The sequence below is a fragment of the Vidua chalybeata genome, chromosome 27 (genome assembly GCF_026979565.1).
Source record: "Vidua chalybeata isolate OUT-0048 chromosome 27, bVidCha1 merged haplotype, whole genome shotgun sequence".
Lineage (NCBI taxonomy): Eukaryota > Metazoa > Chordata > Aves > Passeriformes > Viduidae > Vidua > Vidua chalybeata.
Window position 1 is genome coordinate 1171966 of NC_071556.1, and position 140105 is coordinate 1312070.

Sequence of the window (140105 nt, forward strand, 5' to 3'; positions counted from 1 at the left end):
ATTCAAATCTCGCCTTAGACCTATCAAAGTTTTCCACTCATTCTGTTTAACATAGCAGCCTCCTCCCATGTGAGTTCACACACATCAGTTTTACTCCCATTTTTAATGACTTTAAGAGTCAGAACAAACCACGTGTAATCACTAAAAGAGAGCATTACAACACAATATTTGTAATAAATAAAAAAATTACCAACAGGGATTTGGAGGCTGGTTTCTGAATCCAGAAACCATTCCAAACTCTTCTGTCTAAATCCAGTTGTGACCAATAAACAAACCAACACCACTGAAAGCTGAATCCCTTTCTTACCTTTGCTTCTGAACAAAGCTCAGCTTTTAAATGAAGCTCATAATCAATTTTGCACAACACAGTTGCATTTTCTGTTAGGGGAAGCATAGGAAGGCTGTTGCTCATTCCCAAAATCTAGCACACAACTCTTGGAATGGCTGTAGGACATGCTTTGTTCTCAGGGATGCAAACACTGTGTCTGCTTCACAGATTTATTCATGAGATGTAGAAAAGATGTATTCAGGACAAATATAATTCTGAACCATCTGGGTGCTAATCCTTTCAGAAGCCAGTGATAACATTTGTACATTTATTGAGAGTTTTGGGCAGAATTTTTAGCCTGAGAGGTGTGTGAGCTGCTGGTCTCTGCCTCAAGGCAGGTCTCAAAATAACACTGCAGCACCAGGGCTGTAAGAAATGTTCCCAGCACTCTCGTGGTGATGGATCCTTGACTGGCTGATGCATTTAAAAAATGAGCATTGTGCCTTTTCCACATTCAGTGTTTAGGTGCACACACAGCAGCTTTTGGGTTCTGGGAAAGATTTTAGCATCTGATGAAGATCCTTAGGAATGACTTGGGACAATCAATCCAGACAGGGAGCCAGCCACTGCCATCCTGACACCTCAACAATCTGAATTAACAGCTAGGGAATCTTTTATTTTGTTCTACAAGCAGGCCTCACAGTTCTCTTCCCTCTCACGCTTTTTGCCCCAAATGCCACCTCCCCTTCCATCAGTGCCAAAGCTGGGTCACCAGCACAGCCTGGGAGAGCTCCAGGGAGTCACTGGCAGGAGCTGCAGCACCTCCTCATCCCTGTGCACCCAAATCCCTCCTCTCCTCTCAAACCAAAGGCAAGGGCAGGGCAGAGCTGCTTCACAGCCCCAGGAAATGTGGGGCTCTGGAGCAGATTGTGCTGGAGGAGGTGAGCTCACACTCCAGGGAGGGGGATGACAGAATCATGGAATGGGTTAGACTGGGAGGGACCCTAAAGCCCCTCCAGTGCCACCCCTGCCATGGCAGGGACACCTTCCATTATCCCAGGTTGGTCCAAGCCCCATCCAACTTGGCCTTGGGTACTGCCAGGGATCCAGGGGCAGCCACAGCTGCTCTGGGCACCCTGGGCCAGGGCCTGCCCACCCTCCCAGGGAACAATTCCTGCCCAAGATCCCATCCAGCCCTGCCCTCTGGCAGTGGCAGCCATTCCCTGGGTCCTGTCCCTCCAGGCCTTGTCCCCAGTCCCTCTCCAGCTCTCCTGGAGCCCCTTCAGGCCCTGCCAGGGGCTCTGAGCTCTCCCTGGAGCTTCTCCTCTCCAGGGGAGCACCCCCAGCTCTCCCAGCCTGCCTCCAGAGCAGAGGGGCTCCTCTGCACTCATTCCCACAGGTCACTGCCTTTCTTGTGCTGGGAACTGAGGAAGGTGACAGTCTCTTCCCTGCCCTCCTCCACAGAAGACTGAGCAGTGACACAACTCTGCTCCACAGCACCAACCCCCTGGGAGCGGCATTTGTCCAACCCCCACCAGCAGAGCTGTTCTGACACAGCTCCAATTCACACTCCAGTTATGAAGTGCTGCATTTTCCCTCTCTCCCAGACTGCTCTGACAGCTCCACAGCAGGGAGGGGAAGCGCCAGGGCCTCTCAGTCTTACTTTGGCTTGGTTGGAGCAGTCGTAGCGCATCCTCTGCCTGTTCTTGTTCATTTTGTTCATCAGCATCTTCCCCGTGCGGAAGTCGAAGGTGCCCAGGTCCATGGAGCTGCCCAGGTACCGCGCCAGCTGCGGCTTGCTCCGGAACTTCTTCCCACTGGGGCTGCAAAAAACACACCAGAGCCATGGAGGGAAACCTAAACCCTCTGCACTTCCACAGCAGCACCTCTGCAACTCAGGAGGGAGAATTTTTATTTCCTTCCTGCAAAACACATGCTGGACTTTCAAGAATGAAGCTCACATTCAAGTCTAAAATGCTTTCATATTGACTCCTTCTCATGTGCAACACAGAAATTAAGTTGTTTTTGTATGCCAAGAGGAAGGTTCAGATCAGATAAACAAATGTAGCATAATGCACACAATAACCATCAAGGGAGATCTCAGCACAGATGCACTTTTCAATCAGCTGTCTCTCATAGCAATGCCCATTTTCAAATATAATTTCTTCTCCCAGGACTGCTGCATTTGACCAGTACCAAAAATGCTCCTTCTCTCCTCTCCCTGCCCCTTGAACAGCACATTCAGGTTTGATTCTATGTCTTTTGTAACATCCTGAAGACTTCAGAAAAAGAGAAAACCAGAAGTTAACTACTGACAAGCTGCAAAACAAAGAATCACAAAGTGATGCAAAGATAAATGTCAAAATCTCGTAAAACTTTCCATTAATGGCAAAAGGGAAGAGAGATTCTTCTGTAACACCTGGGTTTCCACGAAGACTCAACCTGGAGAGCAGGCACAAATTATTCCAAATCTTTACTGATGTTTTCTTTGGTTTGTTTTTTTTTTTTTTTTTTTTATTATTCAATATCATAAGCTATTTTTTATTCATAAAGCAAAAATAAGCCAGTGTGTTATGGCTGCAGTGTAGGACTAAAGACAATAAGGACCAAGTATTCTTCACCTTCTCATGGAGCATCATAACAAGAGCTCTTTATTCTGTCAATTACTCTCACTTCTGGTTTTCTCCACTTTGCAACTTGCACATTCAATCCTAGTTCACATCCAGGAGAAGATCACTTCCTGTATATCCATCCCACTATCACAGCTTAATGGGCTGGAAGGCATTTTAAGACCAAAAATACCAATTACCACCTTATCTCACACTGGTGAGATACTGATGACCTTACCAGGGTCTTAACAAAACAAAAGGAAAAGTATCTTTTCACATATTATCTCCTGTCCTGAAGCTTTATTAGGGGAAAACCAGCATAAGCAGAGAATTTCTAGTATAGGACAGTGACAAAGCAATTAGGCTAAGTCAGGCCATGCATGAAAAAAAATAGATTTAAAAAAAAAAAAAAACAAACAACCAAAAACCAACCCAGAAAGTACCAAAGTATTAAAAGGTCTCCAAAAACTGAGATTTAATATAAATTACACTAAAACTGAAATTAGAAAAAGTCTCTTGAAGGAGTTAAGACTGAGAGGTTGTGGTGATCCCACACAGCATCTGCTTAGGAAGCTCCTGGCTCCAACTGCTCCCAAGCTGCTTATCCTGCCTGGATCTCCTCCCTGCCACCACCACTGCTCACACAGCCCAGTGTTCATGCAAATGAACCAGCTGAGGAAAATAATCCATCTTTGGAGGGCAGGGAGAGGAGGAGGAAACACTCTCCCACTGGATATTCCTCAGCTGGACCAGCTCCCTGTGGAGCTGCACTTGGGCCAGGAGACAACACAGAGTAGGAGCAAGCAGCCAGGAACAGAGCCTGTGCCCAGCCCCAAATTTGTGAATCACTTTTTGCAAAATATAAAGGGAGTTTTTTGCCTCAATCCAGATAAAGGAATAACCAACTCCAGCAGCTTTAGGGCAGAGCTGTCACTGCCAGTGAAGCCAGGAAGAAAAACTCCTGCTACATGAAGAACATGGCACTGCTTCCTCTTCCAAGATCTGCTGCTCTAATTTAAGGTTTAGTGTCTTAGCAGATTTAAAAATAATGCTTTAAAGTGCAGAGTAACTTCCAGAACAGTCAGTACAGTCAAAGACAGGATTTTAAGTGAACAGAGCCCTTCATCTCCGTGTGTTTAATATGTGTTGTGGTCATTTTGCAAGGAAGAACTGAAAAGCTGCTCAGAGTCTCAAAAAACCCACCTGAAATGACTGAGAGTCCTGTCTCTTCCTGGGGAAGCTTGGCCCAAAGGAAAAGCACTGAAATGTTCAGAAGAAAAACTTTTATTCTGATTAGGTCTTGCAAAAGGCAGGATCATCCCCAGGCTCTCTGGGACAAGAACAGACCAGGGAGCAAAGCTATGACCTCAAGGTGACAGTGCACTGAGAAAGGAAGGGAGGGGGTGCCCTGGAACTCCTGGGGACCCTCTGGCAGGACCATGCAGGACATTGGGGCACCTCCACACACCTGGGACTGTCAGAGGTGTGGGGGGGAGCCAGAGGAACCCAGAACTCAAGCAGGATTCCTGGTGCACACCAGGACACACAGAAACTCCCCCAATACCACAGAACTCTGAGCCCTGTTAAAGCGCCCTTTAAATGTCACAAAATACAGAATTTACCTCCTTCTGCTCCTGCACTCCTGGTTTCGCACAAAGACTTTAAAGAGGCCCAGAAATGAGACATTTTGGTACAAAGCTGCAAAGCCCAACCTCTGCTATGTAACATCCCCCCCGGCAGCGACACTGAGAGCCCGGATTGATCCCGGGCTCCCGAATGAGGCTGTGCCACAGTTCCCCCGTGTGTGAAAGGCAAGGGAACGGCCAAGTTGCAAAGGAGTTTACAAGTTGCAAAGGATTTTCCACGCTCGTCCATCACCAGCTCCGGGGCTTTATTCGCTTGGGCCGCCTGGCTCCAGCTAACAAAACAGACCTGGCTGCCGGGACCCACCCCGAGCCACCCCCGGCTCTCATTCCCAGACTTTTCCGTGCCGATTAAGCCGCGTTCGGGGCAGCCTATTGAAGGGCCGGGCCTGCCAGGTGCCCCTGATCTCCATGTGCAGCTCACCCTTTGTTTCCTGCCTTATATCCTTAAGGAGAGAGCGGCTGCCCAGGCCCTCTCCCCTCCTCCCTCATCACAGTCTCCTCCCCTCCGCTCTCCCATTTAGCCTGCACAGGATCTGCACAACTTGGGAAGCAAGGGACAAAAGGAAAAAAAAAAAAAAAAAAAACCAAAAAACCAAACCCCGAGCCAACCGAGCCACCGCCTGCCTCTGGAAGGAATGGAGGCAGGAATAACCCAGGGAAAACGGGTCACTGAAAGCAGGCACTCAGAGCCTCGTTTCCTTGCTGGATGGGGCAAGGAAAGAACACAAAATGATTCTCCTTCTTGCCTTCCATCGTGCTCCCTCCCTCACTTCTCTCTCCAGCTCTGCTCCAGGCAAATCCCGGCACCAGGGGCTCCTGGAGGCTGCAGGGAGATGGGGACCCCAAGACACCGCACAACCCAGCACTGCCAGCGTCCTGTCACAGCATCCCCTCTTACCCCTGGATGCAGCATCCACACCCAGCCCTGCCCCACACTCCATCCTGGGATGGGCTAGCACGGCCATGAAAACCACGCCAGACCAGGTGGGCGACACCTCCAGCTGCCACAGTCCACCCCACACTCCTGCACATCCACAGCCCCGTCCCACGGAGCAGCCTCAGGGACCCAACCTGTCCCCATGCCCTTGGGGCTGTCCCAAGGGATGATGTTCCGTGCCCCCCAGGACAACACGGGGGGGTCTTCGTTCAGCAACTTGGACTTCAACCATACAAAAAATAAACCCCCCCAAAACCCCAAACAAAGCATTTGGAGACACACAAAACCTCCCAAATTTCCAGAAGCATCACATCCCTAAAGAAGAGCTCGGGACAAACACAATTACAACCAGATGATTTTGTAGGGGTCAGTTCAGGCATAACAGAATCATGGAATTGTTAAGGATGGAAAAGACCTTTAAGATCATCACATCCAACCGGCACCCCAGCATCACCACCATGTTCACCATTAAGCCATGTCCCAAGTGTCACATCCACATGTTTTTTGAGTATTTCCAGGCATGGTGACACCACCACTGCCCTGGGCAGCCTGTTCTAATTCTTTACAACCCTTTCCATGAAAAAATCTCCCTAATTACCCAACCTAGAAGTCCCCTGGTGCAACTTGACGCCGTTTCCTTCTCATGTAAGAAATTATGAGCTTCCCTGCAGGCAAACCAGAGCAACAGAGGAAAAGCAAAGCACAGACTCAGTGAAAGCATTTTGCTCCACAATTTTTTTTTTTTTAAAGATTGTACAGATCAAAATATCCTTGGAGAAGTGTTATAAACATTCCCTTCCAACTTCTTACATTTGTGCTGCAAAGGTAAAGAATTCTCAACAAAGTAAGTTTCACACAAGAGTGTGAAGTTTTCCAGCACAGTGATGTCAACATCCTGAGGCAGAGATGAGCAGTGATCCCAAATTTCTGACACTTGGTCATCAAAGCTTCAGGAGAAAAACACTCTGAAGAAAAAAGCCCCACAAAGCAGCACTAAATTCTCCTTCCCCCATGTGAGAACCCTGAATTTGAGGAGAGCCAGAACTCTCTCAAAGACAACCTGCCACTTTGACAAAATCCCTGACACGATTTTCTTCCTGAAATCCCCCCTCCCTGCACTTCTCCTGCTCACTCCAAATCCAGCCCACAGGTCCCACCCTATCAGCCAGAAACCCTCCTAAGGATGAGGTTTGAGGACTGGCTGTAAAATCCTGCCCAGGTACTCAGATCTCGAGGAAGATGTGATTTCCAGCCAGAGACTGGCTCACACACACATCTCACAGGGGATTTTCCAGAAACCCTCCCTGCATCTGTGCATGCCTGGGAGCTGGACAGAACAGTCACCCAGGTAAACAACAGGCAGAACTCACACAGGTATTACTGAACTGCCACACCTGTATTTGCCACTCTGAGGTAATGCAAAATGCAACAGAAACCAAAAATTAGCGCAACAAAGCTCTATTCTACCTTTGATCTCTGTCCAAATTGATACAAAGGGAAAACCCATAATAATTTGGGAATAAAAACATGCTACTTATCCTCTCTATCCCTTTTTTTTAAAGTTCATCTCTGACACTGCAACTTAACAAACAAGTTCTGGGAAAAACAGGATCTTTGAAGCTTTCAGCTGCTGCTGGTGGTCTCATCCTGCCCTCGGCCTCCGAGCTGCAGCAGCAGAATTGGCTTCACGTTCTCAAGGATGGCACTTTCTGCTTCACTCCCCCTTTTCTCACAACCAAAACCTGATTCCAAAAATGAAACCTGGAGCTAAAGCTGTGGCTGTCCCCATCCCTGGAAGTGCTCGAGGCCAGGCTGGACGGGGCTGGGAGCCACCCTCGTCCAGTGGAAAGTGTCCCTGCCCATGGCAGTGAGTGGAATGAGATGGGCTTTAAGGTGCTTCCCAACCCAAACCGTCCTGTGAGGATTCTGTGTCAGAGGCAGAAGTTGATGGTATGGATTTTCCCGACACGCAGGGCCAGCTGAGGACACAGGGACAGCTCCTGCTGCGTTCCCAGCTCCCGCTGGACCCGAGTTTCACACCTCAGCCCGCGGGTGCCTCGTGGGTGCGGGGAGGATCCATATGGCCACCTACAGCCATATGAGCCATGCAGGGCTATAAATAGAAACCCTGCAGCTCCCGGGCCATGCGCTCCCCCCGCAGCCACACTCCCGGGAAGGCGCATCCCGAGCCCGCCCCGGGGCCAGCAGCCGAGGCTCCCTCCGCACAATTCCTAAGTACACCCAAAAGGCAGCAGAGCGAGCCCCGGGGAAGGAGGAACACCACCCCTGCTGCTCCTTCGAGAATAAAGAACCCCGAGTGGCCGCAGGGCACGAGCCGCTCTGAGGGGACGCGGGGGCTCCTCACGGCACTCCCCCGCCCCTCAGGGGGCCGAGCATCCCCGACCCCCCGCGGCTGCCCCGGGCCAGCTCCCCGCTCCCTTCCCCTCCACCTGTGGCTGCAGCCCCGGCCCGGCCCCCCCGCGCCCGGGGCGGCCCCGCCGAGCGCTCCCACCTCTTCCGCTCCATGGCGGCTCCTCCCGGCCCGCTCCCGCCTGGCTCCGGCCGCCTCCCGCCGGCTCTTCCCGGCCGCCGCGCTCTCCTGCCGCCGCCGGCCCTTCCGCGCTCCCGCTGTCCCCGGGAGGCGGCGCCGCGGCCCGGCTCGTCCCCCTCCCGGTCCCGGTCCGCTCCCGGTCCCGTTCCCGGCCCTGGCCCCGCTCCCGCCGTCCGGTGCGCGCCGCTCCCTCCGCCCGCCCCTTCCACCCACCGAGCCGCCTCCCACCTCCCGCCGCGCCCGGATCCCTCCGCCCGCATATAGTCCCTCCCCCCGCCGCCCCCGCGTGGTGCCCCCCCCCCGTCCCAGCCCCGCTCCCTCGGCGAACCCCCACGGTCCCGGCCTTACCCCAGCGCCGAGCGCCGCGAGCCCCCCCGGTGTCCCGGCAGCGCCGCTTTGGGCATCTTGCCCCGTGCCCGCCCCGGCCGCACTGGCGGCCCCGCGACCCTCGGCCCCGCCCCGCGCCCCGGGGACGCGGACCCGCCCGGACCCCCGGCGAGAACCGGCCCCTCGCCGTGGGGCTGCCCCCGGGCGGGGTCGCAGGGTTCGTTCCATGCAACAGCAGCATACCAAAAAAACCCGCTCAAAAAAAAACAAACAAACAAAAAAAACAAACAAAAAAAAAAAAAAAAAGGGGGAAATCTGCACATGAGGAACTGGAGACAAAGCAATGAAAAGTTTTTCAGGAAAACGTGTAAACCAGCACCTACTGCAGCTGCAGTGGCAAATTCTCGGCTGTGGTACTGCCAGGAGAGGTGTCTGCCTCCGGCTGCCAAGGAACATTCACCTCGGAACCCCAGCTTTGGGAGTGAGATAGCACCCAGCACCTGAATTCCAGAGGCTGTGGTCCTCGCCATTCCATTCCAGTATCCACATGCTGAGAAACACCACAAGGCAGTTTCCTTCCCAAAGCAAGTCAGATAAATAAATTTTCCTTTAATGAATGATGTATTAGCTTTTTGTTAAGAATCCTGCTTGGAGCAGTAGTTGGAATCAGTGTCGGACACTACAGCGGGGGTGTCCACAGGAGTATGTCCACTCTCTCCAGCCACTTGCTCTGGTCTGACATCAAACTCTGTGTCAGTAACCAGTGCTTCCTCCAGTCCTCAGCTGGCAGTAACTTAGAATCTTGGAATATCCAGAGCTGGAAGGGACCCACAGGGATCATCAGTCCAGCCCCTGGCCCTGCACAGCCACCCCACCAAGCCCACCCTGAGCATCCCTGAGAGCGCTGGCCAAACGCTCCTGGAGCTCTGGCAGCCTCGGGGCCGGGACCATTCCCTGGGGAGCCTGGGCAGTGCCAGCAGCCTCGGGGGAAGAACCTTTCCCTGAGCTCCATGCCAAGCCCTGGCACAGCTCCAGCCCTTCCTGGCCTCCTGTCCCTGGCCCAGAGCAGAGCTCAGCCCCTGCCCCTCTGCCTCCCCTCGGGAGGAGCTGCAGCCCCCGAGGAGCCTCCCCTCAGTCTCCTGTGCTGCAGCTGAACGAGCCAAGTGCCCTCAGCCGCTCCTCAGACCCTTCCCCAGCTCCGTGTCCCTCCTTGGGACACTCTCCAACAGCTTTGGGTCCTCCTGACCTTGTGGTGCCCAAAGTGCCCCCAGCACTGGAGGTGAGGCTGCCCCAGTGCAGAGCAGAGTGGGACAATCCCTCCCTGGGCCTGGTGCCCCCAGGACAGGGTGGCCCTTTGGGCTGCCAGGACACAGCAGTGACTCAGATCCAACTTGCCACTGACCAGGACCCCCAGGTCCCTTCCCACGGCGCTGCTCTCCAGCCTCTCATTCCCAGTCTGTCCCTGCCTCCAGGGCTGCCCCATCCCAGGGCAGGAACCAGCACTGGTTATCGTTAAACATCACATGGTTGGGTATTACTTACTGCCTTTTTTTTTTTCAAGTCAGGGCTAACTCACTCGTTTCAAACTCCCTCGTTTAAAAAGCAGCAGGAGATTGAGGGAGGATGTGAGACTTGTCAGGGATGCCAGGGAAGCCCACACCCCCACAACGGGCTGCAAACTGTCCAGACTCGGGAGTAGAAACTGGAAACAATTTCCAAGAGCCAGGTGCGCCTGTAGGTGCTGGGTTACATTTACTTTGTTTAAAAAGGTTTAAGATCCATGCGGGTGGAAGTGGTGTCTTTAATTTGATCGATGCTGAGCTTTGCCCTGAAGGCATTTCGGCTCCCCAGGGATTGGGGTGTGGTAGTTTATGTTGTCTCCTCTGGGCTCACAGGTAGGAAACGTCTCGCTCTGCCACTGCTGCTATTTTCTGCAATCTTGCACAAAAGAGATGGAAAACTTCCAATTCCCACTATTGATCAAACCCACACTATTTTCCATAAATGCACTTCCCTGCTTTTTTTATAATAAAAACACCCCAGACCTCAAATCCAGCTCAATTTATACTGTTGTAACCAAAAACTTGTAGTGATGTGGAGCTATGGAGTGCAAAAGGGAAACAAGCACAGTGAAACCTTCAGCAGTATTTTTTAAGAATGAACTAGCAGAGCTGGGAGCAAGTGGAGCTGTGGGTTTGGATGTGCAAGAGTGTCACAGCTAGTCTGTGGGAGGATCCCTGAATGTCCTCTGAACCTTGAGCTGAGGGTATCAGGAGGTAGAAAAACAGTTTTCACTGGCAGCCGGCACCGGTTTGTGGAAGGGAAACATTTACTCCTAGGACTGCGTGAAATGTTTGGGTAGAAATGAACTCTTGAGCTGAAGGGAAAATATTCCAGTGCTCCTCTGGGAACACTGCCAAGGTGAGGTATTTGCAGGTAGAACCACCAGCTGAAAGTGGATTCAGTTGCCAGAGACTCTGTGTTGCCCCAGGATGAGCAGATAATCCAAAAAAATCACCAAAATCAGTTGTTCTCAGACCTGGAAGGAACCAGCAGGATATCCTGACAAAAAAAACCCTCTTTATTTCACTCTGCAGGTATCCCTGGTTTGGAGCTTCCTACTCTGCATTCCCACAGCCAGCTGAGGAGCTTATTCCAAGCAGTATTGGCCACAGAATTCCCAACCCAGGAGCCCCAGCAGAGGCTCCTCCAGGAAAAGAGATCAACAGGGGCTGTGCAGACTCACAGTGCTGAGGTGGCTGCAGTGACAAAACCCTGTCCCATCTCCACCTGAACATCCCACAGAGGGAAGTGAAGTGGGGGCACCACCACAAGGACAAACACTTGGAAGAGGCAGGCAGGAATGCAAAACCTCCCTTTTCTTAGGGGCTGTTTCAAAGTTACATCATCAACCCGGAGCTGTAAATCCAAAGCTACCTCTGTGCCCTCTCCAGGTCTGGAAAAGAAAGCTGTTTCCCCCTCTGTCAGGTCATTGTTTTTTAATTTGTTCCTCTAACATATGTGGCATTCATAGCTCATTATGAAAACAATTAACTGTTAAAAGAGAGGCAAAGCTAGGATATTAAAAACTAGAAAGATCACCCATGCCACTTGAACAGTAATTATTTGAATTTTAACAGAGACTTGCCCAAGAATGCAGAAGGTATTTTCAAGAGTGTGTTTCTTGCTCTTGTAGCAAACGAAATATAGCAATTAAATCAGTTATACACTAATCCTATGGTTAATTAGCAACAAATATATCACTGGAAATGCTGCACGAAGAACAAGGAGCTGAACAATCCCCAAACAAATCCAAGGTCTGTACGCTCGTTGCTGTGCTGCCAGTGCACACAGCAGATTTTAAATATGTTTTCCTCCTTTCTGTATCTCATCTCACCTGCTGGGCACACCTCTACCACTGGGGCTGTGTAAAGGTGACTGTCACCACTGACTGGCAGCTCGGGGACATCAGGGTTCTCACAGGGATGGACACCACAGACCCCCAGCTTCAGGCTTCCCAAAGATCTCCAAGCCATGGGAACAGGTCACTCACCCACGGGAAAAAGGCAAAACCAGGGAATTTCTGAAGCAGCAGGTTACACCCATCCAGCCCAGGAGTGTCACACAGGTAGATTAAGAGGAGGGACTGAGCTGTGCAGACCTGAGGTTACAATCCTGCTGCTGTGCAAGGCTGACAGAACACCCACTTCCCAAGAATATCCACTTTCCAGACATAATTTGGCCAGAAATGGATCAGTATCCACACCCCTACGTATAGCAGAGGGCTGCTGTTGTCAAACCTGCACTCTCAGTACCCTGAGGTTAAGGTGAGGCTCTGGCCTCCTGCAGGTCAGTCAGGAGCACTGCTGGAGCAGGGATGGGACAGCCTGAGGAATCAGCCCCATTACCCCATTATTCCATATCCCAGGGAAGCTGCCCCAAGGCTGCCAGAGCTCCAGGAGCGTTTGGCCAGCGCTCTCAGGGATGCTCAGGGTGGGCTTGGTGGGGTGGCTGTGCAGGGATGGGGGCTGGACTGATGAACCCTGTGAGTCCCTTCCAACTCAGGATATTCCAGGATTCTGTGATTGCATCTTAGAGGACAGAGCAGAGCAGCAAAGGCAGTTTTTGCATGTGAAAATGATATTCTTTGCCCCCAGTTAATTAACAATGATGATGCTGAAGCAACAGTAAGAAATTTTACTGTTAATGAAGTAATCCAAGTGTCCTGCATAGTGCCACTGTTTGGGCAGGTTTTCCAACAGTTTTCCATAGAAACATCCCTGAGGGTGACACAGCCCTGACAGTGACACATGGGCAGCACAGCTACAACTGGGATTTTCCCCTAAAGAGATTCAAACCTTGCATTACAACCAAACATTCTAGTAAGACGAAATTGGGCACTAAGCAGAGAGAAAACAGTGACCCTGTTCTCACATAGAGGAAGTTTGTTTGTAAATTCTGGTCTTTGTGAAAAGGGATGAACTTTTCCCCCGAGTCTGAGTCATCTGTGACTGAGTGGCAGAGACCAGAGCAAAATAATCCTTGTTCTTCCTTTTTATAACAGCAAAAAACTCACACCTAAAGGGTTGTGGCAGGGGTTTTCTAACAGCTAAGAACTCTCACCTAAAGGACTGTGTTTGGGGGTAGTTTCATCACTAGTTTAAGTTCACAAATAAACAGATCTATGAATTGAGAATATAGATTCTTTTTCTACTTAAACCCCAAATTAAGAACTGCGCAGCTCTCTGAACCCCTGGTTTTCATCCTGGTACAAAGAAAGACACCCAGGATTTGGGGCCTGCCTTCCTCAAGTCCCTAGCCAGAAAAGCTTAAAAATAGACCATTTAAGGAGTCCATGAATTGATGATAAAAACCCCAAACCCTTTCTTTAAACTAAATTTCAGCAATATGTTACCATGAAACTCTGCAATATTGGCTGTGAAAAGTTAACTGTATCCATGAGGCCACAGTGATCCAGGAATGATGAGCCTAAAATCAACACATCCCTAAGAGTAGCTCAAGAGCTGTAATTGATAAAAATAAATCATCAAGCCCAGTATCCTAGCAGCCAGTGGTTGATTCCCGAGGAACCTGCACATGAGAAGAAGCAAACATGTGGCAGACCTGCCTTAGGACACAGAGTCCAAGAAGCTGAAGATGTAACACAGTGCCCAGAGCAGCTGTGGCTGCCCCTGGATCCCTGCAAGTGTCCAAGGCCAGGATGGACAAGGCTTGGAGCAACCTGGGATAGTGCCAGGTGTCCCAACCCAAACTAGTCTGTGACTCCATGATTCTGTAACCCAAAACCAAGCTAGGAGTCTGGTCTTAAGAATGTGGACTAAGAAGGTAACATACACACACACACACACACAAATCCCAAAACCCCAAGCCCCCCAAAAATCATTCACTTGGTTTATTTTGTACACCAGGTTAATAAACCACTCCCATCAAGGCAAGAGGTGCTGGGAAAGTGCTCAGAGGAAGTGGTCAATGAGGGTGAATTTGCTCACAGCTGTTCATGGGAGAGACAGACAGACAGACAGACCACAGCGTGTTGCAGAATCTGCACTGGGCATTTCAGGGTCACCCCAGCAGGTCTCAGTGGACGGATGGCTCCAGATACTCTCCAGCAATAAAATCCTACAACAAACACAGAGCAGTCGTTAAGCAGAGCTCCCTGCACAGTGCCACAGCAGCCAACATGAGACACTTCAGAAGCCTCCAGGATCCAGGCAGGAGGTTTCTGGTACAGGAGCTGATCCAGATGTGGGTGGGCAGGCCTGGAGTCCCTTTGGGAGGGAGCACAGGCCACCACAGACACATCCCCTTTCTCTGCTCCTCTTTCCAGACACACAAAGTTCTTACTTCAAGATGGGAAACACAGGCTGTTGGCTCAGGAATAGAGCTGTGTTCCTAATACTGATTATTTTTAGGGAAGGAAAGACCTTAGAAGGTAATTGAATTGCCTCTACACAACTTGAGAGATTTTCCACTTGAAAACTTTTCTCCATGCAGGTTGGATGGGGCTTGGAGCAGCCTGAGACAGTGGAAGGTGTCCCTGCCCATGGCAGGGGTGGGACTGAATGGGCTTTGAGAACCCTTCCCACCCAAACCATTGGGTGATTTTATGGTTCTATGACTTGACTGTAAACATCACAATGACCCAAAATGCTTCCAGTTCAGCTGACTTCCAAGTCAAGTTTCATTCCTCTCTTGGTTACAGAAGGATCTGTGGGGCAATACAAAGTTTGCACACAGTAAGTTGTTTAAACTGCAACAACTGTTGCTGAAAAAGGACTTTAAAAGTACTTTAAAAGGACTTAAAAAGTCTGTGCTTTCCAAATGGACTGACTTCCCTACAAAATACTGTGTACCTGGAACACAAATAGCTCATTAATCAACATTTAGATGTAACTGTTATTCTGACCAGAAGAAACAAACACTGAGGTGGACAGACTTTCCTCTGGTCTCAGAGTTTCTCCATTAGCATCCTTTAATGAATGGAAAAATCTTCCTGACTCCTTTCTATCTGCAGCAAGGAATAAAGAAATCCAAAGCCTGCCTCCTAGAAAGAATATGCAGTTAGAGCCCCTACAGAAGGATTATCTAATTGCTGCTCCAGCTTTAGGGATGGTCAGACTTTCAGAACATTCAGAACAGCATTTCTGATATGCATTTAACGAAGGAAAAGAACCAAAACCTTGAGAAAGAAAATCTTTCAAGGAATTTGTGGAATACAATAATCAGCTCTGAAAATTCAATTTACTTTTAATACCAGTTACAAGGAGCAGAAAGGAGTCTGAATTTGCCTAGTCATAAAACTAGTCCTGAGCTTGTAGCTCTTCTGCTCAAGAACAGAAGTAAACAGATACATCAGAAGTAAAAAAATTAGCTTGGTCTGATCTCTTAAGAACTGCATTATGTTGTGGAAAACCCACTGCATCCAAAATAATCACTTGAAAAACATATTCTAATGAGTATTTCATCGTTCTGGTGCTCTGTGAAGCTCCATTAAAATAAAAAGGAAAGAAAAAAAAGGAAAAAAGGGAAAAAAAAAAAAAAAAAGACTGTGCCCCAGGTAAAGAGGAAACTGTCAAAAACCCACTGTCACACCAGTGCAGGGTTATTGTGTTCAAGTGCTCTAGGCTAGGTTGGCCTGGACAGGGCTTGGAGCAACCTGGGATTGTGGAAGGTGTCCCTGCCTAAGGCAAGCTTTAAGGTCCTTCCAACCCAAACCCATCTGGGATTCTGTGATTTTATAATTCTATTGATTAAGCCAAGAGATGTACAAACAAAACTCACCATTAGAGGGAAGCTCAGTCTTCAGTTTTGTACTTGCCGCCGATGTAGGGAACGTACTGCAAGACCAGCTTCCAGTCTGTGGCCCAGATCACTCCAACGCCAGCCACACCACCCCATGTCACCAGGGTGGGGGTCCTAAAGGAGAGACACACATCCAGGTAAACAACAAATGACCACTGTGAAAGGCCTGGCAGATGCTCATGGCTGAGGCACCTGAGAAAGTCACTTTATCATCAGGAAAAGAGCTTAGAATTCCAGAATATCCTGAGTTGGAAGGGACCCACAGGGATCATCAGTGCAGCCCCTGTCCCTGCACAGCCACCCCACCAAACCCACCCTGAGCATCCCTGAGAGCACTGGCCAAACGCTCCTGGAGCTCTGGCAGCCTCGGGGCCGGGACCATTCCCTGGGGAGCCTGGGCAGTGCCAGCAGCCTCGGGGGGAAGAACCTTTCCCTGAGCTCCATGCCAAGCCCTGGCACAGCTCCAGCCCTTCCTGGCCTCCTGTCCCTGGCCCAGAGCAGAGCTCAGCCCCTGCCCCTCTGCCTCCCCTCGGGAGGAGCTGCAGCCCCCGAGGAGCCTCCCCTCAGTCTCCTGTGCTGCAGCTGAACGAGCCAAGTGCCCTCAGCCCCTCCTCAGCCCCTTCCCCAGCTCCGTGTCCCTCCTTGGGACACTCTCCAACAGCTTTGGGTCTTTCTGATCTTGTGGTGCCCAAACTGATCTTGTGGTGAGCAACTGAAACAACTTCATAGACAGGGAACAGCATTAGTCCACAGGGAAGCCAAGATATTTGACTGGAAAAAGCTCATAGTCTTTTACTTAAAGAGACTACTGCACAGCAAAGAGAAGATACACCGCTATATACTGCTGCAGCCGCATCCCGTCGTTTGCAAACACTTCTGCCCCGTCATTTTGCCTCCCACAGGCCTGCAAAGGCACCCACGGCACTGCTGTATTTACGTACGTGAAATAGCCAGCGCCGGGTGGGCCGCAAGCCCTTTCCCCGGCTCCTCGCCCCCTCAGCCCGGCCCGAGCCCTCTCCGCACCCCAGCACCATCCCCAGCACCATCCCCAGCGACCCTCACAGGGCGCGGAGTGAACGGGAAGGCCTCGAGCAGGGCTTCAGGAAGGGGTCGGGATGCCCTTCACACTCCCACAGTGCGCGCTGAGTGCGCGGCCGTGCCCGGAGGACGCGGCGAGGGGAGCGCGGAGCCTCGGGCCGGGCGGACAGACCCGGGCGGGGCGAGCAGAGCCCGGGTCGGAGCGGACAGAGAGCCCCGGGTGGAAGCGGGCAGGCCCAGCCAGCCCCACGCGGCGTGAACAGCCCGGTAGCTCCTCACCAGGTCCGCAGCAGCTGCGCGTAGCGCGGCCCCAGCAGCTGGCTCAACATGGCGCCGCCTCACTCAAAGTGACCCCGGGCGGCGGAGGGGCCGTTCCGCGCATGCGCGGGGCTGGAGCGGGGCGGGGCTGCAGCGGAGCGGGCCCCGCTCGGGAGTGGGGGCTCCGCGCGGGCCCTGAGGGGACACGGGCCGCCCCGAGGGGACAGGGGCCACCCCGAGGGGACAGGGGCCACCCTGAGGGGACACGGGCCGCCCCGAGGGGACACGGGCCGCCCCGAGGGGACAGGGGCCACCCCGAGGGGACAGGGGCCGCCCCGAGGGGACAGGGGCCACCCCGAGGGGACAGGGGCCACCCTGAGGGGACACGGGCCGCCCCGAGGGGACACGGGCCGCCCCGAGGGGACACGGGCCGCCCTGGGGGTACAGGGGCCACCCTGAGGGGACACGGGCCGCCCTGGGGGTACAGGGGCCACCCTGAGGGGACACGGGCCGCCCTGGGGGTACAGGGGCCACCCTGGGGGTACAGGGGCCACCCTGAGGGGACACGGGCCGCCCTGGGGGTACAGGGGCCACCCTGGGGGTACAGGGGCCGCCCTGAGGGGACACGGGCCGCCCTGGGGGTACAGGGGGCACCCTGGGGGTACAGGGGCCGCCCTGAGGGGACAGGGGCCCTGAGGGGACACGGGCACTAAGAAAACAGCCAAGAGGACGGACTGTTGCCACGCTGGAGAGGGGACACCAGCCCAGATGGGACACAGGGCTTGATGGGACACGAGCCCTGAGAGGACAGGCTTGTCTCTGTGCTGGAGGGGGGACACGAGCCCTGAGGGGACACGGGCCAAGGGGACAGGCTGTCCCCACACTGGAGGGAGGACAGCAGCTGCCCTGGGGGAACAGGCTGCTCGTGCACTGGAGAGGGGACATGAGGCCTGTCTTTGCACCAGAGAGAACACGGGCCCTGAGGGAACAGGATGTCCCCAGGCTGGAGAGGGGACACGGGCCCTGAGGGGTGGCAGTGTTCCCGCACTGAGCTGGGATTGCTTCTCAGCCTCTTGTGCTGGAGGGACGTGCCCCCTTCCCAAAGTGGTTCCCCCATAGCCCGTCAGTGTCCCCGCAAACCGTCCTGTCACGGCCACTCCATCTCCCCCAACAGGAGAGGGAGTTTTCAGCCAGGTTTTTCAGGAGAGGGTCAAAATCACCATCAATTCCATAATGTTCCCCAGGCTCTGCTCAGAGCCTGCTCAGCCTCTTGTGAACATGCAGGAGGAACTCTGGAACAGACACCCCAGAGCAGCTGTGGCTGCCCCTGGATCCCTGGCAGCGCCCAAGGCCAGGCTGGACAGGGCTTGGAGGAACCTGGGATGGTGGAAGGTGTCCCTGCCCATGGGATGAGCTTTAAGATCCCTTAGAACCCAAACCATTCCATGATTCTGTGATTGTCTAGCAGTGCGAGCATGACATGATGGTAGTGTGGTAGTCTCATCCCAGCTCATCTCAAGCTGATAGTGACTCATCTCCAGGGAGGGAGTGCTGGCACTTGGTGGCCACTGCCCAGCTATTAGGGAGCTGTATGCTCTCAGCAGCTCCTCTGTGCTGCTCCTTGCTCCTGTCCTCACCAGCTCTCCCAGCTCAAGCCTGCTCTGGTCACCGGCACTCATCTGCTTTATGCTCCACCTTGTGCATTTGTTGAGCATCCACCTTCCAGGCTGCTCCCAAGCCCACACTTCTCCCTCGTCTGGATCTGAGTTGTAAACAGCTGGCACAGGCTGCGCAGGGCAGTGGTGCAGTCGCCATCCCTAGAAGCATTAAAAAAATATGTGGATGTGGCTCTTGAAGACATGTCAGTGCTGCCAGGTTAATGGTTGGGCTGGATGATCTTCAAAGTCTTTCTCAATTTTAATGATTCTGTGATTTTATGGTGGAGTCTAAGGAAGGACTGTCATTCCATGCACCCAGAGCAGCTTGGGAAGGGCAGAGCTGCCTCACTGCTGAGAGAAGGCACCCAAGGCTAAGGGAGATTTAACCAGCCCCTGCCAGAGCCACTTCTCAGTTAGTCTGGACTGTTTGTCCTGATCTCTGCGGACAAGCCTCGAGCCAGAGCAGCACTGTGGAACACAGGCAGCAAGCCTGGGGAAGGAAGGCTGCTTCCAGGCAGATGCCTTGGCTCTGGAAGTGTCCAAAGGCAGGTTGGATGGAGCTTGTGGTCCAATGGAAGGTGTCCCTACTTGTGGCAGGGCGTGGAATGAGATGGGCTTTATGGTCCTTTCCAACCCAAATCAACCTGTAATTCTGTGAAAGTCCTTGGAGCCCGGAGGGCAGGAGAATGGGGCCAGGTGGGGTCGGGCTCTGTTCCCAGGGAGCAAAGGACAGGATGAGAGGAAACGGCCCCAGGTTGTGCCAGGGAAGGTTTAGGTTGGATATTAGGAGTAATTTCTCCCCAAAGAGGATTGTCAGGTACTGGAACAGGCTGCCCGGGGCAGAAGGGTGAAGTCACCATCCCTGGAAGTGTTTGAACAATGGATGTGGTGCTTGGGACATGGGTTAGTGCTGAACTGACTGTTGGACTCAATGATCTTAAAGGTCTTTTTCAACCTTAATGACTCTGATTTGATGAATTTCTCCCATCACCAGTCTGTGCTGGGCTCCTGGATGGACTGGGGGCATTTAAGTGGATTTAACCGGATTTAAGTGGATTTTTTGTGGGTGCTCCCAGGGGCAGAGGCAAGGAAACAACAGTGATGCAGGGGGCAGGATCCACACCCAGAGCAAGTGTCTGAAAACCTGTCTGGTGTTTTCTTTTGTTTTTTAGTACAATGCAAAGCCTTTATTCCAACTTTTCATTCCTAGGGATACAACATCTGAAGGACACATATGGGGATAAAAAAAAGTAATATTGTTATAAAATGTCACATTTATTGCTACATTACTGTTATATACAGGACAGTTCTCAAAATCTACTTTAAAAAAGTTAGGATTATTTAAAAATTCCAAATAATCCAGCCAGCTGTTTTGACACTTGTATAAAATTATTTAAAAAAATGAAAACAATTCATATCTTGAGGCACTCAGAAACACAATTTCATCCCCCAATTGTGATTCATTTCAAAGAGCAATGCATTTCCCACCCCCAAATACTTTATTTTTTTTTTTTTGCTGGGTTAGGCATATATATATATATATTTACTATATATATAGTTCAAAACTATAATGTGTATCTGATTTAAGAACAAGGATTTCAGCCACTTAAGTACATCTGGATTTACAGATAGGCAGCATAAACATCAAAAGCAAGGACCATTTTTTAATTTTAAAGGCCAAAAACCAAAAACAACCCATAACTTTCTACAGGGTTAAAAATAAACAACTTCTGCAGGCATCTCCCATCTGCTCTCCCACCCCCCATTCCTACAAAAATATAAAGAACATCCCAGGAATGCTTTGTTTCCCCAGAGAGCTGGAGCCCTCGGCACCCAACGGGTCATTCCCAGCGCTGGGATCGTCCCTGTCCTGCCTCGCCAGGTGCCTCTTTCCCCTCTCCTGGCACAGGAACAGAGGCTGCTGTGTGGCTTCCCACGGCTCCTTCCCTCCCAGGTGGCTCCATGGTACAAGGCTTGCTCAGAAGTTGGTGGGTTCAAGTGATTTGGGAAGACGTGGCCCTGGCGAGGGGAACCCGCGGTGTCCCCAGCTCGCTGCCTCCAGGAGCTCCACGCTGGCCAGGCACGGCCCAGGGATGCAGGGCACGGGGATGCTCTTTGGCCAAAGGCCTCGGTACCAGGACACCCCCTTTGGAAGCAGAAACCCCTTTGCTCTCCTGAGCTGGGCTGAGATGTCCCAGGGTGAGTGTTACGGCCTCGCCCTCCACCACAGCACGGGCTTGGCTGGGCCAGGGTGGGAATGGGGAGTCCTAAGGAGCAGGAGGGGTACAAAACCAGGGGAACAGAGATACCAACGTGGAGACCCACGACAGGAGTGCACTTGGCCCGGAGCTGGGCTGCAGATGGACACTCAAGGTTTGGCAGGAGGTCACGAGGAGCCTGCACCACCCTCCTGAGCAGAGCCCCCCTCCCTGTGGGAGCCCTTCAGGCCAAGGCACAGCCGTGCTGGCTCCCCAAAAGGGCTCAATTGTCCTGGAAATCAAAGTACAGAGCACCAGGTCCCCTGACGCCTGCCCCAAGGGCAGGGAGAGGCAGCTGTGCTGTGGGACACTGGCAGCACCCACCCCCCAAATCCTCCTGCCTGCACCCAGCTGATGGGCAGCTGCTGGCATGGGCTGCCCCTCTGCAAAGGGAAACAGCTCCGAGATGCTGGCTGGAGAGATTGGGGAGCATGGGAAGAAGGGAAACACCCCTTCAGGCTGGGGTGGCTGAAGTTAGAGCAGCCTCAGCCAAGCCTGAGGCTCAGGTGTTGGAACAGAGCAGTCTGGGCAGCAGCAAGGTGGAACAGAGCTTCTCCTTTCAGGGGGCTGGAGGATGAAGGATGCTGGCAGAGCCCTACCAGCATTGAGCAGAAGGCACAGGAGGATGAAGGGTGCGTGGAGGAGCCTCAGGACCAGGCCCTGCCCCCTCCAGTTCAGTGCTCAGTATGAGCTGGGTGTTCCTATAGTCTCATCTGCCCCCTCCCAGCTCCAGAGCATAGGTGTCAAAATGGAGCTGCCAGGAATGAAGCTGGACCCTGAGGGCACAGGGAGCAGGAAACACGGACAAGAGCAGAGAGAACGGGCTGGGCTGGGATCTGCAGAGCCCCGGAAGAGGGGACAGGGATAAGATTTGCATAGGATTTTTAACAGGGCAAAGACCTTGTGCAAGCTCAGGGTACAGAAAACAGGCCTTGCTATTGCTGGTGTTGGGCAGGAATGGGGGAGTCCAGTGGCCAGGGCTTGCTCTGGGTTAGCCAGCACTGCAGGCAGGGGCTGAAGGCTTGTTGTGGCTCACCTCCATCCCCAGCTTTGCTTCACCTCCCAGAGCCCAGGGATGGAACTGGAGCTGGCCCAGGCTCCCCACTACAGCACAGCGGGGCCTGCAAGACTTTCCACTGGCCACAAAGTTGGCAGCAAAGCTCAAGGGGTGCAGGGGATTGGGGGTTTCCAAGCCTGCTATTTCTCAAGCCTCCACAACTGGAACCACCCAGTAAGGGCCCAAAGGCTCTGCTGGCTTCAGTGGGGACACTGGTGAGACACAAAGGACCTTGGAGTGCAGTTTCTGCCCCGACTCTGGAATTACAGCCTCCTGAGGAAACCACAGCTTGAGTCTGTCCTTCCTGCCAACACACCTCTGGGGGCCAGCTGTGAAAGCAGGGGAGCAGAGAGCTGCTGGCTGGGGCTGTGAGTCGATCTGACAAGGGGTCACGGGCAGGAGTGACTGCCACACAGCTGGAATTCTGCTCCCTGGGGCTGTGAGCAGGAGCAGCCACGCTGCCACCACTGCCTGAGCACCAACCCATGGGAGGCTGCAGCTGCTTTGCTTTGGGGAAAAGGCAGGTGAAAAGGGAGAAGACAAAAATCTGCAATGTTACTGTTCATAGACCGGATTCCAGATGCTCCCCAGTAGTGTGGCATGCACAGCTCGTGTGCAGGGAGGCGGGGGCTGCCTGAGCAGGGCAACAGGAGGCCCCTGGGCTGGGGACACAGGAAATGTCCCATGGCAGTGTCCCAGGTCTGCTGCTTCACTGATGCAGCCTGGGGAAAGAGGAACAAGAAGCTGCACAGAAGGGGAGGAAGCACCCCATCTGATGAAGGAAGCTTTGGGGGGGCTCAGTGGCCCCCAAAGAGGAGGGCACATGTCCCCAGGAGCAGCCATGCAAGCAAAGGCTGAGAGAGGAAGGAGAAAATGGAATAAATGGCACCGTACAGCATTGTCACCCCCACGTGACACCTCTCCTGGCAGCACCACTGCTGTGGGGGACACACAGACAGGCAGAGGAGCAGGTCTGGGGATCTGTAAGATCCCAAGTGGAATGGAGCAGAGCTGTGGGCTGGGGAGGGTGCAGACCTGGCCCTCGCTGACCAGACCTAAAGACAAGAATTTCATTGCTACAGGGTGACATTTCAGGGCTGGGCTGCTGGTATTTTGGGGACAGCACCAGGCAATGGTTGTTTTTAGAAAAGCCACTTTCCCTGGCAGGTTAGAGGCACCATGTTCACACTGAGCCAAACACATTGGCAAGACAAAGGAATTTTTCCTTGCTGCTCTTCCCAATTGTTCCCTGAGCACCTGGAAAACAGAGATGCCACTGAAGCAAAACTGGGCTGGCATACAAAGCTGTCACCCTGTGCCATCGAGGCAACTCCAGGGACAGCACTGCCATCCCCTACATTGTGCTTTTGAGATGATCTCTCCAAACCCTGGCTCTGAGGGCTTGTGCTCAAGGACCTTCACCCAAGCCTTGCCATGGAAGGAAGTTGGCTGGACTTGCTGTCAAAGTAAATCTTAAACCACCTAAATGCAGCTGAAAAGCCCCATTTTTGTTGCAATGCCTGGGGATTCAGGGATGGTGAGAAAGGCTCTGGCTCATCACGATTCCTCCTTGGCCTGCAGGTCTAGGAGGGGATAAAGAAGTTCAGCAAATTTGTGAACAACTCACAAATCTTCTCAGGTTTCCAATTTTGTTGAATTTATGGATTTTTCTTGACTAGTCCCTTTAAGTCCAGTTGTCCATTACTGCCACCTCCAATTCTTGGGGCAAAATCAAAGGGTTTGTGAACCACTTTTAAATATTTTTTTTTGTAGGGTTTCAAGCTTTCCAGGGCTGGGACACTGCTCCATCCCTCCTGCCCTGGGACAGGGGCACTGAGCCTGCCAAAACCCCTGAGCAGTGGGTACTTTGCAGCCCCAGCACTCTCACCAATAGAGCAGGAACTCCCATGGATGAAACAAAAAGCAGCTGCTGAGCCCTCCAATTTGCACTCCAGAGCATGAATGGGAGTCAAGGCTGCCACACATGGAGGAACACCGCATCCATCTCCCTGCCCACTGCTTCAGCACCCAGAATAGCCCCAGGGAGGGAAGTGGCAAACTTGAGCTGAGCATTTGAGGCTAAAATGTGTCTGTTGACACAGGCAAGAAGCACCTGGGTTACTGGAACCACTGAGTTTCCTGCCCTTCCCAGGAACAGAGCTGGGGCTGCTGAGCTCTCACCATGCAGAAGGAATGGTGGGAGCAGCAAGCTGGGGAAAGGCAGGAGCACCCAAAAGCTCCAGACTGATGGTTGGATGATGGGGAGCCCCAGGGCAGGGCCAGGGGCAGCAGGGACAGCCCCATCCTGCCCTGGCACTTGGAGTGGCTCAGCTTGGAGCTGCCACAGGGGCTGAGGCCACAGTGCCCACTCGTGGGTGGGAGATAAGCACTGCCCTGAGCACTTCCAGCAGGGTTTGCCAGAGCACAAAGCATGTGGAGGAGCACCAGGTTATGCCAAGAGCCTGGGGTTGCTGGGAAGTGCCACAGGACCTAATCCTGTTTGCCAGTCCCTCCCTTTCCCCATGCCAAAGCAACACAGCTTCCCCAGGAGCCCAGGCTGGAGCAGCACAGGGAGAGATGGAGCCTGCAGGGGAGAGGGGAGTTCCCCACATCCCCCCAGACCAGTAGCCATGTCTCGTGCACCATCCTGCCTGACTGGGCTCTGCAGAGCTGGGAAGAACCAGGCACAAAATGTTTCACAAGGGGAAGGAGAGGGAAGAAATAAGAGCAAATTCCCAGTGGATGTTTTTCCATGGCCATCTCCAGGCCAGCTGCTGCAGCTCAGCACTGCCCAGCACCTCTTGTTTGCTCCACACCTCCAGGGCACCCAGAGGGGCTGCCAAGGATCCTCCTCCTGCTGGGCACACCAGAGTGGTCTGGAGTGACTGGGAATCCCTTGGAGTGAAGGGACAGCTGGCCCAGTTTGGCTGCTGGACACACGGACAGGAGCTCCTGCTGTCCTCCTTCCCAGTGCCAAGAGAGGAGCCCATGTGCAGGTGATGGTGGCCATTCACATCCCACGGCACAGTGCTGAGCTCAGTTTGCCTCTGAGGATGCCTGGGAGCTGTGACAGCAGGTGACAGCAGGTGACAGCGGGGTGTGAAGCCACCCCTCTCCCCGAGCCAGCATTTTGCATTTCCGATGGCGGCGGCTCCATTGCAAGAAGGGATCCTGCTGCTGCTCATGGCTTTGCCCAGCTGGAGTGAGCCAGGCCGCTGCTCCTCTCCTGCCTCCAGCACCTCAGTCTGCTGCTGCCTGCCTTCCTTATCCCACCGCTGCTCCGTGCTCCGGCTGCCTCTGCCTCTTCCCAGTGCTCCAGCTTTGTTCACTTGGTCTTTGTTCAGTGCTGCTCCTGGAAGTGCCTCTGGCAGCTCTGGCCTGTGGGAACAGGCGCTTCCCTCATGCATCCCTTGCTGCTCTGCTCACCTGGAAGCACCTCAGTTCCTTCTCCTCCACCCGGGGCTGCTCTCTCCCAGCAGCTCATCCTCCCCACGGCGACGCTCCGGAACAGCCGTGGGCCACGTCCTGTCCCCCGTGGGGCCTTGGGACCTCTGGGAACAAAGCAAAGCTCGCCGAGCCCCTCAGTCACTGCCCGGGGGGAGCGGGAGCACTGCTGCCACTCGCTTTGCTGTTTAACTTCCTTTTCCCAAATCAGAAGTGGCCGAAGAAAAGAGATGGTGAATTCAGCACGAGTTTGTTTTTTGTCATGGAAGGTACAAGCCAGGCAAGGAAGAACATTCCCTCACTGTGGCTACATTCGCTTTTAGTGGCTTTCTGAGCCGAATCTGAGAATTCCTCTCTTTATATCCAGTCTCTCTTAATACAATTTTAATATTCTGGTTGATCCTAAAGATGCAACGTTAACTATAGAAACAGCAGCAGAAAAGCGGAGGGTACAAGACATGTTTTTATACAAAAAAAAATTTTTTTGTTGCTTACAAAACATATGCAAAAGAAGCTAAAAAAACCAAAAGGCATTGCTATTTGTTCTACATAAAAAATCTCATAACTAAGGTTCTTTTTTTTTAAAAAAGAAATATCAAGCTTAGGCACAATTTTGCTGCTGGCTGCTTGTGAACAAGCCAAGAGAACACGCCACCCCCTCCTAACTGAGTGATATGTATTGACTGTTCTGCACTTTATACTTAAGGCAATTTTTTGTTTCCGTTTTGTTTCTGACAAAGTGTTTTTTCCACCCCTTACGTCACGCCAGGATCCGTCTGCGTGTGTCAGTATGAGCAGTACTACAGTTTATGGTTCAACAGGGTTGCAGGTCACACCGAGGGTTTTCTTCCTACAGATCTCCGTATCCAGAGGAACAAAAAGATCTACAAATAAAATAAAATAAAAATAAAAAAAAAAGAAAAGTCTGAAGTGATAGAGGCCCAAATGAGAATAAAACTGTGCTCCTTGCACAGGGGGCCCAAGGCTCCTGCTGCAGCTTGTCCCCGCAGGGCTGGGCAGGGCTGCAGCTGAGCTTTGTCTCTGTTTTGGTCAGGCCATCCCCAGGCACCCACTGGGGCAGGGGACACCAAGGGACTGTGGCCTCTCCATACACTCCATGGGATCAGCTCCTGACCTACCACTCCTGGATCTGCTCAAACCCCCCATCATCTCTGCACTGCTCAGATGCTCCTAGGGTCCCTTAAAAATGGGAACAGCCCATGGGAGCCTGTGCCTGCCACATCCTCACCAGGGGATTTTCACCTTCTCTGACTCTCTTGGCATTTCTGGGACCTGCCATTCCCTCTCATAGAGCCACAAGGAAAAGGAATTGCTGGTTTCCAGCAGCCAGCTGGGGCAGGACTGGGAGGTGCAGAGCAGAGCTGGGCCCACCCAGAGAGCTCCAACCCCCCCATCCCAGCTATAGGGCTGCCACTCTCCTGTGGGCCAGAGGCTTTGGATGTCCATGGGGCACGTACACACAGAGAGAATCATGGAATGGGTTGGGCTGGAAGAGACCTTAAAGTTCATCTTATTCCAGCCCTTGCTGGAATAAGTGGGCAGGGACACCTTCCACTATCCCAGGGTGCTCCAAGCCCCTCCAACCTGGCCTTGAACACTTCAGGGATGGGGCAGCCACAGCTGCTCTGGGCACCTGTGCCAGGCCTTGCACACATTCAAGTCATTGGTTTCAGGGAAATGAAGCAGAGCCGTGGCTGCTGCTGAGGGAGTGGGGCTGACCAGCCAGAGCAGAGCAGGGCATGGGCACAGGGCTGGACCCAGGCTGGGATGTGGGATCAAAGGTGGGGACCAGTACCTTTACATGTGTCCAACAGGGTTGTGACCGTCTCCTAGACCAGGATGTGAAGCTGACAGTGTCATCTGGGGGTCTCCTACCACTCCGGACACTTTCTCTTCTTCCCGACGCTTCAAGCAGGCCGCTTTTGGGTTCAGATTGCGCTCTGTGCCCAAAACAGCAAGGGAGGGGAGCAACCTCAGTCTGGGCAACAGCATCACCCCTGGCAGCAGCATCCCAGAGGGACAGCAGGGACCATCCCAGGCAGGCCTGTGTGAGGAGATGAGCTCCGTGCAGCGCTCGCTGCTGCCCGCAGTCCCTGCAGGATCCTGCCAGGCCCCTGCTCGAGCAGAACCCCAGGCCCAGCTGCCTCCCCACTTCAGCATGGAGTCATGGAATGGTTTGGGTTGGAAGGAATATTAAAGTCCATCTTGTTCCAACCCCTGCCCTGGCAGGGACACCTTCCACTATCCCAGAGTGCTCCAAGCCCTGTCCAGCCTGGCCTTGGACACTGCCAGGGATCCAGGGGCAGCCACAGCTGCTCTGGGCAGCCTGTGCCAGGGCATCTCCATGTGCTTGTTACAGGAACCCCCAAGTGCCTCAGGCAGCACTCAGAGTTGAGGACTGAATTTTCCAAAGCTGCATAATGGGATCCAAGTGCCAAATTATATTAAGCATGACCAGAGAGAGAGAGGAGCCTCAAATCCACCCCGGGCCGGGGCTGGGGAGAGCTCAGCAGCCAGAGGTGCTGCTGGCGCTGCAAGCACACAGCTCAGACTGAAAGCAGGAGTCAGGACAGAGCAGCACGAGCATGCAGAGACAGGGGGAGAGACAGGCCCCGAAATGCACCTGCCAGCGGTACCATACCTCGTACTTGCTGCTCCAGGCCCAGAATGACCTGCACCGCTTGCTGCAGGATGATCAGTTTGGTCTGTGCTTTGTCCGTTTTTAAGTGCATCTGGCACATGCGTCCCAGTTCTTTAAAGGCCTCGTTAATGTCCCGCACGCGCACCCTTTCCCTGGCGTTATTGGCCATTCTCCTCTCCCGGTCCCTCAGATCTTTGTCCTCCAGTGACAAGGCCTCGTCTGTACTGCTGGGTTCATAGCACCACAGGGGTTAGTCAGGGGGTGCCACCGAGGGGGGCTCTATGTTGCCGTGCTGGAAGTGCTCCGGGTGTCCACTGGAAATGGCCCAAACGGCCTCACTTTGCAAAGCCAATTCCTCTGGGTGCTTCCCAGAGCAGCCCAGGCTGTGTCACCTCTGCGAGCCCAGGGAAGGTGCTGCCAGCACAGGGCCAGGTGCCCAGGGGGCTGGAGGGGTCACTGGGGGCAAGGCTGGGCATTGATGCAGCATCACCCACCAACACCTCCTACCCTCAGCAAAATTTGCCTTCCTGTTTGTTTTCAACTGAAAACTCGAAGACTGGGGGAGGCTCTCTGCCAAAAACATCAGGTTTGTCCCCCATGGAAAGATTTTGGCAGGAAGCAAATCCTTCTTTGTAAGAATACTTCCCGAATTCCATCTGCAGCTTCCAATGCTGGTGTTTGGAGCAGTGGTGCTGCAGCAGCAGGAGCAGCCTGGCCTGGCACCCTCTTAGGGGCCAGGGCAGCATTGGGAGTAGGAGCCAGGGCTACTCTGAGGATCAGAGTACTCGGATGCAGACACTGAATCCCAATCATTCCACACAGACAAAAGCCTGCCAGAAGGGGTGATTTTTTTTTCCAGGCACAGTCAGAAGCTCTGGGAGAGCCCCCACTGCTGACATCACCCCAGGATGCCCGACACAGGCAGGGATGGGGGAAGCAAAGTTGTACTGGCAGCATCTTGAACCGAGGCCTCGCCCATCCCCTTGAAAACCTCAATTTAAGCCCAGACGACCTTCTCCCCCAGAGCAAAACTTGCAGGAAGACACCTATCTGTCCGGACACTGGGACAGCCTGTGGCCTCGGGCTCCTGGGGGGCCACGTGGGGATAAGCCTTTAGCAAAGAGGGGCCGCAGAGTCAGAGCTCTCCTAGAGAGCCTCCGGACAGTGCACGGCCACGTGAAGGGGGAGCAGGGGCTCCCTGGGCAAGCACTGCCTGTGTGGGACAGAGGGCTGCCCACTGGCCCTGCTGCACCCTCTCCTCACTGCCTTGTCTCTGCCTGTGTCCCCTCCTCACTGTCCCAGCTGGCACTGCCACCTCCTCTCCACATGCCCAGCACAGGTGTGGGGACAGGGCCATCCTGGCACCTGTGCCCCCACACAGGACCCCAGATCCTTCCTCCAGCACAGGCTGGTGGCTGCAGGTCCTTGCTGGTGGCCAGTCTGGCTGGTGGCTCCCCCAGCAGCGACAAGGCTTGGATGTCACACCTGGGCAGGACAGAGCTGTGTCCCCACCACCGTCACGTACCACTGGCAGCTTGCACTGTGTGAGGATGGCATGCTTAGGCTGCCTTTTGCCCCTGGGGGTCATCAGCAGAGGTGACCCCTGGGGGTCTCCTCCTTTCCCTTCCTGCAGCTGCTGTGGCAGTGGGAGGATCCTGGCAGCCCCCCTGGGCACACAGGGACCTGGTGGCAGTGCTGCCAGAGGGGGTGTGAGGGTGGGATTCTTTCCTGGAAAGCAGCACAAACCCAAGGAGGGGACACTGCCTGTCTGCACTATTTGCTGAGGGAGCCTGCAGGGCTCAGCCACCTCTCTGGCTGCCTCCAGGAAGGGTTTAAAAAGGGACAAGCGTGGGAGACCAAAATGAACACGGTGCCAACTCTGCCTAAGCCCTGCCCCACCCTCGATCCTGCCTGGGATCCGTGAGCAGCAAGTACAAGGTAGAGTGGGACCACCGAGAGGTCACGGCTGGGGCATGTCTGTAGGAGATTGGAAAGAACAGAACCAAAAAGTAAAAACTTGAAATAAAAAAAAAAAAATCAAAAGGAAGGGGAAATTAAAAAAGAAGACAGGAAAAAATATACATGTTATGAAAGGCAAAAAATTACAAACTGAAGAGAGGCACAAAGGACTCCAACATCAAGGCACAGCAAGGCCAGCAGAGAGGAGCACAGGCAGGCACAGCCCCCGACGCGTGTTACACAGCTCTGCAGAGAGAAAGGGGGGTTAACCTGCCCCGGGCCGCTGCAGGCGGAGCAGGGCCGGGCAGGAGCATGCACTGCGGGATGCGGGACAAAGCAGCCACGTCCTGGGCGGGCCAGCCGGGCCAGCCACCCTCCTTCCCTCCCTGCCATGGGTGCACACGCGCTCTGAGGGTGTCCCGGGGAGGGCAGAGGCTGCAGGCACCCGCTGGCAGCTCCAGGCTCAGAATGCACACTGCTCCCAGCCTGTGGTGGATACCAGTGCAGGCAGCGAGGGCTGGGGGCATCCCACTGCCCTGGCACAGCTCCCGTGGCCCCAGGGCTTTGCCAGGTGCCACACTGCGGGGACAGGAGCACAGAGCCCCGTCAGGCACACAGGCTCTGTGCTCAGAGCAGCCCTTGGAGACAGCAGAGCTGGACCCCTCTGGGAGATTCTCTAGTGGGGTTTCTGTCACTTTGCTGGCCGAGCACTGAGCACAGGACGGCACAGGCGTCCCCGCGGGGACCGGCATGCAGCACACGCGGTGGCAGCGGGGGACAAAGGAGAGAACAGCAGGGATGGATGCAAAAAAGGAAAAAAAAAAAAAAAAAAGGAAAAAAAAAAAAAGGACATCGATAGCCTTGGGTTATTCCCCAAGGCTACAGGGGAGAGAGACAGTGCGAGGCACCACAGCACGTCACAGGAGACAGACAGACAGACAGCCCCGTGCCGATCAGGTACGTAAAATATCACCACTCCGGGACCCTCACTGACCTCTAACTTGTTGCTCCAGGTTCAGTATGACTGATACGGCCTGGTGTAGGATTAGCAGTTTGGTCTGCGGTTTTTCGCTGTTTAGGTGCAGTTGGCACATGCGTCCGAGCTCCTTAAAGGCCTCGTTGATGTCACGAACCCGCAGGCGCTCACGGGCATTATTGGCGACCCTCCTTTCTCTCTCTCTCTCGGCTTTTTGCTCTGGGGGAAGAAGATCGTCCTCCTCATCCTCATCTTGACTAATGGTTTAAAATAAGAACGAGACAGGGACATTCCTCGTGTGCACTCTCAGCACCGGTCAACTCACAGACAAGAAACACACGGTGACGCACCAAGATGCCGAGCCCCCCGTGTGCCCTGCCAGGACCTGCTGTGCCAGGTCCTGTGCCAGGTCCTGTGCCAGGACCACGTGCAGGGACACGCAGGGGCTTCAGAGAGAAGCAGTTAAGGCTCTTCTTTTGCCTCTTTTTTGTTTTCTTTTGTTTTTAAACAGCAAAGAAAGAAACCACAATGTGATTAAGGCCTGAGCTTGTTGCCAGGAGAGTGCACGGCGGCCCAGACAAGGTGAAGGCCAACACTGGAACCCCCGGCTGGAATTTGGGAAGGTGCAGCCCTCTGCCTCCAGGGCAAGAGTGGGGCTGGTGCTGCCTCTCTGGGCACCATCACCCTGCTGAGGTCTCCGAGCTGGTGGCAAGGCTGCAGAGCAGCCAACACACTGAAGGACTCCACCTGAGCCACTGCCACTCCTCTGGCTGGATGTGACAGAGGATACAGGAGCCCAAAGCAGAGAGCAGAGACGCCCCAAGGCAGGGAAGGGCTCAAACTGTGTCTGTGGCTGAGCACTTGCTCCTTCCCTGCACGGCCCCAAGTGCCCACACAGGCAGGTGGGGGGATGAGGTGCATCCCTCTGCTTTAGGAGCATGAGGATGCCCTGAGGCCACAGGGACAGAAGCCAGCAGGAGGATGGCAGGGACCCTTCCCCCTGGGGCAGTAGCAGGAGCCCAGGCTGTGTGAGACCACACCAGGCTCCAGGGTGGGCAGGGGTTGGGGGGTCTGTGCCACAGGATGACCCCAGGCCAAACCAGGCCAAGCCCAGTGCCTGGTGGGTCCTGGCAGCAGGACACCCCAGCCCAAACACCCCTGGCCTGGGAACAGAGAAAGTGAAGGGAGAGACCTGTTCAAAGAGCACCTTGTTCTGTTCCGGGAGGGTTTCAGCTCCTTCTTCTCCTCTTCTGAGTTATCTGCCACCGATGTGTTCTCCTCATCCTCCTTCTCTTCCCTCTTTATTTCGCTCGTTCCTGAGGAGACGCTGCTCCGGCCCAGCCCCCCGGACAAGCCTGCAGAGAGAGCAGAGCCACATGCAGAGTCTGAGGGGCCTGACCCACAGAGGAGGCTGGGGGGTCCCCAGGCTCTGCTCCTGCAGTGGCATCCCAAACTCATCCTGCATTGCTGCGCCATACTTGGAAGATGTGAGGGTGCTGCCTCTGCCCTGCTGACACTCCCCATTCTCCCTCTTACTTCCCTTACTTCCAATTTGGGAACCAACCTGCACAGCAGAGCACTGCAAACTGTGCACCCACACCTGGCAGGGGAAACAGGAAAATACAGTCAAACATGTAGGGTTAGATGGGACATTGGGAAGGAATTGTTCCCTGGGAGGGTGGGCAGGCCCTGGCCCAGGGTGTCCAGAGCAGCTGTGGCTGCCCCTGGATCCCTGGAAGTGTTCCAGGCTAGGCTGGATGGGCTTGGAGCAGCCTGGGATGGTGGAAGGTGTCCCTGCCCATGGGAGGGGGTGGAAGGGGATGAGCTTTAAGGTCCCTTTCAAGCCAGACCATTCTGGGACTCTGTGAAACCTCTGGAAAAGGCCCCAAGTAGAAACTGCCCTGTGAATGCTGCAAGGAAGCACCAGCCTTGCAGAGACATCCACCTCCTCCCAGGCTGCACAGGCCTGGACCCCAGCCCCACAGGTGACTCCCCAGACCCTCAGCAGGTGACCCTTAGCACAGGTGAACCCTGTGAACAGGTGAGCCCCATCTGCAGAGCTGCCTTACCACTGTATGTGTCCTGCTGCCTGCTGAGGTCCGGGAGCGAGCTGGGCTGTGAGGGAAGTGTGACATGGTTGTGGAGCAAGCTGGGGTTGTTGGACAACCCATCTTCGGGGTGGCCTCCTCCCACCTGCAGCACAAGGAGCAGAGCGAGCCTCAGGGAGGGATGTGTCATGGCCAGCAGGCAGTGGGGTCATTCACCTGAGCAGTCACCCAAGGACAGCCCCGGGCTCCAGGGACCAGGCTGAAGCACAGCTGTGTGCTCCCCTCACCCTCCCAGCCCTGCAGCTCCGGAATGCAGGAGGGAAGAGCCAGCCTGCTCCAGCACCAGCTCTCTGGGACCGTGCTGGGACCCTGCAGCTCCCTGCTCTGAGCAGGAGCTGCACCCAGCCCGGAGCTCCTGTCGCTGCTGTCCCCCGCCCCGAGGAAAAGCCCCTCTGTGCCTGCTGCAAGGCCAGCACAGCAGAGAGGACACGTGTCCTGTGTCCATTGAGCACCACTGTGTCTGCCACCTCCCCAGCGCCACCGGAGGGACATCCCAGCAATGTGAACTTGGCTCCAAAGGGGCTGGAGGCAAAGGGTGAGGCGCCCTTCTGAGCCCAGGGCCCCGAGGCAGTGCCACACAGGCTGGGGACTGACAGGCAGAGCCAGCCCCCAGCTGGCTCCCCAGCTGGCAGCAGCCTACAGAGCACATGTCTCATTCCCTGCTCAGGAGCAGAACCCAGGGAGCCTGGTAAGGGATCACAACTGCTTCTCTGGAGACTGGAGATGTGTCACTGTTTGCTGCAGCAGGTAAGCAGCTCTGCCAAAAATGTGCTGTTGTGGTCACCAACCTCTAGAAGAGGGGGGACCCAGGTGACCCTGCATGGGACCCCAGCATCCATGTGCCCAGGGCACCCTGGATCCATCACATTCCCCGCAGCTGGAATGAGCCCTCACACACCAGCACTCCCCACGTGCACAGAGGGATGTGGTGCCTGCCCAAACCATTCCAAGTTTCTGGTGACACCTGGCACTCCTGTACCCACTGGATCCCTCTTCTCCTCCCTGCATATCCCAGGGATGCCTTGAAGTTGTTTTGAGGGATTTTCAATCATGTTGCAGGGAAAGAAGAGCAGGTCTCTTACCATCTCTGTCTGCCCTGAGAAGGGGCACAAGGGAAGGGCACACAGAACTTGTGCCAAGGCTGGGCTCAATGCCCCCAGAGCAGCTGTGGCTGCCCCTGGATCCCTGGCAGTATCCAAGGCCAGGCTGGATGGGGCTTGGAGCAGCCTGGGACAGTGGAAGGTGTCCCTGCCATGGCAGGAGGTGGAACAAGATGAGCTTTGAGGTCCCTCCAACCCAAACCACTCTGGGATTCTACAACTCAGCTCTCCCTTGCAGGAACATGGGAAGTGACCTGTGTGCCTGTCACCCATCCAATGCTGCCAGCACCTGACCCAAGCTGGACCACACTGAGCTGCTCCTGCACCAAAGGCAATGTCCCTCTGAATGCCACATCACACCACATGTGACACGTGTCCCCAGCGTGTCCCTGCCAGCTGCCACACTGCTCCCACACTCACCAGACTCGGGTGTCTGTTCCCCAGGGCCATGACTGAGGCGGGGAAGGCCTGGCCCAGGCTGCCCACGGCAGCACTGTGTGCTGGTGCTGAGCCCAGCAGCCCGTGCATGTCCCCGTGGTTGCTGGGCATGGCAGAGGTCTGGCCCACGGCGTGGTTCCTCAGCACGTGGATGGCTTCATCCAACCTGTCTTCCATTTTGTTTTGCTGGAAGGGCAGGACAGAGACAGGTCTGTGTTTAAGTGCCCGATCCCTGGAGGTGTCCAAGGTTGGATGGGGCTTGGAGCACCCTGGTCTAGCAGAAGGTTTCTCTGCCTATGGCTTTATGATCCCTCCCAACCCAAACCTTTCCATGATTCCAATCCAATTCCAGGACTGCAATCCAATAAAGCTAGCAGCCCCCTGCTGCTCTGCACTACAGAATGGCTGGTGGCAATCCTGGACTCAGGTGCCACAGGGCAGGGATGGGGAGAAATAACCCCCCCAGCCAGTGCCATTCCCCAAAGGCACGACAGGTCACATGAGTGGAGCTGCTCAGGGAAGGGAAGCAGAAACCTGCCAGGAATCCCTTGGGCCAGGCCAGACCCCTGAGACAGGCCTGGGCTGGGGCAGGGGGAGGGTGCCAGGGGACTCAGCTGCTGGGGGACTCCAGGTCAGGGATGCAGCACTCGGCTCTGCTCAGCTGCTGCTACCCAAATATCCATCCCTGGCCAACCAGCTGATTCTGATTCCAGGTGTTCAGGGGAGAGGGCACCACCCAAAAACCCTTCACCACCAGGCCCTGAGGGATGAGAGAGAAAAGGAGAACCCCGAGTTTTTGGCGCCACTCACCAAAGTGTGGAGGCTCCCTTCGTAACTGGGAGATAAGGCACCCGCTCCGCCCGCCCGCGGCCACTGCGACGAGCCTGGGGACAAACGCAGAGTTGGGGACCGGCCATGGCCACGGCTGCCACTAGATGGGGCTGGAAGCTGGGCCACCGCGGCAGCACACCGGCCACCGTGCCACGCACAGCACTGCTCGGGCCACGCCAGCACCACCCGGCCCTGCACAGGCCACTGCGGCACTGCGTGGCACTGCATGGGCTACCACGGCACTGCACAGGCCACTGCGGCACTGTGTGGCACTAAATGGATCACCACGGCACCACATGGGCCACTGCAGCACCTCACGGGCCACCAGAGATGTGTGGCACTGCATGGACACTGTGGCACTGCGTGGCACTACGAGCTCTGCTCTGGCTCAGCCCTTCACCTCGAGAGGCGTCCCAGTGTCCCCGGTCCCAGTGACTCGCTGTGACCTCGGGGCCAGGTTATGCTGCACCCCAGGCACAGGGAGCCTGGGCACCAGCTCTGCTGGGCACAACGGGACCTGTCCTGCCCGAGGGGACCAGGAATGGACTTTCAGCAGGTGCTGAACATGGGTTTTAACACTTGGCTGCTTCCCAGTTCCTACTGCACTTCTCCCACAGGAGGCAAATCCAGCCACAGCCTCTCTGAGGTGAGACACGCAGGGACAGGGTCAGGAAGGGCAGGAGAAGGTCCCGGGATTGCTGCCAGCCCTGGGCTGAGGGTTTGGGGCTGACCTGGGAAATTCACTGCCTGGGAGCTCCCCAAAGCAAACGCCACCCCCCTCACCCTTCACATTGTCACTCACCTGCGAGGCCCTGCGGGGACCCGACTGGGGTGGAGGGGTTGGAGGAGAAGTTATTGCTAGAGTGGTCGGGGGAGTAAATCTGCAGGAACAGAAGGGGGACGGTCAGCAGTGCCATCCTGAGCTAACTGTCCCCTCCCAGTGGCACCCACCACCTGCTGGGACCTCCCTTCCCAAACCCACAGCCAGCACAAAGACTGAGCCCAGTTCCCCCATTAACCCCGGGGTCTCTCTCTGTCTCCACTGTCACCACCCCTGAGTGCAGTCTCTGCTCTTTGGGACCCCTCTCAGGAGGAAGCAGGAGCTCTCAGGAATTGTTGCAGGGTGCACTGTCAGCACCCCTCTGCCACTGTGCAAAGATCATTGAATGGGGCAGAGGCAACTCTCTGGTAACCCAGTGAGACCAGTGCTCTCCAGTTTGAACCAGCACACACAGGGCAAGGACTACTGGGACCTGCAAGTCCTGCCACAAGGTCTGTGCAGGGTGGTCTTGGCAGAGCAGCACCAGGCTGGGAGGGCACAGAGCAGGAAATGGGGCTGCAGGGCCACTATAACCTGCAGTACCTCAGTTTCCCCATCCACCAAAAGGTGCCGGGACTGAGATGACAGCACATGGAGAGGAGAAAACCCTCCCTCAGAGGCTGCTGTGGATTTGGGGTGCATTTACCAAATGTGTCCACGTTCCCTGCTGGGTACAGGGTGCCTGCAGCAGTCAGGACTATCCCAAACCCTTACCGAGGCCAGAGCCTTCCCAAGCGCGTCTCCGGAGCTCCCGGCTGTGGTTCCTCTGTTACCTGCCAAGAGAGACACAGATGCCACTGCCAAGGCTCCAGACCCCAGCAGGACACAGTACCCTACAAGATCTTCTTTGGGGACACATGCTCTGGGGTGGAAATTTTCTGCTTTGATTGCTTTGCTTGAAAATTAAATGTTTGTCCAGCTCGGAGCAGCTCGGACATGGGGCACTTTCCCCTGGAAGCCACCAAGGGGCTGCAGGGACATCTCTCCAAGCTCTGGGCTGGAGGTGAAGTGCCACCAACATCAATCAAACATCTCTGCTGCAGCACAGCCATTGCCATGGGGCTTCTCAAACCCCAACAACCACCAATGCACTGGAAGATCCCGGAGGTCTTTTCCAGCCTTAATGATACTTTCATTCTATGAATCCAAAACTTACTTCTCCATAGAAAAACAAGCTTTTTTTCTACAAATCTATGTTAGGATCCTCATTTCCTGGGGAGCACGAGCTCATTTCAGTAACAGGTTCAGCAGGGTCAGAGATTAAAGCACTCGGGGGTTAACGTGGTATCCAAACCCAGCAAAAATATTCCCATTCTGGATCTAGGGGAGCAGCTTCACACAGCTGTAAATCCATCCCAGAACTCATCTAAGCCATAGCACCTCCAGGAGATAAAACCAGAGCTGCTGGGCTTCTCCCAGACCCATCCCAAGAGCTGTAAAGCCCCAGACCAGCACCCAGGTGCTCCAGCAGCCAGAACCTCCCTGTGCCTTTTCCCTGGGCAGGGACTCCAGGCCCAGGTGACACACGAGGGACCGAAGGTGTCTGGGTGTGTTGGATGCCTCAGGCACCAGGTCTGCACAAGCCTTGGTTCTCCAGGTGAGCCTGTGCCCGGCCGTGGAGCGAGGGGGTCACTCTGTGACTGGCCATACCCATGATGGTGTCCGTGCCGCTGATCGGGGGCGTGTGACTGGACACTCCGTACGCCGTGGAGGCCGAGGAGAAGCCGGACACGGAGGGGAGCCCGCCGTTCACCTCTCCTGAATGCAGCTGGTAGTTCTGGCAGGGAGGGGGAGCGGGGTGAGAGGGGCCCTGGAAAAGCTGTGGGGTTCAGCAGCCGAGGAAGGACCCAGGTGGCTCAGGCCCACAGCCAGGGGAGAAGGTGCCAGGGAGGTGACACAGCCAAGGGGACACTTTACCATGCGTTCGTGCTGGTGTAAACTGTTGAAGCCACTGGACTGCGGGAGCGGGGACGAGGAGCTGCCCAGCATGGCACCGTAACTCGACTGGCTCATGGCACCTGGGGAACTCCACAGGTCTGGTGAGTTATGGAGTCCATCTGCAAGGAACCCAGAGCTGAGTGGGGCAGGGACAGCAGCAAACAGCCCCCAGGGGGGAACAGGTCAGCCCTGGCTGAGGGGCTGGGGCTGTCCCCACCATGTTCTGCCTGTGCTGAGCATCACCCACTGAGCAAATCAGGACAAACTCTCTGGGCCAGGGACAGGAGGCCAGGAAGGGCTGGAGCTGTGCCAGGGCTTGGCATGGAGCTCAGGGAAAGGTTCTTCCCCCCGAGGCTGCTGGCACTGCCCAGGCTCCCCAGGGAATGGTCCCGGCCCCGAGGCTGCCAGAGCTCCAGGAGCGTTTGGCCAGCGCTCTCAGGGATGCTCAGGGTGGGCTTGGTGGGGTGGCTGTGCAGGGATGGGGGCTGGACTGATGATCCCTGTGGGTCCCTTCCCACTCAGGATATGGATGATTTTGGGGCTGCATTGTGTCTCATGCACTCCTGTCCTGAGCTCCCTCCAGATGTGCAATCCCTCCCATGGTCCATAACAGGCAAGGCTGCCCTGCTCTTCCTGGCTTGTGGATCACAGGGCTGGGAATAACTCACCTGTCATGTAAAAGGCTCCAGGATACACAGTGCTGGGAGGTTTCGAGGGAGTATATCCAGCTGGATCCCTGCTGTAGTCATCACCTGAGTTGGATGGATACACCTGTGGGGCAGGAAAGGGCTTGAAGAGAAGGGCTTGCTCAGTCCACAGCCCCACACCCTCACTGTGGCTGCCCCCAGCCCTGCACAGCTTAAACTTCAAACCTCAACCTTCAGCAGTGTTTGACCACCTCTCCCATGGCAACAGAGCAGCAAGTGCTTCACTCAACTGACCTTTCAAGGGATGGAGGGACAGCTGTGGCTGGCCCTGGATCCCTGGAAGTATTCCAGGCCAGGTTGGATGGGGTTTGGAGCACCTGGGACAGTGGAAGGTGTCCCTGCCATGGCAGGGGTGACACTGGATGGGCTTTAAGGTCCCTTCCAACCCAAACCATCTGATGAGTCCAGGAGCTTTGCTTTGATTCATCCCACAGCAGATTGGCGGGGGGGGGAACTGGAGCAGCTCAGCCAAAGTCCTCAAAGGACACAGCCCTACATGGAGCAGAGCAGGGGACAGGGCACAGAGGACAGGGCAGAGGGCACAGATGACAGTGCAGAGCACAAAGGGCACAGAGGACAGGGTTCCTTTCTGTTTGTTCCTGTTGCCCTCCTTGGTCCCCAGAACCTGCCCAGTTCCAGCAGAAGTTTTGACTCTGCTCCAGTTCCGTTTTCCATGGTTATAACTTTTTCTGGGTAACCACAAAAGCCACCACTGCTGCAGTGACCCCACACTGGGGGGACAGGCTGGGTGTTGGCAGCAGGCACCCGTGTGGCCTTGGGACCCCCCTGTGCCAACCCTGTGCCAGTCTCCTGAGCACAACCCCTGCTCAAAGCCCTCAGGAAAATCAGGCTGAGGGGAAACTGAGGCACGTGGGGCTGAGCAGCCCCTCATAGCCATTGTCACAGGGGAGGGACAACTCTCAGACAGCCCTCACACAGCTCTTGGGTCAGATTTCTGCAGCACTTTTCAGCCCTGTGATTTAACAGCACATTAAGCAGAAGAAAAAGCTTTTCCTTCCCTTCTAAATTAACCAAACCCATCCTAGAAAGCCCTGACTGAAAATCAGCTCCTGCCAGGACAAAAACAGACTTTTCTTTTTTTGAAGCAGAAATTCGACATGCAAAGAAACCGAAATGGCATTCAAAGAAACTGAAATAGCACTCAGATGATGTGAGAACTTTTGTCACAGGTTATTTTCATCTCATTTGATTCATTCTGAAACCGATAATCTTTTTTTTTAATCCAGCCGAAAGCAGAGGTGGGGCAGGGGCCAGGCTCTGCCTGGCACACACAGTTCTCTTTGGGAAGGAAACTTGCCTGAGTTTCTTTTTCCCCACAGCCAGCTGCTCCCTTCCAGCCCTTGTCCTCACCAGCAAAAAGGGACAAAATTGATGGTGGGGAATAAAAGACACAATCAGAGAATCCTTAAGGTTGGAAGACACCTTTAAGATCAAGTCCAACTATAAAAGCAGCAGCACCACCATGTTCACCAGCAACACACATCCCCAAGTGCCACATCCACATGTTTTTTTGAATGATTCCAAGATGGTGGCTCCACCAGGCCCTGGACAGCCTGCGCCAGGCTTCCTTTTGTTTAAAAAAACAACCCCAAAGCCCCCCAGAAATCCAACAAGGGTCAGTGGAGCTGGGAAGGGTCTGGAGCCCCAGGAGAGGCTGGGGGAGCCAGGAAAGGGGCTCAGCCTGGAGAAAAGGAGGCTCAGGGGGGACCTTGTGGCTCTGCACAACTCCTGACAGGAGGGGACAGCCAGGGGGGTCGGGCTCTGCTCCAGGGAACAGGGACAGGAGGAGAGGGAACAGCCTCAGACTGGGCCAGGGGAGGTTTAGATTGGATATTGGGAAAATTTCTTCACTGAAAGTGTTGGGAAGCATTGGAACAGACTGCCCAGGGCAGGAGGGAGTCACCATCCCCGGAAGTGTCCAATCAACGTGTGAATGTGGCACTTGGGGATATGGGTCAGCAGTGGCCTTGGCAGTGTTGGGGAACATTTGGACCCCGTGACCCTTGGAGGGCTTTTCCATCCTTAATGACTCTGTGACTCTACAGAGAACTCGTAAAATGAAGACAAAAAAAAAAAAAAAAAGAGATGGGGGGAAGGGCAAATCCTGACAGACACTGGCAGCTGCCCTTTGTCCCTTGCTCAAAAAAGAGAATTCCAGGCCCTGGTCCCCAGGATGCTGCCGGGTGCTGTGGGCAGAGGGAGCCACGCGTGGGCTGGGGGGGATGGGGGAGGCACTGGAGAACGGGAATGCAGCAAATTGACTTTTCCTATAATTTGATTAAATAGCGGGAGCCGGGACAGGGAATGGAGCGCAGCACGTCTGAGAGCCCTGCGCCATCTGGCAGGGGCTGGCTCGGGGCCAGGCGCCCGGCAGCTGCACCAACAGCCAAGCCAGGAACCCACGGAGAAAACAACGGCGATAAAATGGCAGGGATGAAGGGACCAGGGCTGCAAAGCAGGGGGAGGTTCACCTTGCTGTGCGCCCACCCTGCTCCACCACCCCTGGAACATCTCCTGCAGGACCCTGGGGGACCAAGTTTCAGCACACTCCTGGCCCTAACCCCTGCTAATTGTTCCTTTTGCTGTCCAGCACAGGGGAGGCTGTGAAAAGCCAATTCCATTCTGTGCACGGAGCCGGGAGCCGTGTGCGGGCACGGTGCCGGGGCCGGGCCGGGCAGGGCGCTGCAGGCAGCTGGAAAGCAGGGCCAGGCCCCGCTCCCCAGCCCCTGGCCCCAGCCCTCAGGCCGGCGGCCCCGGGGACCTCCAGGTGAGGTCATTTCCTCCGGTTAAAATTTGCCAGCACGGCCAGAGCCGCTCGAAAAGCCCCAGAGCTGGGATTCGCAGCGCTTTGTGGTCTAGGGTTGTTTTTCCCTCCCTGTTTTTCTTGCTTAAATGCAGGAGCTGGGGTGGGACTCTGGGCAGACTGAGGCTAAACAGAGCAGTGACCAGACTGGGAATGCACAGCCTGAAACAGCTCCCAGGCACTGAACTCACTGTGGCAATAAAATCCTGCAGGAACCAACTTGCACAAAATCCCTGCCCAGGTTCCTCTGGCACCGCAGCCGATGTGGGGCCACATCCAGCCCTGGATTCTGTGCCCAGACACAGCAGCCCGTGGCCAGGAGCTGCAGGGAGACTCCAAGGGGCTCCATGCCCTGAGGGCAGCCCCAGTCCAGCACCTGCTGCGTAGAATCATGGAATGGTTTGGGTTCAGAGGGACCCCAAAGCCCATCTCATTCCACCCTTGCCATGGCAGGGATACCTTCCACTACCCCAGGCTGCTCCAAGCCCTTTCCAGCCTGGTCTTGGACACTTCCAGGGATGGGGCAGCCACAGCTGCTCTGGGCACCCTGTGCCAGGGCCTGCCCACCCTCACAGAGAACAATTCCTTCCCAGTATCCCATCTAGCCCTGCCCTTTAGCTCCTGGAGCCCCTTCAGGCCCTGCAAGGGGCTCTGAGCTCTCCCTGGAGCCTTCTCCTCCCCAGGTGAGCACCCCCAGCTCTCCCAGCCTGGCTCCAGAGCAGAGGGGCTCCAGCCCTCAGAGCAGCTCTGAGGCCTCCTCGGGACAGAAGCACTGAGCCCAAAGGCCCCGGGTTCCCAGCACGGGTTCCTCTGTGCCCGTCCCTGCCTGGCATTGCCGCTCACACCCCCTGAACCCCCTCACGCTGCCGCTGCCTCTTGCTGCCTTTGGCATCACTCCCTGCTCACCCACCCACCCTCAGCTCCTGCAGCCGCTGACCTCGGCGAGTTTTCAAAGCAGCTTGGGAATTACAGATTAAAGCACTTCATTTTAATAAGATGCTGATTAACCTATTTATTTTGCACGGGGTCCAGCGATAACATGGGGCGGGCTCCTGCATGGGCGAGTCAGACAAGAAAGAGCCTTTGATCCGCTGCCTTTGAGGCCACTCCTGCTTCACACTTCTCCTGCCGCCTAGGCACAGATCTGTCTCCCCAGGTGTGGAAGTTCAAAAACAAACCAGGAAGCTGGAGCTCCCAGCACAGGGAGGGTGAGGGAAAGAGGCAGAACCAGCCCGTGCTCTGAAAACGAGCCTTGGCATCAAGGGGCAGCTGAGGCAACAGCCAGGGCAGAGAGGGAGATTTAGGTTGGATGCTGGGGAAAAATTCCTTCCTGGTACAGATTTTCCAGAGAAACTGTGGCTGCCCCTGGATCCCTGGAAGTGTCCAAGGCCAGGTTGGATGGCTTTGAACACCCTGGGATAGCGGAGGGTGCGCCTGGCCATGGCAGAGGTGGCACTGGATGAACTTTAATGTCCATTCCAGCCCAAACCATTCCACAATCCTATGGATGACTGGAGTGCAGGTGTCACTCAGACACAGGGAAGGGGCTGAGCTGTGGCAAATGCCAAGCAGCTCTTCCTGTGGGAATCAGGGCCCTCCAGGGCTCTGCCAGCAGGACAGACCAAGCCCCAGCACTTTGAAATTCGAGGCCAATAAAGGCCATTTGCTGGGGTGATGTTTTCCCCACATGTCGACTGGGGTTTAAAGCTCCAAATTTCACACAGAAACTCGAGGCAGTGACACAGATTGTGACTCAAGCAGGTTTTCCCTGTCAAAACACAGACTCCTGGAACTGTTTTCTGTCTCATTTGGATTCACGTGGACCCTCCAACACCTCCAGGTCTGTGAGCCAAACCTGGCAAGGCCTCAGAGCCCTCCTCTCCCTCTATCCTCCAAAACCAGCACCTCGGCGTCCAATCCCAAAGGCAGAGCCTGTGGTGGAGGTCACAGCTGTGCACCAGCAGTCAGGGAATGCCACAGCACAAATTTCCCCCAGGGATGGGAGTGTTCCCTGAGGAATGGGGCTGTGTCACACCAGCTTTGGCAGAGAGCGAGGGCACGTCTCCAGCACAGCCCAGGTCTGGGGACCGGGCCCAATGGGACAGAGCCGTCCCCCTCCAATCACACAAATATTCCAGGCAGGAATGCAGCCCCGGCCGCCAGACAGCTCCCGTGTTCCTGCAGGAACCCTGCAGCCCGCTCCAATTAGCTTTCCTGGAGATCCCATTACTTGCAGCCACAAAGACATTGTTCAGTTTATTCCCCTGAACAGCCGCGGGAGCAGGGATAGCGTATTCCTGCAGGCTGCTCAGCTTTCCTATAAAGCAGCGCACACCTGGAGCGGGCTCAGCTGCCTGCCCCCAGCGCAACTGCGAAACCCGAGCCGCCGGTGTCGCCTTTCACCCGGACACAGCGGCAAACACGGCACTGCGGGCTCCTTCCCCACGGAGCTTCCCATCCCATCGCTTCCCTGTTCTCCTGCATGGGAATTCCCTTCCCCATCCCGCTAAAATCCCAGCCCGTGATGCATGCAGGGCATGCAGGGTCCTAGTTGCTGGCAGCTTTAGTTTGGGAGAAATCCTGCAAAGTTTGCAAATTTTTAGGTTTGGCACCCCAGTGTGAGTGGCCACAAACAGAGGCTCTTTTCCATGGGAAGCAGAACTCATTTCCCCAGGGTCTGGCTATCAGCCCAGGGGTGGTGTTTGGGGCTCTAACGGCAGCAGGGTCCTAGCTGCTGGCAGCTTTGCTTTCGGAGAAATCCTGAAAAGTTTGCAGATGCTGGCGTTGGCACCCCACTGTCGGCCGGTTTTGGGGCAGAGGGAGCAGGGATGGTTCCCAGGGCACGGGGAGATGGGGAACACGCTGCTGCCACTTACCGAGGAGGGGAGTCCAGGAGGCACCTTCCGAACCTTTTTGGGCTGTCCATCTGAGTCAGAGAAGAGAGGATTTGAGTTTTCAAGGGGGTTAGAGGGAGGGGAAACGAGCTGCAGCAAAAGTCTCCGGGCTTGGAAACTACAGGTACAGACAGGGCTGAGATCCCAAATGTCCCTTGGCCAGTGAAAATGTCCAAGGATGAGTCTCTCCAAATTTTATCTGCTCCCTATGGGGGCAGGTTTCACACCCACACAGAGATCCCAGGACAGGAAGGGCTTCTTGGGAGAGACTGAGCCCATAAATATAATAGCATTTAATGTTATAACCCCTCATTGGGGTTTTTTTTGGAAACACTTTTGACTTGAAGTGGGTTTGTGGAGAGAGGATGCAGAAAGGGAACACATACAGGGCTGGGCTGTATTTTCATTTGCTTCCTACACAGGGATAGACTTGGGAAAGCTTTACTGCTGCAGGAGGCAGGGATGTGCTTCCCAGGGACAGACCCCAGCCCCTCCCACCAGTTCCAGCTCTGGAGGGGGACACAGTGTCCTGGGAGAAGGGGACAGTTCAGGGAGGTGGTGGGGAAACATTTGGAAGTGGCTCAAGGGGCACCACTGGCTAAATTAAAAAAAAACATATATTTTTCATAATTATTACTTTTATAACTATTTTTCTATAATTGTTGTTTATTATTTTTCAAAACTATTATTTATTATTTTCATAATTAAGGAAAGTCCTGGCTGGGGGGTGCAGGGTGCTAACACAGCAACCTGCCAAGCCATCCCTCCATCTGCTGGGATGTACCTCCAGAGCAGAAATTCATCCCACAGAATGCTAGAGAATAATTTTCCAGGCTGAAGTGGCAGCACCAGAATAGGTGCCTTTTTCTGAAAAGCACTGAAAAATGCACTCATCACTGGGTCACTTCTGGTTTCACTCGTTGGGGAAAGCCCAGAATAGCAGCAGGAAAGTGGCTCTGCAGGGTGCAGGGAGAACTGTGACAAGAAACACAAGTTCTGGGGAACTGGAGCTTGTGTTGCCTCTGAAGTTAAACTCACACCTGACCCCAGCCTTTGGGAAAAGCTTATTCCCAGGTCCATCCAGACATGGGCAAGCCCTGCTTGGGAACAGTGGGGCGGGCAGGGGGAGCTCCTGGAGCAAACATTCCCTGAGTCCCAGGCACAGCTCCAGCACCTCCTGCTGCCTCCTGCCAATCCTGCCTGCTGCAGCTCCAGGAGGGCCACCAGCCACAGAAACAGCCTCCACGGCAGCCCAGGGTTTGCCAGGAAGGACGAGTGATGTGCAGTGTGGCTGGAGGTGTTTTTACAAGAACCTCAAGCCATTTGCTGCTTTCAGATAATCTGGCATTTTCCAGAAAGAGGGAAACCTGATTCTGAGCACCCCTTTTTAGAGGTTAGATATCACTCTCTAGATATAAACGAGATATTTAAATACATTCCCTCCCCAAAAAAGAACAAATGCCAAATTCATGCCAAGGGCACACGTGGCAACATCAGTCCCTCATTCCCAGCATCAATGTCCTCATTCCCAAGGGCAGATCTGACGAGGGCACCTGCCCAGGTGGCATGGTGGCACCCAGGGGACATGCAGTCACTCACCTATGCTGCTCTCAGCACCTCTCCTGCGAGGATTGTTGGGGTAAGAGAAATACTGAGACCCTCCTTTGCCCCCCGTGGGGGAAAGAGTGCTCGGGCTGGCGATTCCCATCTCGCTGGGCAGGAAACCAGGCTGCAAACAAGGAGAGAGAAAAGCCCTTCCATGGAATTACACTGGAAACGACTCGCTGGGAGAGAACAGAGCTGCTTTGAGCCACCTTCACACCAATTCAGCTGAGGGGAAAAATAAACACGAGCCAAGGGGCCAGGAGGGAAAGCAAATCCGTAAATATGGGGGTGGAGGTGGGGGAATAGGTGTGGAGGAACAAAAGAGGCTTTCAGCTTGTGCTTTCCTGCTGGACCCCAGCAAGGAACCTCTGCAAACCAGGGATGCAAACCAGCAGGTGCCATGGTGGGGGACATCGTGGTCCCACGGTCACCTTGCAGGTGCCGTGGTAGGATCAGCATGGTCCCATGCTCACCTTGATGTCCAGGAGGACAGCTGGAGCCCCATGTCACCAGCCCATGTCGTGGCCAATGCCCTGGAACAGTGCTGCCACTGCTCAGGGTGGTTTTCTCCTGAGTTTTATCAGGGAAAAGCCAAATCCCTCTTTGTAAAGTCAGGAAACTCCTCCCTTTGTTTATCCCAGCTGACCTTGGGCACGCTGGGAAGCAGCAGAGCCAGAGCCCAGGGTGCTCTCTCCTGGGATGGAGCCTCTCCTCCAGCACTGCCCCTCTCACCTCAGGAGGAAGTTCAGTGTATTTACATGGAGTTGCACAGGGCTGCCAAAGGGCCCTCAAGTCCCAAAAGCTCAGCTTTGACCCATCTTCTGAGGGCAACACATGGAAATAAAGGAGGATTTCAGGCTTTTGAGAAACTGGAAAGAAAAACCTTTGCTTTCAAACTCCGTCTCCTCCAGAAAGGGGTCAGGGAGGGAAAGAGGAGCTCGTGTGTTCACAGCTGGTGACATTCCTGCAATCTGTTCCACTGCTCAGGTTTCCTCTGCTCTGGACCCGCTCTGTGCGTGGCCAAGGAAAGCACCCAGAGGGATCCCGAGAGCTGCTGCCCTGCTCTTCCTGCAGGCAGGAGACACACTAGGACTTTGAGGCAGTGTCCCAGAGAAAGGGGTTTTGTTCCCATTTCCTCTCCCTGGGGATGCCCCAGGAGATGGTTCAGGGTTAAACAAAGGGGAAATGCCCTGCCAGCTCTACCCTACCAGAGCAGGGCACTTTTGGCAAGAACTTGATCCCCATCCAGGGCATCTCCACCAGACAATTTTTCATCTTTTCACAAACAAAACAAAACAAAACAAAACAAAACAAAACAAAACAAAACAAAAGTCAACCCCCCTCACTCCCCCAAACTGGAGACAGAAGCAACAACTGCTCTGGGGGCCACAGAAGCTCCATTGGCCTCCCCCCATCCCCCACAAGGGGGTTTTGTCTCCTCTCCACATCAAGTGGGATTTGCCACCCGATCCCCAGCCCTGTGCCCGCCTCTCCTGGGGCCTCTCCCGGCCATTTGCCCCCGCATTTCTGTTACCTTATATTCCCCCTCCTCCACGAAAGCCCAGCAAAACCATCACATCCAAAAGCAACACTTGGCACTGGGCCCGGTTTTCTTTGAGCAGCTTCAGTGGTAAATGAAATCCACTCTGGCACAGCCAGCACAGCTGCTCCAGCAAAGGAAACATCCTCACTTCAGAGAGGAGGAAATTATGACAAATTTGTGTAAAATTAAAACATGTAATATGTGTGTGTGTACATGGATAAAGTAAAAGCTGTCCGGCCAAAAGCTCCTCCCTTGGCTCTAGTGCTGGGACTGCTTCCCCAGGGCCACGGCGGGCACTGAGGGGGCACTTGGAGCCACACATCAAAGGGAGGTGCTCACTCCTTCCCAAAAACTATTTCTGGATGTTGGTGTCAGCGGGGGAGGTTATCTCAGGGCTGCTCCACTGTGTTCTGAGCTTGGACTGACGCCTGTGGTATTCCCCACAGGAAGCAAAGTTGTTCCCCCCAGCATAGCCCGGAGTTCACATGGGGTGACCCAACAGGGCCAGGCTGTGTCTGCAAGAGGTGGCTCTGATGTGCTGGGTCCCTTCCAGGATTGTGGAGATCATGGAGTCCCAGAAGGATTTGGGTTGGGAGAGACTTCAGAGCCCATCCAGTGCCAGCCCTGCCATGGCAGGGACACCTTCCACTGTCCCAGGCTGCTCCAAGCCCTGTCCAGCCTGGCCTTGGGCACTGCCAGGGATCCAGGGGCAGCCACAGCTGCTCTGGGCACCCTGGGCCAGGGCCTGCCCACCCTGCCAGGGAACAATTCCTGCCCAATATCCCATCCAGCCCTGCCCTCTGGCAGTGGCAGCCATTCCCTGGGTCCTGTCCCTCCAGGCCTTGTCCCCAGTCCCTCTCCAGCTCTCCTGGAGCCCCTTCAGGCCCTGCCAGGGGCTCTGAGCTCTCCCTGGAGCCTTCTCCTCTCCAGGGGAGCACCCCCAGCTCTCCCAGCCTGGCTCCAGAGCAGAGGGGCTCCAGCAGCTCCACGTCGTGATGTTGGTCCCAGGGCAGGACAGAGAGCTCCTGCTGCAGGTCCTGCATCAACAGCCCCACCATAAAACCAAAGCTCCACCTGACAGTCACTCAAATGATGCTGCAGCAGCACAGAAACCACCTCAGAGACCCTCCCCAGAACTGGGACACTGGACACTGGCCAGGGAGCTGGGAGATGCTGCTGAAGAGGGAGAGGGAAAGCCCAGGGCAGGCAGTGGAGGGGGAAGGAGCCTCCTGGAGTGCTCCCCTGCCCACAGCCAGCCTGGCACAGGGAAAGGCATTGCTTGGATCTGACTCCCTGGAACTCCCCAGCAAGGCAGCGTGGCTGGGTCAGGGCTGATTAAATACAAACCAGGAGTAACAATAACGAAACGAGTGAGGCTGAAGAAGATTGGGAAAGAAGTGAGAAGCTGCTACAACCAACATTTTCTAACCTCTGACAACTCTTCTTGAGCCAGCAGCACACACCAGTATGAACCCCCAGCACTCCACAGAGGTTTTGGAGCACAGCAGAGGCTTCCCAGGACCCCGTGAATGGAGATGAGATGTAAATCCAGGCTGGTTTTCATTACCAGACTCTCACTCTCGGGAGCCAGTAAATGAAGCAGAAAATCTCACTGCATTTTATCATTACCTGGTTTAGTCCTGGCATCCCTGTGTCTCTTCCAAACGTGGAGTATGAGGCTCTTTCACTGCTCTTCCCTGCAGAAGGAGAAGAGAAAAGACAAGGTTTGGGGTAAGAGGGAATTTTTTTTTTTTTTTTTTGCCCCCAGGCACCTGGATCCTGCCAAGGGACAAGTCCTGTTGCCATGAGGCAGCTCACCCTGCCCTCCCATGAAGGGACAGCATGAAAAGCTCGTACTAAAGCAGGAGCTGCTTTAAGTTCACAGAGAGCAGGTCCAAAACCACCAAAAGCTCGGAGCTGCAGCAGCACAGGGAAGTGCTGGTGGCCATGGAAACTGGCAGTGTCAGCCCGAGCCAAAACCTCCCTGCAGAAACCGAGACCCGGCCAGCTGGGCTTGGCAGGGGCAGGGCTGAACAGACCAAGGGCCAGGACAAGGGACCAGACCCCGGGGCTGCTTTCCAGACAACAGGAAATGCAATCCCAGCAAACGAGAGATGAGCTCCTGCTCTACACAGGGCACTGGGCACCTTCTTCCTCTCTCCTGGGGGAGGTTCAGCTTCCCAAAAGCTGCAGCTCCTCACAGCCACCTGGTGTCTGTGTGGGCACAGCCCCGTGCCAGCAGGGTCCCTATGAAGCTACAGATTCCCAGAAGGATTTGGGTTGGAAAGGACCATAAAGCCTCTCCAGTGCCAGCCCCTGCAATGGGCAGGGACACCTTCCATTATCCCAGGTTGGTCCAAGCCCCATCCAGCCTGGCCTTGGGCACTGCCAGGGATCCAGGGGCAGCCACATCTGCTCTGGGCACCCTGTGCCAGGGCCTGCCCACCCTCACAGGGCAAAATTCCTTTTCAACATCCCATCCATCCCTGCCCTCTGGCAGTGGGAAGCCATTCCTCCTTGTCATGGCACTCAGGATCAGTGAGGGCTTCTCTCAAAACCACCTCACCATGCACACGTGCAGCTGAAAATAAAGTTTTGAAGGGCCAAAAAAACCCAAGCCCAGATACCTGCTGGGATGTTCCGTCTCCAAAACATCCTGGCACTCTCCTGCCTCATGGTCACTGCCCCAGCCAGCAGCACCCAGGGGTGCCAGGGCAGCAAAGGACACAAGGAAGGGAGGAAGGGAATGGTTCTGTGCTGTGCCTGCAGCAGCTGGAGGCACAGCAGTGTCCTTTGGGATTCTCTCTGTCCCTCTAAAGCAAAACCAGACACTCTTCTAGTGGGGAACAGGCACTCCACCAGCCCCCACCTCCAAACCCTTCCCGAAAAGGGGATCACAGATCACATCCTGCCTCTGGTTGGCTTAGTGAGCAAAATTGGGAGGGACGGGATTTTGCCAATCTACTTAGCCTAAAGCCAGCCCAGAGGCCACTAAGATGCAGGTTAATGCACTGGGGCAATGTTGGGGCTGGCAGGACCCTCCCCACACCACTAAGAGGTTTTGGAGAGCAGAAGAGGGGAGGGGACGCAAAATGCTTCAAAACCATCCCTTCTGAGACACAGGGCCAAGAGAATGCCAGAGTGGTTTGGGTTGAAAGGGATCTTAAAGCCCATCTCATTCCAGCCCCTGCCATGGCAGGGACACCTTCCACTGTCCCAGGCTGCTCCAAGCCCCATCCAGCCTGGCCTTGGGCACTGCCAGGGATCCAGGGGCAGCCACAGCTGCTCTGGGCACCCTGTGCCAGATGGGAAGAGAGAAGAGGCTGCTCATTTTGCAACCTTACCATGGAGGTCTTGAACTCAACCCAAAAACTTTAGAGTGGATTCTCCCACTATGACCTCCAAGCCCCAGATCCCCATTCCTGCCAGGAAGGTCCTGGCATGGTGCAGCCTCCCCCTGTCCCTCCATCCAGGGACAGCTGGAGGGCCCTGGGTGCTGCTGCCATTTCCTTTCAGAGGCTTAAACGTTAAGTAAACAAAGGTCAAAATGTCAGAGGATGGATCTCCTAAATGACCTAATTTCTAAAAGAGCTTAAGAGCTCGATCCACTGCAGCACCAGCCACGGGCACAAAGGACACAGCAGGTTGTGGCATCAGGCAGGTTCTGATTGCTCCTAAAGCAGAGGACAAGCAGGGTAATGCCAGGGGGGGTGGGCTGGACAGCAGCAGCCAGGTTTCTCATCTGATAGCACACTGCTGCTTCCATGTGTGACTGCAGTGGAGAATCACAGAATGGTTTGGGTTGGAAGGGACCCTAAAGCTCTCCCAGTTCCACCCCTGCCATGAGCAGGGGCACCTTCCACTATCCCAGGGTGCTCCAAAACCCATCCAGCAGCCTCTGCCATTACCAGAGAACTTGAGCTTAACCAGGGGGTTCCTGGATGTGTGTGGGAAGGTGAAGGGACACTGGGCAATCCCCAGCCGTGTGATGTTTAACAGGGCAAGTGTCAGATCCTGCCCTGGGATGGGGCTACCCTGGAGGCAGGGACAGACTGGGAATGAGAGGCTGGAGAGCAGCGCCGTGGGAAGGGACCTGGGGGTCCTGGTCAGTGGCAAGTTGGATCTGAGTCACTGCTGTGTCCTGGCAGCCCAAAGGGCCACCCTGTCCTGGGGGCACCAGGCCCAGGGAGGGATTGTCCCACTCTGCTCTGCACTGGGGCAGCCTCACCTCCAGTGCTGGGGGCACTTTGGGCACCACAAGGTCAGAAGGATCCAAAGGATCCATCACCCATAAGGGTGTTGGAGAGTGTCCCAAGGAGGGACACGGAGATGGGGAAGGGGCTGAGGGCACTTGGCTCGTTCAGCTGCAGCACAGGAGACTGAGGGGAGGCTCCTCGGGGGCTGCAGCTCCTCCCGAGGGGAGGCAGAGGGGCAGGGGCTGAGCTCTGCTCTGGGCCAGGGACAGGAGGCCAGGAAGGGCTGGAGCTGTGCCAGGGCTTGGCATGGAGCTCAGGGAAAGGTTCTTCCCCCCGAGGCTGCTGGCACTGCCCAGGCTCCCCAGGGAATGGTCCTGGCCCCGAGGCTGCCAGAGCTCCAGGAGCGTTTGGCCAGCGCTCTCAGGGATGCTCAGGGTGGGCTTGGTGGGGTGGCTGGGCAGGGATGGGGGCTGCACTGATGATCCCTGAGGGTCCTTTCCAGCTCTGGATATTCTGGGATTCTATGAACCCAGTGCCAGCTCTGCACTGCTCCAAACCCACAACCTTCTCTGCATGTCTCATTCTTCACTCAGCATCTGCTGCACCCTTGTGTCTGTGGGTGCCCCATGGGATGGGGGACACTGGGAAAGAGAGGGCAGCCCTGGCCAGCCCCAGCTCCTGCACCCTCCATCATCACATAACAAGGGAAAAAAGCAATAAAAAACTCAGCAGAAGAGATTTTACATTTAACTGTCTATGAAAAGAAGGCAGAAGAAAGAATGGCAAACTTTTCTGCATTGGAATGTACCTAAGCCTGCTGAAATTCAAAAGGTGCACAAGCTGGGCAAGGAAAGGCTGACCTCGCCAGCAGAAGGAGCTGTTTCTGTGGGCATGCAGATGGCACAGGTGGCAAGCCCAGACCCACCCTGTCACCCCTTAGCAGCCACAGCCCAGGGCACCAACCAGGAATCGTCTCAAACCCCATCTTGCTCCCAGCAGAATTACTAAAATCCTGCAGATGGATGTGAAGGAATCTTGTGGGAGGAGGAGGAGATAGTGGGAATAAATCCCTTGAAAAGAAAGGGGTTTCCTTTGGAAAGGAGGTGAAGCACAGTGGAGGCACCTTGAGTCAGTGCAGCCAGACACTGGCTGACAGCATTCAGCATTTCCAGATCTTTCTGGCATCCCCCTCCTGCCTTTCCCCCTGCCAGCTCCTTCTCCTGCCCCTCATCTGCCTGTGCTGCCTCCAGCCCTGCCTAAGGAGCCTTTCCCAGCCTCTCTCCTCTCCCAGCATGTTCCCTCTTGCAGGATCTGGCTGTGTGGGGCTCTGGGAAGCCTCCCCCAGCCCTGCCTTCACCCAGGGCTTTTCCAGAGGAACCCCCCACGCTGTCTGTGCTGCTTCTCCCAAGTGCACATCTGCTTCTGAACTTGGAGCTGAGGTAGAAAAATAAAAACTGCTCTTCCCAGAGGTTCCCACCCACTCTGGCAGTGTCAGGGATTGGCTTTGGCACCCTGGATCTTGGCTGCATCTCACCTCCACTGGAGCAAACTGCTTTTACATAAACTCATGGGTTTGACATTTCTCTCACAGACCACAGAATCACAGAATAGCCTGAGCTGGAAGGGATCCACAGGGATCATCGAAGTCCAACTCCTGGCCCTGCACTTGACAGCCCAAGAAAAAATATTTAAATGCTGCCTACAAGTTTTTCCAGCACTCACTGGCAGAACCAGTGCCCCCACATCACCCCAGCCCCAGCACAGCTACCACCCACCATGCACCTCCCCCAGCCCCACACTGCTAATTCCATTAGAATTCTGGCCTGGGGGAAAAGGGGAGGCAAAACACAGCCAGGGATTAAAAATGGGGAAGAAAAAAAGAAGTTAAAAAACCAGGAGCAGCACAACCCCTGATTAAACCCATTGTCCAGGAAGACCCCAATCTACAGGCACTGACAATACCCACCCGATTAGGAACACTGCTCTGAAAGGCAGCTAATTACTAGAAATAATTACTAGAAAGAAATCTGTTATGGCTTATCAGTTTCCTCACTGTTTAACCACCCCACTCCCCCCCTGTCCCTGCTGAAGAGAATGGTAAATTGTGAAATTGGTGACTTAGAAAAGCCCTCCTCACCTCCTCATCCTCTGGGATGAGCTGAGCTTGTTTGTCACTGTGTGGTGTCCTGGCACCGACCTGGGACAGCCAGGGCTGCTCCTGTCACCTCTCCCCACCCCAGGCTGGGCAGCTCAGAACTCCCCAGGGGGTTCCCTGTCCTCCAGCAGCAGCACCAAACGCTCAAAGCTGGAAAACTTGGAGAAGGGAGCAATGGAGGGCTCAGACATTGGTTCTGCACCTGCTCACCTGGTTCAAAGCCCCCCAACCAGCAGCCTGGGATGCTTCTCATTCAGAGCACTGACGGTGTTTCCATTTCAGGAGTTTAGAATCATGGAATCCCAGAATATCCAGAGCTAGATGGGACCCTCAGGGATCATCAGTGCAGCACCTGCCCCTGCACAGCCACCCCAACAAGCCCACCCTGAGCATCCCTGAGAGCGCTGGCCAAACGCTCCTGGAGCTCTGGCAGCCTCGGGGCCGGGACCATTCCCTGGGGAGCCTGGGCAGTGCCAGCAGCCTCGGGGGGAAGAACCTTTCCCTGAGCTCCATGCCAAGCCCTGGCACAGCTCCAGCCCTTCCTGGCCTCCTGTCCCTGGCCCAGAGCAGAGCTCAGCCCCTGCCCCTCTGCCTCCCCTCGGGAGGAGCTGCAGCCCCCGAGGAGCCTCCCCTCAGTCTCCTGTGCTGCAGCTGAACGAGCCAAGTGCCCTCAGCCCCTCCTCAGCCCCTTCCCCAGCTCCGTGTCCCTCCTTGGGACACTTTCTAATTTATTTTCTTATTCTTTTGACAAATTTAGGTTATTCCATCCAGTGCAACACAGCCCAGAGGTCCCTGCCCAGTCCGTCCTGCAGGAGCTCTGATTTTCCCCATCACCTGTGGAGCTGAAGCTGTGGCTGAGGGAAGTAACTGAAGATTCCCCCCACACTGTGCCTTTAATGGGAGCAGGAGGGGCATCACCCACAGCCCTGTGGGGAGCCTGGGTGGGGGGAGCATCTCCCCCAGGTGCTGTGTCAGTGCAGCCCCTCTCAGCTCCGTGCTGAAGGCGCCTCCTAAAGCCAAGCTCTCACCGTGCCCCATGTTCATCCAACGAACATCCATGAGCTCAAACTCAACAGCTGAACAGACATCAGTGCTTTTCCTTTCAAAGTGCTTTTGGATCAGGTGTGCACCCTGTGATCCACAAGGTCACCACCCTGGGACTGCCTGGACTGGGGTGAGGAGCAGTGACCATCCCTCCCTGGGGCCACTGCAGGGAAGAACAGGGATTAAATCAGAGCTTTGTACTCCCCCAGCTCCACCCCAGGGGCTGAGCAACCCCTTCCTTACTGCTCCTGGGAGGGGACTCGGGCTGGGGAGGGGGACCCTGGGCAGGGGAGGAGAGCTTGGGCTGGGATGACACCAAAGGGCCCAACCAGGACAGGAACAAAGGGCAGGGATGCAGCCTGCAGGGGTTTCAGGGATGTGCTGGCAATGTCCTGCTCCCCTCCAACTCAGACCTTTTCTCCTTCTCTCCTGAGCCAGGCAGATGCCTCCAGCCCTGCCTTTACCACCGAGTTTGCTGCTCGTGGAGTTTGTGACACCAGCTCCCAGCACAGAGACACACTGGGCAGAAATCTGGATGGACACATCCCACTGCTCCCTTACCCAAAGGGCCACTCCACCCTGCAGCTTCTCAGTTTCTCTCCTTGCTCCCTGCTCCTGTCAGATCAGTCTGAGTGGTGACAGGACTTGTGTAGGAGGGTGAGCACTGGCTGCATCTGGATCCCCCTCGGGATCTCCTGGGCCCCAAAATGCCACCAGCCTGCAGGGACAGGGGAAGGCTCCACCCTGGAAGGGATGTGGTCACTGCTTCAAAGCTCAGGCTGGCAGGAGCTCCTCAGCCCACCAAAGTCTGGTCAGAGCACAGCCTCCTTTTCCATGTGGAAAATTGAGACAAAAAAATCACCATTTGCTCAATGTCTCCAACAATGCTGCCTGCTGTAGTGTCCCTTTGCTGGGGAAAGGTGCTCCCTGCCCCCATCTTCAGAGGACAGGGGGCTGTAGCCTGGTCCTGGGACATGCACAGGCTGCAGGAACACAAAATCCAAAGGATGGGGGTCCCAGGAGGAGCCATCACCACCTTGACTGCTCAGAACCTCAGCGCTGACTTTGGGGGGCCCTTTCAGCTCAGCCTCCCTCTCTACTGGCCCAACCCAACAGAGAGCATCCAGGCTGCTCCCAAAACGGTTCCTCCCACAGTTCCTGATACTCCTTGAAGAAACAGCAGCTGAGTAGTAAAGAGATAAAAATTCTGATCTTGAAAAAGGGCTTAGTTGTTTCACACACCTTTCATCCATCAACAGCCACAACATGTTCATCCTCATCTGCTCCCTCCACCTCCTCAGATTTTGAAATTCCCTGGTTCCACTCAACCACTCCATTAACATGAACTTCCCGCCCTGAGGGGCACCTTGCTGGCAACCAGGGCCTGGCAGACAGGGAGACACAATTCCAGAATTCCACTTTCCCTCCCATATTCCTCTGCTTTTACAGAAGCATTATTTTATTTTCCTGCCTGTCCTCTCCCTTATCCCTTTGCATTTTCCCACTCTAAAATTTTTCAGAAGCAGCTTGGAAAAGAGGAGGAGAAAATCCCACCCCTGCTCTTCCCCATGTCCTTCCTTCCCAGCACACGAGCAAAGAGGTTTATATGGGATATTGGGCAGGAATTGTTCCCTGGCAGGGTGGGCAGGCCCTGGCACAGGGTGCTCAGAGCAGCTGTGGCTGCCCCTGGATCCCTGGCAGTGCCCAAGGCCAGGCTGGGCAGGGCTTGGACCAACCTGGGATAATGGAAGGTGTCCCTGCCATGGCACGGACTGGCACTGGAGGGGCTTTGAGGTCCTTTCCCACCCAAAGCACTCCATAATTCTTTGATTCTACAATGAAAAGTGATTGATGTATTTTGGAACCTGCTCCCAGAATCGATGCTTTCTACTTTAACCGCGTTCAATTATAGAAACAAAAGGGAGCTGGAAATGTGAGGAACCCTTCCCCCCTGCCTGTTCCCCATTTCAGTGGTGGAGCTCCTGGTGCTGCCCCTGACCCCCCTGGGGAGATGCAGCCCCTTGAGCCTGGGACCAGAGTGTGACCACAGTCCTGCTGGCCACAGGGCCAGTGCTTACCCTTGACCCCAGAGCCACTGGAAATCACCCACGGTGGCCCCACGTGCCAGGGACCGGTCAGGCTTGCAGGGAGAGCGCGGTGGCTGCCAGGGAGCTGGAGCCCCGGCTTTGGGAGGCAGCCAAAGGCGTCTTCCCCGCACACATCAAAGGGGAAACCTCCGTGTTCCTCCCCGGGCAGCTCCTTCTCAGCTGGAAACTCTCAAGGCTGCCTTGGCCCCAGGTGTGGGATGGGCTGGGATGGGTCCCCCCACGCACATCCCCCCCAAGCCCTGCTGAGCCGCAGCAAGGCTCCCCTGTCCTACCCAAAACCTTCTCTGTGCTCCACTTACAACCTCCTGGGGCAGAGAGGGAGAAGGAAGATCCTCCCTTGCAGAGGGACAGGGGGAGCTGCTCAGAAAGGCTCCACCCCCTGCACAGATCCCCAAGGGACACCCAAAGGTTGCCCCCAACAGCACAAGGGGTGAGAGGGGGAAGCAGAGCTCACAGCGAGCCCCAAGGCCTGATCCAGGCCAGGAGGGGCCAAGGTGTCGCCAGCACGACCCTGCTCTGCTCTTCCCCTTTGCCACCACATCTACAGGGGGGATTTTATGTTGGGGGATTTTCTGTTTCAAACAGGATTCCCTTTTCTTACTCCTCCATTCCAAGCACGAGCAAGCCCTGCCCTGGCCCCGCTCCTTCCCCATGTGCTGGAGCGTTTTAACCACCCCTGCGTGGGCAAAGATGGGGAGGACTAACCCCAATTCCTGACCTAATGCCATTAGAGCTCTCTAAGCCCTCCAGGAGGGATATTTTCTGCTCTTAATCTCTCCTCCCACCCCTGAGCTGGGAGAGGTGACTGAGTGAATGGTCACACGCATCTGGTCATGTGGGATCACCGTCCCTGTGAGCTCTCACACTGCCTGGAGCTGGGGATGGAGACAAGGCTTCTGGAACCTGGCAGGATATGGGAAGAGGCCCCTCCAAACCCCACTGCAGCAAAGGCAGCACCCTCAGCTGTCTGGGAAGTGACACAGCCACTAGCACATCACAGTCACCCAGTGGGTCTGGTTGGAAGTGACCATGGTGGGATCAGCTGGTGCCACCTCCCCACTCAAGCAGGGTCATCCCAAGTCCTTAATAAATCCTTAACAATAAGCATCTCTCCCACCCTAATTCCCAGCTCCCAGGAGCACACTCAGCCCACCTTGGGGGGCATCGACCTGGAGCAGGCACCCCTGCCTCAGGGTGCTACCATAAAGCAGGGAAACATAACCACACACATAAAACAGCTGGCACAGCTGGCACTGATGGAACCCTCTGGGTACCACCTCCCTGGACACAGCTTGGAGAACATCTGGAGCAGGTCCAACAACGCTGTCCCAGCACTCCCCCACCACGTGTCCCCTGCCCTGGGGACGTGCCAGGCAGCTGCAGGCACTCACCCACGAGTCCAGCTGCCAGGAACGGTGACGAGGAGATGCTGTTGTGGGATGGCAGGTCCCGGTGCTCACCGTAGTGGGGGCCTTCGCCATAGCTCTGCTGGGACAACAGGGGACAGTCACACACAGCGTGGGGACGAAACACGAGGCTGCCAGGGCCCAGCCTCCCCCAGGAAGGGGCAAAGCCAAAGGCTCCTTGTGAAAAGGGCATGGAAAGGATTTTATCCTCATGCCAAAGGAGAACTGGGCAGTGCAGAGGCTGTGGCACTGGGAGGGAACCTGGCAGCTGGGGACATGGCAAGAGGGGACATGGAACCATGCTTTGCCCCATGCTGGCAGCTCTTTGGCACCCACCAGGTAAGAGCCAGGCAGCCCCTCCCTGAACATGGGGGGTGAAGGGGCAAGAAAAAGGCTGGATAAATATAAAAATATATATTTAGATATATTTATATAAATACATAAATTCTAAATATACAAGAGAGAGTTGACATCACAGCCCCAGCTCTGCTGCTGATGGGAGAGGAGGGAAAGGTGCCATTGCAAAAACGAATCACACAAACCCATTAAAACAAAAATTACACAATTTCCATGAAGTTTGTGGCATTTTTCTCTTCCCATACTCAAGCCCCAGTCATGAGTGTTGCAGCAGCCTCAACTCCTTCCCTGCAAAACCGCTCCCAAGTTCTCCATCCCCACCACGGGTGCCGTGGTCAGACAATGTGGTGGATTGCAGGGATTCCCTCCTCAGGTTGCCAAAGTCTTGTGGGGTGGATGCTCAGGAAGCTTTGCCATCAGATGAGATCCCTCAACCCACTCAGATCCCTCGACCCACCCATCTCTGTCTCCTCTGGGGACCTGTCCCACCCCCTGGGTCCCCTCTCCCCACACCAACACCGGGTACAGGGAGGGAGATGCCTGAGCAGGTCTGGGAGAGGTTTCTGGAGGAGAAACCTCATGGCAGCAAAGCCTGGGGAGATGGGGATGGGGACAACCCTAGAGAGCTCACAGAACCCATGTCCAAAATGGGGCAAGAAAAGCTGTTCTAGGGTTAGACCCAAGGCTCTGAAAGGCCTGGGAAAGACCCCGATTGTTTTGGTTGGAGCTTGGTGTTTGTGCTTTGTCCTTACCCTTCCTTGGTCAAATGTGGAGCTGTTTTGATCTGCCGTTCCCCAGGAACCTGATCCCGGTCTTTCATCCAAGCCTACCGAAAAACAGGAAGAACAAAGGTTACTCTTTGCTTTATCAGCAAAGCCTCAAAGGTGTTCTCGTAAAATTAACTCTTCCTTCTACAAACAAAACAATATTTTCATTAATAAACCACTTCCACTTGGCGTGACCGAGCCTCCCCTCTGCCTCCTCACCTTCCCACTCCCACTGGGAGTTATTCCACAAACTTCAAAGCAAATCCTACCACAGCCTGGAAATGGTTCAAAACATGGGACAGTGGGAAGAGGAGAAACAAGTATTTTAACTCCTTTATTCCAGAGAGCACCCACGAATCTCCTTCCTCTGGAGAGTGACAGTGAAAGGGACTGAACTACAAATCAAAAACACATTGCATCCATTTGGATGCTCCAGCAGGACTTGAATTTTGCCCATGGTGGTGCAAAATCGTGGGCCACACTCTATTCAACCTGGGCAGAGTGAAAGAGTGCCCAGAGGTGAAATCCTCAGGTGGGATTTGCTGAGGGTCCAATGTTACAGAGTCACCTGTCCAGGGGTGCTCTTTCAGCCCCCCAAGGTTCCCCTGGGGCCATCAGAGCACACCCCCAGCTTTCTCAGCTTTAGCCGTCCCAAGAATATCCTCAGCAAAAAGGGGTCCAGCCCAAACAGCAGAGGAGCAGGCAGGAGGTTTTGCAATGTTTCCGCACAGGCTGCGGGGGGAGATCGGCTCCTTTCATCCCCTGCCAAGTCCACACAGGTGGCACCTCCTGGGCTGCACCCAGGGGAGGCAGAGAACCATGGAATGGTTTGGGCTGGAAGGGACCTGACTCAGCTCATGCCACCCCTGCCAAGGGCAGGGACACCTTCCACTGTCCCAGGCTGCTCCAAGCCCTGTCCAGCCCAGCCTTGGACACTGCCAGGGACCCAGGGGCAGCCACAGCTGCTCTGGGCACCCTGGGCCAGGGCCTGCCCACCCTGCCAGGGAACAATTCCTGCCCAGGTCCCCATCCAGCCCTGCCCTCTGGCACTGGGAGCCATTCCCTGTGTCCTGTCCCTCCAGGCCTTGTCCCCAGTCCCTCGCCAGCTCTCCTGGAGCCCCTTCAGTGAGCTGGGAATGTCCACCATGACACAAAAACCTTGGGATGTTGCATCAGCACAGCTCCCACAGTTCCAGCTGATACCACAACCACATGGAAGGAACCTTCCCTGGAAAACAGCCTCGACCTGACTCAGCTGCAGGATCTCACTGTGGTGCTCCATCTCCTGCTCCAGTGGGTGACCAGGGGCTGGGGAGCAGCACTTGGTGTTCTAAGGGGGCAAATCCAGGATTTGAGAGGGGCTGGGCAGGGTCGGGGCATCCATCATCCTCTGAGGTGCTGCACAAACACTGTGACTCTGCTGAGTTGGACAGAAGAAATCGCAGATCTGCAGAAGGCTGAAAGTGAGGGTGGCAGCAGCCATGGACACTTCCCAAGCCGTGGACACCCCCTGTCCCCACCAGAGGTCACGGCCACACTGGAGTGACACCAGCCTCTCCCAGCAGCATCGCCCTGTGGCAGCACCAGGGTCCCGTGGCTCTCTGGGGACCCGTCCTGTGCTGGTTCTTCCAATGGGGATGGCACCTCCAGGTGCCCCAGGATGCCCTTTTGGGAGCAGGGAGCTGAGTGGCAGCAAGGACAGGGGGGCAGGGGGTCAGGGCTCACTCCCATTTCGCTTGGCAAAGCTGATTATTATGGCAAACATGCCTCAGATTTGTCTCCTCCGCTCCCCTCACTGTTCATTTAACCAGAAACTTCTTTCAAATTACATCCTTCTATTTCTGTGCCTTTGTGTTAATCATTTCCCCGGAGAATTGGTGTTTAATTGCTGTCTAATTTGCATAATTATGCATATTAATCTCCACACCTAATGAATATTCATAATTCTCATTTAGATTTTGTTTTCTAATCAAAAATTTCCAATGTGATTACTGTGCAGAGCAGGGATAAGCCTCTAATAATACCTTGGATACTAGGGAGAATTACTGCCAATTCTCCCACCTCCTACTTCCTAGAATAAACTTTTGCTTTGCTAATGTGTTTTTCCAAAGCAATTCATCTGCAATCCCTGCAAACCCTGGCGAGGCAGGAGGCAGAAACGCTCCTTTGAGTCATTTTGCTGTCATGGGTGGTTTTATAGCTCCCCAAGGGTTGGGGAGAAGACATGAGCAGGATCAGCAGCCTTGGACATGGTTGGAAAAGTGGTCCCTTCGGGCTGGAAGGACAAGGACTGCAGCACCACAGTCCCCATGAGCAACCCTGGGAGCCCCAGAGGCAGAGGGGGAGCCAAGGCGTGGGGGTCCAGCCCTTCACACCCATCCCTGCCCCATACAGGACGGGCTTTGGGGGGCCTGGGTCACCTTGACCTCTCCCAGAGCCCTCGGTCCTGCCACCACCCCACCGACAGCAGAGTAGCATTCCCAGGCCAGAATATGCCTGGAGAGGATGCTCAGGGGGCTCTGGAGGGAGATGGGGTGCCTGGAAGACCAGGGAAATTTTCCTCAGGTTGTTGAAGTCTTCCTCCCTTGAATGTCCCTTCAGATATTCAAGAACCTTCAGATATTGTCTTGAATTATGCCAAAACAGTCTGGACACAATCCTGTGCCCTGTGACATGGGCCCAGATGAGCCACTGTGGTTCTTGCAACCTGCCCCATTCTGGGATTCTGTGCCAAAATTCCTGAAAAATAAAAGTAAACCCTTGTCCAGTCTCCCCAAGGAAGGAAGGAGACAGCGAGTGGCACAGGGGACAAAGGCTGAGGGTGAGGGTCACACATCCCCTAGACAAGGACAAACCCCTGGCACGAGCTGCTGCACCCTGCAGTGCCACCACCACAGCAGAGACCCTGGAGAGGCCCAAATCCCTGAGTGCTCCAACAGCAGCTGCAGAGGATGAGCCACTCATCAGAGCAAGGCCAGGTCCCCAACCCCTCCTTGGCCCCTTTGTGATCCCAAACAGGGTCACAGCAAACCAACCCTTTTTTTCAGGAAGAAAAAAAGGAGGGCAGGCCCTGGCACAGGGTGCCCAGAGCAGCTGTGGCTGCCCCTGGATCCCTGGAAGTGTCCAAGGACAGGGCTTGGAGCACCCTGGGACAGTGGAAGGTGTCCCTGCCCTGGCAGGGGTGGCACTGGATGGGATTTAAGGTCCCTCCCAACCCAAACTATTCTGGGATTCTGGGATTCTATAACCCCCAAGGAAACCCAAAAGGTTTCTTGTACCCTCCAGGTAGTTCCTGTGGCTGCCAAGGTGAAGTGAGGTTCCATTCTCCCACCAAAGAGCTTCCCAAGGTTCTGGAAGCACCTCTGAAGGTGCCCATGCCAGCTCTGTCTGATGTCTCCTGGAAAATAAAGTCTTGCACCTTCCCCAAGCTGCAGCCACTGGCTTGAAAAGTGCCAGCAAAAAGTCTCCCTATTTTCAGCACCTTGCAGGTGTTTTAGGAATTCAGGGATTTCTGGGATGAAGCCAGGAAAAAGCAGACTGCCCTCTTTCAACGTCTGGCATCTGTCCTACATTCCCTGCCAGCCCACTCTTCCCTCCCTTCCTATTCCTAAGGATCTACAATTTGGCAGCAAATGCCCTCAGCCAGCCCTGCAAAATCCCAGTGTTGGCCACAGGCAGGTGTGGCTGGAAGAGCTCCCCTCAGCAGGATTTGCTCCACTCACAGCACAAAGCCCCTGGGCACGGTGTCACCCCAAACACAGTCCCACATCCTGGCTCTGGGAGCACAGAGCAGCCAGCCTGGGCACGAGTGGAGGGAGAGGAAGGGGAAGGGGGAGACGAGAGGGAAGCTGGGGTGGGAAGGACACAGCTCAGCAGCCCCAGGGCTCATCCAAGGGCACCCCAGCAGCTGTAGAGGTGACCCAGGTGCCCAGGAAGGGTCAGAGGCACCTTGGGGCACCTAGGAATTTGTGTCCTGCCTCTGGGCATCGCCCAGGAGCTGCCCCAGGTGAGATGGAGATCCCCTGAGAATCTTCTGGACCCCAACTGCTCCATACTTATGGACAGATCTGCTGCCTTAAAACACCCACAGGGCTGGCAAAAAAAACCCCATAAATCCAAGTCACCAAAGAGAGATCATGTCCAAAGGGCCACAGAGATGCTCGAGCCCCTCTGCTCTGGAGGCAGGCTGGGAGAGCTGGGGGTGCTCCCCTGGAGAGGAGAAGGCTCCAGGGAGAGCTCAGAGCCCCTGGCAGGGCCTGAAGGGGCTCCAGGAGAGCGAGAGGGACTGGGGACAAGGCCTGGAGGGACAGGACCCAGGGAATGGCTCCCACTGCCAGAGGGCAGGGCTGGATGGGATCTTGGGCAGGAATTGTTCCCTGTGAGGGTGGGCAGGCCCTGGCCCAGGGTGCCCAGAGCAGCTGTGGCTGCCCCTGGATCCCTGGTAGTGCCCAAGGCCAGGCTGGGCAGGGCTTGGAGCAGCCTGGGACAGTGGAAGGTGTCCCTGCCAGAGCAGGGGGTGGCACCGGGTGGGCTTTAAGGTCTTTCCCAACCCAAACCTTTCTGGGATTTTGTGTTTCTGTGGCTGAAAACTCCCATGGCACTGAGCTGAATTCTGTCTGCATGAGGGAGCTCCATCCTGGCAGGGCTTTGCTTTGCCACCCTTCCAATGCTCTCCCACCCTGAGGTGTGTTAGTTTTGGAGACACCCATGTGCCCATGCTGCTGACAGGAGCCAAGCTGATTTTAAAATAACCCCACTTCCCAGCTACCCAAGTTAAGGCACACTTTCCAATTGAGAAACGACAAAAATAGGAGCTACCTCCTCTCGCCATTAATACAGTTATTAAACTGAGTACAGATTAATTGTGCATTTTAATAACCCTGAGCATGAATATTCATAACACATTTCTTGCTCATGTTCTAATTAAAACATACTAATAGAATAAGATGTAGCTGTCAGACAGTCTTTTTTTTTTTCTCTCGGTTTTCCTGCCACAGCCAAGAAGAGCTGATAGACAAGAGCTGTCCTAAGCTTCAGCAGGGATAAAAATAATTTAACCACATTTAGGCTCAGAAAAGCCATCCTTACTGCAGCAATGAACCATATTAAAGGCTATGGACAGTGGCACAGCAATGACAGCTGTTCCCATCCAGCAGAACGGAACCACTTTGGACACAGGAGTCCAACAAGAAAACACAGGAGAGTGACAGGAAAGGGGAACTGTTTTACCTAAAGGAGGACAGATTTACTTCAGATACTGGGAGGAAATTCTCCCCTGGGAGGGTGGGCAGGCCCTGGCACAGGGTGCCCAGAGCAGCTGTGGCTGCCCCTGGATCTCTGGCAGTGCCCAAGGCCAGGCTGGACAGGGCTTGGAGTGACCTAGGACAGTGGAAGGTGTCCCTGCCACAGCAGGGGTGGCACTGGATGGGCTTTGAGGTCCCTCCACCCCAAACTATTCCTGGATTGTATGTAAAAGCATTAAAAGGGGGCAGGGTTTTGTGATCCATCCCACATCCTTCCAGCTCAGTTCCCAGCCTGTGCCATCCACGGGAGCCAAAAATGCTGCACCAAGAGAGGCTGCCCTGGTTTAACAACCAGAGCCCCAAACCCACGTGGGCACAGGTGCTGGTCCTTGAGCCCTGAGCTCTGAATGCCCCGGTCTGAGCACAGCACTTGGAGATGGTGTGGGAGGGAATGTGGCTCTGGAGGCAGCTCTGACCACCTGGACACAGCCAAGGACCCCACAAGCCATGGCCTTTGTATGAATGGGACAGGGTCAGGAGCTGGACTCGATGATCCTTGTGTGTCCCTCCCAGCTCAGGCTATTCAAGGATTCTGTGAAAGGTCTTTTAGAACAAGCTCAGTCCCTAACAATTGCTTTGCTCAAAGCAAAGTTCAAGGGGTGTGCAGCCATCTCTCCGGATCCAGAGGACATGCAGAGATGGAAAACGGGATGTTTTGCTCCTCAACCCTCTCAGATATCATTTGTAAAGCAAATACAGAGTTTTTGCTCTTAAATCCTGTACCAAGGGGTACCCTGAGCAGAACATGCAGTGCTGAAAAGCTGCAGTGCTGCAAGCTCAAATCATGGAATGGTTGGGTGGGAAGGGACCTCAAAGCCCATCCAGTGCCAGCCCTGCTATGGCCAGGGACAACTTCCACTGTCCCAAGCCCCATGCAACCTGGCCTGGAACGCTTCCAGGGATCCAGGGGCAGCCACAGTTGCTCTGGGCACCCTGTGCCAGGGCCTGCCCACCCGCACAGGGAGGAGTTTCTGGGATTTCTTCCTGTGACTCAAAATGTCTCAAAGGCACCTTGTTTTCATGTGTCAGGAGGAGGAGGAAGTGAGGGACCCTCCCAGCAGCCCAAGGGGGGACACTGGGGGACACTGCTGGGGTCTCTGTGCTGCTGGAGCTGTGACTGAGCTGGGCACAGCCTCTCCCTCCCCCTGGCCTCCACAATCTGCCCTCCCTAATCTGATTCCAGCAAAACCACTGGCTTTCTTTTTTTTTTTTTCTTTTTTTCTTTTTTTTTTTTTTTTTAATTCTATTAAAAATACTTAGGCCAAATCTCTCCTGTGGCTGGAGGAGGTTTGGAAGCAGCTGTAGCTGCCACAAAGGTGCATCTTCCATCCTCAAGAGAGACCACATAGTGCCAATGGCAGGGATTTGAGGGCCAGGAGGGAAATTCCAGCTCTCCAGCCACAGCAGTGCCTGAGGGTTGGAGCAGGACAAGGATGTGGTGGCAGCTGGGAGTAAAAAGCCCAGAGGCAGCAGCTTTTCCAGCTCATGGAATACTTAGATCCATGGAATGGTTTGGGTTGGAAGGAGCCTTAAAGACCATCTAGTTCCAAACACCCTGCCTTGGTTATTTAAGGCAGAGAAGCCTTGCTCCCCACCTGCCTCCACGGGGGTGGGACAGCACAAGCCACCACAGGCAGGGCCACCGGTGCCACTGTAATTTGATTTGAAGCAGAGGTGACAGAAGGCTGCTTGATAAACACTTCCAAATTAAGCAGCTTTGTGTGCTAATCGCTCTGGCAATCAGCCCCACAGCAAAATCTCTGCTAAAAGGGATTGGAAATCAATAAAATTAGTTGACTGGTAATTAGCTTTAGTCCCAGGAAAACCAGCAAAGTTGTTTTTCCTGATGAGAGTTTGCTCCACTTGGTGAGGAACAACCCACCCAACCCACTCTGACACCCCCCAGGAAAGGCTCTGAGGTGCTGGCACAGCCCCTGTAAGAGACAAGGGGGTGCTGGAAGCAGTTCCCAGAATTCCTGTTTATTTACCAGCCCCATCCACCCCCAAATAGGAAAAAACAGCTGTGAGTGGAAGGCAGCCGGGAGCTGTTTACAGGACGTCGATTGTAGAGGGGACCATACAATTTGTTCACTTCCTTTTCCCGGTGCATGACAAAACAATTAAAATAAAAATAAGGGGGGGGGGTGGATTAAAAAACCCACCCTGAACACCTGGAGGGCAGCACGAGATCCCTGGAAACGCCACCCTGGAGGGCTCTGCTCATGGGCAGGTCAGGGGATGTTTTATACACTTCACTGCCTTGAAATTTGAGGTAGGACCAGAACTGACTGGTTGGGACAGGGAGGCTCAGCTGTCCTGCTGCCCTGGAAGTGTCCAAGGCCAGGCTGGACGGGGCTTGGAGCAGCCTGGGACACTGGAAGGTGTCCCTGCCCATGGCAGGGGCTGGAATGTGCTGCCACTTCCTGACCTGTCCAGGGGCATCAAAGGGGCCAGGTGGCATTTCCCTCTGGGCCAGGGACAGGAGGCCAGGAAGGGCTGGAGCTGTGCCAGGGCTTGGCATGGAGCTCAGGGAAAGGTTCTTCCCCCCGAGGCTGCTGGCACTGCCCAGGCTCCCCAGGGAATGGTCCCGGCCCCGAGGCTGCCAGAGCTCCAGGAGCGTTTGGCCAGCGCTCTCAGGGATGCTCAGGGTGGGCTTGGTGGGGTGGCTGTGCAGGGACAGGGCTGGGCTGATGATCCCTGTGGGTCCCTTCCAGCTCAGAATATTCCAGGATTCCATAAACAGATGCTCTGGACTAGGAGAGCCCAGTGACATCATACCCCCGACCAGGCACCCCAAGGGGGACACAGCAGCACCCACATTAAACTCACAGATCCTGCACCATTTCTGGGGCAGATTCTGCCCCTTTATCTTTGTGACGACGAATGAACCCAGAACCACAACAGGCCCATCCACCCCACACACAGCCCTGATTCAGGGAAGCACCTGCTGCTGCCACCCCCTCCCCAAATGTGCACTCAGGGATAATTTTTGACTTCAAAAAGCTGATGCCACCACTTTGGTGATTGTTAATTCCTCTCCTCAGCATCTGCTCGGCATCTCCTGCACTGTATTCCAGTTCAGCAGTTTCTGCACACACAGATGGGGTTTAGGAAATGTTTGGGGCTGGGGAAAAATAGGAGAAAGCCAGGGAAGGAATGGGGGAAAATGATCAATTCTGGCTTTCCATGAGGGATAACTATGGGGTGAAATTGAACCTACCCCAAAACCAAACAAAGCCAGAAAGAGGGGGGAAATAGTCAAAGAAGATCTTTAGCAACTCCTGGTCTTTTGGAAGATGCTCTGGCAGCACTGAAACTGCTCTCAAAGGACAGGGCAGGCTCCATGGCAGCCCCTGAGCTGGTTTTGGCATCCCCAAAACAGAATCCTGGAAAGTCCTGAGCCAGAAGGGATCCACAAGGATTACTGAGTCCAACTCCTGGTCCTACTCAGGACACCCTAACAATCCCACCATGTACATAAACAGTAATAATTATATGCAATAATAAATGTACAAACCAGTGCCCAGCACAGGGCTGAGGAAGTTTTGGAAAAACAAAACAAAACAAAAAAACCCAACCAGCAGATTTGGCCATCCCTCACTTTAGACACAAATCATATTTGCAGATGTAAAGGAAGGTCTGCACTGCATTTTACAGAGTGATTTTATGGTAATCAAAATAAAAGCCTGCCTTTAAGTCATCATTAAGGAAATTAATGACTTGGGCCAGCCCAAGTCTCATCAAGGCCTTAAAAAGAACTGCACAGGGTGCCGATGGGGGCACTGGGTCACAGCCACCATCCCCTGTGTCCACAACATGGCCAAAGACCTGAGCCAGGGTGCCAAGGTTCACACCAGTAGTGAATTGTTGGGCTGTGCTCCTCCAGGAGAATGGGTCAGAATGGACAGCATTTATTAAACTAAAAAAATGGGGATGGATGGAAGGATGGATGGATGGATGACGGATGGATGGATGGATGGTTGGATGGATGATGGATGGATGGATGGATGGATGGATGGATGGATGGATGATGGATGGATGGATGGATGGATGGATGGATGGATGGATGGATGGATGGAAGGAGGGATGGATGGATGGATGGATGGATGGATGGATGGATGGAAGGAAGGAAGGAAGGAAGGAAGGAAGGAAGGAAGGAAGGAAGGAAGGAAGCAGCCCTGGGGGAAGGATTGGGGTGTTGGTGGGTGAGAGGCTCAGCCTGCCCCGGCCATGGGCACTGACCCCAGGAACCCCCCTGGCTGGGCTGAGCCCCCAGCGTGGGCAGCAGGGGAGGGGGGATTCTGCCCCTCTGCCCCGCTCAGGTGAGACCCCACCTGCAGAGCTGCCCCAGCCCTGGGGAACAACAGCAGGAGGACGTGGAGCTGCTGGAGCCAGGCCAGAGGAGCCACGGAGATGCTGCCAGGGCTGGAGCCCCTCTGCTCTGGAGCCAGGCTGGGAGAGCTGGGGGTGCTCCCCTGGAGAGGAGAAGGCTCCAGGGAGAGCTCAGAGCCCCTGGCAGGGCCTGAAGGGGCTCCAGGAGAGCTGGAGAGGGACTGGGGACAAGGCCTGGAGGGACAGGACCCAGGGAATGGCTGCCCACTGCCAGAGGGCAGGGCTGGATGGGATATTGGGCAGGAATTGTTCCCTGTGAGGGTGGGCAGGCCCTGGCCCAGGGTGCCCAGAGCAGCTGTGGCTGCCCCTGGATCCCTGGCAGTGCCCAAGACCAAATTGGACGGGACTTGGAGCAGCCTGGGATGGTGGAAGGAGTCCCTGCCATGGCAGGGGTGGAATGGGATAGGCTTCAAGGTCCCTTCCAGCCCAAGCCATTCTGGGATTCTGTGATAAAAATTCAGTAAGAGAAGTGAAGGCAGATAGGCTTTTGGGCCTCCCAAATGCAGGGAAGATCTGCTCTCTCCAGCAGGAAAGCCCCGAGAGCAGCAGCCAGTCCCTCTCCCAGCCCCTGGGAGAGCCAGCAAGATGCCACATGGAGAAAGAAAACAAACCTGTGACGACAACCAGAGGGAAGAAAATAAACTCTAAAGCTCAAAACACTTCCCCCAGCTGTAAAAACAAAGGCCACCAGTGACCAAACATGAGCACAAAGGAGCGGCAGGAGAAGGGGATGGAGGATAACACAGTCAGGGCTTTCTAAAGGTCATCAGCCTGCGGGACAAACCCACCGTGTCCCTTGTCCCCAGCCTCTTCAGGACAAACTTATCCATGTCCCTCATCCCCAGCCTCCATCCAAGCCTGACAGCCCTGCAAGAAGCAGGATGTCAAAGAGGGTCCAAGGGACAAAAGTGCAGGGAAACAGCCCAAGAATAACACTGGGCTGAGTCAGACCCACAGCAGGTGTCAGAGGAGTCACTTTTCTGCACTGTCCCTCGGATCAGTTATGTTCTGGAGGGGCAGCTCTGCTCCCTCCGTGCAGATGGAAACAGACCCAGGGTGAGGTGACAGTGGGAACCCCACAGCCAGGCTGGCCAGCCCTGCAGTGCCACTGCACTGTGACAGGGTGGGTGACAGGGACCACAGAGGCAGGGAGAGCACAAGGGGATGTTCCAAAGCTCTGGAACCAGCCCTGCAGAACAACAAGGAGGTAGTCCAGACCTGAACCTTTGATATCTCCTTAACAGGAAAGTGTCACACAGCACAATGTCTGCCATTATAGAATCATGGAGAGGTTTGGGTTGGAAGGGATGATACAGCCCACCAAGTTCCACCTCCTGCCATGGCAGAGACACCTTCCACTACCCCAGGCTGCTCCAAGGCCCATCCAGCCTGGCCTTGGGCACTGCCAGGGATCCAGGGGCAGCCACAGCTGCTCTGGGCACCCTGGGCCAGGGCCTGCCCACCCTCACAGGGAACAATTCCTGCCCAAGATCCCATCCAGCCCTGCCCTCTGGCAGTGGCAACCATTCCCTGGGTCCTGTCCCTCCAGGCCTTGTCCCCAGTCCCTCTCCAGCTCTCCTGGAGCCCCTTCAGGCCCTGCCAGGGGCTCTGAGCTCTCTCTGGAGCCTTCTCCTCTCCAGGGGAGCACCCCCAGCTCTCCCAGCCTGGCTCCAGAGCAGAGGGGCTCCAGCCCTGGCAGCATCTCCGTGGCTCCTCTGGCCTGGCTCCAGCAGCTCCACGTCCTCCTGCTGTTGTTCCCCAGGGCTGGGGCAGCTCTGCAGGTGGGGTCTCACCTGAGCGGGGCAGAGGGGCAGAATCCCCCCTCCCCTGCTGCCCACGCTGGGGGCTCAGCCCAGCCCAGGGGGGTTCCTGGGGTCAGTGCCCATGGCCGGGGCAGGCTGAGCCTCTCACCCACCAACACCCCAATCCTTCCCCCAAGGCTGCTCTTGATCCATTCTCCCATAAACGCACAGAGATCCCCATGGAGAACCTTCCTTATTGCTGCCTCACACACTACCACAAAACAATAGAAATTCTGTAGATATGGGGTAATTCCCAAAGCCAGGGGTTATATTCCATTAAACAGAAAGCTTCAGGGAGAAGACTGAGTGCAAATCCACATGCTGGTTTTTCCAGGTCATGTATTGTACATAGAGTTGCACACTCATGGCAGGGCAGACACTCCACACTCACACATGGATTGCTGTCCAACGGGAGAAAACTCATTCTGCTGAGTGAGCAAGAGAACTCAGCAGCCTGAAGGCAGCGAGGACTGAAACACACCGGGTCCCCTGGGACACTCTCAGTGACCTCTCTTGTTCCTCCAGCCATGGGGTGTTTTGCACACCCCCACACATGCATGGAGGAGCTGCAACACCCCCACTCACTCCACTTAGCAGCACCCACCTCTACTTCCGCTCTGATTTGCATCTTTCCAAGTATTGTTTAATTTGCAATGTAAAATCAAATTACAGCCGCAGAGATGCAACCGGAACACTGGGGAACAGAAATCTTCTCCCACTTGGTTTCCATTACTCACCAAGAAGACGAATGGGGACAGAAGCTTGTTTACTTACAAGTGACCAAAAAAACCCCCAGAAGTTTGCCAGAGAGGCATTTGAGATCAAACAGGCAGGCAGTGCCAGCCGTGTGTACGTGAGCCCTCCCAGCCTTGCACTGCTGCAGCCCTACAGGTAGGGAGGCCAGGGGCTGTTAAAAATTAGACAAATTAAGGATGACTTCCAAATAATGTAGAAATTACGCGGGGAAGTGGCCAAACACACGTACACCCCACCAGGGTGGCCTTGGCAGTTTGTTTGTGAGCCTCCTCTCAGCAGGGAGAGGGATGGTGGGGAATGACTTCTGCACTAATGCACAAGTCCCTTTGAGCTTCCTCGGGAAAAAGAGACCCCAAAGGGGTGAGGAAGACAGCCAGGGGTGGTTATTCCAACCCAGGGGCTGTGATCCTGTGGGGTGCTGGGTCCCTGTGGATGCCCCCAGGGCGCAGGATGCGGCCCGCGGCCGGAGAGCCAGCTCTGGCCCAGACGATGATTCAGCCCACAGGAAGGATCATCTCAGAAGAATTGTTGGACACAATGAGGAAAACTTTCCCAAACAAAGCGTTCTCAGCACCACCTGCCTCCCTCCCTCAGCCCCGGCTCCTGCTCGCAAGTAACCTCTAGGCTCTGGTCACCACAACAAAAGTTGGTGTTTTTGTTTTCCCCTTTCCCAAGGTGAGTGTTCACGGGCCACAGCAGGCTCAGGATCCCATCTTGGTCCCTGAGAGCAACACAGAAGCTGCCAACAAAGCCCCTGGTCACGTCCAGTTACAGCCAGCAACCTCAGGGTTGCAAACTTCAGGAGCTGGATACACCCAAAATATACGAGCCAGGCTTCCTAAGGAATCCCTAAAGCAAATCCATGGGTCAGAGCACACCAGGTGCAGAGTTTTGGGGAAAACTGCATGTGCAGCCAAGGAGTTCTCCCTCCCAGACAGCAGCTCTTACAGAATTTGGTCCACGTGACACCACACAGTGAGGTATTTACCTGAAGAACAATTTAAAGACAGATGTGACCTATTTAGAGCTCTGCCAAATATTTCTGTAATTGAATAGACCATTGATTATTTAAATTGCATTAAAAAGGGCTGAATTCAATCCACTTGCTCCTACAAAGCACCATTTCCATGAACCACAACTCTTTTTCCCCCTCTTTAAACATAAACACTTCAAGATCTTCACTTGTCCCTTGCCCTGAAAGGATCCACATCTTTGTATAACCATACCCCATGCCCTAAATTCCCCTTGTAGCCCTAAAGCCAAAAGGACAAGTCACAGGAAGAGTTTACCTGAAGACAAATCCCAACCCATCAGCTTTCAGGCTACCAAGGCTTATGGTGCATATGGTGCAGGGCCATCAGCCCTCATGACCTTGGCAGGAGTCACTGATGCATGGCACTGTGGGTTTAGGCTGCCAATCAGCCCTCGAGACCTTGTTTGCCACACACTGCTCAGGGGACACCAAGAAGTTGCTCCAGCCCCTCATGCCCTTGTCCCTAAATCCAGCTCCCAACACACATCTCCCAGCAGTGCCTAAGCACTGGTGGAGGGATTAAGGCACCGAGCTGGTGGGGAGGAAGGTTTTGTAAATGTCAGTGTGTCACCTGGGATGTAGAGAAGTGCCTGGGGCAGCTCCAGGGAGAGGACAGGACAGAGGCAAGGGCAGCCTGGATCCAGCCTGCGTGTGATGGATCGTGGTGGCACCAGCTCTGGCTGGCACGTGCCACCCTCGGCAGGTGCTGCCAGGGCTCCTCCCTGCAGGGAGTGCACGGCTGAGAAGCAAAGGGAGCCCACCCTCACCATTTCTGCACCGACTGTCCCTGGGCAAACGGTGGCACGGGTGAGGTGCCAGTAGATGGCACTCAATGAGTAGCACGGATCCTCCTCTTTCCCAGGACTAACCAGCACCTTTCTCCTGCCTGCACATTTCAAACCATCTCCTGGGTGCAGCTTTGGCATCTCTCAACAGCGGCTGGCAGGAGATGGTGCTCCTTGGTCTCATCCCTTGTGCTGGGCAACAAAAAAAGCCCTGAAAAAAACCCACTGCCCAGCCCCCTGAAAGCCCCAGAGATGTCAGGAAAGCAGATTTTATTATTTTTATTGACATCTCTCATGCTACCCTGGGCACACGCTGGCCATTGTTTGGGTTGTGGATAGGTGACCCCAGGAAGGTGGGAGGCAGTTTCCCCTCCCTGCTCCACAGCCAGCGTGGCAAACCCACAGCAGTGCCAGCCTGGCCTCACAGCCCATGCCAGCCCCTCCAGGGCTCTCTGCTGCTCAGAACAAGCTGGAGACAAAAAGAGACCCATTAGATTATCTTGTCTGTGTCTCCTCTACATGAGGCTTCGATTTCTGGTGCTTTTGTCAAGCCAAGCACTAACACTCCTTATCAGGAATCCTAATACAACTGTCTAGGAAAATTGACCATTAACAAGCTCCTCTGATATTTTGCTCAAAGATTGCTTTCTTTTAACTATGAGGAGCTCAAAGAAATGTCTTCCTACATGAACAAAAAGAGCTGCAGCAGTTAAAAACCTGGAGCTGCAGTTTCCTGGGATGGTGAGAGCTGAGCTTACCACTGTGGATGAGAAGCTGTTGTTTCGAAGGAAAGTGGCTGCATTTTGCAAATGCAAGTTTGAAACAAAAAATAAAAATTAAAAATTATATGTATAAAAATGTGAATGGGGAAAAAAAAAGCACATCATTCTCAGACTAGTGCTTCAAGGAAAACAAAGACCAAAGTCATCCCCAAATCCCTGGACTGCCTCCAGCATGTGAGCTCTGCTGGCAGCTCCCACCTCTGCTCCGGGGACACCCAGGACCATGCTGGCCCCTGACAAAGCTCCTTCCAGATCCTCACTGCACCAGGGTCCTGAGTGGCTCAGGGCAGGCAGCACTGGCTGCTGTGGGAGGAAAGGGACCTTCTCACCCTGCATTTCTCTTGAGTGATTTCTGGGCTTGCTGGACTTTCCAGGGGCTGCTGAACACGTAAGGCAGCAGGAAACCCAAAGAAAATCGGTTCCCCATTTGGAGCACAATGTGCCCCAGAAGCCCCTAAGATGGGGCAGGCCAGGATGGACGGGAAGAGGAAGATCTCAGCTGGCAGCTGGTTTGCAAAACCACAGCCCCACACCTTAGCCTCCCAGAGCCCCAGCGCTGGTGCCACCATGACACAGGGAGCAGGGCAGGCTGGAGGGAATAAACTGCCCTGGCTGCTCCCACCAGAGCCCTCCTTTCCCAACAGAATCAAGGGGAAACAAGCTGTTATCAGTCTCTCTGGTGCCCAGGATCCACCACACTCTGGGCTTGTTCATCCAGCTCCTGTCCACACTGCTGTGGTCAGGGTGAGGAGCACACACCAACCTCTGCTCACCTCTGGCACAGAGCTTTAACTCTCTCAGAGAGTCACACAGTTGTTTGGGTTGGAAGGGACCTTAAAGCTCATCTTGTTCCACCCCCTGCCATGGGTAGGGCCACCTTCCATTATCCCAAGGTGCTCATGGGAACCTGCTCCTGGGCTTGCATGGCTCTGTCCACTCTGCAATTCCCCCTGATCTTGCAGCATCCCAAAGCCTCAGCTGCTCCCTGGCATCCCAGAGAGAGCCCAGTCTACACCCAGGATGCTGCCTCACCTACACACGAGCCCATGTTTATTTAAAACTCAGCAGTGCAGATTTCCCAAGGTGTCCCTGTACCCCACCTCAGTTCAAAGCAGGTACCATGTGCAGCAAACGAAATGATTCCTCTGAAGTTACAACTCCACACACGCAAAAAACTCCAATCAAAGCCAGACCACCTCCAGGGAGCTGTGCCTTGTTTGATTCATATCGAAAACCACCTGAAATATAAACCATCCCACGAGCCCCTTGTAGGGCAAGGAAACCCCACACCCAGGCCATGTCACCACAGCAATTAACAGTACAGCAATTAACTGTGCCAGCAATAGGCTCATGGTGTGGGGGCCATGGGTCACCCTACACAGGACACCCTCAGCTGGCACCTGAACTTTGTGCTGTGTCACCAACCTACAGACCCCTCCTCCTGCAGCCCTGCCCTGGTCACAGCTGTAACAGGTTTAGGGGACTTGGGCACACACAGTGGGGAGGCAGCAGACAAAGCTGATCTGTTCCTACTCCCAAAAGGGGTTGGGTGTCCTCAAGCAGCTTTAAGGCTCTCAGTTCCTGCCCGAGAGCACCGAAAAGTACTCAGAACGTGAGGAAGAATATCCCTGCACAATTCCAGCCTGACCCTCCACAGCCCACCTGCCAGGCAATCCCTCGAGAGTACAGCTCCCAGCCGACCCACTACAAACCACCCTTCCACCCTTTAGCAAAACATCCTGCCAGCTGTGTGGCAGCAGCACGTACCCCTGGACAGCTTGTTCTGGGCTGCCATGTCCCCGGAGCCGCTGGCAGTGAGCAGCCCGGTCCCCGCGGCGAGCGCTCCAGCCCAGCCCCAGCCCCGGCGAGGGAGGAGCAGCTCCGGTGCCTCTGTCCTGTCCTGCCCACCGCTGCCTGCCTTTGTTTGGGGACTGCAGAGAGTTCACTGCTGGGACAGGCAGAGGCAGGGAAAGGAAAGTTAATGAAGTTTATGGGGTGGATCAGGTTTACCAGGGAGTTTATGAAGCGCTGCCTGGAGAGCAAAGAGCAAATGGACAGCACCTCTTCCAGATCAGGATTGTTCCAGGGAGCCCTGGAAAAAAATCACCCAAGTGCTTCAGTCATGCTCTGATCTACAGATGAGGGTGGGAGGCCCTGGCACAGGGTGCCCAGAGCAGCGGTGGCTGCCCCTGGATCCCTGGCAGTGCCCAAGGCCAGGATGGACGGGGCTTGGAGCACCCTGGGATGGTGGAAGATGTCCCTGGGCATGGCAGGGGAGTGGGATGAGATGATCCTTAAGGTCTCTTCCAGCCCAGAGCACTCAGTGATCCCATAATGTTCTCTTCTTGTTATCCCCTTGTCAGGAGCCCTTTAAAGGTCAGGTCAGCACCAGTGTTGCAGCTGGAGCAGTTTTTGCCCTCTCACAAAAGCCACCTCCACCCAATCCTGCACAGATCTGCCATGGTGATCCAGGGACTCCTTTGGCACAGCCCTGGGCACTGGTTATTGTTGGGCTTTCCTTTATCTGCAGATCTCAAAGCATTTTGTAAATGTTAAACCTCGAAGCCTCTCCAGGGAACAAAACTCTTTCTCTGCTATTGTACAGATGGAGAGACTTGCCCAAAAATGAGGGCAGAGCTAAAGGAGGCAGCAGAGCCCAGAGCTGAGCCAGCTCAGCTTTTTACTGGCACAAAGTACAGTGGCACAGATTATCCCTGGAAGACCTGTGTGGACAAACACAGCTCCTGGGAGAAGCACCCACTCTCCAGGTGGGAAAACCTGGCATCCTGGAGTACCCAAAAATTTATTTACAACTGGTGCTCCAAACCACAGCGTTTCACCCATCTTTCAGTTTTCTTTTTTTGGGTAAAAAAAAAAAAAAAAGAAAAAAAAAACCCCAAAACTCAAAAAAACCCCGAGTTCTATAGTTTCAACTTTTTAGAAAATTATTTAAAGAATACAGAACAAAAAACCACAATGATTTTAAAAATATAAAGCAAGCTGGGGGAGAAGGGCTCTTCTCTATTTCTGAGCTGACCCAGGAGGGCTGGGCAGGGCAGGGCAGGGAGCTGGGGGAGATGCTCCTGCCTGGCTCTCAGGTCCTGCTGGCCATGGGGAGCTCCCCATCTTTTCACCCAGCTTTATTTCCCACACACTTCAGTTTAAAGGAACCTGAGGGCCAGCAGGAATTGGGAATTCAGTGCCACCCAGCATGGCTTTGCCCAGTGCTGCAGGGAAATGCTGCAGTGAGCCAGATGGGATGGAATTGTAGCAGCACTTCACTCAGGACATCACTCAGTGCCTGGAAGCTCCAGCTCAGGGAGAAACCCCACATCACTGAGTGTCTGGGATGGGAAGGAGCCAGCACAAGGGTGCCCTGGCAGCTGGAAAACCTCACAGGAATGAAGACAAGCAGCAGCAGGAGCAGCCCAGCACAGGCATCCTCTGGGATGCACAAACCTGCTCTGCTCGGGCTGTAAGGGTTTTGGGAGCAGCTCCCACGGGAAGCAAGTGAAGTGCCAGGCCTAAGGAACCTCCAGTGGTGACTAAAACAACAACCAAAGAGAACCCCAGAAGTTTGCTGTGAACTCATGATTCCAGACATCACTTCCCTGAGATGCCTCAATTCCCAGATGCTCCTCAGAGCATCATCTCTCCACCAAGCCCAGGATCTCAGGTGACAGACACTCCTCCAGTTTCTGACCTACACCTGGTGCCCTGCACCACAGGAAACCTGGAAGAGCCAAACTGGCCATGAAGAAGGCATGGAGTGACAGGTCAAGGGGGAATGGCTTCCTACTGCCAAAGGGCAGGGTTAGATGTGATTTTGGGAAGAAATTCTTCTCTATGAGGGTGGGAAGGCCCTGGCACAGGGTGCTCAGAGCGGCTGTGCTGTCCCTGGATCCCTGGAAGTGTCCAAGGCCAGGTTGAACACTGGGGCTTGGAGGAATCTGGGATAGTGGAAGTTGTCCTGCCCATGACAGGGGTGGAACAGGATGAGCTTTGAGGTCCCTTTCGTCCCAAATCATTCTGGAATTCTGTGAAGAGCATGTAAAAACCCCACAGGACAGAATTCAGGACTCATTTTCCACTCCAAGCTGCTCATATCCAAGTGGTGTTTCCAGCATGACAGAACTCCACTTGGATCAACCTCACGCTTCCCAAAAGAGCCAGGCAGTTCCTGGAAAGTCAGCACAGGGACAGCAACACCTCAGTGCCACAAGCCCTGGAAAGGGGGAGCACCAGAACTGCCAGCTTCTTCCAGGGCTTCCCTGCAGCTCAGGAAGGAGCCAGAGCTGGAGGGGACACGAGGCAGCTCTTGGTGACCGACGGGGAGAGGCTGGGCAGAGGCTCCAGGCACCTCGGCCAGAAACAGCAGCTTAACATTCAACAAGCCCCAGGCTGTGAGTTATGAACTAATGGAAACTGAGAGGACCTGAGCAGGGTCTCTGCTGCCCACAAGGCAGCCCAGGCTCCTTCCCCTTCTGCTGTTTCACCCCTGGTCACTTCTGCAGCTGCCCGAGCCTCAGAGGCTCCTTACATCACAGCCAGGCAGCAGATAATGAAGGAAACACAGCTGGGATGGGCACCACTGAGGCTCCACACTTGGCCAAAAGGGAATTGGATTCAACCAAAGCCAAATCAGGAGTCTCAGGCGTGAAGGTCAAGCAAGAAGGTGCAAAGTGGAGCTGTTTGGGTGAAGAGAGGCTGTGGATGGCAGCCTCAGGGCACTGGGGATGCTCCCCAAGGAAGTTCAGCATGCAGGTCCCTCCTCAAAAGTTCAGACTGGCTCAACTGGCCAAACCCACCCTGCCCGTTCTCTCCATCCTGCACCTTCATTCTCCACTAATTTCCATGGAAGTACTTAATTAATTAATTTAAATGGTAATGGCTGCTGGGCTTCATACGTGTTACCAACAGTGAATCAAGAGCAGGTGGGTGGTCAAAGAGAAGGGGCTAAGAGCCAGGAGAGCTCCAGGGTTTGGGGCAAACACTGCCCAGATGGGATCACTGCCACCGGGAGAGCAGCCACACACCTGAGGACAGGGCTCAGGACCCACTCCTTCCATGCCCACCAGTGCCACATCCCCAAGGCTGGCTGTACTAGGAGGGAGATGGCTTTTGCTCTGCACATCCCTGGGCTCAGGTGATGCCTTTGGATTGTCCCAAGTGACCCTTCAGAGAGGCAGAGACAACAAGGCTGACCCAGAGCTTGATGCTGCAATCCCAGACCAGAACTAACCCTGCTCCTGGGATGCACCTCCCATCCCAAAGCATGCACAGGGTACAGAGGTGACAGTCCTCCCATCAATGGCACAGCCAGAGCCTCCTGCCTTAGTGCCCAGCACCTATGAGGCCAGAGAGCCTCTCATGCCATGGGAAGGTGCCCCAGCCCTCCCAGGGCACAGCCCCCAGCCTTTCCTGGGAGAGATTTTAGAGTTAAAGCAACACCGGTAGTGGGATTGTCAGCAGCACAAATGCACAATCAGGAGGGGAAGATGGGGGGGGAAAGCATCCAACTGGCAAATATAATACTTGGAAGGAAAAGTAGATTTTTAAAAAAATAAAAAATGAGGGGGTGGCAAAAAAAAAAAAATCTCAGGAAGTCATCTAGTCATTCCTGCTCTTTGCAGAAACAATAGACTCGGGATGCTGGCTAAGTTATAAATAATCCTGCTGGCTACACAACACAAATCCAAGACAGGAGCAGGGTAACTATCAGCTCCATGGAAAGTGAGTCACTACCTTCTTACAGCATTCCCAAAAAGGGAAAACACCACAGCCCCATTCCCGCTCTGCTCCACTGGCCAGGATCCCATCCCAGGGGGCAGGAGCAGCTCGGTGACACAACGTGTGACACTTGGAGCCACAGCGAGCTCCAGCAGCAGTGAGGCTGATCCCAGAGCAGAGCAGGACACACAACTTGACACTCAGAGAATCACACAATCCTGGAATACCCTGAGCTGGAAGGGACCCACAAGGATCATTGATCCCAGCCCCTGTCCCTGCACAGCCACCCCACCAAGCCCACCCTGAGCAGCCCTGAGAGCGCTGGCCAAACGCTCCTGGAGCTCTGGCAGCCTCGGGGCCAGGACCATTCCCTGGGGAGCCTGGGCAGTGCCAGCAGCTTCAGGGGGAAGAACCTTTCCCTGAGCTCCATGCCAAGCCCTGGCACAGCTCCAGCCCTTCCTGGCCTCCTGTCCCTGGCCCAGAGCAGAGCTCAGCCCCTGCCCCTCTGCCTCCCCTCGGGAGGAGCTGCAGCCCCCGAGGAGCCTCCCCTCAGTCTCCTGTGCTGCAGCTGAACAAGCCAAGTGCCCTCAGCCGCTCCTCAGCCCCTTCCCCAGCTCCGTGTCCCTCCTTGGGACACTCTCCAACAGCTTTGGGTCCTTCTGACACTGAGGGATCAGTGGCAAGAAAGCTCAAATTGGGGAAAATAATGGGAAGCCACCAACTCCACAACATCCTTCTCTTTTTAAAAAGGAAGTTGCCATTGTGAGATGCTTTGGCTGAGCTGTTTTCCAGATCCCTCCTCTGAACCTGAGAGCAAGCACAGAGATGAGCAAAGTCAACATGCCTCAAGATGCTGGTGGAACTGCCCCAGGAAGGGTGGGTGTGTCAGGGCCTCTGCCCCAAGCACAGCCCTGTGGACCCCTCTGGCCTGGCAGCTCTCAGGGCAAAGGGAAGACACATCTTTTTGGGCACCCAGAACATCTTTGTCACTTCTCTGTGTTTGTGGCCAACCAGGACACGGAGCACAAAGTGCAGCACCCTGGACTAGGGTGTCCCTGCATGGCCACAGCCTCCACGAGCCCTCATGCCAAGAGCAGAACATGGAATCCTGGAATGGTTTGGGTGGAAAGAGACCTCAAAGCCCACCTCATTCTACCCCTGCCATGGGCAGGGACACCTTCCACTATCCCTGGGTGCTCCAAGCCCTGTCCAGCCTGGCCTTGGAAACTTCCAGGGATGGAGAGCCCTCAACCTCTCTGAGTAACTGATAAAGGGAAAGAGCTTCCCAACTGGAGACTTGGAAGTGACATAAGTTCTCCTTTCTTAAAAAAAAAAAAAAAAAAGTTTCCTGACTTGTTATTCCATTACCCAAATCTGGAAATGTAATCATATTAGTTCAGCTGCATTAACACAACAAAAAACCCCAACAAAAACTGTCTTAAAAATCGAATTGATCTCCAAGGAGTGAAGAGAAAGGAGAACAAAAGTCAGAAACCCAAAGCAAGCAGCTCCGCCTGTGAGCACCATGGCCAGCCCGGCACCCAAGACACTGTGCGACGACAGATTCACAGAGGATGTGAAATAATCAGGATGTGATGTGATTTTTAAGAGCTTTTTTTGCCAGGTAGGTGAGGTAAAAGGTCAGTAAGAGCCATGTGAGCACACCCAGCTCATCAACATATTGCTGAGTTTGTCACAGAGCTTAACTCAGCTTAAACAGACCTCAGTCAAGGGGAAAAATCCAGCCTCGAGCCAAGTGGGAAGTCCAGGCAGCTCTGAGGGACTGTGGGGATGTGCAGAGTTGGCTCAGCAGTCCTCTGGCTCCCAAAGCCTTCAGCAGCCCAAGCAGCAGCAAAGCCCTGCTCCTGTTCTCTGGTACCTGGGGAGCACTGCCCAAACCATGGCCCTGTGTGGGAAGGGGCTTGGAGCAGCCACTGCTCCAGCTGAACTGAAAAACCACAAAGTCTCAATCCCCAGCCTGGGAGCTGCAGCCGGGGCCCTTTCTGGGAACAGCAGGAGCAACATGAGGGGCTCCTGCACAAACCCACCTGATGGGCTGGGAAAATGTACTGAATCCCACCTGGTTGGGGCTGAAAGGGACCTCAAAGCTCATCCAGTCCCACCTTCTGCCATGGCAGAGACACCTTCCACTACCCCAGGCTGCTCCAAGGCCCATCCAGCCTGGCCTTGGGCACTGCCAGGGATCCAGGGGCAGCCACAGCTGCTCTGGGCACCCTGGGCCAGGGCCTGCCCACCCTCACAGGGAACAATTCCTGCCCAATATCCCATCCAGCCCTGCCCTCTGGCAGTGGCAGCCATTCCCTGGGTCCTGTCCCTCCAGGCCTTGTCCCCAGTCCCTCTCCAGCTCTCCTGGAGCCCCTTCAGGCCCTGCCAGGGGCTCTGAGCTCTCCCTGGAGCCTTCTCCTCTCCAGGGGAGCACCCCCAGCTCTCCCAGCCTGGCTCCAGAGCAGAGGGGCTCCAGCCCTGGCAGCATCTCCGTGGCTCCTCTGGCCTGGCTCCAGCAGCTCCACGTCCTCCTGCTGCTGTTCCCCAGGGCTGGGGCAGCTCTGCAGGTGGGGTCTCACCTGAGCGGGGCAGAGGGGCAGAATCCCCCCTCCCCTGCTGCCCACGCTGGGGGCTCAGCCCAGGACACAGCCAGGAGTGGAGCTGCCACCAAAAACAAGCTGCTAAGAGTAAATCTAGTCCATCTCCTCGTGGGACTGGAGCTCCAGCACCTCACAGGCCTTGCAATGACCACCCAGCCAGACAAATCCATTTTGATTGGAAAGGTGTGAACACTTTGAACCATGGGACACGAAATGAGGGAACCCTGCTTTACAATTTTTTCTTCAAAAAGGAAAAAAAAAAAACAACTAACCATATGTGATGGGGAGGCACATCCACCTTCCCACAGCTTTTTGGGCCATTCATCATTTGGATAAAATCCAGTTTCACATTGAAATTCAGCTGGACTTTCAAATGCAAATCCGAGGAGGAGAGTAACATATGGTAGAGGTTAGTGCGTATTTTTCCTAATTAGATGGCAAACTGCTGCTTTGTATAACAATGTTAACGGGGCAGGAGGAGCCTTTGCAAGGGAGACCACATCACTGCAGAATAAAATGTCCCAGAAAGCAGAAGGGGCCCAGGCCACCCCCGCTCTCAGGGAAGGTCACGCACTCACCGCCACCAGGATGGGTTTTGTCATTTGTCAAAAGTGAGATTTGTCCCCCCAGCTTGGGAAGGATGAGGCAGAAAGGTAAGAGAGGGGGTTGGCAACACCAGTGACCCCAAGGCTTGTCCTGAAGGACTTTGGCTTCTTCCAGGTCAGGTTGTCCCCAGGGGCAGCCCTGGGTGCCACACACACACACTTGGGAGGGCTTTTGGAGGGGGAAAGCGTTACCAATTCCTCACCCCAGGGGCCAGGAATGGAGGAATGATGGGCAGAAGATGCTTCAGAACTCCCTGAGAAGGGGAGGAACAGCTCTGCTTTGAGCAGTGCCCAGCAGCCACCACCAAACCTGCCCCAGGAGAGGCAGATGCCACCACCAGAGATGAGCCCAGAGCTTGCTGGCCACATCCAGTGCCCACAGATAGGATATCACCCACTCTCCTGGAAGGTTATTCCCAGGTAGGACAAATCAAGGTTTATAGATGACTGTCCCTTGCCCTGCTTGGTCCCAAAAAAGCCACTTCGTCATGTCCCTGTGTGCTGGAGCCTGCCCTCCCTCCTAGCCTTGGCCCCAGAGGCTCTGATACAAAGCTCATTTATTTATTTTCAGTCCCTGTCTAACCAGGCAAACTCCCCTGCTAGAAAAAGCTTATGCCACATTAACTTCACCTCCTTCTTATTCCTGACGCAATCCCCAGCTAAATTTAGAGGAAGACATTGCCTGAGGTCACTTTGGAGGTGGGGATGTGCTTCCCAGGTTTCACAGGCAGATGGACAATGTTTTTTAGATTTTTCTCCCTGCTGGCTTTGGAGATGGGCCTACCTGGCGAGTTAATTGAAAAATTCAGGATTAAAAAATGAGGGCAGATGTCCTGGACTGCCTCTTTCCCTTCTTTACTGGGGGAGCGAGGCAACTTCCCTCCGGAAACATTAATCAGGGCAGGGAGAAGAGCATGCAAACAGCCACTGCAGAAACTCTCAAAAGGTGAACCAAGAAATCTCCTCTCACAGCTCAGATTTTCCCTTTCTGATGTTTGTTCAGATGTACTTCCACCCTGCAAGACAGGGACAGACACACCAGGATCTCTGCAACCCATTGGCAAAACCCCACCCTCCATCCTCCCCCAAACCCGAGGGAAATCCCTGTTTGGATGGCAAAGACAGAATGGCCCCAGTGGCTGCTCCTGGGGGGACACACCTGGGGACACTGCCACCAGTTTGAATCCTGCCCAGGAGTAGAATCCTCTGCAGAAAAACCCCAAACAGTGCCACACCTGTGGGCACAATGACATCTTTGGGCCCTGCTGTGATGGGGGAGTTGGCCTGGTCCCCACTGGGAAGCATTATGGGGGTTCTATCCCCTGTCTGTCCCCCTGATGGGCTCTCTGCTGTCACACAGCCCCGTTTTGGGGCCACGAGAGCTCCGTGCCTGGCTTGCCTCAGGTGATCCCCCATCCTCAGCCGTGCTCCCAGGCCCCTGTACAGTTACACATTCAGCACCACAATGTATTTCAAACTGTATTTCATGCCTCATTTGGCAACAAAATTAATTAAACTCTAAGTCACCAGTGAAGGAGTGCAGCACCTCTTCCCTCCGTGGGTGTATAACTCAATCTGTTTAAGCTAATGTGCTAATCAAAGCTTGCCAGGTATTTGGGGACCTCCTGGCAGAGGGGGCTCTGAAGTGTGCACAGGATGGGCTCTGCTTGGAGGGGATCAGGCACTCACTGTCCAAGCACAGGGCCTGCCACCAGCCTCTGAAAAAGCTCGGATTTCCTAAAATGCAATCCCTCCTCCAGCAGCACCAGGCACTGCAGTGAGGCCAACTTGTCATCCCAGGGCTTTGAGGGGCTGGGAGCTGCCCACTAGCTGGAAATCACAGAATTCTGGAATACCCTGAGCTGGAAGGGACCCACAGGGACCATCAGCCCAGCCCCTGTCCCTGCACAGGCACCCCACCAAGCCCACCCTGAGCATCCCTGAGAGCGCTGGCCAAACGCTCCTGGAGCTCTGGCAGCCTCGGGGCCGGGACCATTCCCTGGGGAGCCTGGGCAGTGCCAGCAGCCTCGGGGGGAAGAACCTTTCCCTGAGCTCCATGCCAAGCCCTGGCACAGCTCCAGCCCTTCCTGGCCTCCTGTCCCTGGCCCAGAGCAGAGCTCAGCCCCTGCCACTCTGCCTCCCCTCAGGAGAAGGGGCACCAAGAGGATCACTGCCATCCTGCCTTCCCAGGCTGATCAGATTGAGGCTGCTGCACGGATCCATCTGGGCTTGGGATGTGCCAGGGAAACCACGGCACCCGTTCCTGGCACTGCCCAGGACCCTCGTCCTGACCACACAGACACTGGTGGGCAATTCAGTGCCCCCACTCCCAGCTGTTTGGAGGTGCTGGGAGAGGGCAGGATATCCCAGCCCAGACAGATGGGAATCCAACATGCAGGCAGAATCATAGAGTGATGATTAGAGTTGGAAGAGACCATAAAGCTCATTCCCACCTCCTGCCATGCTAGGGACACCTTCCACTGTCCCAGGCTGCTCCAAGCCCTGTCCAGCCTGGCCTTGGGCACTGCCAGGGATCCAGGGGCAGCCACAGCTGCTCTGGGCACCCTGGGCCAGGGCCTGCCCACCCTCACAGGGAACAATTCCTGCCCAAGATCCCATCCAGCCCTGCCCTCTGGCAGTGGCAGCCATTCCCTGGGTCCTGTCCCTCCAGGCCTTGTCCCCAGTCCCTCTCCAGCTCTCCTGGAGCCCCTTCAGGCCCTGCCAGGGGCTCTGAGCTCTCCCTGGAGCCTTCTTCTCTCCAGGTGAGCACCCCCAGCTCTCCCAGCCGGGCTCCAGAGCAGAGGGGCTCCAGCCCTTGGAGTATCTCCAAGTCCAGTGGCCTCCTCTGGACTTGATGGCCTCCTCTCTATTTGATGTGGGCAAATGTTTTGACATCTGTGAGACAGCTCTATTGTCACTACATCCACCACTGGCTCCCCCTTGACTCCCTCCCTTCCCCTGATGGAAATGGCCCTGGGTGAATCCCTCCATCCTGCACCCAGGGCAGGGAAGGAGTGAAGAGGATCCTCTCCAGGCCACCAAGACAACAGAGACAACAGTCAGGAACCAGGTATTTATAGTGTCCTTCAGTTGTGTGCATTGGGGTGGTGCCAGGTGAGAGATGAGGCCCTCCAGAATAAGAAAATAGCACTTTGCATTAAATCCACCCCCTTAAGACACCAATTTGTTGCCTCTAATTAAAAATACTACTAATAATTGCAGTTTGAGTGTCACTGCACACAACCATTAACAATGGAGATGCACCAGGCTGAGGAGCTGGTCACACATGGGACACGTGCCGCAGCAGGGCACCCCACAGGGCATGAGGAATTGCAAATTAGCAGCAGCGAGGCCCAGCAGCAACACTTGCCAGACCTACTGGGCCCCTTCCAAAGCCATCTCTCCTCTTGGGAAAGAGCACAACCTGGAGCTGGAAGGCTGAGCCAACATGTGCTGCATGGGCAGCCCTGGGTTGGGGCAGGATTAGAGTTGAACTCAGGCAGAGCTGCACCAAACCCCAGAGTCCTGCACTCCAGAGAGCATCTAAGAGCTCAGAATGGAGATGAGAGCCCTGAGGAACAGGGCAGTGACAGAGGGAACTCACAGAATCCCAGAATGGTTTGGATTAGAAGAGACCTTAAAACTCATCCAGTTCCATGCCCTGGGCAGGGACACCTTTCATATCCCAGGGTGCTCCAAGCCCTGTCCAACCCAGCCTTGGGCACTGCCAGGGATCCAGGGGCAGCCACAGCTGCTCTGGGCACCATGTGCCAGGGCCTGCCCACCCTCACCAGGGCAGAATTTCTTCCCAATATCTAAGCTGATCTTACTCTCTTTACTTACTAATTGCTGCCCACCAGCTCATCTCATTAAAGACAAGGCAGTGCTGGAGCTTGTACCTGTTCTTTTAGAAGATGCACACCAAGCCCAGCTTCCCCTCAGACCCTCAGATTTTTACACAAGACACACTGATCCCACCAGAGCCCCTCAAGCCTCACTGCCTGGAACTGCCTCATCCAGGAAAGAGCTCTGCTGGGAAGAGAGCCCTTCACTGCCTCAGCAATTCTGGCAAAGTTAAAACTGTGCTTAAACAAGGTCTGTGGCAAACTGGCAGTTTCTAAACAAAAGCTGTCACTTATCTCAGTACAGCTTTGGCTCTGGCACCCCCAGCATTCTCTGTACTCTTTCCCAGTTAAAGATCTTAAATCCAGTCAGGAGGATTCTTCTCCAGGTGAGAGATGAACAAAAAAAAAAAAAAAACAAAACAAAACAAAACAAAAAAACCAAAAGAGCCCCCCAAAACCTTCCCTTGAAAACATGCACCCTTCACCCCTGAAGTTAAACACACACTGAGACAGGGACTAGGTTATATTTGCCTCTCCCCAGCTGCTAGAGAAGCTCTGAGCTGCTAGAGCATCCCCACAGCACTGTCATCATGTCCCTGCTCTTCCCAGACTCGCTCCTTGTGTGTCCATTAGAACCAGCTGTGACTCTGGCAGGAGAGGACACCCTCACTCCCAGTAGTAAAATAAAATTCAAGGGGAAGCAATTAATTGTGAGAAAGAGAGAGCTCTTCATATTCCAAACCAGGTTGGACAAGGCTTGGAGCAACCTGGGATAGTGGAAGGTGGTCCTGCCCATGGCAGGAGATGGAATGAGATGGGCCCAAATCTCATGGGGTTCTGTTTCTACATCGCTGCAAAGGCACAGGAGAAGCCTCTGTGCAGGTGGGGATCCCTGGGAGCAGGAACATGCAGCCCAGGACAGAGGATCAGAGATGGGGTGTGACCCTGGATTGAGGCACACAAGTGTGAAGACTTTCCCCTGCCATTTGTTGCCCCAAACATGTTATTTCCTGCCGATCTGCACTCCCTGCCCCCAGCTTTTGGGCCCTCCAACTCTTGTCTTCCAGACCTTGTTTTCCATATCCTGGTAAATGGGATGCGCCCCACGGGAAAAACAGGGAGCAGAAAGGGGAGAGGGAGGAGAACAGGAGCCTCCCAAGGGCAAAGACAAAGCCAAAGCGGAAAGCCCAACTCACACAGAGGAGATGAACTCACCGAGAGTGCCCAGGCTTTGTTAGCAGCAGGGTGGGGACTGCAGCACACGGTGTGTCCCTGCCATACCTGGAGCATCCTCCTGCATCCCAGGCGTGGGCTCTGCCAGCAGCACCAATGGAAAGGCTCCAGGGCTGTGGAGAGCAGGGGTGGCAGGGACTGTACTTGGAGGCAATGAGCTTTGCAAGCTGGACCTAGCTACGGCAAGGGTTTTCCATGGAATCCCAGAATAGTTTTTGGGTTGGAAGAGACCTTAAAGCTCCTCTCCTTCCAAACACCTGCTGTGGCCAGGTCCACCTTCCATTGTCCCTGGCTGCTTCAAGCCCTCGTCCAGCCTGGCCTTGGGCACTGCCAGAGATCCAGGGGCAGCCACAGCTGCTCTGGGCACCCTGGGCCAGGGCCTGCCCACCCTCACAATATCCCATATATTCCTTCCCAATATCCCATCCATTCATGCCCTCTGGCAGTGGAAGCCATTCCCCCTTGTCCTGTCCCTCCACCCCTTGTCCTCAGTCCCTCTCCAGCTCTCCTGGAGCCCCTTCAGGCCCTGCAAGGGGCTCTGAGCTCTCCCTGGATCCTTCTCTTCTCCAGGTGAACACCCCCAGCTCTCCTTTGATTTCAGTTGATAATGACTAAACAATAACATTTACTTTGAAACAAATGGTCACACCAATGGCCTGGCAAGTGAATTTTCCTGCTTTGCCTTGTTCTGTTGTGGTGGCTTTGTCTTTGGTGTGTTTGGTGACAGTTTGCACGGGCACACCACAAAAACACACAGCCCAGATCCCAAACTTGAATGGGAAACGCCAGTTCTAAATATCAAGTCCCATATTGCACACCTCATGTCTGCCTTTCATCATCCATCAAAATAGCAAGCGGAGCCCAGCACTCCCACTTCAGAATAAGCAAAACATGTGGGAACTCGAGGCAGTTAGTAGGAAAACGTGATACAGCCTTGCTAATAAAAGCTCCTGCTTTCCTCACTATGGAAAACAGTTGCAAATGGGTTTCTGCAGCCTGGGACTCAACTGCTGACAGCACGGTGACAGAATCGCTGTGCTTGGCTCTTCCCAGCCCTGCCTGCTGTGGTGTCCCTGCAAACCACCCAGCTCCAGGAGCAGAGGGGAGCCCAGCACCCTCCTGCTGTACCAGACCTTGCCCATCCTGCTCAGCCCTTCCCAACGCAGGGCTGCCTGCACGCTCGAAATAATTAAACCTTCAAACAGCTCCCTCATCGCACCAATTAAAGAGACAACCCCAGCTTTCAGAGAATTTATGACTCTTGGTGCTGTTGCCACAGGTATCCACGTTTGTGCGTTGTTTAAAGAGAGTTTCAAAGGGGATCCGGGTTTGCCTCCCTCCAGGGAGAATCCATTTGCTTTGTTCACCAGACTATAACTTAAAATTTGTTACATGCACCGGCTTGTAAGCCTTTGAAAAGCTCCCTGCTTCAACAGCTTCAAATGGACTTGATGAACTCCCCCGATCAAAGCAATTCCCTCACAGGGAGCCTCAGCTCACAAGCAAGGAAGCACCCAATGTATTTTGGGGGTGGGAATCACAGCGTGGGCCAGGAGGGGACTCTCCCTCCCAAATCCACCTGAGAGCCCAAGCAAAGAGATCAACCCACTTTGGCACAAAGCATGAAGAAAAAGGCATTAATGCTGAATTCGATTACTTAAAAGGGGAGGGGAAAAAATTAGCAGAGGTTTTTCTTGTTGAGAGCAAAATAATTTGTCAGCAGGAGACCCCATGGCTCCTGTCCCATTGGGACCCAGTCCTGGCACCCCATAACATTTGGGATAGGAAGGAAGATAGTTGCACACCCTCCAAACTACCCACAGATGGAAGTGCTGATCGTGTGGTGCTCCAGGAGATGTTTTACCTCACACACAACCACGTGCCTTGGGTTTATTCCCTGCTCCGCAGAGCCCAAACCCCTTTGTTGGAGCAAAGGTGCAGCCGGCACGCACCTTTGAAAACTCAGCAGCCACGAGGCCACAGCACATCTCTGCGGCCTCTGGCCACTCCCACTGCCTCGATGTCAATTAAAATGGTCATTTCCATGTGAAATTCAGCCCCAGTGGTTTCCTGCTTGAGGCAGGGCTCGATGAAGCACTGGGAGGGAGCTTGCTGCAGCTCAGATTAGTCATTTATGAACTATGATACGACGGGGGACACGCTTTGAGATGTTTTGCTACTGCAAGTAACAAACTTTTTGGAGAGGGGAAGGTGAACCCCTTTGAGGTGCAGGACAACAGGCATGGGCTGAGCACCCTGGCTAAAATAAAACCCCAGCAGAAAACAGCCCATGCTGGAAAACACTGGTTGCAGCTCCCAGCCCCAGGAAGACCAACTTCCCGCGGTGACCTATATGTGCTATAAATGCTGCAGCCACGGGCTGGGTGACGTCAGCTCCATCCTTGTGGCAATTGTTGGGTCTCTCCTTGCCAAGAAAAGGCAAAGCGGAGGTGCTGAATTGTCCATGCGGTGGGGGAGCGAAACCAGTTCCTCCCCGGAGCATTTGAGGACAGAAATGAGGGAAACAGTGGCAGGGCTTAAAATAAAAGCAGGAGGCAAATAGGAAAGCAAAGGGATCTCGAACCTGGAGGGTTTGCATGAACACTTTGAATTTTTCTGGCCTCGGGGAGAAAAAGGGGTTCCCTTGGTAAAGGGGACACCAGCAGTTTGGCCAGGGCAGTTATTAGAAACACGGAATTGTTAAGGTTGGAAAAGATCTTAGGATGCTCAAGTGCAACTGTCAGCCCAGCACCATGTTCACCACCAAAGCATGTCCTCAAGTGCCACATCAACATCTGTTCTGAACACTTCAGGGGATGGTGATTCCATCCCTGCTCTGTGCAGCCAATGGTTAACAACACTTCTGGTAAAGAAATTTTGAATTTGAAAAGGATTTGAATTTGGGACAATTTTATCACTGGGATTGCCTGTTTCAAATGCTTCTGTTCCTTTATTTACCAGTTGGACTTTGGAAGCAAAAATCTCATTTTGGCCAGGACTGATCAGTCAGTGCTTTGGTCCCTTCCCTCCTTCCCTCCTCACTTCCCTGAGGAGGAAAGAGCCTGGTGATAACAGCTCTTCTGGAGAGGAAAAAGAATAAAAGCTGCACACTGCCCCAGCATTTCCACAAAGAGATGGGAAGAGGTAGATCATGAATTCCCATGTCCAACCCAATTACACCCAAGTCAGTGACTGGCTGCCATCCTGGGGGAAGGATAAACACCAATATTTCTTGGCACACGAGACAACATCAATTTGTTACCTTGAGGTTACCACAACAAGCCCAAATAAAGAGATCCTGGCACTGTGGTGCACAGCACCGAGCTAAGACTCAGACATATCAGTGTTTGCTTCTCCTTTGCAGGCAGAGGGGAAATGCTGCACTGCCTTCACTGCTGGTCCTGACTGAGAAGTGCTTGGAACACATGTGGCACATTAAAGAAGAAGCCCAGGCCTTCCTGCATGGCAAGATTTAGAGTGATCACCTGCAGATCCAGGTTATGGTATGGCTGTGAGGTGCTCTGCTCCCTCTGCAAGCCCAGATCCTCAAATCCAAGGGTCATCTGCTCTCCACCCTCTGACCACATCAAGGTTAATGATGACTCCAAATCAAATTTTGAGCTTAATTACTGCCTGTGTCTTGGGGTATGAACTACCTTGGAGGATGACCAAGGCCAGGTTGGAAGGGGCTTGGAGCAGCCTAGTCTAGTGGAAGGTGTCCCTGCCCATGGCAGGGGGTGGGAAAAGTTGAACTTTAAGGTCTCTTCCAACCCAAAGCCTTCCATAATTCTGCAATTCTAACTAGTACCTGATCGCATCAGTGAATAAAGCTAAACCAACAAACCAACAATCTGTGAGAACAACCTCTTGCCATTTTCTAGGGCCTTGTTTAGACACCTTGGAGTCTTCTAACAGGCAGAGCACAGCCTTCTGCATGGCACAGCTCGCTGATGTCTTACTGCAGTTATTCACCCACCAGCAAAAAGCCAAAGATGCAGGAGCAGGAAGAAGTCCCAAAGCTGACACTTAGATGAAATTTGTCCCCTGAACTCCAGGTGAGGCCAAGGATGGCTGACCAAGGGATAAATCTGCTGCTGGAGCAAAGCTCTTGCCCTACACCCAGCCCTGAGCTGCATTCCCAAGGCAGGATGCCTGCAGCAGGATGAGGCAGCTCTGCTGTGTCTGAGGCTGGGACAGCAGGGATTGTGCAACGTCCCTCAGTGCAGTTGTATAACATCAGTGCTCTGTTTTTATGAACTGCTCCCAGTCAGGCTCAGAGAGCAGCAGCCCAGAGGAAGGGTGGTGTCAACATTACCTTTCACTCACCCGAAAGAAAAGAAGGGGTGGGGGGAGAATCAAAGATTTGGTGTCGTTTGGGCTGGAGGGGGGTCTGGCTGTGCCGCAGGGCCCCACTCCAACCTCTGCTCCTGGCCAGCACCATGGAGCTGGCAGCCAAGGCAGGCTCTGAGCAGGAAACGGGTTAATGGGAGCTCCTGCACTGCTCTACTCCCCCCAGTGTGTAGCACGTCTTTTGTGGATTATTTTAACAGCAGAAGGCACACAAGGAACACTCGCTGAAGAGATCAGCTTCCATCTGGGCTAACCCGAGTTTTCTCCCCTCCAATTTCCTCCAGCACCCACTCAACAGCTTCCCTCCCTGCAAAAGTGTTTGCTCAAAACCATCTTGACATGCAGCTAAACAGCTCAGTCTGAGAGCATCACATTTGCCTGGTCCAGGAGGGCAGGAGCAGGGCAGGGCAGAGCTCCCACCCTGCTGCTGCAGGTTCCCAGTGCCCCACTGGGGCATCAAAGCTGCTCTCCAGAAATCCCAGCCCAGTCTCTGGGATGCTCCCAGTGTCACAGCACAGCCAGGAGTTTCCCTGCACAGCTGGAGCCAGCCCAGGGCAGGGAAGGTTGAGTTTTAACCATCCACAAAGTATTCAGCAAGAAGGGCAGATTAGCTGAACTTCCCTCATGTCAGGGGCTGTGTGAGCCCTGCACAGAGCAGCTTCCCTGGGCATTGAAACCCTGGCCCAGCACTGTCCAGCAATCCTCCCCGAGCCTCAAACCAACCAGCACATTTTCAGCCTCCAATTGCAGCCACTTGTCCAGCCCACTCCTCCCCACTGCCCTGCTCTCAAAGCCCGTGGAGTTGGTATCCCTGGTCCCCTCTTGGTACCCTGGAGGGCTTTGCAAGATCCCTTTGGGAATGCTGAAATCCCACCCAGCAGCACTGAGCTGCTGGAGGGGCTGCATGGAGCAGACCCCAAAGTGAGCCAGGAATGAGCCACCACCACCCCGTCTTCAGAAGGGAACAGCAAAAGTCTTCCAGGGCAGTGCAGACACATCTAAGCAGCTTAGAGAGCAGCCCTCTCTGCTCCCAGGCTCCTGGAGCAGTGGGACAACAACCTCGAGCACAGGCAGCAATGTCTTAATGGGAGACAGCTCAGCAAGAGCAGCTTTGCCCACCCAGAGACACATGGAGCAACAAGGAAACCATCCAGAGAAACAGTGGCAGAGCACCACCAGAAAAATACATCACCAAAATACAGAACCCCCTCCCCTACAGCATCTCTGGAACCAAACACAAATTTATTGCAAGAAACATTATGTTATAAGGGGGGAAAAAAATGACAGTACCTGATCCTCCAAACTGAGTGCTCGCAAGGGTCGTGGGTCTGTTTTTTCCATTAGCCACTGGCAAGGGAAACATCTAGAAAAACAAGGAGATGAGAGAGAAGGGAAGACAAAAGAGATTTCAGTATGTTGGTTTTACTGTGTTGCTGCAAAGGGGTCACACTGGGGGAGGGGAGGGGGAAGGCAGCCTGTTAGTGATGCAAAAACCTTTCCTTGTGTCCCTGCTCCATCACTCAGAGGCGCAGGAGGGAGGCACAGCCCTGCTTTCACACACATCCCCACATGCACAACCCCTGCTTCTGCAGGGGCAGCTGGAAACCAGCCAAGGAGCATCCCTGCCAATGTCCAAACCAATAGTTTCATCCGAAAATTGCTCATTCTGGCTACAGGTGAGAGCCCTGGGGAAAGGCCGACTCCATTCATAAAAAGCCAGCAGGATAATGCCAGCAAAGCTATTTTATCCCTCAGTATCCCATCTCCCACAGGAGTCCTGGTCCCACCCCACACCTCCAGCCACGTGCAGTGCCTGGGCACAACAAGGGCTGCCTGTGAGTCCAGCTGGATGGGCAGGGAGGGCTCACGGATGAGCCCCCAGCCTCACAGAGCAGCTCCCACCCTGCTGCTTTGGGGGCTCCAGCAGCACCAGGACCTGACACAGCCCTGGGGCCTGGGGAGAGGAAGCTGCTCCAAGGGCAAATATAGTTATTCATGATTTAAAAAATTAATATATTTCACAGAATTGGTTGCTCTGGGGACTTGTTTGCTCTATCACTACAGCTTCATTATCACAACTGAGCCTCTCCTGCCAGGAGCTTCCTCAAAAACACACCTCGTCACCTAACCTGTATAAATATTTTTAATAAAAGTTTGGAGAGTTTCAGAGGCTGCTATTTAATAATTTACATGTGCCTGTGTGCAGCAGAAAAGAAAACTAATTCTCCTGCACACAAACGGAGCTCCAGCCAATAAAACAACTGGTGGGAAAACGCTTAGTGAATTAACATTTTAATATCCTTTTTCTACTCAAGATACTTTCACCACTAAGTCATTTGAATTTTTATTATTTTTAGCTTTGTAATGTCTGAGTAACTCAAAAGTTTAATGCTTTGAAGATTAAACAATGTAATGGCACAAGAGCCTACAGAAAGGCAGCGTTTCATGCCCTGACATAGCTGATGTCTGGCTGTGGTCAGAAACATTCCTTTATACAGAACCGTCTGCCCAGCTTTGTTTTCACAAATGCTGGGGAGGAGAAAAAACCCAACAAAAAACAGTTAAATGTGGTAAAGATGCAAAAGAGAGTAGTTAAGGAACCAACTGCCATTCATAAAGAGCACAAATTTGGAATCATATATATGCATGCAGGGTGTAGATGTTTTATACACGGATTTAAACGAAGGTGCAAACAGTGTTTAGTGCTCATCCCTGCTGCCTGCACACACCTGCCCTCACCTGCCTGCACATGGCCCCCTGGCCCCCTCAGATGTGCCCCGAGGCTGCTGCTCACCCCAGGGGCTCCCGAGGTGTTTGGAGTGGCCCAGCAGCCCCACCATCGGATGAGCTTTGCTTCCTCAGGAAGTTGGGCTAGAAAATAAAAACAAACCCCAAAGATTGCAGCTCACCTTCCTCTGCACTGCTGCAGGGCTTCCCTGCGCCCCCCTCCCCCTTGCAGGGCAGGAGGGGGGTTCTGCAAACATCTCCAGTAGGGCTGAAAATTGAACTTAGGTGGCTGATCCCACCCTGCCTGTGCTCACTCCTTCCTCTCATGGTAGGGAAGAAGATTGAGATCAAACTCCCTTTTTGCCAAGTGGCAAGGGGCAGGTCTGCATGTGCAAGCAGGGGGGGAAGGGATGCACCATGAACCAACCAGCAAAAAGCACACTCACATACTCAAAAAAAAACCCTTAAAAAACCCACCAAAAAAACCAAAAAAAGCAAACAAAAAAAACCCCAAAAACAGCACTGCTGGCTCTTTTCATGAGCATTTCTGCTCAGCACTTGCTGAGGCTGAAAAACGCAAGGTTTGAGCAGCAAATATGAGTGGAGAAAAGGAACAGCCTTGTTCCATTGTGCACCCAGCACCTTCTGCTTCTGCAGAACAGGACTGTCCCCCCAGGACAGCAATGCCCAGCACCCCCAAAACACCCCCACACAGCCTGGGGAACCCCTCCCCTCCTCCAACTGCTTGGAGAGAGTTTTGAGGCTGATGCAACACCTTCCTGCTCTTCCTCCCCAAGGGATTTAGTAGTCATGGACCCCTTCCTGCAGCAGGGCAAGTAGAGATGCTAAAGTACAGAATCCTGGAATATCCAGAGCTGGAAGGGACCCACGAGGACCATCCAGTCCGGCCCCTGTCCCTGCACAGCCACCCCACCAAGCCCACCCTGAGCATCCCTGAGAGCGCTGGCCAAACGCTCCTGGAGCTCTGGCAGCCTCGGGGCCGGGACCATTCCCTGGGGAGCCTGGGCAGTGCCAGCAGCCTCGGGGGGAAGAACCTTTCCCTGAGCTCCATCCCAACCCACTGACACAACCTCATGCTGTCAAAGAATGGTGATGGAGAGCAGGGAACCCCAGGTTACCCCTACACACCTATCACATGCCAACCACAGGAGGCGTTTTGGGCTTTTTTCTTGCTCCCAGCCTCTTTTTCCACTGTGGTGTGGGCTGAAGCTGCCCCGAGGAGCCCGGCACAAGTCATACATGAAGTGCCTTCGCTGGCGTGTGTTGCTCAGAGGCAAAGTTCATCCACCCACTGCAAATTTCCTTTCTGCTTCTAAATGCTGCTTTAAAAATAAACTGGGGGGAGGGAGGAGATGAACCGGAGCTGGCACCTACCAGGGGACCCAGGCATTGAGGGACCCAGGCATGAGCTCTCAAGAGTTGTAATTGGGTCATTACTTGGCCTTTGTTAGATTTGAATAATGTAGATTTAAACGGTTATGTAAAATCCCCTATCTTAAGTTGTTGTTCTTGGTTTTTCAAGTCCTATCTCCAGCCTCCCTGAGGGGTAACAACAACTTCTTCGTTCCCTCCTAGCTCAATTTCCACCCTTTCCAAAGAATTTATTCTCCCTTCATTTCTCCCTGGATAAAAGAGGCAAATCCAGAGAATGAGAAGATCCAGATGCCTGCACCCTCCCCTGAGGAGGTTAAAGCCAAGAGACCCCACACTTCATACAGCAAATCCTAAGAAAGAAAGGGAATTTGCCAGAAATGAGGAACATCAAGCAGCATGTGCACATCTAGAAGTGCACCTCTTTTCAAATTAAATCAGTGCTCATTCTCGCTCCTCTCCCACCTGATGAACTCCAGGATGAACCAACCTCAGGCCTGAACTCCAAACCTGAAATCTATTTTGCAGCATGGAAAGCATCCAGCTGTTAATTCAGGGAGAAGAGGGAATTTGACTCAAAATACATTGTCAGCAGGACATTTTATACATGTTCACTTAAGACAGACCTTCCTGACCAAAGCCTCAAATGCCCACTGTGTGTGTAGTCAAACTTTAAACTCCACAGCTGCTTCACTCAGAACAAAACTCAGTTTTATTATGGAAATGCAGGCGCTGGGCCTTGGCCGGAGCAGGGCATCCTCCAGCAGAGCAGCAGGAGTTGCTCCAGCCCTGCTTGCTGCCAGCACTTTGGCTCCCACCCCCGGATCCGGGGCTGGAGCCGCAAGAGCCGTGGCGCAGCAGGAGCAGCCGCGGGCACAGCGATGAGCGGCAGGTCCTGTGTGACTGCTCAAGCCCCTGCCCACCCTGCACTGAGCCAGAAACCCCCTCTGCCAGGCAGCTCCCCGCAGCATATGGTTAATACTCTGCTAATAATCATGGCTGTTAACAGCACCTCGCTCCTGCCAGAGCCCCCGGCTGGCACTGGCACGCGGCCGCTCCCAGCTCGGCTGGCACTCGGTGGCACCAACACACCCAGGGCTGCTCTGCTCCCCTGTCTCCTGCCTGGAGTGTCCCTGTCCTTCTGAGCAGCCCAGCCCAGCCAGGACGCCTGAGTGGCACCTTCCCACTGCACACGAGTGCTGGCACAGCTGAAACACTGCCTGGGATAACAGTAGCCACAAAAAGTCCTAGAATCCCAGAATATCCTGAGCTGGAAGGGACCCACAGGGATCATCAGCCTAGCCCCTGTCCCTGCACAGCCACCCCACCAAGCCCACCCTGAGCATCCCTGAGAGCGCTGGCCAAACACTCCTGGAGCTCTGGCAGCCTCGGGGCCGGGACCATTCCCTGGGGAGCCTGGGCAGTGCCAGCAGCCTCGGGGGGAAGAACCTTTCCCTCATATCCAAGTCCTTGTGGTTGAGCACCTCCCCCCATGCACAGCCTGTCCCCGTCAGGCTGAGCTGCAAAGCCTGGCAGCCACCAAAGCCCAGCCTAATCAATAGACTGAGCTGCCCACTTGGGTCTATAGGCAGGATGTTTTCTTGAAAGCTCCTCTCCAGATTTGCCAGCCCACCTGGGCCTGCTGCCAGGCAGTAGTGGTGAAGGCAAGCTCACAAATTACCTGCACTTTGGGGCAATTAGAAAAGGCAATTTATCAGCTGCCATGCACACCCCAAAGCATCACTGGGCCTTTCCTTTGACTCCTGCTCACTTACAGATTCCTTTGATTTTTACCCTTTTTGGCAAATTACAGTGGCACAGAGCTTTTGGTGAGTGCTTTGGAGTTCAATATCTACCAAATGGATTTATTTATTAAAGAGTCTCTTCTTTCAGGACTGCAAGCCCAGTTTGCAGCATCTCACACACCCTGTCATTTACTGACCCCAGGAACTCATGTCAGGCTATGCCACCCCCTTAGGGCCTTAAAATTCCCTCCCTGCACAGCAAAACGCATTGCAGGGCTGGACCACAGACTGCTGGGGCTGAACACATTTTCCCTAGAAAAAAGGAATCAAAATACTGATCTGAAGCAAATGCTTCCAGCTGCTCTGAGTATCTCTGCTTTTCCCTCCCCTCTACTCTCCTGAAGAGGATTACTAAACCAATGCTCCACTCCTGTTTATTCAAAGAAAAATATAAATACACTTGAAAGAGTGAGCTTTGTGGTTAAAAATCCTGTATCCCAAGGACACAGGGAGAGCAAATCATGGAGCACCTCTTCAATAGACCCATCTACTCTCTAGGAAGCTTTTCCATTTCAGCTCCTCATCCTTGAGGAGAGCTGTTAATATTCCCTTTATGCAAAGAGAGGAGAAGGGTGTGCAGAGATGAGGGTTTGTGAAACAGAGCTGGCTGCAGTCCAGGCTGCGCCGGAGCCCATCGGCCAACGGATCCTGCAGGGAACGTCTTCGAGTCATTTGCTGGCAAATGACATTCGCAGGCCCTGGTGCTGTGAGCAGCAACCCCCAGCACCTCCACACCAGCCTTGGAAGAGCACTGGATGAGTTCTGGTCCTTCCCAGAATTATGCCAGTGGAAGAACGTTGAATCCAAACCCAAATTTAAGCTTTTGTTGTAGATTCACCTCCAAGGACAGAAACATTTGTGTACAGAGGGACCAGGTCAAGATTCCTCCCGGGAATGCAGCTCTAGGCATGCAAATGAAGGTAGTTGGTTAAACTGGAAAATAAGGTCTTGGGGGTTTTTTAAAGCTCTAAATGGTGAATGGGATTTGATTTTTTTTTTTCCAAGGAGGAAAAAAAGCAAAGCAGGAGCTGCTGCAGCCCCTGTCAGGGAGTAGATTCTGGGTTACTGACCCAAAGTGCAGTTGATGGAAAGCCCCAGGGCTCCTGCCAACCTGCAGGATCTCTGAGACGGACAAATAACCCACAGGAAGCCCTGAACAGATTCCTGGTTTTACAGGGATACCATCACTGCAGTCCCTGTACCCACTTTAAAATATTCTACCAGAAAAGCCAATTACCAGCAATTTAACTGATATGACTACTTCTCCCAGTCGTTCTGAAGTATGAAACTGGGAGAACTGGGCCTCTCCTGCAGAATTACTCTTGGGGCACTGAGAGACACCCCCGTGCTCCCTCCAGCACAGAGCTCTGTCAGGACAGGTACAACCCCCAGCTGTAGAAAAATGTTTATTTCCCAGGGCTGAACCTCAGCATGTGGATGCAGAAAAGCAGACGAGCCTCAGCACACCCACAGGTGTCACAGCCACTGGGACAGCAGGTAACCCTAGCTCTGCCACCACTTTCTGTCCCTTCTCCTCCAAGGGGCAGGAACATCAGCCCAGCAGGGCTGTGGGCTGGGTGACCCAGGCTGGGGTAACTCTCACGGCCATTCCCCCTCCTGGAGCTGTTGTTTCTATCTCTGCAGCATGTTTGCTTATCTCGACAGCAAGACACACGCTTTGAGTGCCATGAGGGTGCAGCACACAACAGAGGAACCCAACAGACAGTTATTTGCCTTTGAACACCAGCTCTGCCCTCCACAAGTCACCTGCCAAGGAGAGGCAGCGCCGCTGGCAGTGCCACAGTGGGATGTGCCAGGGACTAACCCCCCTCTGCTGTGACTAAAGGGACTTCTCCTCCCTCTGAGCTATGCACACCCTTCGGGGGGAACTCTTAGGTCCTGTTTCTTTGAAAATAAACAGCTCCTAAATGCAGCTCAAGGTTTCCAGGATACAGAAGAGCAGAGCATGGGGAGCACAAGTGTCCAACTCCTGCAAAAATAATGCGCTGGAGAGCTTGGACACGTTTCAAACTGTGACAAAATAACCTGTGGGAGCAAAAGTTTAATAGTCTGGATCTAGGGAGAGGAAAAAAGCTTGATTAATCAGCTACTGAAGTTACATCTTTGCATGGCTGCAGAAACAGTCACCCAGTGAGCATTTAAACAGAGAACACACAACTCTGTTAATTCCCCCAAAATTTCCCATCCAGAAAAGAAACCTCTCTGCCTTCCCTGGGAGGGAACAACACACGTTTGAGGGGAAGAGGGGGAGAGGAGGGGCAGAGGCTTTGCTTTAACTTGAAAATAAACAAGTTGCAGCACATGTGCACGCACACAAACACGGCACATCTGAAACCCATCATGTCCAATTTACAGGCTCACATTTCCTCCCCTGTGCAGCTCCCAGCCCCGGGGCTGCGCAGCCCCCCGGCCGCGCTCGCTCACCATACTGAAGTCCAGCAGGTCACTGAGCTCTTTGTCTGTCCCAACTGCAGCCATTCTCTGCTGCTGCTGATTCATATTCCCACAGACTCAACAGTGGCAGTCCTGCAGAAAGCGAGGGGGAGGGGAGAGAGATATTTTAATGACTACAGCAAACTACCCACCCCATTGATGAATATTTTAAAAAGACAGAGTGGAGGGGCAAAAAAAGAAAAACCCTGAGCGCGTCGGCAGCGTCCAACTCCGGGGCCAGAGCACAGTCGGAGTCCTCACACAGCACCCAGCGGCAGGAACAAGCGTTCTATTGACCAGACACACTTGTATGTTAGTTTTTTGCTGCCAATTCCACTAGTTCAGGCCAATTCTGTTCCTGGCGTGTGGCGAATGAAGGGGGAAAAGGAAAAAAAAAAAAAAAAAAAAGGGAAAAAAAAGAGTCAACTCATTTATCAAAGGGTTCAGGCAAGTTATCACTCAGGCGCTTGTCTGGCTCAGCTCGCCCCCTCGCCTTCCCCCACACTTGCTCCCCGCAGGAGGCTCTCTTGTCCTTGCTGAGTTTTGTTTAAAAAAAAAAAAAACAAAAACTAACTGAAAAAAAAAAAGTCTGATGTTACAGCTCTTTCCTTCGGGTCGCCGAGCACCTGCAGCTGCTTTTTCAGGGGCTGTGTTTGGGGATGCCCAGCCAGGCCGTGCTCAGTGAGAACTGAACCTCTCCACTCCCAAAAGGGGCTGAAAACAAAAAAATTTTGTTTTCGGAGTGTTTTTGCAAAAATAAAGCCCTCCAGGCAACCTTGCAAGATAGGTAAATATTATTCTTCCTAATTTTACAGATTATTTTTTTTCAAAAGGGAGATTGATCTTTTTGGCCAGCTTGCTATGATAGAAAAATATTTCTTTGGGAGGGAGGAAGACAGGCCTGGGATGAGATAAAAGATTCCTTTTTTTTTTTTTTTTTGGCCTTTTTTTTTAGGAACTCATTCATGGTTACAAAGGGCAGCTGGCCAATAAATTTAACTCATTAATCGTAAGGTTGAAAAAAAGAAGTAAAAAAAAAAAATAAAAAGAAAACTCCACACGATCCAAAGTGTTTGTAGGCTCAGCCACTACATTTCAATGAAGTTTCCTAAAAAAAGGCTGAAATCAGCCCAGTGTGTAAAAAGCCTTCACCACTATAAAAAACAGCCCGGGATTTTTTGTTTCTTTCTTTTTTTTTTTTTTTTCTTATATTAATTTTCTTTGAAAAGCCTTTTTCAAAGTGTCATCAGTGCATCTGGTCAGTGTTTTTAAAGCCACTTTCTCACCTTCTGCCCCGGGGCCTCAAGTGGGGCTGGGGGACACGAGACCCCGGAGAACCCGTGGAAGTAGGGAAGGAGGATGGCACATCTCTTCCCAGCCCCCAAACCCTGCACCCCCGAGGCACCCGGGGACAACGTGAATAAAACCCTTGGCCGCCCCAAAGCCAGGCTGGGAGGGCTATTTTTATTTATTCCACGCACACTTTCTGACCCCAAAGCAGCCCGCGGGGCCGGGGCGCCGGGCCAGGACCCCCTCCCAGATGTCTCCGCGCCCCCGGGGTCCCTCCCCAGCCCGGACAAAGGCTCGGCTGCCCCGGGACGGGCGCGGGCCGGGGATGAAGTTGTTTGCGGCTCCCCACCCGCGACCCCCGTGCCGTAGGGAGGGGGATCCCGGCTGGCAGCCCCCGCCCAGACCGGGGAGCGCAGGAGGGCGAAGCGGCCCCCACGAGCCCCCTCCCTGCCCGGGGGGGAAGCCGAAGCAGCCGCCCCCGCGCTGGGTCCCGCGGCTTCTGCAGCCCCCGAGCCGGGAAGGGGCTCAGGGACCCCCGGGGGGACCGCGGCGGGCCGCCGGGCTGTGCTCGGCTGAAGTTCGAAGCAGGACCGAGCACCGAGCCCCTCATCCCCGGCGGGGACCGCGCACCCCCTCCCAGTGGCCCGCACGCCCCCCGAGCCCGAGCCCGCCCCGCCGCTGCCGCCCCCCTTCCCCCGGCCCCGACAAACTTTGCTGAGGGGACAATAGCGCCGAGCCCGTCCCGTCCCGCTCCGCGCCCGCACCCCGAGCGCTCCGAGCCCCGCCACACCGGCACGCACAGCTCCGGCACCCCCGCGCCCGCTGCGCCGGGACCCCCCGCTCCGCGCAGCCCCAGGGCGGCGCGGCCGGCTTGGTTATTATTTTATTATTTCTACATTTTATTTTATTTTATTTTTTACCTGTTCCAGGCCCGGCGCGCCCGGGGCAGGGGAAGCGCATGAAGGGTGTCGGGGGTCGCGGCGGGGGCGGGGGCGGCCGCGGCGCCCAGGCCCGGGGGCGGCGGCGGCGCCTATTGTTCTCCGCCGCCGGCGGATACAATGTAGCGAAGCGGCGCGATCGCCCCGCACCGGGCGGCGCGTGCGCCCCGGCCCGCCCCGCGGCCCCGCCCCGCGCCGGGCCGGGCCCTAACGCTGCTGCTGCCGCCGCCGGGGCCGCCGCTGCCGCTCCGCCTCCCGCCGCTGTTCCGCCCGCCCGCCCCGCGGTCCCTGCATAGTTCCCCGCGCGGCGGCGGCAGCAGCAGCAGCAGCAGCGACGGCGGCTCCCCCCCGCACGCCCTCACGACTCGCGGCCGCACGCCCCGCCCCCGCCGTATCGCTCCGCCGCCCGTACAAACAGCGGGGAGCCGGAGTGGGGGGGGTGGGGGTGATGCCGCCAGGAGCGCGCCTCGCGGAACCGGCACGCGCGTGACCGCGCCCGGGGCGGCGGAACCGGCCGCGGCGGCGCGGCGGGGGCACCGCCGGGGCGGGGACTATATTTCCCAGCGGAGGGGCACGGGCGTCTTGAGGCTCGGCGACGGTGACGACACCAGAGCTCCGCGAGATGGACTGATAAGGCAGAGGGGCCCCAGCCAATGGAAATGCCCCCTTGCTGTGATTGGCAGGTGATGTGGCCAACCAGGGCGCGGGCTGGCGCGGTCCCCGCCCACCGTGCGGGGGGCGGGCCGGCGGAGGCCGCTGGTTGCCGCGGCCGCCCGCAGCTCCCCCCGGGGCCCCCGGCGGGGCAGGGCGCGCAGGGCCGGAGTCCCTGGGGGTCCTGCCGCGGGAGCTCCCGCCCGGCAGCTGCTGCCTCGCAGCCACCGCCCCCCGGAACCCTCGCCGAGGGGCCAGAGGGGCCCGGCGGGACCTGCGTGGCGGCTGTGGCCCGGCCGCGCCGCCCGCTCGGGGGGCCCCGGGGGCACCTTCCCTGCGGCCTGAGCTGGCGGTCCCCCGGCACAGCGCAGCCCCGCGGGCTGGTGGGGCCGGGCCCGGGACCGCCCAGGCCTGGACCGGCTTGCGCGGCTGCGACCCGACCCCAGACGGGCCCTGCAGTGCAGCGGGGCTGGGATGGAGAGTCCGTGTGTGACATCCTGGAGTCGCCTCGGAGCGGGTTGGGTGGGGAGAGGCCTCAAATTTCGTCTCGTTCCACCCCCTGCCATGGGCAGGGATGCCTTCCACTGTCCCAGGCTGCTCCAGCCCTGTCCCGCCTGGCCTTGGGCACTGCCAGGGATCCAGGGGCAGCCACAGCTGCTCTGGGCACCCTGGGCCAGGGCCTGCCCACCCTCCCAGGGAACAATTCCTGCCCAATATCCCATCCAGCCCTGCCCTCTGGCAGTGGGAGCCATTCCCTGGGTCCTGTCCCTCCAGGCCTTGTCCCCAGTCCCTCTCCAGCTCTCCTGGAGCCCCTTCAGGCCCTGCCAGGGGCTCTGAGCTCTCCCTGGAGCCTTCTTCTCTCCAGGGGAGCACCCCCAGCTCTCCTGGATCCCACTGTCCGTGTCACCCATAGAACTCCACACCTCCCCACCCGTTTCCCTGCCCACTTTGCTGCTGCAGCCGGTGCTGGCACTTGGAAGCAGCTGGCAGGTGCTTGGCTTCAAAGGTGCCAGTGGGACTGTAGAATGTGTGTCTGCCTGGCCCTCTGGGGTGAGGGAGTTTGTATCATTCCCCAGGGTCCTGGGAGCTGCTTCCACTGCCTCTTCTCCAGTGGGTTTTTGAGGAGCTGGGATTCGGTTTGGGGGTGGAGAGATGGTGCTTTGCCCAGTTACACGAGGTTCAGGAGGTGCAGGAACAGAGGCACAAACACATGGTTGCAGCATGTGTGGGCAGGGATTCACCTCCTCTCCCTTTGTCCACCCTGGATCCCAACACAGGGATCTTGGAGGAGCTGGGCTGTTCTCCCTGGCAAAAGCTGCTTCTCCTGCCCTGCCCAGGCAGCTCCAGGCTCATCTGTCAGCAGAGCTGGTCTGGGTTTCCCTGTTCCTGACCCCTCTGCAGCCAGATCTGGGGCCAGCTGTCACCTGCAGCTTTGGGCCATTTGGCTTTTATTTTCTTTTTTTTAAAGTGGAAAGAATTGCCCGCATTTAAATGGGGTCACTGACCAAAGTCATCTCCTGTCATCAGGGATGGATCATCGCAGGGGTGAGGATGGCCCCTGCCCCAATTCAGCAAGGATGGGGTGTGGGCTGGCAGCGAGGTGCTGGTCCAAGGCACATGGAATCATAAAATCCTGGAATAGTTTGGTGGAGAGGACCTTAGACTTCATCTTGGTTCCATCCTAATGCCCCAGGGAGGGACACCTTCCACCATCCCAGGCTGCTCCAAGCCCTGTCCAGCCTGGCCTTGGGCACTGCCAGGGCTCCAGGGGCAGCCACAGCTGCTCTGGGCACCCTGGGCCAGGGCCTGCCCACCCTGCCAGGGAACAATTCCTGCCCAATATCCCATCCAGCCCTGCCCTCTGGCAGTGGGAGCCATTCCCTGGTCCTGTCCCTCCAGGCCTTGTCCCCAGTCCCTCTCCAGCCCTGGGTGAAGGAAGGGGAGCATTCCCTCGTTGCTGCTGCTCTGTAATAAGGAGCCATTCACCACCTTCTGCTACATTTCCTCTGGGCCCAGTGGCCCTTGGGACTGGTGTCACCCCCCAGCACCCCGAGCCCAGCCACTCCCCCCACTGTGAGGCCTCCTGCCAACATCATCCCTCTCCTGCTGCTCCCCCTCTGCCTTCCGCTCCCGGGGATGACGGGGAGAAGACGAAACATTTCCCTAACACAATTATAGTCTAATTTTGCATCTGTGGCCATAATTTCCCTGTCAGCAATTGTAATTAAACCTTTGGGCTTCGCTCTCCTGCTGCTGGTGTCTCAGCAAACCAAGGGATGGAGGGGAGGGATGGGATGGGATGGGATGGGATGGGATGGGATGGGATGGGATGGGATGGGATGGGCCGAGCCTCGCCTCGCTGGTTTTCCACAGGCATTCATGGCCGGGACAGTGTGGGATGAAAGCAGTGAGGAGGTTTTCCTGCTCTGAGCTGTTATGTTCCCTTGGTCTATGTTGAAAATAGAATTTGTGTTTCACAGAATGGTTGGGGTTGGACAGGACCTCTGGAGATCATCCAGTTCAACTCCCTGCCAAGGCAGGGTCACCCAGAACAGGTGACACAGGAACACATCCAGGTGAGTTTTGGAGTCTCCCTCTCTCCAGCAGAGGCTCCACAGCCTCTTTGTGCAGCCTGTTCCAGGGCTCTGCCACCCTCATGGAAAGAAGTTGTTCCTCATGTTGAGGTGGGACTTCTGGTGGTTTAGTTTATGGCCACTGCTCCTTGTACTCTTGCTGGGCACCAGAACAGAGTCTGGCACCATCCTCTGACACACCTTGGAGATACTTGTATGGATTGGTGAGATCCCCTCTCAGTCTTCTCTGGATTAAGCAAGCCCAGCTCCCACTGTCTCTCCTCACCAGAAGGAGCTCCAGACCCCAAATCATCTTTGGGGTCTCTGCTGGACCCTCTCCAGTAGCTCCTTGTCCTTCTTGTCCAGAAGTGGACACAGCAGCCCAGATGTGCAGGATCCCTCCCTGCCCTGCTGGCCATGCTCCTCCCGATGCCCCCAGGGTCCCAGTGTCCCCCCTGGCCCCAGGACACTCTGCTGGCTCGGGGACTGTTTGTCATCCACCAGAAGCCCCAGGTCCTTCCCTGCAGAGCTGCTCTCCAGTGGGTCACCCCCAGCCTGTGCAGGCCCCTGGGCTTTGTCCTCCCCGGGTGCAGGACCCTACACTTGCCCTTGTTGAACCCCCTTAAGCTTCTCTCTACCCAGTTCTGCAGCCTATAATTAATTAGTCTATAATTAATAATGCCTTTTTTCTGGTAGGTGGCAGCATCATGGCAAAAAGTGTGTCCCCAGGCCTGTTTGTGGGGAACCAGGAAGGCTTAAAACTCCTCTGATATTGTGGGGTTTTTTCTTGAAGCTGAGAAGTTCCCCCTTCCAGTTCACAGCATGGCCCCCTCAGTTTCCCATTTCAGGCTATTTTGGTAGGGCAGGAGGAAGCAGAGGGGATAAGGGGATGCACAAAGGGGCACCATGGGGATGCTGTGCAGACACGTCCACCCAGAGGTGACACCAGAGGGGCTCCGGTGACATTCCCCACCTGGAGGAGTGCTGGAGCCTCAGGCTCAGGAGCAACCTCAACATCCCCTGGGCACCTCGTGAGGTGGGGTAGGGCCCACAGCATGGGCAACACAGAACCACAGAATCCTGGGACCTCCTGAGTGGGAAGGGACCCACAAAGATCATCAGAGTCCAGCTCCTGGCCCTGCACAGCCCCAAGAACTGTCAAGATTCTCCCAAGAACCCCAAGAACATCTTGAGTTCTCATTGTTTCCATCTTCTGGACCTTTGGGATGGGGGTAGCAGTTTTTACCATCTTCACAATTGGTTGTACTGATAACACACAGCTGATAAGTAAATAATGCTGATGTTGTCTCGAAGTGCTGGGAGCTGTGGCTGAAATGAAGCAGCTTCACAGTGACACTGGCAATGCTCAGAGCTGGCAATGCCGGGGGAGAAAATTGTAGTGCAGGCTCCAAAGGCAGCACTGTCCAAAGGAGGGCATGGAGAGCTTCCCCCACAGGCAGGTAGGTCATCCTCCACAATGTCATCCTCAGCTCTGCTGCACAGAGCAGCTGTGGCTGCCCCTGGATCCCTGGCAGTGCCCAAGGCCAGGCTGGACGGGGCTTGGAGCAGCCTGGGACAGTAGAAGGTGTCCGTGGCACAGGGATGAAACTGGATGAGCTCTGATGTCCCTCCCAACCCAAACCAGTCTGGGATTCCATAAAAATTCCCTTTGAAAGGCCTTGCCATTGAGTTTTGGCCATGCCCAGGGAAGCATGTCAAGGGGTGCAACTGGATGGGTTTTAAGGTTCCTCCCAACCCAAACCATCCCATGACTCTGTGATCTACCCTGGAAGAGGAGCAGTTCCTCTTGCTGGGCTTTTACCTCTGTCCCTGGTCTCTGTGCCTCAGTTTCTCCTCTGTGTGATGACATCAGGGCCACACTGCTCATGTGGAACCCTTGGAGACCATTGTAAATGCTGTTGGGTGTGAGCCCACCATCCCTGGGCAGGGGAGCCCTGAACAAGCCTCAGGCAGAACCTGCCTGACCTGGGGGGGCTGAATGAGGTGTCCTGGGCCCATTCCCAGAGCCAAAAACCAGTCGAGGTCACTGAGATCCACAAGGAGTTGCAGGTGCCATTTGTGTCTTCGGAGCTGCTGGTGCAGAAGGAAAGGCTGAGACCCGAAGATGGATGGATGGATGGATGGATGGATGGATGGATGGATGGATGGATGGATGGACGGACAAATGGATTGTTCAAAGGTAGGTTGTTCTGCCTCTGACCCCCCACCTTGGCCTGTCAATGTCCCCAGGGAACATTCCAGGGGTTCATGAGGGTCTGGGGAAGACTTGGTCAGTTCTTGGCCAGGAGAGCTTGGGAATGCTTGGGAATTCCAGCCTCTGTACAGTGGAAACGGGTGGGGGAGGCTCTGTCCCCAGTGGAGCTGTGGGACGCCAGCAACTGCCCTCAGAGCCTCCCATCCCCTCTTACAAAACTGGAAAGTAATAAAGTACAAGTCAGTGCCAGACAACAAAATAGGCTTTAGAAAAAATCATATATATACTGGAGGAAAGTCCCCATTTCCTGGAATTTCCTTCAAGCTGGGCTGGGTTTCCACCCTGTGATTCCCTGGCCATGGCACTGCCAGGACCCAGGGACCCAGACCCTTTTTCCTTCTGTTAGTGGCCGGGGACATTTGACAGCCACCCAAGCCAGGGACCTGATGCCTGGTCCAGAAGGGATGGATGGGCCGGGAGCACCCAGCAAGGCCAGTGGCTGCACCGAGCCCCCGGCAGCCCGGGGAGGTCCCCTCAGCGAGGGCCACAAGCACACGAGTGTCCCACCCAGAGCTGAGGTCTGGCAGCCCCATCCTGCCCCAGGGTCCCTCTCGTCCCGCTCGGGGAGGTGAAACAAAGGGACTGCGGGCACTGCTCGCTGCAGATGCCCATCCTGGGATGGCCAGTGCCTGCCCGGGCTGGGTCAGTGGCAAGGGGCCGGTGGGAGCTCGGGGCTCCTCGCTGGATCCCGAGGACTTTAAGGAGCAGGTTTGAGTTCATATTTGCATTTAGTCACAGTGTGAGTCAGACATTCCAGCCCCGGCTGCCGAAATGCCTCAGCTCTGACTTCTGATTTCCCACTGCAACCATGGGTTGGTTTTTGATTTTCTTTTTGTTTGGAGTTTTTGGGTTTTTTTCTCCCCTTTTCTCTTTCCCTTTCCCTTTCTCTTCTTTTTCTTCCCTTTCTCTGTCCTTTCTGGCCAGCTCCATTTCAGAGGCAGGTCACTGGCACCAGGCACAGGTGGATGGGGCAGAGGGATGGGCAGGGGCATCCCACAGAGTTTATTCTTTCCTGGAGCAGTGGGAAGCCAAGGGAGAGTTAAACCCTGCCAGGTGGAGGGGGTTGAGCCAGAGAGCCCCCACATCCCTCCAGTGGTGGGGGTGGCACTGAAGCCACCAGCAGCTTTTGGCTCCCCGGCCATTGCAGAGAGGTCCCAGGGGAGGGCAAAACTGGGGGGAGGAGTGGGAGGAAATGGGAAAAACTGCCAGGACAAGCCCAGCAGACCCTCCCCTCTGCTTCGGGGTACGTGTCCGGCTTGTGCAGGTTTGTTTGTCCTCAGCAAAACACCAGTTCTTGATTTGTAAAATTTTTAATTAAAACTGACCTGGAGCTCAGCAGGCTCGGAGCAGGAGCTGCCTCCCTCTTGTGTCCCCCCCCTGCACCCAGAGCCGGCTCCCATGGGGACATCAAGGTGTCCAGCCCAGACGTGGGGGCTGCGGGACCCCCGCACCGGGGGCTGGGGGCAGGAGCTGCGCCGAGCGCTTGGCCAGAAAGGCGATTTTGTTTTTGGTTTCCTGGATGATGCATTCCACATGGCGTTGCATCACGCACAGCTGTTACATCACTTTAGCCAGGAAATTTAAAACAAGTGGCCTGGGCTGGAAATGGTGGTTTAATTATTATTTATGGATAACAACAACAACAGTGAGAGAGAAGAAAGGCCTCAAAACCCTTTTCTTTTTTTTTTTTTCTCTTTTTAAAGCCTGCCCATCTCTCACATTACAGCGACTTTGTCCCCAGCCCCTGTGGTGGGGAGCAGCCCCCGGGATGGGCTCCCAGTGGGGGCGACTTCAGGGCTTGGCTTGGCTGCTGTGACCACACTGTCCCCCTCCCCCTCGAGGGTGTCCCCTCCTTCCTGGCCACCCCCGCAGAGCTGGGACACCCTCCTGGCACCCCCGGGGACACTTCCTGCACCTAAGGGTGAGCCCAGCACGGGCCACAGCAGCTCCCTCGAAGCATCCTTGGCTTCGCTTGCCATCCTCCCTTCAGGTGCCATTTGTCACCAGCAGCCCCCACCACTGTTCCCAGCCTGCCAGCTGAGTTGTGACAGTGATTACCCCCCGTGGGACACTCTGGAGACACAGGACAGATCCAGTTCATCCCTGCCTGCTGGGGCTGCCCCACAGGGCATCTGAGGGACATTGGTGACAGGGATGGTTCCCTCTCTCCAACCTATTTAACTTCTTTTTCCTTCCAGTTGTGGGGACAGAAGCGATGCTGAGATCATTGTCATCCTCATTGTCCTCCCTGCCAGGAGGTGTCAGGGACCCTCTTCTTCCTCTCTCTCATTGGGCACAGCATAGAGCAGGGACACCAGTGGCTCTGCTCCCCCCCTGCCACCACCTGGGGGTCCCTGTCACCGGGTAGGATACCCCCCCCTCCATCGTGCTCGGCTCCTGGCAGTGTGACTGATGGCTGCACATGGCCAGGGCCACTTGTGTCCCCAGGGCGGGCCACTTGTGTCCCCAGGGCGGGCCACTGTGCCCCCAGGGCCCAGAGGGCTGGGCAGGGGACAGCCCTGGTGTGAACTGCCCAGGGGGCTTGCACAGCCCCCAGCCCCATTTGCAGCTGGGGAAACCAAGGCAAGGACAGTGGGATGGGCACTGAGCATCCACAGGCACCTGCCAGGCAGGGCCACGTCCCTGAAGAGCAGCCGTGACATGGAGGGGACACAAGGTGGGGGACAGGCCTGGAATCCTCACTTGGGAGCCAGCCTCCAGCCCAGGCAGAGCTGGAATGGAAACTCCTTCATCCCACATCAGAGAGCCTCAGGGCAGCTCACAGGAAAGTTCTTGGCAGAATTCTGAGTGCAAGTTTTGTGCAGAGTGCTGAAAAATGCAGCAGCGCTCCATCGCTGCGCTGCTGCTGTGACCAAACCCCTCCAGCCACCTCCCACGGCCACCACGGTGCTGCTCACCCTCCTCATACCCACCATGATCATCCCATATCCCTTCATTTGCTGGTGAGACCTGTGGAGAATGCACCCCAGCCCTGAGCACACTCCCGGGGCTCAAAGACGGTGGTCCCCAAATTGTCACATTCAGATGACCTTGTTGTACAGAAATCCCACCCTGGGTGACTGTGGGAAATGGATTTGTACAGAATTTTTAAAGTTTTATTTTTTAAAATTTTTAAAATCTGCTTCCTCTATTTCTCCTTTCAAATCCATTTCCCACAGGTGACCCAGGTGAGGACCAGGTCCTTCTGCTCTGTTTTCCCCGAGCAGTGGGATATCATCCCACACAGGCACAGCAGAGCCTGGGGATCCTTGGGGAACCGCTTTGGGTGTTCGATCCTGCCCGGGGGGCTCGGAAAATGGCTTTAAAATCGACAAAAAAATGAGCTGGGCTGATGAGAGCGCCCTGGGAATGGTGTGGAGGAGGAGGAAACGCGGCATCCCCGGGCCCAGGTGGGGTCCCCCGGCGCGGCTGCAGCCCAAGATAGAATCCGCCCACGGGCAGGAAACCCTCAGTGCGTGTTCATGGGGCGGGGAAATCTCCTCTGAATGGAAAGGAAAGGTGCCCTCGCCCCCAGAAACCATCTCAGCGCCACCCCCGAGGCCGGGGATCTCCAGGGCTGCCCCGGGGAGCCCGGTGGGACCGTGTTCCCCAGCAGGGCGTGGGGCAAAGCTTGGCTGAGGCAGAGTGTGGTGGGAGAAACCTGGAAAGGGTCGGGAGAACCTGCTGAGGGAGCCTGGTCCGGGCAGAGGCACAGGCAGGAGGCTCTGGAAAAAGGGGATGGGGGAAGGAGGAAGAAGGAAAGTGAGAGATGGAGCAAAGGAGACAGCTGTCATAGGAGTTAGACATGGAGCAGGGGACAGGGACAGGAGCCTTGCCCACAGAGGCTGTCCAAGATGCCAAATGGGGCATCCAGCACCTTCACAGGTGAAAACAGCAGGGCCTGAAGCAGCTGTCAAACCTGAGGGTAAATATTGCCCAAGGAAGGGGACAGCACCCAGGACTGCCAATATATTCCCTGCCAGCAGGACATGTCCCAAAGCAGGGGTGAGTGCCCCACAGTGAGGAAGGCACAGGAGAGTTTTTGCCTGGCTGAGTTGGAGTTTTGGATGTCACTGGGATGTGAATGTGCCATTCTTGAGGCACTTTTCCTCATTCTTCAAGCTAAAACCTCGGTGAATCCATCATTCATCAGGAAGTTTCAGCCTGCAAACGTGCCCTGAAGTGGAGCTGATCCAAGCCCTGGGACACCGGGACCACGGTGGCCTTTGTGCCTTTGCTTCAGGGGGAAGGAGAGGATGCCGTGGTGCCTCTTTGGGACCCAACGGGGGATTCCCCCTCCCTCTCCAGATTTCTTCTCTTAGTGGGTTTTGTGATCTGATGTCAGGTTTCAGCTTCAGGTGAAGAGTAATAGAAACCACACAGTGAGGTGAGTCCCTGCTCCGGGCTCTGTCCCCAATCTGTGGGAGAGGCTCACCAGATCCCAGTGACAGCTCTGCTGCAGCAGGAGAGGGCTCAGCCAGGAATGGGGAGCCCCATGTTCCATCTCAGCCCCATGTTCCATCCTCCTTTCTCGTGGTCTCAGCCTGTATCCACTGCTGGATCTGGCCCTGCTGGCATTGGGAACAATGGCTCTGTCCTGTTCCACACTGCACCATGTCCTTGTCCCACTGCGTGTGACTCTGGCATGGATGGAGTCCTGGAATCCCCTGAGCTGGAAGGGACCCACAGGCATTAACCAGGAGACCCCACCAACTCCACCCTGAGCATCCCTGAGAGCGCTGGCCAAACGCTCCTGGAGCTCTGGCAGCCTCGGCGCCGGGACCATTCCCTGGGGAGCCTGGGCAGTGCCAGCAGCCTCGGGGGGAAGAAACTTCAGTGCTGAAAACTCCCCCCATGTGACCCCTGAGTGACCTAAATTCGTGGCTCATCTCCCCAGCCAGGGGCTCAGGGCTGGGTGTGCTTCCCTTATCCTGGTGGGCTGGGGGCTGCAGCCCCAAATCCAGCCCTCTGTGCCGGGAAGGGTTGGGTACAGGGTGCTGTGGCTGTGCCAGCCCTTGCCCCTCCTCACCACAGCTGCAGATGTGTCTGTGCCGTGTCCTCCACCGCGGCACCGCTCGTCTCTCACTTCCTCAGGCTGAGATGCTGCGTGGGGGGAACCGACCCCAGCAAAGCGAGCGGGCAGAGCCCGGGAGCTCGGGCCACTGCGGGGAGAGAAGGGAGCAGCGGGAGCTGCTGGCAGGGCTGAGCTGGGCTGCCGTGCCCGGGGGAGCAGGGCAGCCCCCCCAGCTGTGCCCTGTCCCCGGGCGGGCGCTGGGGCTGCTGCCAGGGCGGTGGCACGGGGCACTGGGCAGCAGCCCGGCCGGGGGTGCCCGCTCCATGGCTGAAGCTGTCGGGTCCTGTGGGAAGTAGTAAAGGTAAGAAGAGTTTTAGAAAGCTGAAAAAGCAAACCTTAAAAACAAAACAAAAAAAAAAACCCCAAAAAAACTAACTACAACTAAAAAATCTAAAAATAGAAAACATTACCATAATATAACAAACAAAAATGACAATAAAACCCAAAAAACTAACTGCAACTACAAAATCTAAAAATAGAAAACATTACCATAATATAACAAACAAAAATGACAATAAAACCCAAAAAACGAACCACAACTACAAAATTTAAAAATTAAAAAAAATTATATAAATACAATATTGTATTTTATATATATAGTATATATGCATAATATATATACAATAGTGTATTCTATACAAGAATATAATAAACAAAAATATTCAACAATAACTTAAGTTTTAAACTTAACTAAAATAAACGTTAAACTACAAAAAATATACTTAATAAAATAATAAAAATTTATAACTTAATATTATTATTTAAACTTATATATTATAATTACTATCATAATATAAAATTAATATAAATAAATATTCTATATTATTAATAAAACAAACATTATATAAAACAGGACCCAGCAGCACAGCCCTGTGTCCCCAGCTGTGGCCAGGAGTTTGTCACTGGGGGTCAGGAGGTGTTGAATTAAGTTTTTTCTAAATCTTACTACAATATATCTTTCATAATTCTATTTTTCTAAAATATCAAATATTTTTAATAAACCTATCTTTTAAAACTCTTTTCTATTTCTATTTTTTCTTTAAAATATCTTATTCTATAAAAGGATATTTTGTCTGTGTTATTCTATAATAGTTCTAAATTAATATTTCTTATCTTAAAATTTACATCTAAATAATAATTCTATGAAATTTTAAACATGTGATAATTCTATTAAATTTAATAATTTCATAATTAAGAATTTAATAATTCTATTACATTTTAAACATTTTCTACTAATCCATTTCCCACAAGGACGGGGACATGAGCACCCCGGGGCTGTGCCCGAAGGATGTTTAGGATTTCGGAGGGTGCTGTGGCCATGGGCTGGTGGCTTCCCAAGGGCTGGGGACACCTGATGGCCCCCATGGCACCGTGACCCTCAGCCCGTGTCCCCACAGGCCCTGGCGAGGGGAGCCCCGAGGGGCAGGGAGGCTGTGGCAGCACATTTCTTCTCTCTCTCGGGGTTTTTCATAGAGGTGCACAGAGAGAAAGAAAGAGAAAACCATTTCTATTTCTGCTCCTTGTTTTTCTCATGTGGAATGTGTTTGGAGAATTGTTTACCTGGGGTGATTGCTTGGTTGGATTCTGGTGAGGATTGTTTGAGCCTGGTGGCCAATCCAACCCACCTGTGGCTGCACTCTCAGAGAGGGGCACCAGTTGTGAGGGAGTTAGATTTGGTAGTTAGAAAAGTAGGTTTGTAGTTTTAGTATCTTCCTTTATATAGTGTATTAATGTATTATAACATAGTTATAATAAAGAAATCATTCAGCCTTCTGAACTGCAGTCAGACATCAGCATTTCTCCCCACTGGGTTCGCCTGCACTTTACAACAGAGGTGGGCTGGGGGAGGCTGCAGGAAGCAGATTAACGAAATGTGAAATGTAGGGCAGCCCCATCTGTCAGCTCCCGTTCCAGCCCGGCTGCAGTGCCTCCCCCACCTCCTGCAGCCCCTCCCCACCCTGCAAACCCACATCCGGGGGGGCTGTGGGAGCATCCTCCGGGGGGAGAGGAGGCCTTGGGCTGTCAGAGGGGCGTTTGCCTTCGTTAAACGCTGGATGTGCCCTCGTTCCCACAGGCAGCCCTGGGCACCCGGCTCGCCTCCAACCCTGAGCATTGGCACCCAAGAGTTTTCTCCTCTTTTGAGGTCTCCCAAAAGCTCCAGCTCGAGGAGTCAGGGGGCTTCACGACAGTTTTTTTTTTTTTTTAATCGGGAGTTTAAGGAACAAAAAGTACATTTGGAGGTGGGAGGGGTAGGGGCAGAAAGGCGACTTTGGCTGCCCATGCCTGTGGCTGAGACCCAGCCCTGCCATTCCTGGACTGGCTCTGGAGCTGCTTGCAGAGCTTTTCACGGCTGGCAGCACTGGAGAACGCCCAGGAGCTGCTGGGGACAGATCTGCCAGTCCTGCCAGCCCCAGGAGGTGTCAGGGGTGCCACTGGCTGGAGCACGGAGGAACCGGGACAGGCTGGGAGCTGCCCTGCCAGCCCAGCCCCTCACCAGCCCAGGGAGAGCCCTCAACCCCTCGCTGAAACTGTGAAATACAAAAATCCTGCTGACCCTTCCCTACAAAGCATCTTGCTCAGATTTTTAACAAAATCTGGCAAAAAGCAACTTGGAACCCCCTGGCCCTGCCATCAGCTCTGCTCAGTGTTTGGCACTGTAGGAAAAGGTGCCAGGAGAGGAGTGAAGGGACAAAAATCAGCCTAAAATGAAAATACACACCTGGATGTTGCCCAGAGGTACACAGATTGCTCAGAGATGCTGTGGCTGCCCCATCCCTGGAAGCATTGGAGAGGTTGGACAGGTCTTGCAGCAGTTTGGGACAGTGGAAGGTGTCCCTGGCCATGGCAGGGGGTGGCACAAGATGAGCTTTGAGGTCCCTTCCAGCCCAAGCCAGTCTGGGGCTCTGTGCATAACCTGGGGTTGTGGGGACGTGTTCACCTGCCGGGGTTTGCAGTGACCTCAGCTCACCTTGACAGCCTCAGACACCTCATCTTATCTTATCTTATCTCTGCATCGAGCTGTGCTGCAGTGAGAGTGCCAAGTGCCTGGGCTTCCCCTGCTCCTGCCTGCCAGGGCACCCAAATCACCCCCGTGGGACATGCACAGCATCCCTGGGAGACACCCACAGCATCCCTGGGTGACACCCACGGCACCCGTGGGACACCCACCCCACTCAGGCACAGCTCCCAGAGCTCATCACAGGGACAGGAGACACACGTGGGGAGCATCTGCTCCATCCAGGGGACCAGGGATGTTCCCAATACTGAGATTCCTCCTCCATCCCCAGCAGCCCAGGAGGCAGAGGATGAGCTGCCTGGCGCCGCCCTTGTCTCTGTTCCCCCCATCTCTCTGGTTTCTGGCTGTGCTGCAGCTCTGTGGGTGCCCAGGCACCTTTGGGTGCTGTGCTGCCTTTGGGGCAGCCAGGATGGGCTGTGGGGCAGAGCCTGGCGTTTATCCCCAATCCTGCCCCCCGTCAGAATAAAGCCCTGATGCAAAAGGCTTCAGCTGCTGCAGCCTCTCCTCAGCAGGACATCTCTGGGACTCAGACCTTGCTCTTGTCCTTGCCTGGACCTTTACAAACCCAAATATTGGCATGGTTTTCCCAGAACAGTGGCAGGAGACAGGGATGGGGTGCTCAGGAAAGGAACCTGCGAGCCCTTCACCCCACAAGCCATGCAAGGAGGGTGGGTGTTGAGTTTTAGATTTTTTTTTTTTTTTTTTTTTTTTTTTTTTTTTTTTTTGTTAGGGTTGGGATTAAATGTGTGAGATGGTATTTCTTGTTCAGACTTAGATGTTTGTTAGTTTTTATTTATATTACAGTCTCATAAACTGTCATTTTTACAGTACTTAAATAAACTAAAAAATTGAGTCCTACCTTTTTCTTTATAATGCTTTTAAAGGATAAATTGTCTAATTAAGAAAAAACATTTAAATTATTTTTATTTTTAATCTAATAACTAACTACTGTGGCTTGTAATGTAGACTTTTTTATCTATTGTATAATATTTAAACTCGTGAAGAGAAAGGATTAGCTTCTGTCTCAAAGCTTCCATTTTGCTTTATATATATTAGTGTATGCTAAAACTTCAAACTCTAAGTTTTCTATTATGTGATATTACAGGCTTCTATTCAAACTACACACCAACAATCTCAGTTTTATAATTCAATTTTGGAAGCCTTCTCCATGGCCTCAGGTCAATGCAGTCTTCTCTTGGGCGTCAGTGCCTGGCAGCACAGAAAGGCTGAAATTCTCAGCAGCCAGGGCTCCAGCAGGTCGTTGCTGTGAATAATTTCCATTTTCCCGGCTGCAGCCGGAGCTGGGCAGGGGGACCTGCGCCCCCAGCCCTGCCTCCGCTGCCGCTGCGGTTCCTGGGCCCCCCGGGGCAGGGTGACAGCGACAGAAGGCAGGATGTCACCTCAAACCTCAAGAGGAGCTGCTGCCGAGGGGGTTTCGAGGCACCCAGTGTAAACACGGGTGCTCCTCTCCCAGCCGGCTCCTCCCGCAGCCCCCGTGGTGCTGGACATCTCCTGTGTCCCCAGGGGGACAGGGCGTGGCCAGCGGGGGGGGGGACACGGCCCTTTGAGGGGCTGGGTGGGTCCGTGACTGGAGGAAATGCTCTGATGCCCTCGGGGATCCTTCTGGGATGGTGGCATGAGGGTGTCCCCACGTCTCGGGTCCGCACAGCGCCCTGATCCCTCGAATCCACCGGGAGATCGATTTGGTAGCTTTGGGACAATGGGTGGGGAGCCTGCAACACCCCAAGCTCCTGGGAGAGCGGGAGAGAAATGGGGCGGCTCTGCCCTCAGCCCTCCCTGTCTCTGGGCTCCTCGAGAGCTGGTTTGATACCCATTTATTGCCCATCACCACCACAAATCCCTTCTGTTCATCCGTAATCCGCAAATCCCTCCCCAGCCCACCTGGGGCACAGGAACCCTGAAAGCTGGACCCGGGACCCTCGACCACATCAGAGTCTGCGCCCCCCCGGATGTGGGGCTGGGACGCAGCAAGGAGGGGGCCACGAGTCGTCCCTAAATTCCTAAAACACCTCCAGAGCCCTGCTGGCACCCACTGACCCTAACGGGGCTCAGGGGGGTGCTGGGGGGGGGGGAACACCGGGGGTGGCAGTGCCCACTGTGGTCCCACAGCTCCGCTGCTCCTCGGTGGAGGTGTCACCCACCTGTGCAGGTGCCCCCAGAGCAGCCACAGCACCCACCTGCCCAGGGATGGAGCAGGCTTTGAGCCTCCCTCGGGAAAAGACAGCGATTTCCCGCTGCTCGCCATCCAGAGGGAGAGCACGGGGCGGAGGAGCCGAGGCACGGCCGGTGCTGCCCGCGCCGTGCCCCGCTCCAGCGGGAGCTGAGGGTTTGCGGCTCCGCAGGTGCGCCGTGGGGCTGGCTGGGGGGAGAGGGGGGAGCCCGGCGGGTTCCAGGGCTGGCACGGGGACCAGGGGGTTGTGTCTGCCACCCTGGGCAGGGCACCCGGCTGCGCATGAGGCTTGTCCTGCTGGGGACAGCTCCGCCCGCCTCGGTGCCCTGCCAGCCCCGCGCTGTGCAGGGCAGGGAGGACCGATCCCTGTGAGTGAGCCAAGGGGATGCCCGGGGTGGGGATGAGCTCAGCTCCGGCTCCGCGGATCCTCAGAGAGCCAGCGAGGCTCCAGCCCCCGGCCGCAGCTGCCTGGCCACCCTGGCCACCGCAGCATGGGGCAGGGAGACCACGGGAGGGGGTCCCGAGCCTGCGAGCAACAACTTCTGCGGCTTTGAAAGCAAAAAAAAAGAGCCCTGCATCCCCAGGAGCAGCTGTTCCTGTTTGCCTGTCTCCTCTCCTGCTTTTATTCCCTTTTTTCTTTAATCAGCTTCTCTCGCCTCGACCGCACCGACGCTAAGATGGAGCCGCTTCCCTCCCATCCAGCCCGGCTCCCTGCGCCTCCCCCAGCCCGCACCGCACCTCGGGGGTGACAACGACAGCTGCGAGGGTGGCGGGTGTCCCTTCCCCCTCTCGCACACCCCTTCCCGTCCCTCTCCTGTCCCCAGCCCCCCGCCGGTGCCGAGCCCCCCGAGCCTGGCGGCCCCGCAGCCTTTTGCCTTGACATTTGAAAAATGCCAGGCTGAGCCGGAGCCGGCAGCTGCAGGGTGGCACGCGGCCAACTATTTCGTTTTGGGTGGGTTTCGGTTTGTTTTCCGTGGCGGACGCCGCTGGCGGGAATGAAAGGGGAAGGCTGAGCCCCCGCGCTCGCCCGCCAGGTCTGGGGGCTGCCCAGGGTGGCTCGGGGGAGGGCGCTGACCCCACGGCCAGGGACCGGTGGCTCTGGGGCTGGGGCATCACCTGCGTGGCTCGGAGGTCTGGCTGACAGCTCCCCAAATCCTGGGGGTACCCGTGGCTCGTCCCCCCACCTTGGAGTCACCACCTTCCCGGTGTCCCTGCGTCCCTGTGCCAGCCCTGGCCGCGTCCTGGCCCCCAAAGCACTCGTGGGGTGGGAAGAGAGGAATGAAGGGGGTGATGATCCAGCGCTCAGGGGAGCAGCACGAGAGGATCCCGATGTGTTCAGAGCCCGGCTCTTTGCAGAGCCGTGTCACCAGCCAGCCCAGGCTGTCGCTGGGAGAGCCCCACCACACTGGGACCCCGCAGGGAAGTCACCTCCTGGCCTGGGTGTCCCCAGTCCCTCTGTGGGCCCCGGAGAACGGGCATGGCCCTGGCACTGGGGGTCTGCTGGGGGTTTGCTGGGGCTGTGGCACGGAGGGAAGGGAAGGGAAGGGAAGGGAAGGGAAGGGAAGGGAAGGGAAGGGAAGGGAAGGGAAGGGAAGGGAAGGGAAGGGAAGGGAAGGGAAGGGAAGGGAAGGGAAGGGAAGGGAAGGGAAGGGAAGGGAAGGAAGGGAAGGGAAGGGAAGGGAAGGAAGGGAAGGGAAGGAAGGGAAGGGAAGGGAAGGGAAGGGAAGGGAAGGGAAGGGAAGGGAAGGGGTTGTTTTTCCCCTGCCCTGTTGCAGGTACCCAAGTCCCTGGCTGCTGCTATGCTTCGGCATTGGGCAGTGCCAGTCGGGATGGCACAAGGGATGGAGACCTCCTCAGTACCCCGTGCCCTCCTTGGCTGGGGACCCGGAATTGTGCCCCGTGCCCTTCTCGACTGGGGCAGGGGACAGCAGCCGGCAGCAAGGACACCACTTGGATACTCATATTTTTTATTCATGTAAGCACCATAAATCTGCCTGGCTGCTCTTTCCCTGACAATAGAATTCATTATGATGGAAATATCCTCCGGAGGACTGCAGCTTAATTACCTCCTCATTTGCATTTTTGCATATTAATGACTGCGGAGCTGCTAATTTTGCTGCATTATTTTAAAGGCAAAGCAGCCCCGCTCCTCCGTTGTCTCTCCTGCCATTTTCTGTTCCCTCACTTTGTCCCCGCTAGGGCCGGAGTCGGCTCAGCCCCGCGCTGACCGGGTGCCCCCGGGCGTGTGCCCGGTGCGATGGCCCCGCTCTGTCCCAGTGCCATCCTCGGGAATTCCAGCCCTTCCTCGCGGTGCCCCCGTCACCCCTTTGGGCCACCCATCCGCGTGGGTGGGGTGTCCCTCGGCTGGGATGCCCAGGCCAGGAGCCCGTGCAGTGTCCCCAGGATGTCCCCGGCTCCTTGGCGAGCGTTGGGGGTGGCGTGGCCGCCTGCGTCCTCCGCGCTCCCGCCCATTGTTCTGGCGGCGGTTTTTGGGCAGCGGTGTCACCGCCTGTTACTTCCAGTCCATGGCTCCAACCGCAGCTCCGGGAGGAGCGGGGGGGCTTTGCCTCGCTCGCTCGCCAGCCCCGCGCAGCCCCGATCCCGCTGGCACGGGCGGGATGCGCAGAGGTCACTTCCCGAAATATCGGCTGGGAACAGGGAGGCTCCGGGGGATGGGGGATGCGGAGCCCTCTCCTGCCTCTCCACGCGGCGCTGCGCCCCTGCTCCACCTTCCCCTCTGTCGCTGTCCCGGGTGGGGTTTAGGTCCCTGGGCTGCCGGGACCCAGCTGAAACCCAGCAGGTCCCCAGACGTGCCCCGACCCAGCCCCTGGCGGGGGTCTCCGCTCCCTTCCCGTGTCCCACCCACGCCAGAGGGGCCGAAGCAGGGCCGAGAGTTTCCCGTCCCCGGCCGAAGCCCGAGGTGCGGCCGCGTGTCCCGACCGCCGGGTGACACAGGTGCCACCAAGCCAGAGCTGCCCTGCGTGACTCAGCCTGGCCGGTGCCACCAAGGGCAGGTGCGGGAGGGGCTGGGTGTGACCTCCCGCGGGATGCTGAGCACCAGCCAGCTCAGGGGTCAGGGACGGGGCTGGGGACAGGGACAAGGGATGGGGCCGGCCCCGGGGACAAAGACAGGGCAGGGGCTGGACATAGGGACAGGGCTGAGGACAGAGCTGGAGAATCGGACTGGGCACAGGGGAAGGGACGGAGCCAGGCTCAGGGACGGGGACAGGACAGGGACAGGGCTGGGAACAGGCTTGGAGATGGGGCTGGGGAAAGGGACAGGGCTGGGAACAGGAATGGGACTGGAGATGGGGACAGGGCTGGGGACAGGGCTGGGGACGGGGCTGGGGACCCGAACAGGGATCGAGTCGGGGCTGAAGACAGGGACGGGGACAGGACAGGGGGCAGGGACAGAGCCGGGTAGGGGCTGGGGACAGGGACAGGACAGAATCGGGTCTGGGGATGGAGACAGGGACAGGGCTGGGGACAAGGCAGTGCACAAGAGCAGGGCTGGAGACAGAGCAGGGCTGGTGACAGGGACAGGGACGGATACAGAACAGGGATGGGGACAGGACACAGGGACAGACACACAGACACAGGAACCAAAATACAGGGACAGAACAGGGACAGACACACGGACAGACACTGACAGTACACAGGGACAGACACACGGACAGGACAGGGACAGACACACGGACAGACACGGGCAGGACACGGGGACAGATACACGGAGAGGACACGGGGACAGACACAAGGACAGGACAGAGACAGACACACAGACAGACGGGCAGGACACGGGGACAGACACACGTACAGGACACGGGGACAGACACAAGGACAGGATAGGGACAGACACACGGACAGACACGGGCAGGACACGGGGACAGACACACGGAGAGGACACGGCCGGGAGGGCTCGTGGCGCCACCTGGCGGCTGCGAGGGGCACTGCAGGGCCGCGGGCCCGGGGCTCGGGGGGGACCCGAGGGGCGCGGAGGGACCGGGGAGGACACAGAAAACCCCGGTGCTGGCCCGCGGGCCGCACGGGGATCCCCGAGGGCGGCTTGGGTGGCTTTACCTCCAGAGCCCCTCGCAGCTCTCCCCATCCCTTCACCCCGGGGACCTGTCCCCGACGTGTCCCCCCGGGGGACGGCAGTGGTGCCACGCGGGGTCCTGGGGACAGGGCGCAGGCAGCTCCGGAAGCCCCAGGAGAGGGGACAGCGCGGGGACAGCGCGGGGACAGCACGGCCGGGACGGGCAGGACCTGCCCGCTAGAGGGCAGCGGAGCCCAGGAATTGGGGTCCCCGGGCGGGACCTGCATCCTGCACCCCTACCCTTGTACCCCTTACCTTGTGCCCCTCATCCTGCACCCCTCACCGTGCACCCCTGCAACCCTCACACTGCTCCGGCCCTGCCCCCCACAACCCCTCACACTTCATCCCTCCATCCTGTCCTTCCCCCCTGCGCCCTTCATCCTGTGACCCTGCACCCCACTACTCCTCACCCTGCACCCCAGAACTCCTCACCCTGCACCCCAGAACTCCTCACACGGCACCCCTGCATGCCTGCACCCCTCCATCCTGCCCTGCACACCTCCACCTTTCATCCTACACTCCCCACCCAAACCTTCTCCCTTGACGTCTCCCTGCTCCCCCCGTCTCCAGACCCCTTCCCTTCCCTTCCCTTCCCTTCCCTTCCCTTCCTTCCCTTCCCTTCCCTTCCCTTCCCTTCCCTTCCCTTCCCTTCCCTTCCCTTCCTTCCCTTCCCTTCCCTTCCCTTCCCTTCCCTTCCCTTCCCTTCCCTTCCCTTCCCTTCCCTTCCCTTCCCTTCCCTTCCCTTCCCTTCCCTTCCCTTCCCTTCCCTTCCCTTCCCTTCCCTTCCCTTCCCTTCCCTTCCCTTCCTTCCCTTCCCTTCCCTTCCCTTCCCTTCCCTTCCCTTCCCTTCCCTTCCCTTCCCTTCCCTTCCCTTCCCACTCCCCACCAGCTCCCATCACTCCTGCGTTCCTGATGTGCCACCCAGGCATCTCTCTCTACCTCAGTTTCCCCAGAGAACACCACACCCACCCTCACAGGTGATCTGGCACCCCCTGGCACCCCTTGGGTCCCACCTGGGCTGGCAATTTAACCCTCACCCTCCCCAAACCAGCATCATCCCACTAATGCAGCAGCTCTGACACTCTGACCTGCCCCAGCAGCCTCCTGCATCCCAGAGCCCCCCATCCATCCCTGGGGACCCCTGGTGTCACCGTGGCAACCAGTGCTGGTCAGCAGCCGGTGACCTGGGTGCCCTGGAGGGAGCCCCGGGCCTGCCCGGGGTCAGCGGGGTCAATCAATCTCATTGCTATGCACAGACCCTTCGGTGCCTCCGGAACGAGTGCCAGGGCTGGCAGGCCCGGCAAGGGGGGAAAAGGGACAAAACGGGGCCAAAATGACAGAAAAGCAACTCAGAGGTGTTTTCCCAAAGCCTGTGCCAGTGTCCCCCGGGATGGGTCCCTCCAGGGCTCTGCAGAGACCTCAGGACAGAGGGATGTGCTGGGGTGGGGGTCCCTGGGCAGGGTGGGGGGCTGGGTGCCCAGAGTTGGGGGGGTCTTCAAATTCTCAAATCCCCCTGCCCATGTGGATGATCCAGCGCTCCCACCGGGTTCCCCACATCCTGCCAGACGATGTCAGGGAGGGCTGGGGGGTGAGGGGGCTTTGCTGCACCCCAGCAGCTCCCCCTGCCATGGAGGGGAGGGGGGAGGCAGCCCTGTGGCCCCCCAAAATGGGGAAGGCCCCTGGGCACGGCTCATGGGGCTCTGATTGCTGAACAGGGGAGCTGATGGCAACCTTCCTCCATCCCCCTGCTCTGAGCCTTCCTCACCTTCCTCACCTTCCTCACCGTCCTCACCTTCCTCACCTTCCTCACCCTCCTCCATCCCCCCGCAGGTCCGGGTTCCATCCGTGCCTGCGGGCCGTCCCGGGCTGCCCGAGGCCCAGCAGAGCCATCTCCCAGCGGATCCCCGCCCACCCTGCCGGGCCGAGCCGGGCCGAGCCGGGCAGCAGAGCCAGGGGGACGGGATGGGGCACCCAAACCTTCCCCCAGCCGGGTGCTGCTCCTGGGGAACCCCCCGGGCTGCCAGGGCGGGGGGCACCCCTCAGGCTGTCCGGGAGGCCAGCGGGGTGGGAACCCCGACTTCCCATCTCAGGATGCTCCTCAGTGGCTCAGGGGTGCAGCCACCCCCGGACGAGGTCCCAGCCCCAAAAGCCACCGGGTCCCAGCAGAAGCTGCTCGGGCCCTGCATTGCCACCCTCTGTCCCCCAGCCCGAACCCCCGAGGGACCCCCGGAGCTGGGGATGGCTTTGGGGCGTGGGCAGCGGCTGTCCCCATAACTCTGCCGCTGCTCCCCGAGCCCCGCACTCCCCCCAGCCCTGCTCGGGGGCTGGAGCCTGCGGAGGACAGACACGGCGTCTCCAGCACAACCACACTGCCCCGGGGAGGGGAGGGGGCTGCTGGGAAGAGGCTCCCCCCGCCACGCGGGGCTTTGCCGGCATTTACCGGTACTGGGCCGGCAGCACCGTCTCGGGGCCTTCCCAGTTCCCCCAGCTCCTCCCCAGGGAGGCAGCGGCTCCGAGCCCGCTGGGGTCCCGTGTCCTCGGTGCGGTGACAACCCAGTCCCTCGGTGCCCCTGGGGTCCCTCCGTCCCCCTGCAGGACAGCCCCACACAGAGGGGGGCACCGGCTGCTCCCGTGCTCCCCGGACACGGCCCCAAGTTCCCATTTCGGCTCCAGCCCCAGTGGGCGCCCCGGGGAGCCCCCAGGATCCCGGTGCTCCCGTTCCTGCTCCCCCCACCCCCGCATCCCGCCCGGAGCCGCCTGTGGCCGGCCCTGACGGCAGATTGCAGCTGACGGCTGGAAGATGGATTTATTGCAATGATGCAAAAATTAGTTTATAGAATATATATAAATAAAGATTTCCTTCCTTGATGGGCAAACTCAGCACAGCAGCAGCTCTTCTGGCAGGATTTATTAATCACCCCGGAGCTGCCTGCGTGGTGGCAACAGTTTCCCAGGGCAAATTGGGCCAGTGGTGCTCTGAGAAGGGGCAAAAAATCCTCAATTTTAGCTCTCCTGGGTCCAGAACCGGTTATTGCTGCTGTGGACAGGCCTGGCAGAGCATCCCCCAGCCCTGGAACTGGCTGGAAGGGGAACATCCTTCCAGCTTCCTTGGGCATCAGTGGCAGGACAAGGGGGAAAGGCTTTAAGCTGAAGGAAGGTAGAATTAGATGGGCTATTGGGCAGGAATTGCTCCCTGGCAGGGTGGGCAGGCCCTGGCCCAGGGTGCCCAGAGCAGCTGTGGCTGCCCCTGGATCCCTGGCAGTGCCCAAGGCCAGGCTGGACAGGGCTGGGAGCAGCCTGGGACAGTGGAAGGGGTGGAAGAGGTGGAAGGAGATGTCAACCCCGGACACCCAAATCATACTGGGATTCTGGGGCTCGCCCTGCTGGATAAACATGGGGAAACTGAGGCACGGCTGCAGGCTGAGTTGGCTGAAGCTGTGGCGAACCGAAGGGAGGATGTTGGAGGCTGCACCGACAGGAGCATCAAAGGGGGCCGAGCTTCCTCTTGGACCCAGGGGGAGGAGGCAGCGATCCCGGCGGGACCCTCCCCTGCACCTGCCCGAGGTGAAGCAGGAAACCCCCGGGATGATGGCTGTCCCCTGTCACCAGCATCCCGCGGGGTCCGTGGCACGCAGGGGCTGCCAGCGGGACCCCCCGGCCCCCGGGCAGCCTGGCGGGGCGCCGGGCAGCGGCGGGGTACGGGCTGCTGCTCTCTGTGTCTCCTTGCTGGGCGGTCGATCCCCAGACAGACTCCTCGCCTTGCTGCGTGTGCTCTTTCGAGCCCATTGATTTCCCTGAGTAAGTGAGTTTGTATGGATCATGCAGCATGCAGGCTGGGCTGCCCAGCGGTGCAGCAGCCGGCGGGGGGGAGGGCTGCGAGGGGGGGCACCGGGGAGAGAGCAGAGCCGATCAATACGGACAGTGTGAAGTGAATTAATGGAAGACGTAGAGCCTGGCTGACAGCGCTGCCGGGGCCGCGCTGCCCTTCGGGGGCTGCTGGAAGGCAGCTGGCCATGCCGAGAGGGGTCCCCGGGGGCTCCAGCCCTGCCCGGGGATGCCGCTGGGGCAGGGGACGGCTGCAGGGACCTGGTGGCTCTAGAGTTTCTCCCCAGAGCGAGGTTTGGTTCTTGAGGCTGTGCCCAAAGGTTCCCCCGTGGGATCCCAGCTCGGCGAGGTCACCTGTGCCCACAGCCAGGCAGCTCGGGGGTTAAAGTGGGGTAAACACAAAGCTCGCAGGGAGGGTGTTTGGTCAGGGTTTCTACGAAAACCTTCTGGGGATGGGATGAAATAAAAGGAGAGAAAAAACCCCGGTTTTCTATGGAAATCTGTTGGCTTTTCTTTCAGCAGGACTCCCCGTGCGACCAGACCCTGCCTACACCCAGCTCCCACCTCCAGCATCTCCTGGGCTCACAGCTCCAGCATCTCTGCACAGTGTTTTGTTGTGAGCTTGGGAAAAAAGCAAAACCTTAAAGTCCCCCCCAGCGTGTTTCCCGCGGGGCCGAGGGGGCAGGAGCAGCCTGGCACAGTCGCTGGCAGCAGCTCATTCCCAGCTCGTGGAATTCTCAGCTCGGGGTGCGGGGGGGCGGGGGGAGAGATTCCGAATTCTGGCAATGCCAATCAAACAGGAGCACGTGGTCAGCGCATAAACCTCCCAAACTCCACCCAAAATGAGGCACTTTGCGGCCCAAGCCACTTGCTGAGGCTCATTAGGACCTTATTAATTGTCACAGAGTCACAGAATGGTTTCAGTAGGAAGGGACATTAAAGCTCACCCAGTGCCACCCCTGCCATGGCAGGGACACCTTCCACTGTCCCAGGCTGCTCCCAGCCCCGTCCAGCCTGGCCTTGGGCACTGCCAGGGATCCAGGGGCAGCCACAGCTGCTCTGGGCACCCTGTGCCCCCTCACAGCCAAGAACCTTTTCCTATTATGTGATCCAAACCCCTCTCTCGGTGTGAACTCATTCCCCTTTTTCCTGTCACTGCAGTTCCTGATGAAGATCCCCTCTCCGGCTTCCTCGTGATTATCCTTCCTCTTCCTGCCTTGTCTTTGCCGGAATTGAGACATAGAGGAGGGGTCCTCGGCTGGCATCGTTGGCTCTCGGTGTTCGGGGATTTAGGAACGCGAGGGGTTCCCCTGCCGGGCTGGGCTCGGGGCTCGTTCTGCTCGGGCTGCGCCGGGCGGAGCCACCGCGGCCACCCGAGAGAGCGGCTCCGGCTGCTGCCACCTCTTTGTCACTTTTAGATCGGGACCACGAGTGCCTGAGGGGAGGCGGGCACAGCCCCAGCTGTGGAAAGCCGGGACGCACGGTGGGTTTGTACGGGATGCCTGGAGTGCAGAGCAGCGGCTTTTGAGACGCTTTTCCTGCTCCAGGGAGGGCTGCAGGGAGGCCATCGCCACTTTGGGGGCTTTGGGAGCTTTCCCCCGTGGATTTTGAGCAGGAGGAGAAGCTATTGCCAGCAGTGCTTTGAGAGCCAGGCTGGAAACACACACCAGGTGCTCTGGAGGCTCTCAGTGAGATCTCTCTGAACTCCAGACAAAGTGGGGATCCCTGCTTGTCCCCCATTTCTTTTCTTTTTACTTTTCCATCTGTTAATTCTTGTTCCTGTGTCCTGGCTGGCTCCAAGGGCTGGAAGAGAATTAATTGTTGCATCTTTGCTCTGGAGGCAGGCTGGGAGAGCTGGGTGCTCACTTGGAGAGGAGAAGGCTCCAGGGAGAGCTCAGAGCCCCTGGCAGGGCCTGAAGGGGCTCCAGGAGAGCTGGAGAGGGACTGGGGACAAGGCCTGGAGGGACAGGACCCAGGGAATGGCTCCCACTGCCAGAGGGCAGGCTGGGCATGCTCTGCTCCCCAGAACCTGAGGAATCCTGCTGAGCAGGTGGGATGAGGGAGTGTTGGATGCTGAGGAGGGGAAAGCTGTGTCCATACAGAGCTGCAGAGCAGGGAGGAAGCTGTTGCTGGTGGCAGAGACGTGCCCTGGGGATGGCACCCACGTGTCCCTCACGCTGTGGCACAGGGACGTGGCACGGGGGATGTGATGGGTGCAGGGTGTCACCACCAGCCTGGCGTCGTGTCCTGCCTGGCACGTGAGACCTGGGGACACGAGGCTCCTCTGGGCCGTGCCACGAGGCAGATGGGGCTGGGGAGGGGGAGGAAGAGGAGCTCTGGCCCTTTAAGAGAATAATTTCGGAGCTGGCCTACTGAGTTATTGATTGGCGCTATGGTAACGTATATTAGATTATGTATGGCTGGAAATGTGTTGTGGACTGGGAGCCTTGTTTGGGAAGCCAGCACTCCTCTTCTTGTAAACCAGCTCCCCGCAGAGGTTTGGGCTGTGCTGGCTCTGTGGAGTGGCAGCTCCAAAGGAGCTGAGCACAGGCAGCGCTCGGTGCACGTGGGGGATCCCTGGGATTCTCCCCGGGGCGCTCCTCGGGCCACAGGAACCCCTGAAGGGGGTGGGTTCAGGGGGTGTTATCAGGTGGGGATAGCTGTGGAATTGGGCAAGAGTGGTGAAAGCCCAGAGCAAAGCCTTTCCTCCCAAAGCAGCTGCAGCTATGCCCACCTCTGGCATTCCTTGGGAAAGGCCAAACACCCGGGGAAGGAGCCAGCCCCATGAAACAGGGCAGGAGGAGAGTCTGGGGTCACCCCCGGCTCTCCCTGTGCCTGGGCTCTGCCTTTGGAGCTGGCCAAACACAGCTTTTCCCTGTGGCTGTGGCACACGGGGGCTGTGGGCAGGAAGGGACCTGGTGGAGGGGTTTTGGCTTTGCCAAAATCCTTTTCCAGCCAAGGGCTCCTGCTCCAGGTCCTTTGGTGAGTCCGAGCCCTGCAGCTCCTGAGCATCCAGCCTTTCTGGGAGCAGGCTGCTCGGTCCTGGGGCTCCTCTCTGGGTGCGCTCTGGCATTGCAGGAGAGGCTCCTGCAGCCCCACTCCTGGACTTGCACAGACCCTGAGAACAAGGAGAGGAGCTGGGCTTCCACCAAACCCCTGGGCAGCAGGGCCAGCCGGGAGCAGCTCCTGTCCGGGCAGGCAAAGCTCCCAAAGCCCTTCAGAGCCCTCTGTGCCCGCTCCCTCAGCAGGAACAGGACTGGCCGGGCTCCCCCTGCTCCTCCCCGGGCGAGCCCGGGGCCGTGGCAGCCCCGATGCTCCTCTGCGGGACGAAGGCTCCACGCGGATCCCGGGCTCTCTCCAGCCTGGGGCAGCCTCGGGAGGCACCGGGGCATTGTGCCGGGCTTGGAAGATGAGAGACCTCGGGATCGTTTGGAAGTGGGGAGGGAGGGGAAGGCAGCGGGGAGAGGCGGTGCTGGAGTGGCTGAGGGAAGCAGGGTCAGCCCAGGGAAGGTCAGGAGCTGCCAGAGGGGGGTGGGAGGTGCTTTGGGGTGTCCCCACAGCAGCCTTGGTGGGAGCTGTGCCTGTCCCTGCTCCTCTCTTTTTCCTCCCTAATTGCCCTGGAGCCTTTCTGGGTCCTGGTGCTGCTGGAGCAGGGGGAGCAGCTGCCCCATGAGGGGGCCCGACAGGGTGGGGGTCCCCAAACACCCCTGCTGAGACTGATGGTGCCGTGTTTGGGGTCAGACCAGCAAACCCAGGCAGTGACTGGGATGCACTGGGGACAGGGAGCCCAAGGAAGGGACAGGGAGCCAAGGGAAGGGATAGATAGACAAGAGAAGGGGACAGGAAGAAAAGGGAAGGGACAGGGAGACAAAAGAAGGGGCAGAGAGCCAAGGGAAAGGGACAGGACTCTTGCTGGTGCCCATGAGCAGTGCTGGGGCAGTGGGACACTGGTTGGAGGTGGGACAAGGGAATCTGGGGGACAAAACAAGGTTATTTGTGGCATCCTGCAGGGCTTCCTTTACAGCTGGCCCCAGTGCTCACAGCTGGAGATTCAGGGCTGAGATGGGACCTCTGGGACCCACCAGGGTGGAGATGATGCACTCCAGGCACTTTCAGCCCCAGCTCCAGTGCCAAACACTCTGCCTGCTCCTCCATCCTCTCCTCCCTCACGTTCCCATTTATTTTTACCTTCCTCCTCCCCGTGTAAGATCAAATCCCATCGGTCCCTCAGCCGGGTGCTGTGTGTGAGGGGAGAGGGGTGGATCCTGTCGTTGGTGGGAGGGACTGACCCTGAAATGCCAGCAGCTGAAGCACCTGTGCCACATGCACCTGGGATGCCCAGCAGCACCTCCCAGCTCTGTGGGACAGCAGGGATGGCCTGGGCAGAGCCAGGAGCTGCAGGGCTGGGGCTGAGGTCCTGGGAGCTGATCCAGGAGCTGAAGTTGCTTGGACAGACATTGCCTGTGGCCGTGCTGGGGATTGGTTTTTAAAGCCTCAGGCCCTGAGTTCTGGGAGGCTTTCAAGTGCATTTCTGGTTTTCCAAGTAGTTGCTTGAAGGCCTGGAAACTCTGGGGAAGCCCCTCTGTGGGTGCTGGGAGTTGTGATGGGTCCTGGGTAGCACAACCACAGCAGAGCTGGGTGTGGGACACCCCCAGGTCCCAGCTCCTCACCGGGCTGGTGGCTCTGGAGGCTCTCAGTGAGTCTCTCTCAACTCCAGACAAAGTGGGGATCCCTGCTTGTCCCCCGCTTTCTTTTCCTTTTACTTTTCCATCTGTTAATTCTTGTTCCTGTGTCCTGGCTGGCTCCAAGGGCTGGAAGAGAATTAAAAGAAATTGTTGCACCTCTGCTCTGGAGCCAGGCTGGGAGAGCTGGGGGTGCTCCCCTGGAGAGGAGAAGGCTCCAGGGAGAGCTCAGAGCCCCTGGCAGGGCCTGAAGGGGCTCCAGGAGAGCTGGAGAGGGACTGGGGACAAGGCCTGGAGGGACAGGACCCAGGGAATGGCTGCCACTGCCAGAGGGCAGGGCTGGATGGGATATTGGGCAGGAATTGTTCCCTTTGAGGGTGGGCAGGCCCTGGCCCAGGGTGCCCAGAGCAGCTGTGGCCGCCCCTGGATCCCTGGCAGTGCCCAAGGCCAGGCTGGACAGGGCTTGGAGCAGCCTGGGAGAGTGGAAGGTGTCCCTGCCATGGCAGGGCTGGAATGGGATGAGCTTTAAAATCCCTTATGCTCCAAAACATTCTGGAATTTTATGAAAATAGAAAATTACATGGAATGATAGAACTCCCACCCCTGTTCCCAGGTGGCTGCACACAGGTGCTCTGCCCCAGGTCCCTGCAGGTCCTGGGAAGTGGCTGTGCTTTGGGCTGGGGGTTTTTGGTTCTGTTGGTTTGATTTTCCCTTCCAGCTGCCTTGAGCTGCTGCAGGGAAGGATGCCCAGTACCAGGGCCAGGAGTGGGGCTGGCCCTGCCAGAGCCCCTCTGAGGGCAGCAGGGGCTGCTTGGGCTGGGGAGAGGAGAGGAGGGAACTGCACCGGGGCAGTGGATGGGGCAGGAGACAGCGCTTGGCTGCCCAGCATGTCTGGGATGTGCAGCCTGGAGCACTTCCAGTCAACAGAGCCAATGCTCCTGGACACTCTTGGATCTATTTAAGGTGTCTGACTGCCTGGGAGAAGCTGCTATAGCTTCCCTTCCCTTCCCTTCCCTTCCCTTCCCTTCCCTTCCCTTCCCTTCCCTTCCCTTCCCTTCCCTTCCCTTCCCTTCCCTTCCCTTCCCTTCCCTTCCCTTCCCTTCCCTTCCCTTCCCTTCCCTTCCCTTCCCTTCCCTTCCCTTCCCTTCCCTTCCCTTCCCTTCCCTTCCCTTCCCTTCCCTTCCCTTCCCTTCCCCACTTTTTTTCTTTCCCCCTCTTCACCCCCTTCCCTTTTCTTCTCTTTCCCCTTTTTTCCTCTCCCCTCATTTTTTCCCTCTTACCCCCCCCCTTTTTTTTTTTTCTCTTTCCCATTTTTTTTAGCCACTTTCTCATTTTTGGCACTTCCAGACCCATCGGGACGTTGGGGAGAACAAACGGGCGGGAGGGGAGGGAGAGAAGCCGCGCTCCGGCTGCGTTTGTCAGACCCGTACTGGCAAGTGGCCACTCCCTCCGCAGCCCGCTAGCTCGGCTAGCCCCGCTAGCCCCGGGGGCAGGAACGGGAACGCCGGCAAGGAGGAGAGCGGGGAGGAAGAGGAGGAGGAAGGGGCACGGGGTGCTCGGGACATCCCTGCCACGGGGAGGGTAGGATGTGTCCCCTTGAGCAGAGCCTTGTGCTGGGGGTTCTAAGGATGTGGGAAATGGATTTGTAGGGAATTCTCAAAGCCTGGCTCACACAGTGTGCACCTGTGTGCAAACCCTGAGATCAGAAATGCTGACTTAGAAATGCCATGGAATAGGACAGGTATTGCTGAGAGAGAAATGGAACCAGAAACAAGTTTCAAAGGATGGCCTTGCAAAAAAAAGACTGGATACTTTGGAGAAATAGAACTCTGAAAGATGCATTGCAGTAGAACCCAGGAGGGGTAATTTTAGATGATTGGCTTTAAGGCATCTACAGCATGATGCAAGTGAAACTGATAAGCCAAAAAACACTTACAGTGTATTGTAATTAGGAAATAGTTGGCTTCTGATTGTGATGGTGTGAATGATAACATCTGTATTGTCTCACCTTTCTCATGAGACCGAAAATGGAATACAAGTTTTTAAAGCACCTCTCAGTTGCCCCATCTCTGGGTCAGAAAAGGGCCTAATCCAACACAAGGACACTCCCAAACACAGCAGTGCCCCCACGCTGGAGCAGCTCCCATCCCTCCCTCATCCCACCGGGCTCTGGTGTGGGTCCTGCCCAGGCTGGAGAGGCTGAAGTGAGACCATTCCTGCAGTGGGGGAGCGTGGCAGCACTGCCCTGCACCCAGAGCTGGTGGCACTGGGGTGGCCGTGTTGGGAGGCAGCCGGGGACCTGCAGCAGGTGCCAGCAGGGCTGAGCCCAGGTGCCAGAACAAGAGGAGGGGTGACAGTCCTGCTGGCTCCTCACAGCATGGAGCGGAGCCAGGGATGCCACCAAGCTGCCCTTGGCGGCATAAATGGAAAGGAAGCAGGAGGAGGGAGGAGCTGTGGGGGTGCAGGGCGGTCCCATCAGGGTTTGTCCAGATTTTCCACCTCTGGAAGTGCTCAGGGCCAGGCTGGATGGAGCTCTGGTCTAGTGGAAGTTGTCCTTGCCCATGACAGGGGGCATTTAACGTGAGCTTTAAGGTCTCTTCCAGCCTAAAGCATTCTGGGATTCTGTGATTTTCAGCCCAGGAGTGAGGAGGAGGAGGATGGGGGATGCCTCCTGAGCGTCCTGCCTTCCTGGGAGCAGGCTGCTCTGTCCTGGGGCTCCTCTCTCACTCACCCGCCCCAAGGAGAGGGGGACAAACCCTCCCCTCTCCGGGCAGAGGGACCACTGGGGCCATTGTCCCACTGCTCTGCAGTTTGGGGACAAACACAGAGGAGGCGACACAAGAGCAACGGGGGTTTTAAGTCCTTCTTTGGCTTTAAGTGCTCCTGGGGTCACCAATGCCCAAGGTGGGCACAAACCAAGAGCCTCCAAGGAGTCCTGTCCTCCCAGGACTCCCTGGCACAGCTCCAGCTCCCCTCTCCTGATCCCCTCATTAGCTGCAACACAGAAAGTGTTTTGAAACCTTTGCAGAGGGGTTTGTGTCCCCCCCTCTCCTCCAGCTGCCTCGGCCACTTTTCCCGTCACGCTCATTAGAGCCCTGAGTATCAATCAGGGGGAGATGAAAGCCAGCTGGGGATACATTACAACACCTTGGGAAGGGATGAAAGCGCCTCTTTAGTCCTAACAAACCTCTCCAAGCCCGATTGCATATGGATGTGAGCCTGGCGCTCTCGCTGCCTTTCATCTCAGGTTTTGCCTTTTGGGCTCTTTGGCTTCTGCCCCCACAGCAGCGACCCAGTGACACCACGAGCGTGACCAGCACGGTGGCCTGGGGATGCTGGCATGGGTGGCACAGCCTGCTGGACACACCAAAAAGATTCTTAGGAGGTTTTAGAGGTCTCGCTTTGCCCATTTGTCCCCTCTGATATCTGAGGGCTGAAAGGATGACCCAAAATACGCCCAGCAGAAGGAATTTCCATGGACACCTCCAGGTGCACATCAGTCCCATCCCAGCTCTGGGTGGTTCCCACCGAGGGAGGGAGGCAGGATCAGGCTGCCTTGCAATGGATTTTAAATTTAGAAATTGTTCAGATTTGTACTTTGGAAAAAAAAAAATCCATGGGCCATTAAATATTTACAGAAAATCAGCAGCTGCGTAAATAATAGAAAAATTCAATATTCGGCGAGTGGACCGGTTTTCAATAAATTTGAAAATTTTATGATATTGTTATTATTATTTATTGCCTATTTTATTTGCTGGTGTCTCTCCTCGCAGGCTGCATGGATCTGGGTGTTGGACCACCTCGTGCCAGGCCAGGGGTCAAACTCCTCCTGCCCAGAGCTCTGCCTGCTGAGCCCGTCCCGCTCACCGCGCAGATGGGATGTGCCAGGAGCAGCAGCCAGGGGCAGCATCCCTCTGCCACTCCCTGCCCCGCCGATGCCCACCCTGGCACGGCCCCACTGAGCCACAGGGGTCCCTCAGGGCCACGGGAGCCCTGTGGGAGCAGAGGGCTCTGGAGGGTGACGGCGACGTAGCACCTCCTCTAATGGGATCCTCTCCACAAGTAATTAAGCTCCGGCTAATGCTAACCGTAATGTGATGTATGTATGCCTTTAACTAATCATTTATTAGCCTCGTTGATGGTTTGTCAATATTAATTCATTTATTTAAACAACTCCGAGCTGTAATGAAGATGTTTGCTTTAAGGGGGGAAAAAAGAGATGGAGCTGCCAGGAGATTTTTTTGTTGACTCGATGTGTGTCGCCCTGCCCCGGGTGACGAGGAGCTGCTGCCACCGCTCAGCCCGGGGCTGGTGGCCTGTCCTGGCTGTCACTGCTGGAACTGGGAACCAGGGGGAGCACAGGGAGCTGCAGGCTTCCCGCACCAGCCAGGGCAGCAGGATGAGGCCCTGGGACGATGGGAGCGTGCCGGGGGATGTGGGGCTCCGGCACAGCCCGGTTGTGCCAGCTCTCACTGGAGCAGCTCCAGCGCCAGGCAGCTCTGGAGAAACTTTGGAAAAATTCCCCTTGGTTTGACCTTAAAATGTTCGAGCTGTGCCTCAAAGCCTGAAATCAAACCCAAACGTGCTGCCTGACCCAGAATTATCAGTTTTTGCTTGACTTTCGATTTGTTAATGATTTCAGACCAGTTTTCATTTCAAATCAAAGGCTTTTATTTTTTTTTTTTTTGGAGCTGGGGAGTGGGAAACTGCTGATAAATTGGAAAAAAAAGTACTTTTGGTCCTGTCTGATAAGCTCAGGTTGGATCAGATTTGGTCCTTGTTTTGTGCCCTCTGGGTGCTGCAGCAGGTGGGATGCAGGAGCAGGAAATGCCGTGGGAAGCATCCCAGGGCAGAGGGTCCTGCCCTGGCTCTGGGCTGAGCAGATCCTGGCATGGAGCCTCTGGCCAGACGTTGGATCAGCAGCTTCCAGCTCTCCTTGGCAGCTTCTTAATATCAACTAGATCACCGTATTAAAGTTTACTTTCTCTTAAACAGGCTTAATTAGCGTCCTTCAGACGAACATAAATTAATCCTGGATTGCTCAGGAGGACGTGGAGTTTCCCCTTGATCGATGACCAGTCCTGGCTGGAGACAAGCTCCTTGGAAAACTGGGGCATCCCTAAGGCTGCTCCTAACCCGGAGCTGTGAGCTGGCAGCTCCTCCTGCCCTGCCCCAGGCTGTGGGCACAGGGAGCTGGCTCCAGATGTCACCACTGCCACGTGGGACCGTATGTGACCACGTGTGACCCGTGTGGGACCATGTGGGACCATGAGTGACCACGTGTGACCATTCACTGCTGTGCAGGACAATGTATGACCATGCTCAAGCACACCTGAACATTTCTGACCATTCCTCATCATCCGTGACCACACACAGCCCAACATTACCACGTCTGACCACTCGCCATCCTGCGTGGCCTTGTACGAGTACAGGTGACCACGCACGACCATTCACCACCACACACAGCCATGGACAACCAAATATCACCGTGCACAACTGCGCATGACCGCGCATGACCGCTCACCACCCTGGCTGACCATGGATGACCATGTACGACCATGGATGACCACACATGACCGCTCACTACCTTGGCTGATTGCTCACCACCATGGCTGACCATGGATGACCATGTATGAACATAGATGACCGTGTATGACCAAGGATGACCACACATGACCGCTCACCACCATGGCTGACCATGTACAGACATGGATGTCCACACACGACCATTCACCACCATCTATGACCATGCACAGCCACTGACCACCATCTGTGGCCACACACAACCCTATATTACCATGAATGACCACACACAACCACTCACCACCATCCATGACCATGTGCAACCATGAATGACCATGTACGACCATTCCTCACCATCCATGACCACACAAATCCACACACAACGTTGCACAACCAAATGTTACCTTGAACAACCATGTGTGACCACACACAACCACTTGTCACCACGGCTGACCATGTACAACCACGGCTGACCGTGCATGACCATTCACCACCATCAATGACCACACATGATCACGGACACGTGACGACTCACCACCATCCATGACCATGAATGATCATGCATGACCACGCACAACCAAATATTTACCCTGCACAATTGTGTATGACCACACGTGACCACTCGTCACCACGGCTGACCATGTACGACCATGGATGACCACGCATGACCATTCCCCACCATCCATGACTGCACACAACCCCAGATGACCACAGACAACCCTGTATCACTGCCCAGCTGTGTATGACCACCCATGACCACGCACGGTCGTGGATGACCACTTATGACCACGCGTGGCTATGAAATGTCCCCCCCCCCCAGCACAGATGCACCCCAGCTATTCCTTCAGCCCTCAGGTGCAGGGTTGGTGTCCTGGCTGTGCATGGCCATGGATAGTTTGTCTCCCATGAAAATGTTTCTTGTTCCTGACCACCCTTGCAGGGTCTGCAGCATCTTGCTGTTACAAGGGACATTTCCATGGAGAAGAACCTACTCCTGCATGGTTTGATCCTGCTGCCTGCTCTTTTCCTTTGGTGCCCTTCATTCTGTCCAAGAGGGACCAGAAAGCAGGCTCCTTCTCTTGGGAAAAATAGGGGAAAGAAAGATGGAGGTTTGACAGGAGGTCAAAAGAACCTGCAGATGAAAATCACTGTGGTTTGGGAAACTGCTGAAAGGCTTCCAGCACTGCAGGAACCTGCATGGATCCCCCAGGAAACAGGGATGGAAGAAACCAAGGTAATTCCCTTCAAATAGTTGGTAGCATTTGCCTGTGTTGATAAAAGCAACAACTAAAGCTACTTGAGACCTCAGAGGCCTTCAGTCTGGAATCCTGTAGGAAAAGGGGGTGAAGATCCTTCACTTTGGAGGCAGGGAAACTGAGGCACTGAGGGTTTCACAGCCTTTTTGGGGTGCCACACCCATCTCATCCCCAAAGTGCTCATGCAGTGGGCTCAGAGCTGGGAAGTCCCCCAGAGCAGAGTGGGATTTTCCCTTGGGAATCACCCAGCTCTGAGCACAGAGCAGCTCTGGGTGCCTCAGCACCACCCAGGGAGGAGGTGATGGGGGGATAAAGGACCCATGGAGGGACCTGGGTGCTGGGTCCCCTCAGGGTGAGGGCGCACAGGGAACCAGGGACCTCCTGCCAGCCCCGGGGTGAGCAGAGGGATGGGAGTGGGGAGGGGGAGGCGCGGGGCGGCCGGAGCTGCCCAGCCTGACCCTGGGTCACGGAGCCGGGAGCGGGACGAGGTGCCGAAGGGATCGATAGCAATTCTAATATCATACGAGTCAATTCTGACCTGTCATGGGCAGCGCGGCAGGCTGACTCCAGAGCTGCAGGACCTGATAAATGGGCTCTCAAAACCATATTTATAGCAAGAAAAAGCTCATAAAATGGAAACGGGCAGGGCGAGGGAGGAGGAGGAGGAGGAGGAGGAGGCTGCAGCCTGGCCAGGCTCCGGCCATTATGTTGGCTGCAGGAAGAGGAAAGGGATGTGGGAAGCTGCCCGCCCTGGGGGGCTGTTCAGGGGCTGGGATTTGGTGCTGGAGGGGTTGTGGGGTGCCCATGGGGCAGGGGAGCACCAAATGATGGTCTGGTTGGGGGACAGGCGTGAGCAGGGAGGGACACACGGCTGGGGGGGAGTGCTGGGCTGTTAACACAGCAAACACCTGCCCCAGCCCTCTACAAACCCCGTTCAGCCACACACCGCAGGGACACGGCTGTGGGACAGCTCTGGGGCCACCTCAAACCCCGCTGCGGGGCCCTGACCTATTTCTAGGGGACACCAGAGCTGTTCCCCCTCGTCCCTCCCCAGGCCAAATGAGACCTGCAGCTGCTCATCCCCGCTCCCCTCTGCTCCCATCCTGTCCCATCCTGTCCCTCCTGCTTCCTCCCCTGAAGAGCAAATCCTGCCTGACATTTCCAGGAGCAGCAGTTTTCCTCCAGGCCTTGATGAGGAAAGAGAAAAATTGGGGGGAAATGAAGACAGGCAGGTAGGTGTGTGCGGGGCATCAACTCACCTGTGCCCAAAGAGGTTTGTCCCCTCTCCTCTGTCCCAGCCAGCAGG

At 55.6% G+C, this 140105-nt stretch overlaps 3 protein-coding genes across 14 annotated transcripts in view; all 3 read right to left on the reverse strand.

The window, feature by feature from the left end:
• Positions 1-8423, reverse strand: part of MBD3 (methyl-CpG binding domain protein 3) — a 16926-nt gene extending 8503 nt beyond the window's left edge. Inside the window, exons 1-3 of one of the 3 annotated variants that reach the window (XM_053966188.1) lie at positions 8360-8423; positions 4081-4137; positions 1932-2091 (exon numbers count right to left, since the gene is read on the reverse strand). In XM_053966188.1, coding sequence (XP_053822163.1) covers positions 1932-2091; positions 4081-4137; positions 8360-8415 — 273 coding nt within the window. In that variant the 5' untranslated portion in view covers positions 8416-8423. Of the gene's footprint in view, positions 1-1931; positions 2092-4080; positions 4138-7972; positions 8157-8359 lie in introns of those variants that run through there. The other 2 variants (XM_053966189.1, XM_053966190.1) reach the window with 2 other exon arrangements.
• A 5313-nt stretch (positions 8424-13736) lies between these two features.
• LOC128800627 (cytochrome b-c1 complex subunit 10) lies at positions 13737-17086 on the reverse strand. The gene is made up of 3 exons (XM_053965960.1): positions 16979-17086; positions 15641-15775; positions 13737-13978 (listed from the first exon to the last, which is right to left on the reverse strand). The coding sequence occupies exons 1-2, from the start codon at positions 17026-17028 to the stop codon at positions 15655-15657; spliced, it is 171 nt and encodes a 56-aa protein (XP_053821935.1). The 5' UTR covers positions 17029-17086; the 3' UTR covers positions 13737-13978; positions 15641-15654.
• Positions 17087-19762: 2676 nt separating this feature from the next.
• TCF3 (transcription factor 3) lies at positions 19763-103763 on the reverse strand. 10 transcript variants are annotated; one of them, XM_053965652.1, is made up of 20 exons: positions 103623-103763; positions 101404-101505; positions 94325-94397; positions 59798-59871; positions 58674-58770; positions 49409-49476; positions 46231-46360; positions 44614-44663; positions 38875-38977; positions 38186-38325; positions 37919-38045; positions 36983-37041; positions 36251-36329; positions 35428-35501; positions 34600-34803; positions 33041-33164; positions 32179-32326; positions 28037-28260; positions 27191-27335; positions 19763-26258 (listed from the first exon to the last, which is right to left on the reverse strand). In XM_053965652.1, the coding sequence occupies exons 2-19, from the start codon at positions 101476-101478 to the stop codon at positions 27193-27195; spliced, it is 1992 nt and encodes a 663-aa protein (XP_053821627.1). In that variant the 5' UTR covers positions 101479-101505; positions 103623-103763; the 3' UTR covers positions 19763-26258; positions 27191-27192. The 10 variants fall into 10 exon arrangements, with proteins under 10 accessions (XP_053821627.1, XP_053821626.1, XP_053821625.1 ...); XM_053965651.1 differs by having other exon boundaries at positions 28037-28263; XM_053965650.1 differs by having other exon boundaries at positions 32164-32326.
• Positions 103764-140105: the final 36342 nt, after the last annotated feature.

Bases quoted from the DNA above. Each gene is read 5' to 3' on its own strand.
- LOC128800627 (XM_053965960.1), bottom strand. From the start codon at position 17,028: ATGTTGAGCCAGCTGCTGGGGCCGCGCTACGCGCAGCTGCTGCGGACC. The intron at 15,776-16,978 runs GTGAGGAGCTAC...TCTCTCCTTTAG, and splicing joins GCGCAGCTGCTGCGGACCTG to GACCCCCACCCTGGTGACAT.
- TCF3 (XM_053965646.1), bottom strand. From the start codon at position 101,478: ATGAATCAGCAGCAGCAGAGAATGGCTGCAGTTGGGACAGACAAAGAG. The intron at 46,361-49,408 runs GTAATGATAAAA...CCTTGTTTGCAG, and splicing joins GGATGCCAGGACTAAACCAG to CCTGGTTTCCTGCCCAGCGA. The intron at 27,336-30,989 runs GTCAGTGAGGGT...TTTTGGGCACAG, and splicing joins CCTGGAGCAACAAGTTAGAG to AGCGCAATCTGAACCCAAAA.